At 45.7% G+C, this 143288-nt stretch overlaps 8 protein-coding genes, 2 long non-coding RNA genes and 2 pseudogenes across 17 annotated transcripts; 5 read left to right on the top strand and 7 right to left on the bottom strand.

Moving 5' to 3' along the window:
• Positions 1 to 2777: 2777 nt before the first annotated feature.
• LOC125542574 (uncharacterized) lies at positions 2778 to 9619 on the bottom strand. 6 transcript variants are annotated; one of them, XM_048705653.2, is made up of 7 exons: positions 9349 to 9617; positions 8572 to 8633; positions 8221 to 8394; positions 8024 to 8130; positions 4117 to 6817; positions 3615 to 4011; positions 2778 to 3292 (listed from the first exon to the last, which is right to left on the bottom strand). In XM_048705653.2, the coding sequence occupies exons 4-6, from the start codon at positions 8039 to 8041 to the stop codon at positions 3617 to 3619; spliced, it is 3114 nt and encodes a 1037-aa protein (XP_048561610.1). In that variant the 5' UTR covers positions 8042 to 8130; positions 8221 to 8394; positions 8572 to 8633; positions 9349 to 9617; the 3' UTR covers positions 2778 to 3292; positions 3615 to 3616. The 6 variants fall into 6 exon arrangements, with proteins under 6 accessions (XP_048561610.1, XP_087402322.1, XP_048561612.1 ...); XM_087546196.1 differs by having other exon boundaries at positions 8221 to 8633; positions 9349 to 9619; XM_048705655.2 differs by adding an exon at positions 6996 to 7243 and having other exon boundaries at positions 8024 to 8633; positions 9349 to 9616.
• Positions 9620 to 12460: 2841 nt separating this feature from the next.
• Positions 12461 to 17344, top strand: LOC125542571 (uncharacterized). Of its 2 annotated transcripts, XM_087546190.1 has the most exons (4): positions 12481 to 12593; positions 12874 to 13096; positions 13588 to 16319; positions 16422 to 17344. In XM_087546190.1, exons 3-4 carry the CDS (start codon positions 13628 to 13630, stop codon positions 16787 to 16789), a joined length of 3060 nt encoding a protein of 1019 aa, XP_087402316.1. In that variant the 5' UTR covers positions 12481 to 12593; positions 12874 to 13096; positions 13588 to 13627; the 3' UTR covers positions 16790 to 17344. The 2 variants fall into 2 exon arrangements, with proteins under 2 accessions (XP_048561608.1, XP_087402316.1); XM_048705651.2 differs by lacking the exon at positions 12874 to 13096 and having other exon boundaries at positions 12461 to 12593.
• A 3223-nt stretch (positions 17345 to 20567) lies between these two features.
• On the bottom strand, positions 20568 to 23363 carry LOC125542572 (uncharacterized). Its single transcript, XM_048705652.2, has 2 exons — positions 22799 to 23363; positions 20568 to 21876 (listed from the first exon to the last, which is right to left on the bottom strand). Exons 1-2 carry the CDS (start codon positions 23127 to 23129, stop codon positions 20921 to 20923), a joined length of 1287 nt encoding a protein of 428 aa, XP_048561609.1. The 5' UTR covers positions 23130 to 23363; the 3' UTR covers positions 20568 to 20920.
• A 42026-nt stretch (positions 23364 to 65389) lies between these two features.
• Positions 65390 to 67373, top strand: LOC125542569 (Tetratricopeptide repeat (TPR)-like superfamily protein). The gene is made up of 7 exons (XM_048705650.2): positions 65390 to 65680; positions 65766 to 65861; positions 66051 to 66123; positions 66275 to 66336; positions 66580 to 66661; positions 66808 to 66868; positions 66990 to 67373. The coding sequence occupies exons 1-7, from the start codon at positions 65510 to 65512 to the stop codon at positions 67039 to 67041; spliced, it is 597 nt and encodes a 198-aa protein (XP_048561607.1). The 5' UTR covers positions 65390 to 65509; the 3' UTR covers positions 67042 to 67373.
• On the bottom strand, positions 67106 to 70722 carry LOC125542568 (uncharacterized). The gene is made up of 2 exons (XM_048705648.2): positions 68005 to 70722; positions 67106 to 67908 (listed from the first exon to the last, which is right to left on the bottom strand). Exons 1-2 carry the CDS (start codon positions 70685 to 70687, stop codon positions 67523 to 67525), a joined length of 3069 nt encoding a protein of 1022 aa, XP_048561605.2. The 5' UTR covers positions 70688 to 70722; the 3' UTR covers positions 67106 to 67522.
• LOC125542570 (uncharacterized) lies at positions 70697 to 73875 on the top strand. Its single transcript, XR_007297960.2, has 3 exons — positions 70697 to 71951; positions 73355 to 73389; positions 73545 to 73875. It is a non-coding gene; the product is annotated as an uncharacterized LOC125542570 (long non-coding RNA).
• Positions 73876 to 77065: 3190 nt separating this feature from the next.
• On the top strand, positions 77066 to 78609 carry LOC147978265 (uncharacterized). Its single transcript, XM_087514692.1, has 2 exons — positions 77066 to 78335; positions 78572 to 78609. The coding sequence occupies exons 1-2, from the start codon at positions 77066 to 77068 to the stop codon at positions 78607 to 78609; spliced, it is 1308 nt and encodes a 435-aa protein (XP_087370818.1).
• A 2981-nt stretch (positions 78610 to 81590) lies between these two features.
• Positions 81591 to 85110, bottom strand: LOC125542566 (uncharacterized). Its single transcript, XM_087546191.1, has 3 exons — positions 84972 to 85110; positions 82158 to 84844; positions 81591 to 82061 (listed from the first exon to the last, which is right to left on the bottom strand). The coding sequence occupies exons 2-3, from the start codon at positions 84832 to 84834 to the stop codon at positions 81703 to 81705; spliced, it is 3036 nt and encodes a 1011-aa protein (XP_087402317.1). The 5' UTR covers positions 84835 to 84844; positions 84972 to 85110; the 3' UTR covers positions 81591 to 81702.
• Positions 85111 to 87213: 2103 nt separating this feature from the next.
• LOC147978264 (uncharacterized) lies at positions 87214 to 89088 on the top strand. The gene is made up of 4 exons (XR_015618040.1): positions 87214 to 87501; positions 87620 to 87798; positions 87957 to 88055; positions 88545 to 89088. It is a non-coding gene; the product is annotated as an uncharacterized LOC147978264 (long non-coding RNA).
• Positions 89089 to 93495: 4407 nt separating this feature from the next.
• On the bottom strand, positions 93496 to 99965 carry LOC125546562 (uncharacterized; annotated as a pseudogene).
• A 15087-nt stretch (positions 99966 to 115052) lies between these two features.
• LOC125546561 (uncharacterized) lies at positions 115053 to 119264 on the bottom strand (annotated as a pseudogene).
• An 886-nt stretch (positions 119265 to 120150) lies between these two features.
• LOC125542565 (uncharacterized) lies at positions 120151 to 124660 on the bottom strand. 2 transcript variants are annotated; one of them, XM_048705644.2, is made up of 3 exons: positions 124536 to 124660; positions 120927 to 123627; positions 120151 to 120828 (listed from the first exon to the last, which is right to left on the bottom strand). In XM_048705644.2, the coding sequence occupies exons 2-3, from the start codon at positions 123613 to 123615 to the stop codon at positions 120443 to 120445; spliced, it is 3075 nt and encodes a 1024-aa protein (XP_048561601.2). In that variant the 5' UTR covers positions 123616 to 123627; positions 124536 to 124660; the 3' UTR covers positions 120151 to 120442. The 2 variants fall into 2 exon arrangements, with proteins under 2 accessions (XP_048561601.2, XP_087402315.1); XM_087546189.1 differs by lacking the exon at positions 124536 to 124660 and having other exon boundaries at positions 120927 to 123633.
• Between the last annotated feature and the right edge of the window lie 18628 nt (positions 124661 to 143288).

The following is a 143288-nucleotide window of genomic DNA, read 5'->3' as shown; positions in this document are numbered from 1 at the left end:
AGAAACCCATCATTCATATGCTAAGAACTTATTAGTAGGTACCAGTCAAACATGTTTTTCATATATATTTGAATATAAGTCTTTATACTGTAACCCTTGGCTTGTGATCCAAGGCACCCAGGCGATAGGGTTGCCCTGCATCCCACCTATGTCGTCGCCAGTCTGTCTCGTCTCCTATAGCCTTACTGCCATGGAGGCGCAGTCACTAGTAGAAAACGGAGCTTTAAAACCGGTTTGTAAGAGCCTTTAGTGCTGGTTCTGTAACCGGCACTAAAGTGTGGGCACTAAAGGCCCCCCCCTTTAGTATCGGTTCGGCACGAACCGCTACTAAAGGCCCACCACGTGGCATGAGCTCGCGTCGTGGTATGGGGGACCTTTAGTACCGGTTGGTGTTACCAACCAGTACTAAAGGTTTTTTTTTGAATTTTTTCTGAAAATTTTGAAAAAAATTGATTTTTTTTCCAAATTTTGATTTTTTGAATTATTTGATGATTTAGTCTCTAATCACCCCTCTTAACTGCTCAAAGTGTGGATCACTCATTCCAAATCGTCTAACTTCCCGACCAGTCACTCATCCTCTCACTCACCCAGCCTGAGCATGCTTAACTTCGGAGTTCTATTCCCCCTACTTTCCAAGTTTGCACTTGTTGTTTTCTTGACAAATGTAAGCTGTCAAACCTATTAACCCTCAGCGGTTTAGCTTGAGCATTAGGTCACACGTTTCACCGTTTGAGTTTGAAACTATTATTCTAAAAATAGTAATTATTTAGTAACACTAATATTTCTTGAATAAATTTGACCATAGTTTGACCAGATTTGACCAAAATTCAAAAAATTGAAATAATTATTTAGTAACACTAATATTCTTGACTAATTATGTAGTAACATTAATACTTCTTGAATAAGTAGTTTGACCATAGTTTGACCAGATTTAACCAAAATTAAAAAAACTGAAATTTGGGCATATCTTTTTTTCCTTTTGGAATTTGAGGATTCTAAAAAATTGCAAACAGGCCGTAGGAAGTCAAAATCGAATGCGAATTTTCGTGCTGAAATTTTTGATATATTATACGTTTTTTCCGACATCGTATGCAAAAGTTATAGCCATTTTTACATTTTCCCTACACTTTTTTCAAAACACGTCCAAATTTAAGTTTTCAAATTTTCCTAACTAGTAGATGTAGTAATATAACTATCTCTCGAAGGATTTTATGTTTTGAAGTTTTTATCATTTTCTTTTGATTTTTTCGAAACTGAAATGACGATACACGCGAGGGGGGGGGGGGTAGATTTTGAAAATTGCCTTATAGTCCCGGTTTGTGTCTCCAACCGGGACTATAGGTCAGACCCCTTTAGTCCCGGTTCATGCCATGAACCGGTACTAAAGGTTAGCCCTTTAGTACCGGTTTGTGCCACGAACCGGTACTAAAGGTGATCATGGGGCCCAGGCCTGACGCCATCCTACCACCACCCCTTTAGTACCGGTTCATGGCACGAACCGGTACTAAAGATTCAACACGAACCGGCATTAATGCATAGCCGTTCGAACCGGCATTAATGGTACCATTAGTACCGGATCAAAATCAAACCGGGACTAATGTGTCTCACATTAGGTCCTTTTTCTACTAGTGAGTGGATCCCCACCCTTGCCAACTAGAGACTCCGTTTTTAGGTGTTTTCTGAGTTTTGTTAGGGTTTATATCCTGCACGGGAAAACAACTCTTTAAGATGGAATAAGATTATGCATTCCTAGCCCATCCCGGTGGTGCTTTTAGCTTTGTTGGAGGGCGTGTGGAGGTTTGTCTCAATCGGATCTCATGGGATTTGGTCGGTGTTTTTCTTCGGTGGATCCACTTGGTTCTAGTCTTCGTTCGTCAACATTCGTGTGTCTACGGGTTGGATCATTTCGATCTATTCTTCTCTTCATCGACGACGGTTGTTGTTCTAGTGTGCTGGTCATGTGAGGCCTTAGCATGACGACTGTCTACTACAACAAGGTTTGCTCGGCGCCAGTGAGAGAGGGATGATGACAGCGACGCGCCTTCGGCTCGCTTCAATGCTTGTAATCATCGCTAGGTGGTTTAGCTATACTTTTTTACCTCTGGTGTTTTTTCTATTGCCTTACAGTGATGAATATATCAGAAAATTTTCATGCAAAAGAAAAAACTTTGTAGTAACAAACTTGTACTAAATATTTTGTTACTACGGCCATACTTGAACAGGATCGAATCGATGCATCCTTTATCGATAAGGAGGCAAACACTTCACTCTGGTTAATGCATTCTGACCTGCGAGAGCGCTTTTACCGGCCAAGATTCCCCTGATGGGGGCAATCCGACGGCTGTAGAGGATCCCTCAAAAAAAAATCTTGTTTGTGGAAAAAATAATTCTCACTTTTCATTCTGATACATACTTCCTCTGTTCCTAAATATTTATCTTTCTAGATATTTCAACAAATGACTACATACAAAGCAAAATGAGTGAATCTACACTCTAAAATATGTCTACATACATCCGTATGTCGTAGCCATTTGAAATGTCTAGAAAGACAATTATTTATGAACAGAGAGAATAATTATGTAAAAGAAATCTCACCAAAATTGACGGATGCGGCAACACCGGCCATTATGATCCATTCTAACTTAGAATTTCTTTTAGAACATCCATTATTAGGTCCCGTGTTCAAACCGATTGACACCTGCTCTATTCCTAGGCAACTCCCTGCAACATACTCTTCTAAATATATGTTTTTTTAGAGATTTAAGTACGGACTACATACAAAGTAAAATAAGTGAATCTACATTTTAAAAATATATTTATACACATTCATATGTGGGAGTACAACAGTTCCCCAGAACCGAAATCACAAGGTTATTGCCGCCCACTTCTAGCAAAAACCAACAAAATATGAGAAAGTCATCAAGTAGCAGGATCTGACTGAACTTTCATTCTAGCGTGTAGAAATAGAACATAACATGTGTACATTCAGAGTGTTTTATCTAGAAATAGATGCACCAACAAGTAGACAGACACTAGTTATTGGACTGCCGCAGACACTCTGATGTGCAATTTGCTCTTGATTGATGGTGAATGCAGGTGTGCATGTGCTGATCTCTCCGGTGCCGACCTTCCAACACCGGCTTCTTGACAGCGAAGGTGACGAAGGTACATCGTCTTAGCTCCGGTGCAGCGCCGAAATCTCTTGCTTTCTTGCATTTTTGTGCAATGACATGGTTCTTGGTCGTTTTTACCACTGCTCTGCGCCTGGGTAAATGCCACGAAGCAGACTATTCTGCAAATGATGAACAAGAACGAAGGGAACGGAGAGACGAGAGAATTCAGAGGCTGATTCAGTTCTTGAATAGTATTGCCAATTTTTTTTCTGATCTCCCAGCCCCAGGCTAATTTTGCCAAATAAACTCTCAACATCAAGTACGTATTGATAGATAAAAATACATATTCGTTTGATAATACTACATGGAAATGCTATTCATCTTCGCTTCTCAGTGTGCACTATATGGGTTGATGCACTAAAACAGAAGGTTTGGGTTTGTAAATGTGGATCCTAAAAACACATTACGGGACAAGCGCCAATTGGACAACAAGCAACTTACATTCAGGCAGCCAGTGGTGCTGAAGCAACAGAGCTGCTTCTGACATATGCATCCCTGATTCCGCGTAACTTGGCAGCCACCTCCTCCATGTTGATACGTTCACCTGGAGACGGCTTGGTGCAACAAAGGCCGACGTTTAGCACAGACATCAGACAAAGCGCACCTTTTTCCTTCATTGCTATTGGAGTTTCTTGGCAAAGCTCCAACTCATGTAGCAGCTGGGGATCAACAATCTCCAGCACCCTATCAGGGAGGTTGATCTCTATAAACTTCACGATGCTCAGTCCGTCCTTGAACATGTCATCAGTCGGCCTTCTTTGAATGAATATCTCGAGGAGAACAACACCAAAACTGTAAACATCTGCAGCAGTTGAAACTTGACCGCCCCCTGCATACTCTATACAGTGAATAAAAAGAGGAGTTAGTTCCGCTTTCATTGGCTAACATAGATGCAGAAAAAATTTGAAGCTACACAAGATTAAGAAAGGAAGAAGTCCATTACCTGGAGCAGCGTATCCAATTGTCCCCATTAGTGCAAAGGAAGAAGAGTTTGGGTTGCCAAGAGAGAACGCTGTGGAACCAACTTTGAATCTTGCGAGGCCAAAGTCTCCAACATGAGCTGTCATATTGTCATCCAAAAGAATGTTGCTAGGCTTCACATCACCATGAACCATTGTTCCGTGGTTATTATGGTGCAGGTACTCCAATGCATCAGCTACATCCACCACAATGCTCATCCTTTGAGACATTGTAAGAAGGTTCAAATCTGAAGAGCCTTCATTGTCTCGAGTCGAGTACAGTAGTTTATGCAAGTCTCCCCGTGACATGAACTCATACACCAGGGCCTTGAAATCATTACCATTAGAATCAATGCTTGAGCACACAGTTAGAATAGGAACCAGATTACGATGACGCAGATTTATCAACGCATTACATTCTGCAATGAAGCCCTTGTGTGCCCCTCTTGTCTCTAGGTTGAACACTTTTACGGCAACATCATTTTCGTCTTCATCTAGTTTCCCTTGATATACAGAACTGTATGCCCCTCTGCCAATTAAGTTGGACGTTGAGAATCCTTGTGTTGCTCTGGCTAGATCAATGAAAGAAACTTTGGGAAATTTTATAGCAAATGATGGCAGAGATATAGATTTGCTTTTGAGTTTTCCTCTTCGGAGCAATAAGCTAAATATGACCATAGCAAGTGATACTATAACAGATATTGGGATAACTACTTTGAGCACCAAAGATCTCTTGTGCCTAGTTGGCTTTGAAGGCATAACAGAACATGCTAGCATGTGTAACTCCACCACACCACCACAAAGCCCCTGATTTCCATCAATCTGCACAGCAGTTGCATTCTTGAAGATCCCTTTTGTTGGAACCTCGCCATTAAGATGGTTGAATGACAAATCTAGTACCACAAGATGTTGTAGGTTGCCAAGAGATGTTGGTATTGACCCAGTTAAGTTATTGGTAGAGAAGTTCAAAAACTTGAGGCTACTTATGGTGCCTAATGAAGTCGGAATGCTTCCGCTGAAGTTATTCGAGTCTAACTCAATGTCTTCTAAACTTTCACAATCAGCCAGAGAGTTTGGAATATCTCCGGATAGCTTATTGGACGAAGTCCGAAAATACACAAGTTGTCTGGCATTGCCAATGTTGGCAGGAAGTTGTTCATCGAGCTTGTTGGAAGATAAATCAATTCCAATTATTGATGGGATTCTGAAGATCTCCATTGGGACCTTGCCATAAAGATTGTTGTTGGAAATGTGAATATATTGAAGCATAAGAAAGTTTCCAAAGCTTGGTGGTATGTGGCCAGTGAATTGGTTGAAGCTTAGATAGAGCCCTCCCAAACGAGACAAGTTTGACATGGATGATGGAATGACCCCTGTAAAGAAGTTTCCGCCCAAACCTATTTGCTGTAAAGTTTTGAGAGTCCCAATCCACTCCGGAACCACACCTGTAAAGTGGTTAGCGGCCAATGATACAGCAACCAGGTTGGGAAGGTTTGCTATGCCGGTAGGAAATTCTCCTGATAATTGATTTTCTGCAAAGTATAGATGTTGGAGCTGATTGGAAAGGTTACCCAATGAACTAGGTACATTTCCTGATAGACGATTCCCACTCATGGAAAATCTCAGTAGCTCTGTGCAGTTGCCTAAGCTGTCCAAAAACTCCCAATCTTCCCAGCTATGTGCTTCGAGCTGATTAAGTTCAAGATTCAACCTCAAAAGTTTGGTAAGTTTGCCAAACGTACTGGGCACCAATCCGGTGAAGTTGTTACTCGACAAATCGAAGGCACGTAGATTGGAAGCATTAGTGAAAGAACTAGGAATGTGCCCTTGAAAGAAGTTGACACCTAATCCAAGTATTTGGAGATCAGGCAGAGAGGTACAGAGATTTGGTGGTACCTCTCCACTTAGACCATTTTGAGAAAGGAGAAGATTGATGAGAGTAGAAATATTCACGATGGCTTGTGGAAACCTGCCTGACAGCTGATTAGCGCCTGCAGACAGGTACCGCAAGCTAGAAAAATCTGCAAACTCACTTGGGATATTTCCCTTGATGTGATTATATTCGCAATTGATGGTGGTTAATGTTGTGATATTGGCAAGAGAAGCTGGGATGGTGCCAGTAAGCTTATTATCCGAGACCTTCAGTACCTGAAGGTGAGGAGGCCAATCAGCAGGAAGATTGCCAACTAGATAATTGTTCGAAACATGCAGCACCTTGAGGTTCGAGCAGTTTGCTAAACTCGGCATCCTTCCTTGCAGCATGTTTTTATTCAAGCGCAAGAAATGGAGGCGGCGCAGGTGACCGAGGGAGGGTGGGATCTCTCCAGCGAGTGCGTTCTCCGTCAAGGCTAGAGATTGCAGGAATGTTAGGTTCCCAAGTGAAGAAGAGATGTGTCCTACCAAACCTCGACTTGTAAGGTTTAGAGAAGTGACACGACGTGGAGCCATTGCCCTGCACAGGACACCTTCCCAATTGCAAAAGTGGATGCTATCATTCCAGGACATCAAGGCTTGCTGCCGGTCCAGACTAATTGCATCCTTGAATCGAAGCAGTGATAACCGATCTGTCTCATTGTCATGGAAGGAGGAGGAGCTGCAGACGACGATCACATAATGCGCACTGAAAGTCACCAATGCCAAGAGAAGTAACTGACCGAGTGTAGTAACTTCCATGGCCGGGTAGCTCTGTGTGTATATATGTTGGTAGAGTTAGATTTCAGTATTCTCTATATAGGCGTACATAGGATGAAGGAGAAATTTAAATAGCAAATATAACTAATATATAATACAGTATATGTTACTAGCAGATATCCATTAATGCATGAAAAGTACATGCATGTTGCAGTGTGAATTACGAACGTACCTTCGTTTCCTTTCCTAACCGGAACAAGAGCTACAGCTACAGCAGTGCAGGGGCGAACGTACCAAACATATCTGTGCAGAGGTTTGCAGTTTAGAGTGTTTGATCCTCCTTCACCACTGAGGCCTTAGTTTATATTGGTGATCTACTTTACTAGCTTGCTGCTGCCTGGTCTCCGGTCCACTCTCAAATAATGCACTACCTAGCTAGGTACAATGCATTATACATGGGTCTTGGGTCATGGTCGTTAACTGCAACGTGAGCAAGTGGTCTTTTAGACTAGTCTACGGTAGGCCCACGATAGTTGAATATTTTGTTGTTAGTGTTAGTATTCTAGCTCAGTTCTCTCTATTCATTTATACATATATAATATGGGTCGTCGTCATTTAGTGCACAAGTGGTCTGATAATATCACGTAGGGTCCCAAGTTGTTGTTTTGCCCCCAGCCCCACGGTATGTATATGTCCCCGGTATGATGCGGACAGGAAGTGGGACTGCACTCCGGCACCTGCCTTTGTTCCTATGACATGTGGGTCCAATAGGTAGCTGGCCCACATGTCAGGGACCCAAAGACAGGTGCCTTTACGGCACTGAAGCTGCGTCCGGAGGAAGTGATAGCAGCTTGACGGCAGGAAGCAGTAGCTCGCCCGCTCCTAGGTCTTCACCTCCCCCCTTAATCTACCTCGAGCAGCGGCCAGTTATACTCAGCTTTGTTGCTCCCACTCGTATTCCTCCTTCACTCTATTTCTTATATAGGTTTCCATCCAATGGCAGCTCCCCCCCCCCCCCCCCCCCCCCCCCCTTTTCCATCTCTGTTTCTCTGTTTTGTAGATAGCAGAGCAACCTATCATGCATACAAACTGAAATTGATTTTGTAGTAAAGCTTATTTAGATTTTTCTTTCTTTCTTTCTTATTGATTCATCAAGGAATGGCTGTAATGAATGTTTTATATGGCTACATTTAAGAGAACAAAAATCCAAATGTTATAACATACTCATATTGATGTACATGAATGTGACTAAGGACCAACCAGACAGTCGACAGTCATCGAATGTGCAGACAAAAGATAAGTGCGCACAGGCCCGCCTCAGGAGGCACCACCAGCCTCTAGTCCAATCCAAAATACTGTACAAAGCTCTGTACATCAAATAATATAAAAAGAATGGCGGTTAAATGGAAAACAAACGAATCACGGTGGTAAAATGCCAAACATCATGCACGCATTACAGCTGCTTCGTCTTGTGCAAGATCTGCTCCGACGTGGTCGCTACCACTTTCCGGTAAAGAAGCGCCAGCAGCAGCAGCAATGCTGCTGGACTCACCGTCCCCGCCGTCGAAACCAGAGACAGCCGCTCTTTAGCTTGACATCATACCCAAAGAATGACACTGTCTTCCCTTGCCCTAGAAATGCAAGTAATATATCTCACATTTGCTTTATGAGAGGACACGGTGGTAACAAAAGCCAGTCACGTTGCATGATAACTGCTGTTTTGGACAATCCTTTTGATACAAAATAATTCAAGCTTCAGTTGTTCCATCTCAATTGAAGGTTCAAATATACGCACCAAAAAGACTTACTCTTCCAGCAGTTAAGAGTGAGCAACTAGGAGGAGACGGCTGCACAGCATTTGCATCTTGTCCTGCAGCCATAATTTCAATCAGTATTATATGATGAGCTACCAAACTAGAAAAGCGTCATAAAAACAGCTAAGGCTGCCAAGCGATAATCATGTTAATTTTTTGAGATCGATTTCAGACCCCCGATGCAAAAGCGTGGACCAAATTTTATGGTCAAACTGTTCTTTGAATAACAAGATCCCTATTGTATTTCTTTTTCTCCAAATACAGCAATTTTAACATGCCCAATGCATTCAGGACCTCAAACGCCTTAATACACATTCACCACTCACGAACGATTAAAATCAGTCAAACATACGCAAGACTTGATTATCCAGGAATCTTCCTTAAACAGCTGACACAGAATCAAAAGGAATTCAGAGGTCAGAACCAAAATCAATTCTACCCCAAATCCCCAGTACTCCCAGCTGGTACTCGAGCAGCAGGTTCACAGAATCATCTGGACCCTCCTCCAGATCACAATAACGCACTGCACGAGTGGCCGGATTACAGCAGCCTACTTTACGCGGTCAGAAGGGGATACAGAGTCATACAAATCCTAAAATCAACAGTATTACCAAATTACTCGCACAATCCGGTCCAGCCTAAGAGTAATCGACCCGGAGCGGGTGCCAGAGCAGCCCCCGATCGGATCTGGAGCTGGGAATCGCGCGACGAGCCAAAGCGGGTGCGCGTGGATAGCATAGAGATGGAGGGGGGCAAGGGAGGGAGGGGGACCTGAGGAAGCCTGCGAGGAAGGGGTGGCGGTGTCGACCACCCTGACCGGCATCTTCGGCGGCGGCGGCGGCGGCGGGTGAGGTCGCCGGCGACGAGGCTGGATGGATGTTTCGAGAAGAAGTGTGGCGTTTTGGTGCCTCGAGTCGTGTCTCAACGATGGAGACAGATTTGTCACGAGTATATTTTGCAGAAAAAAAGAATTTATTAATTATTTTAACACACTAATGACGCAAGCGCTCATATACACGCGCATACACTCACCCCTATAACGCACACACGCACACCTACCCCTATGAGCACCTTTGAAAAACTGAGCCGGCATATCATCTTGAAATTTACGAAGTCAGGCACCTCGTGTTCGACGAAAACGTCCGCTCCCATTGAATGCACGTCGCCGAAAATCTTGAAATAAATTCAGGAATAAATGCGAGCAGCAGGATTTGAACTCTGGTATGCTGGGATACCACAGTCCCTCTAACCATCCAATCATTTTTGCTACCTTTTATGTTTCAGGATCACACTTTTTTCCTTTTTTTCAGGGGCGCACTTGCGAAGTCTGAAGTGTGTCATGAGCTTGGTGGGAGCTCTGGCGCGACAATGGAAGGTGTTATGCGCAGATGTTCAAGTCGTCCCGCTCCTAGAATGTCTGCGCCTACTTGATCATCATCAAGGAGAGCTTCTTATGATTGCTTGGTTTGAGTTTGTTGCCAGTTGATTCTTTGTGTTGTTTGTGTTTGTGTGCCTCTCTATATGGGCATCATGTTGTACCGTTTTGTTTTGCTAAAACTTGGAATGATGTCGTCGCAGCTACTACTGTTTTTGAGCGAGAACTATAAAAATGATGTTGTTGTCTGCCTTCTACTTTATAATAGTTCAGGCAGGGAAACCCCTTTGGTTTAAAAACTGCAAAAAAACTTAGTAACATGTTTTTATTCCATAGGCAGTCTCATAATTTAACCCATAAAACACACGCGCTATTTGGTTCAATCGAGCAAACGAAGGTCTGAGTTGCCTTATTGAAATGGGCACCAACCAACTCAACCTTATCCACTCTCTTTCTGGACATGATGGCATCCCCAAATCCTCTTATTTGATTGCGCTTGCCATGAAGCTAGGCCTCCGAGAGGACATTGTTCTCGTCGCCTCCCTACACACTAGAGGTCGACACTGCTATCTACCTCTCGCATTGGATAAGTCTCATGGCTCCTACACCTCCAGGCGAGCACGGCAAGCACGGGCACATCCTCTTAAACATCAACTTTCGATTTGCATTCGTGGTTGCACAATGTCCCCAAATGTGTCGTGTCGTTGGCACCCTCAGCATTACGCTCCATTGTGGGGGCGACGAAATCAACAGCCATGGCACCATGTGTGGCTCCTCCCTTACTTACATGTCTCGCGCGGCCATGTTGTACATGGGGATGATTAATGAGGAGCGTTGTGCTGGTCAATCAACGCTTTGCTAGAGTGACCCTGGCCAGCACCTAGACAAGATCCCCGTCACTCTCCAATCTCCTCACAAGCGACGACGCTACTACCAGGTGTAGAGACTAGTGTAGTGACATGTATCTCTTTCTTTAGACCACACATGTCAACTACTTTCGAGAGGGCACCTGTGGGACATGAAGGTCGATGATGTCATATCAAAGTGATGTGCGTGTGTGGTTTTGATAATTAAAGGCATCCATATGGTTTAATGATTTTCTTGAGTTATCATATACAAAGACATGTTCCATAGATGATGCATGAAATGTATTGGATGAGTGTGAAGAATGCCATCAACACTAAGATGTGCATCAAGAGCACTGGGTTTAAGATATGAATACATTGCTCAACAAGAAGCAAATGTAATGGATTCTGCAGTTTCAAGATCTTGAGAGAATGAAGAATAATCGAGGACCTGACGTCAAGATAATGTCATGGTGTTATCATGAGTTGAGTCATGATTGATCATGCCTTAGTGTAGGGGATTCAAGTGAAGACGTCAAGATATTTCAAGAGTCATGATTGATCATGTCTTAGCCCGTGTGGACGCGCCTACACAGTGCATTGACAAAAGTGGAAACGTGACGAATCGTCCGGACCCCCTGTCGCCCTCTCACTCTAGACTCCAGCATGAAACAGTGCGACCGTCGACTAGACCTTTGCAACATCTAGATTGAAATTGACTTGCTTGGACAACTTTGTACTACAACAGGAGGAGGACATTAATTCCTTTCTGCCGTATGGATAGCCATGTGAAAGCAGAGCATGGTACACGTTCACGTGTACTCTAGCTTTGAAAGATACTTCCTCCACGGTCTACCAAAAAATGCAAACGATTTCTCACCGCGGCCAACCAGCTTGCGCCACATGGCATAGCTGGTTGGCCGCCCTTCACGCGTAGCTTAATGGTTTTAATATTTTCTCCACGGTTTACCAATGGTATAATCTTTTATTTGCTCCCGGCACAGTCGTCCATATTGATTAAATTTAAATCTTGAAAAGCGTGGACGCGCTAAATTATAGAACATGGAGGGAGCATGCACTAATACCTACCCTTTTTTTTGCGGAAAGCACTAATACCTACCTTGCTACTACTACCTCTTTAAAATAATACTCCCTCCGTTCCAAATTACTCGTCGCGAAAATGGATGTATCTAGAATTAAAATACATTTAAATACATCCATACCCGCGATAAATAATTCAAAACGGAGGGAGTATATAAGACCAAGTTTAGTGATCCAATGTTCTTATATTTTTTTTACAGAGCGAGTAGATGAAACTCTGATAGAGTGACGTGCGCGGTACACAACGACGATCGATGACTAGCTAGCTAGCTAGCCTTGTGGCCGCGGCCGGCGTTCTGCCGAGGAGCCAAGTCCAAGTCTACTGTATAGACAAGGAAAAGTCTAGTGCACTATATATTCTGGGAGTGCGTCAATGAGTGTCCTCCAGCAAAGCAAAGCAGTTGTGAGGTCATCGATGTAGACGTCGCGGCCGCGCCTATATATCAAGGCTGCCGAACATCCTAAAAACATAAATCAAGGCTGCCGAAGGTGCACCAAACACCCAACACTCCACTAGTCCAACCCAAACAAACAACAGCAAAGATCGAGCGGCCATCTCCGCTTCTCGTTCTCGCCTGGACGCGACGACTGGCCGTGGAGCGTGACGGTCCGCTGGCCGTGGGCGGCCTACCAGAGGCGAGGCTGACGCCGCGGCAGGCCGCGTCGCCGGTACCCTCGCGCTCACCGGCGAGCGGGTGAGTCCACTCTCCCTCTCCCTCCGCTGTAATTAGTTTCCCCCATTCCTACTGCCCACTACTCACTCCGTTTCAGAATAGATGACCCAACTTTATATTAATTTTATATTAAAGTTAGTATAAAATTAAGTCATTTTTTTTAAACAGAGGGAGTATCTTTTTTGATTTGATCTTTCATCATCTTACTTAATTGGAGAAAGTTCTAATTAGGCCATAGAGTTTGCACTGAATAAAATTGTTGGGGGCAAACAATTGATGTACTGTATTTTACAAAAAAAAGGGAGGTGAACATGAAGCTAATGAAGCATCGTTTGCCCAAGCATAACCGACTCTTCAGCCTCCTCTCTTGTTGCTCCAATTTCAACATCAACGCCATGAACAAACAACCAAACTCAAACAAACCAAGTACTCCATCCGTAAAGAGCATTTAGATCACTAAAGTAGTGATCTAAACGCTCTTATATCAAGGATTGCAGATTATCAAGACAAAGCTACGTGATAAGGTACAATATGATTTTCTAGTCAATAGCTTTGATACTACACTCCCCGGAAAAAAAAACTTTGATACTACACATACATCATTTATCAAGGGGAAGAACCGCCATGAAGATGTTCTTAAGTACAGTAGTTTACAAGATCCAGCTAATAAATGAAGAGCTGGTCTGTAGTGATTAACACAATACTCAGTGGTTATGTACTATTTTCATACATTTACTTTTGTTACATGATGAGTATTATATGTGTGTGTGTCTATATATATATATATATATAATTAACATTAAAATGTACTGTATTTCATAAACTAATGTGTACAGAATCAATATAATTATCTAACTTATTATAGTCATACGGTTCGTATTCAAAGTTCTTTTTTAGCAACTTCGCCCCTCCCGAGATTTCTTTCAAGCTCTGCCATTGAATATCTGCAAACATGTATAGTATCTGTTATTGACTCTTCATAATTCTGCTTGCTCTTATGTATGCATACTTGCAGATACAGAGAGGGTACTGCAGATCTAACTCGGGCAACATACATGGCCGCTAAAGTTTCTACAATTGGACAGTTACTTCTCCTGGTGCTGGTGGCTCTCAGTGCACATGTGGTCGACTGCAGCTCATCCTCGCTGCATGGAAATGAGACAGATCGATCATCACTGCTTGGATTCAAGGATGCAATCAGTCTCGATCCACATCAAGCCTTCATGTCCTGGAACGATACCGCCCACTTTTGCAACTGGGAAGGTGTTTTGTGCAGGATGAAGACTCCACGTCGTGTCACTTCTCTAAACCTTACAAGTCAAGGTTTGGTCGGACACATCTCTCCTTTACTTGGGAACTTGACATTTCTTCAATCTCTAATCCTCACGGACAACACACTCACGGGAGAGATCCCACCCTCCCTCGGTCACCTGCGCCGCCTCCAAACCTTGCGCTTGAATAACAACACGCTGCAAGGAAGGCTGCCAAGTTTCGCAAACTGCTCAAACCTCAGGGTGCTGGATGTTTCGGTTAACAATCTAGTTGGCCGAATTCCTGTTGATTTGCCTCCTCGCCACCTTCAGGTGCTGCAAGTTTCAGCTAATAACCTTACTGGCACCATCCCAACTTCTCTTGGCAATATCACAAAACTAACCACCATCAGTTTCTCTTTTAATCACATCACAGGATACATCCCAAATGAGCTCGCACATTTGTCCAACTTGCAGTACATGTATGCCAGTGTCAATCAGCTAGTAGGCAGGTTTCCGCAAGCCATCCTGAATCTTTCTACTCTCGTCGGCCTTGACATTGTTCTCAATGGTCTAAGCGGGGAGGTGCCACCAAATCTGTGTACCTCTCTGCCCAATCTCCAGATACTTGTATTAGGTGGCAACTTCTTTCGAGGGCACATTCCTAGCTCATTCACTAATGCTTCCAGTCTGAATGACATCGATTTGTCAGGTAACAACTTCACTGGATCGGTGCCCACCACGATTGGTAAACTTACCAAACTCTCGTGGTTAAATCTTGAACGTAATCAACTCCAAGCACACAACAAGCAAGAATGGGGTTTTTTGGACAGCTTAGGCAACTGCACAGAGCTACAAATGTTCTCCATGAGCTGGAATCGTCTATCAGGGGATGTACCAAGTTCATTAGGCAACCTTTCCAGTCAACTTCAACGCCTATACATGGCACAAAACCAACTATCAGGAGATTTTCCTTCTGGCATAGCAAACCTCCGCAACCTGATCGTTGTGTCATTGGGGGGGAATCACTTTACAGGTGTCGTCCCAGGGTGGATTGGAACCCTCAAAACTTTGCAACAGATAGGTTTACACACAAACTCCTTTACAGGGGTCATACCATCATCCTTGTCAAACTTGTCTCGGTTGGGAGGGCTTTATATGTTCTCGAACCAGCTCACTGGCCACATACCACCAAGCTTTGGAAACTTCTCAATGCTTCAATATTTGGGCATTTTCAACAACCATCTTCACGGTGGGGTTCCAATGGAGATCTTCCGGATTCCAACAATATTTGAAATTGTTTTATCCTTCAACAACCTGGACGGAAAACTTCCTTCAAACATTGGCAATGCCAAACAGCTCGTAAATTTGGTACTTTCATCAAACAAGCTATCTGGAGATATTCCAAGCACTCTGGGTAATTGTGAAAGTTTAGAAGATGTTGAGTTAGACTCGAATATTTTTAGTGGAAGCATTCCCACATCATTGGCGAAGATAAGTAGCCTAAAAGTTTTGAATTTATCTACTAATAACTTAACTGGGTCAATACCAACATCTCTTGGCAACCTACAACTTCTTGAGAAACTAGATTTGTCATTCAACCATCTTCATGGTGAGGTTCCAACAAAAGGCATCTTCAGGAATGCAACTGCTGTGCGGGTTGATGGAAATCAGGGGCTTTGTGGTGGGGCATTGGAGTTGCACATGCTGGCATGTTCTGTTATGCCTTCAAATTCAACTAGGCACAAGGAATCTTTAGTACTCAAAGTAGTTGTTCCAATAGCCAGTATGGTGTCGCTTGCTGTGGTCATATTTGTCTTGTTTCTCTGGAGAGGAAAACACAATAGCAAATCTATATCGTTGCCATCAATTGCTACAGATTTTCCCAAAGTTTCTTTCAGTGATCTAGCCAGAGCAACACAAGGATTCTCAGTGTCCAACTTAATTGGCAGAGGGGGATATAGTTCTGTATATCAAGGAAAACTAGTTGAATACAAAAATGTGGTTGCCATAAAAGTCTTCAACCTACATACAAGAGGAGCACAAAAGAGCTTCATCGCAGAATGTAATGCGTTGAGAAATGTGCGGCACCGTAATCTGGTCCGAATCCTAACTGCATGCTCAAGCATTGATTCTAATGGCAATGATTTCAAAGCCCTAGTGTATGAGTTCATGCCACGAGGAGACTTGCATAAACTACTATACTCAACTCCAGACTATGAAGGCTCTTCATATTTGAACCTTATTACAATGGCTCAAAGGATTGGGATTGTGGTGGATGTAGCAGATGGATTGGAGTACCTACACCATAACAACCAAGGCATAATGATTCATTGTGATTTGAAGCCTAGCAACATTCTCCTGGATGACAATATGATAGCTCATGTGGGAGACTTTGGCCTAGCAAGATTCAAAGTTGATCCCACAACATTATCTCTTGGTAACTCAAACACCTCTTCGATTGCACTAGTGGGAACTATTGGATACGCTGCTCCAGGTAATCGCCTTTTTTATACTATCTTGTGTTGCCTCATTTTACATTTGCATCCATGTTAACCTCTGAAAGCAAAATTAACTCCTCTGTTTATCAATTATGTAGAATACGCACGGGGTGGTCAAGTTTCGACCGCCGCAGATGTTTACAGTTTTGGTGTCGTTCTGCTCGAGATATTCATTCGAAGAAGGCCAACTGATGACATGTTTAAGGATGGACTGAGCATTGTAAAGTTTGCAGAGGCCAACTTCCCTGGTAGAGTATTGGAGATTGTCGATACTCAGCTGCTACATGAGTTAGAGCTTTCCCAAAAAACTCCAATGGACTTGAAGGAAGAAGGTGTACATTCTCTGATGTCTATGCTAAACGTTGGCCTTTGCTGCACCAAACCATCTCCAGATCAACGTATGAACATGCAGGAGGTGGCTGCCAAGCTACATGGAATTAGGGATGCATACCTCAGAGGAAACTGAAGAAGTTTTTATATTGCTTCAGACTTCAGTGGTATATTAGCTCTCCCAATAAGTTGCTGCATAGTTGGCGTTTACACATACCATGTATGCAATTTACAAATCCGAACCCTCTGTGTGTCACTGCATCATCCCAGCTGGTGCACACTGAATGAATAGCAAATATGAATACCATTTCCATGTACCAATATTACAAATGAAATAGTATACATTTTACTAATTCATACCTGGAATTCAGGGTTTACCCAACTAGCCTTGAGGGCTAACACTCAGAAAACATAACAACAGATGAACCTGTCCATATGACACATGCTATTGGAGAATCACAATCCTAGATCCCGTGGTCTTGAAAGAAAAACTCCTTGGATTTGAGCAACCTATCGTAATAACTATAACAAGACTGAGTACACGATGTACTCTCTCTTTCCCACAAAATAGGGCGGATAACCCTTTGATGCTGATTTCAAGGCAGAAAAAAGGCCTCCCAGCTCTGCCCCAATTAACTCTCCTGATCAGCTGGATGCAGCTCCTCATCTATCACGCCCTCATGCTAGCAAAGCACACGGTTAAGCGGCGCACGCTCCCGTCTCAGCCTCCCAGTCCCGGAACACCCAGCCGACATCTGCATCTTGGCCTGCGACGAGAATTTCAATCGGTAATATGTGACGAGCTACCAAATTAGTAAAGCACCACAAAGACAGCTAAGGCCGCAAAGCTGAAACAATTTTATTTTTTTTGGTCTGTAGTACGAACAGAGAAGCAATAGCCATGTAATTTTTCCAAAATTGGTTTCAGGCCCCTGATGCAAAAGCATGGAGACAATTTATGGTTAACCTGTTCTCCCAAGAACAAGACACTTCTCTCAAAAAAAAAATGACAGCAACTTGGAACAGTACTGAGCACAGCTTTTCACATGCTCAACGCATTGGGGACCTCTAACACTGTTACTGTGACACACATTCACCACTCATGAATGATTAAGGTCGAACATACGCCATACTTGAGAGGCTTCCTCAAACACCTGACACAAAATCAGAAAGCATTCAGAGGCTGTAAACAATCAGCTGTACCCCAATATGGCACTCGAGCAACAGGTTCACAGAATCATCCGAATCCTCCGGATAATAAAAACGCACTGCACGAGTGACCGAATTACAGCAGCCTGCTTTACGCAGTCAGAAGGATACAATCACACAAATCCTAAAATCTACTACGTACCAAATCACTCGCACAAGCCGGTTTAAGCTGAGACCAATGTAGATTCCGCCTGCTTTGTCAAGTGTGGCGTTTTGGTGCCTTGAGTCGTGTCTGAGCGATGGGGACAGATTTGTCACGAGTATATTTTGCAAAAACAAAAAAAAATGGTACCGCTTTGATCACTTTTGCTTCTTTTTTTTTTAGGAATATGATCACTTTTCCTAGAGCTTATGGTTGCAATGAATTTGTGTGTCCTAGGCTTGATGGGAGCTCTGGTGCAAAAGGTGTAATACTCATGGATTGCTTGCACCTGCATGATCATCATCTAGGGGAGCTTCTTAGACTTGCTTGGGTTTGAGTTTGTTGCTAGATGGTTCTTCACGTTGTCTATGTTTGTGCGTCTCTCTATCCAGGCATCCTGTCAAGCGTCTGGTGTGCTGTTTCGTTTTGCTAAAACTTATAATAATATCATTATTGGTTGTACCGAGAGCTATAAGCACAATGTGGGTGTTTGCCTCTGCTTTATAAAAGTTGGGACGGGAAATCCCTTTGACTTGCAAAAAAAAAACTCAGTAACATGTTTTTATTCCATAGGCAGGCTCAAAATTTAGCCTAAAAAAACACACACGCACTATTTGGTTCAATCGAGCAAACGGAGGTGTGAGCTGCCCAATTGAAATTGGCACCAACCAACTCAACCTTATCCACTCTCCTCACCGACATGGTGACATCTTCAAATCCTCTCATTCAATTTGCGGGCGCCATGGCGCTAGGCCTTAGGGAGGGCAATGTTCTTGCTGCCTCCCTACCCGCTAGAGGTCACCACTGCAATCTACCTCTCATGTTGAATTGGTTTCTTGGCTTCTACACGTCGCGGCGAGCATGACAAGCGTGGGCGCATTCTCATAGACGTCGACTTTCGTTCGTGGTTGCACAACGTCCCTACATGTGTCGTGTCGTTGGCACCCTCGACATTTGGCTCCATTGTCAGGGCGACGACATCCACATCCATGGCACCATGTGTGGCTCCTCCCTTGCTTACATGTTCCGTACGACCATGTTATACATGGGGATGACTAATGAGGAATGGTTGTGTCGGTCAATCAACGCTTCACTAGAGTGACACTAGCCAGCACCTAGTCGAGCGCCCCATCGCTCTGCAATCTCCTCACAAATGACGACGCTACTGCCAGGTCTAGAGGCTAGTACAGTGATGCGATCTCTTCCTTTAGACCACACGGTCAACTACTTTTGGGAGGGCACCAGTGGACACGGAGGTCGACGATGTCTTCTCAAAGTGATGTACCCATGTGGTTTTGATAAGTAAAGGCAATCCATATGGATTAATGATTTCTTGAGTTATATATAAAGATATGTTTTATAGATGATGCATGAAATGTATTGGATGAGTGTGAAGAATGCCATCAACACTAAGATATGCGCATCAAGATCATTGGGTTTAAGATATGAATGCATTATGATCAACAAGAAGCAAATGTAATCGATTTTGTAGTTACAAGATCTTGATAGAATGAAGAATAATTGAGGACCTGGCATCAAGATAAGGTCATGGTGTTATCATGAGTTGAGTGATGATTGATCAAGTCTTGGTGTAGGGGATTCAAGTGAATAATCATTGTGTCTCTCAAGTAGTTGTGTTAGAGCATGAAGAATTGAGTGATGATCAAAATGATGCCAAGGTGAAACTCAATATGGTCACGAAATCAATATAGGGCACGATGTTAATGTGTTGTTTTTCATCCGACTGGACTATTTGGGCCCCTATGCCCGACTGTTCAGTTGCGATACCACATCTAATTGGATGACGTTAAGGACTAGATGTGTCTGAGGTCCTCTCTTATTCTGCCCCTGTGTGAGATTGTCTGAGCCTTGATGCTTGAGCGATACAAGGTATGGGTGATTCTCGACATCATTTCTAATATGGCTTTTGTTTGGGCTAGTGTCCTCGGGGCGCTCGTCCTTGATCCAAACTGTCATGGCCTCCTGAGTGATGCCTGGGTTGTCTGACCCTGGGTTTTCAACTACGTTTGAACCCGTTAGAGTAGGAATTGGCCTTCCAACAATTACATATATGGATTGTCCAGGACATTTGGCCCAGACTATTAGGGGCTTGTGGTTTGATGTCATGTTGAATGCATATATTTGACTCAGTTGGGAAGATGAAGCATGTGGATTGTATTCTAAATGGTCTTCCCATCATGATATACCGTGTGGGATCGAGCGGCATGTTAAGTAATTGTGAATCGCCCTTTGTGAACTAATCCATGTCTTGTGTGCTTGGTATGCTTTTGTTGGTTAAGTGAAACTCATGGGCTCGCATCACAATCGAGTTTTCATATAGGCTATGTGAGGATGGTATCAAGTGAAGATGATCATCAAGATAGATATGTGCATATTCAAGGTAAGCATTCGAGGCAAGATAAGCTTAAAGCCTGTCCCATTTGACGATAATGTGTGACCCAATATGTTGATCAAGAGAAAATGAATTTTGACCAAAATGAAATTCGGTGATGAATTCGAGACGATTAATATAGAGAATTCAAAATGTGCCACTTTGTGAACATGTGACGAATTGACGTCGGAAAGCAATTTTGTATTTCATTTGATTCCATTGTGTGGGATACAACGAGCGGCACCGAGCCAACCCTCTTGTGTAGCCTCCGATGCACATGAGGTGTTTGACAAAATGACCAAAAGACTTCTCTCATGCTTTGCTCGGACGATCCAAAATACTGTATATAGTACTCCCTCCGTAAACTAATATAAGAGCATTTAGATCACTATTTTAGTTATCTAAGCACTCTTATATTAGTTTACAGAGGGAGTATATACGAAGCTCTGTACAACAAATAATATAAAAAGAATGGCGGTTAAATGGAAAAGAAATCAATCACGGTGGTGGTGCGACGCGATACATCATGCACGCATTACGGATGCTTCGTCTTGTGCAAGATCTGCTCCGACGTGGTCGCTACCACTTTCTGGCAAAGAAGCACCAGCAGCAGCAGCCATGCTAGTGGCCTCCTCACTGTCCCCGCCGTCGAAACCAGAGACAGCCGCGGCCGTGACGGCGACGACGACCTCCTCTTCCCCCTCCTCCTCCTCGGTGATATCACCCTCTTTCGGCCGACGAGCGCCATTGCCATTGCCTTCCGTGTAGAGCCTCAGCAGGTTGGCCAGGTCCGGCGACGAGGAGTAGACCGAGCCCGGCAGGAAGTCCACCAGCGACTGGTAGTTCTTGTCCCCGCTCCAGCCCGCCTCGTCTTCCTGCTCCATCAACTCACCGTCACCGTCGCGGCTCAGCCGGCGCCCGAGCCGGCTGGCCAGAGCAGAAGCAGAGTAGTCCGTGTCCAAGGAGGCGGCGGCGGCCTCGTGGCCGTGGAGCTGGGCCCTGACCCTGAACGCGTCGAGCTGCCGCTGCAGCTCGTGCTTCTCCGTCTCCGTCTCGTGCACGAGCTGCATGGCCACCCGCGCCGCCTCCCGGTCCAGCTCGCCCTGCTCCTCCAGCTCCGCCCTGGCGCGCCGCTCGCCGCGCAGCTCCGCGCGCGCCTCCTCCAGCTCCCGCCGCTGAGCGTGGAGGGCGGCGACGAGGCCGCTCACCGTCAGCGCCTGCTCGCCGCCTTCCGCGGCGCTCGGGGACGCGCTCCCGTGCTCCGGCTTCGTCGTCCCGTGTCTGGTGAGCGGGGTGTCTTCCGGGAGGGCGACGAGGGGAGCGAGCTCGAATAGGGACACGTATGGGCCTTCGCCGCTGTCGGTGCTCGACGTTCTTCCGAGGGCGCTGAGGTTGGTGCCACGGGGTTGAACATCGTCGGCGCCACGATCTTGCTCGCAGATCTCGCTGCCGATGGAGACGACCCGGTGAGATTCTAGACCTGAGCACAATGTCAACTACCAGTTGTCAACACGAAGAATTCGGAGACCGTTTTCATTCGCTGATGATGTACATTTTTTTAGTTGGATTCGCTAATGTACATTTGAAGTAATAGACTACTAGTAGGAAAAAGCCAGAAGCTTAAAGAATATTTATCACAAATTAGGGTCCACCTATTCTTCAGTTGACTGGGAAAAATGTTAGGGTCAGTCGATGTGGAATAATCTGAACCGTTAGATCGAAACTAAACGGCCAGATCGTCGACTTCTTCCTTGACCGTTTTCCTAGCACATGTCAAACCTCCGCTCATGGCGCGGCCTCGCCGGGATGCTGCGGCCTACCTCTTCTTCCCGCAATAATCACTAGCTCAGTTAGGATTTTCAGGCAGCCGAAACATAGCAAAAGCGCGCAAATTGTGGTTTTGCCGATTCTAGCTTCATTCCACCCTGTTTTCCGCTCTCTTCTACTAAATCAATGAATGTTGGCAGCATGCTGGATCTTCCGAAAAAGAAAAACACTGAACTCGCAGGTGGGCAACTTTTTTCATTCAGAACTACTGAAGTGCGCAATTGCCAAACTGGGTTCAGGTTCCTTGCAACTCAATTTTGGGCAGCTGAAACCAATTGAAAAGCATTCCCATCTTCTGATTCCTGAGAATGACATTGGCATCTCTAAACTGTTCTCACGCGGTCCATCACCGAATCCTATATTTAGCGAATGGATGCATTGTTGTCGCTCGTAAACTTTCTTATCCTATCGAAGAAGGTGTGTCTGTTTCCACCGCAACCATCTTGGTGGCATCACCAACAACGCGAGATAAACATAAACAAATTCATGGTATTGTCTAGCAATTCCGGCAGAGAAAGACCTTTGGTGCCACGCTGCTAGATCGAAGAGAATAGGAAAATCGATGGATTGATTACCTCCAGGTTTATCTGAATCAGGTTTCGTCCCTGCGTCGACGTGATGAGAAGCAGAGCACGCCGGCTGCTCTGTTTCTTGTGCGCCTAAGCGCGCGATGGCGGCGAAGTGAGCGTCGCAGAGCAGGCGGCGGAAGGCGTCTTGTTCTTCTTGGCCGCAGTCGGAGCAGAGCAGGCGGTGGACGCGTGCGCAGAGGAGGCAGGGCGGGCCGAGCCGGAGCGACGAGGCCGCGGCGGCGATGAGGCAGAAGGCGGCGCCGTTGGCGAGGAGCAGCGACGCCAGCGCCCACTGCAGCGCCGCGCGCACCAGCACGGCCAGCAACTCGCGGACCATCACCAAGGAATCATGGGAGCTCCGTGGATCAATCCAGAGACAGAGGAGGATGCCGATGAGCTGGAGTCGGGAGGCAGAGGAAAGTGGCAAGGAGACGACAATGGCGGGTTAGGTGGACGGGGTGATCGGCTCCATCGGTGGCCAGGAGAAGGAGAAGCTGTCAACTTTGCAGAATGGAGCCCCACTATGAGTTGGAGAGATAATAAAATTGGGTACTACTACTATGATAGAATGATTGGGGTTAGAGATCACTTTTGAGGGCAGAGGTTGCGGAGTCGGAGGGAGAGAGACGTCATGGGTCGTCTACTCCGCCTCACTCTCATCAAAGAAAGTATTATGCTTTCTCTTTGATTCTCACCGCTCCGTCCAAATTGCGGTTCCTTTCGGTAAAAGGACGTCTTTACTCTTTCCACGACGAGAATGTCGACGTTTCATCGGGAAATCACCAATGGGATCACTAGTTAAAGAGCTATCCTCTAGAATCACCGGTTAGAGAAGAAGAAGAAGAAGAAAACCGAGTTTTCTCCTCTAACCGGCACCTAGCCGAAGCCAAAAAACCTTAGAGGAGTAAAACTTTTACTCCAAGCTGCGTGTGGCCCTTAAATTTGCTTATCCTTCCCGTCGCGGAGTAAAAATCCAACCTCTCCTCTCTTCTCCTCTCCGCTACCCCCCCCCCCCCCCTCCCCACCCAATTCCCGCCGGCCAACCTCACGACCCACTCTGGCGCCGGCCCATCGCGGATATGCCCGGATCCCACCGCCACACCGCCCATCCGCAATGCGGATCTGCGCCGCCACGAGCGCTCCGGAGGCCATGGAGGTACTTCCTCATGTGCCGCCGAGGTAGTCTTCCTCCTGCGCCGCTCGCGCATCTTCTTCCTCGCGCGGACGCCTACATGGCTTCCCTGACCTCTCGCCGCCGCCACAAAGGCATTACATCGGCGTGCGGGAGCGGAACTCGAGAACATGGGTGCCCGAGATAACCAACCGGCACACCCACAAGAAGATTTGGGTTTGGATCCTTCCATTCTAGCGAGCATGCAGCGCGGGCTGACGATATCATGTCAATCCCCCATCACGGCGCGGACGGCCATCAAAACTTGGCATTTGGAGAGATGCTGCGGCTGGATCCTGTGGTCCCATGGGTGGTCTCCGCGTGGGAGAGGAGAGTGGACCGGGAGGCTCGGAAGCGCATCACAGTGGAGGCGACCGACGAGGCGTACATGACGGAGCTCCGCCGCTGCTACCCGGAGCAAGTCGAGGCGGAGCGTCTTGTACGAGTAGTTAGCGTCCGGGGGCGGATGTCATCGTCCTTTCTACCAATGACGACGGCGGCGGCGGCGGCAACAACGATGATGCCGGCCAAGGCGCCGACCCTATGATCAGTGGGAAGGTGATTGAAAGAGACTCGCCAAAGAGACAATTAGTGATTGGTAGGTTTCAATTATGTAAGTCTAAGTTTCAGTTTAAGTTCATCCAAATGTCAAGGGTCTACTCCTTTGCCTCACTCTCATGAAAATATTATGCTTTGTCTTTGATTCTCACCACTATGTTTAAATTGTGGTTGCTTTCGGTAAAAGGACACCTTTACACGATGACAATGTCGAAAAAAAAGAGGCAAGCATCACGGGGATCACTAGTTACTTCCTCCTCTCTATATTATTTGTTTTATTAGATTTGTGTAAATACAGATGTATCTAGACATGTTTTACTGTTAGATATATCCATATCTAGACAAATCTAAGACAACTAATATAGATTGGATGGTGTAAGAGTGACCCTCTAGAACCGGGTAGAGAACAAAAAACCTGGGTTTTCTCCACTAACGGGCGCCTAGCTGAAGTGCAAAAAAAACTAGAGAAGTAAAACTTTTACGCCAAGCGACACGTGAGCTTTAAATTTACTCATCTTCACGGTTGCGGAGTAAGAATTGTTGGGCCTGGATCTAGCTCTAGCGGATGGACATGGCCTGCGCATCAAGCTTGGTCGCGTAGAGCATGAAGATAGGTGAGTTGTGGACCAGTAACTAGTGAGCGGCAGGGCACACGCCGCCTCTCCTTCTATCTCCAAAGACACAGCTTCCTCCATCCATCAAGATACACCCCGTCATGCACGTGTCACAGCTGAAGAAGGCTGAAGGAGCCGTGGTGCCGGTAATCTCCGAATTACCTCCTGGCAATGCAAGGCTGAACATTGTTCAGAGATGGTGCTCGAGCACAAGATGGTGCGAGTCGCTGGTGAGACAAGCCTGCGGGTCCGTGTTCAATGGACGAGCCTTCCGCTGACGCTCGCTATGCGGGAGGATCCAAAACTACTCCAGCAGCGTTTTCCATTGACACTGCCTTGGGGACAAGTCGGTACGCAAGAAGGGGGGAATGTCACGGCTGCACGGCCGTCCCCACCCACCAGCGACTAGGAAGGAGTCACAAGCCAAGTGACTGGTATTAGAGCTTGTCCCATGTAAAGGATGTGAGGGAGTCCTAGATTAGGGGTGATACGTCTCCAACGTATCTATAATTTTTGATTGCTCCATACTATATTATCTACTGTTTTAGGCAATATTGGGCTTTATTTTTCACTTTTATATTATTTTTGGGACTAACCTATTAACCGGAGGCCCAGCCCAGATTTGCTGTTTTATGCCTATTTCAGTGTTTCGAAGAAAATGAATATCAAACGGAGTCGAAACGGAACGAAATCAACTGGAGAAGTTATTTTTGGAAGGAAAGCAACCCAGGGAACTTGGAGTGCATGTCAGGGGAGACACGGGCTGCCCACGAGGGTGGGGGGCACGCCCCCTGCCTCGTGGGGCCCCCGTGGCTCCTACGACGTACTTCCTGCACCCATATATATCGCCGTACCCTAAAACTTCCAGAACGCAGATTAGATCGGGAGTTCCGCCGCCAGAAGCCTCCGTAGCCACCAAAAATCAATCTAGACCCGTTCCGGCACCCTGCCGGAGGGGGCAATCCTTCTCCGGTGGCCATCTTCATCATCCTGGTGCTCTCCATGACGAGGAGGGAGTAGTTCTCCCTCGGGGCTGAGGGTATGTACCAGTAGCTATGTGTTTGATCTCTCTCTCTCTCTCTCTCTCTCTCTCTCTCTCGTGTTCTTGAGATGATACGATCTTGATGTATCGCGAGCTTTGCTATTATATTTGGATCCTACGATGTTTTTCCCCCCTCTACTCTCTTGTAATGAATTGAGTTTCCCCTTTGAAGTTATCTTATCGGATTGAGTCTTTATAGATTTGAGAACACTTGATGTATGTCTTGCCGTGGATATCTGTGGTGACAATGGGATATCACGTGATTCACTTGATGTATGTTTTGGTGATCAACTTGCAGGTTCCGTCCATAGGGGTTGGCACACGTTTTCGTCATGATTCTCCGGTAGGAACTTTGGGGCACTCTTTGAGGTTCTATGTGTTGGTTGAATCGATGAATCTGAGATTGTGTGACGCATATCGTATAATCATACCCACGGATACTTGAGGTGACATTGGAGTATCTAGGTGACATTAGGGTTTTGGTTGATTTGTGTCTTAAGGTGTTATTCTAGTACGAACTCTAGGGCTGTTTGTGACACTTATAGGAATAGCCCAACAGATTGATTGAAAAGAATAAATTTGAGGTGGTTTCGTACCCTACCATAATCTGTTCGTTTGTTCTCCGCTATTAGTGACTTTGGAGTGACTCTTTGTTGCATGTTGAGGGATAGTTTTATGATCCAATTATGTTAGTATTGTTGAGAGGACTTACACTAGCGAAAGTATGAACCCTAGGCCTTATTTCAACGCATTGCAATACCTTTTACGCTCACTTTTATCATTAGTTACCTTGCTGCTTTTATTATTTTAGATTACAAAAACTATTATCTACCATCCATATACCACTTGTATCACCATCTCTTCGCCTAATTAGTGCACCTATACAATTTACCATTGTATTGGGTGTGTTGGGGACACAAGAGACTCTTTGTTATTTGGTTGCAGGGTTGCTTGAGAGAGACCATCTTCATCCTACGCCTCCTACGGATTGATAAATCTTAGGTCATCCACTTGAGGGAAATTTGCTACTGTCCTACAAACCTTTGCACTTGGAGGCCCAACAACGTCTACAAGAAGAAGGTTGTGTAGTAGACATCAAGCTCTTTTCTGGCGCCGTTGCCGGGGAGGTGAGTGCTTGAAGGTATATCTTTAGATCTTGCAATCGAGTCTTTTAGTTTCTTGTTTTATCACTAGTTTAGTTTATAAAAGAAAACTACAAAAAATGGAATTGAGTTTGTCTCATACGCTTCATCTTTTTAATATTTTTCGTGAGTATGATGGAAAGGATAATTGTGCTCAAGTGCTAGAAGAAGAGATCTCTAAAATGTTTGGCACTAAATATTTGAATGATGAGCATGATTGCAATGTTTTTAGTACGAATTCTTTGAATATCCATGATGCTAATGATGATTGCACTAGTTATGATGAAAATGCCTCCTATAAACATGTCAATTTTTGTGGAGTAGACTGGGTTTGCAAGTACACACCAAATAGGGAAGATAGATATTGCAAGAGGCATAAGTACTTAAAAACTAAATTGTTGCAAGAAAGTCTTGATGATTGTGCTGAAAAATTCAATATTTTTCGTGCCCCTTGTGAACTTTTCAATGAACATGGTCATTTAAATCTCCAATGCAAATTGTTTCATGACCGAATCATATCCAAAAATTGTGATAATTTGATTACCCTTGAGCATCATAAAGAGCTTAGTCTTCTTCTGGGGTATGAGGAAATGAAACGTATAACTGAGGGTATTCCAAAGTTTAATCTTGATAGATTTCTTGATTTTGATCTAGAGAAAATTTATATGTATTGTGCGGTGAATTGTATTGAAAATCCTTATATTGCCAATTACATAAAGAAAAGAAAGCAAATAGAAGATGAAGAGAATACTAATGAAAGGGAAGAGACTTCCCAATATCCTTCTATTATTTCTTATGATGAATCAGGTAATGAGGAGGAGCCTCCTATTCAACCAATATCATTAATAAGGAGCTCCAAAAAAAGGATTGAACCCACACATGATGTGGTGAAGAAGAAGAAAAGAAAAAGGAAGAGAGGTAAAAAGATATCTCTTCCAAATAATGTTGCTCCTATTACTATTGTGCCTCATGAAAATATAATTGTGGAAGATAATGATACTTCTTATGATCTTGAAAATCATTTTGGCACTTGCTTGGAAGAATATGATAATTGCTATACTATTGGTGCTATCCATACTATTAATGATGAGAGTGATTATGCTTATGATATGAAAAGGCCCAAGCTTGGGGAAGCTATGTTTGATGAGGATGACATATTTGAGAATATATTTGCTGCAATTAATGTTTGTCCCAAGCTTGGGGAAGCTATGATTAATGAAGATGATATTTTTAGTCTCCCAAGTTTTGATATGCAAGTTTATAATGATGATAGCCTGCCTCCTACTTATGATAATTATTGTAATGATACTTATGCTATAAAAAGTAGTGATTATATTTATAAAACTTGTCATGGTTATGATTACTCCTTCTCTGAACATTACCCATTTAATGTGGAAACAATTTATAGTATTCAAGTTTCCTATGATACTCCCACTATTCCGAATGAGAAGAATTTTGCTTATGTGGAGAGTAGTAAATTTTCTATGCAAGTAGATCATGAAAGGAATGCTTTAGGTGCTGGTTATATTGTTGAATTTATTCATGATATGCTACTGAAAATTATTATGAGGGAGGAACATATGCTTGTAGGAATTGCAATAATATCAAGTTTCCTCTCTATGTGCTTAAAATTTTGAAGTTATGCTTGTTTTGCCTTCCTATGCTAGTTGATTATTGTTCCCATAAGTTGTTTGCTCACAAAATCCCTATGCATAGGAAGTATGTTAGACTTAAATGTGCTAGTCATATTCTTCATGATGCTCTCTTTATGTTACAATTCTTATCCTTTATGTGAGCATCATTGAAATCATCATGCCTAGATAGGGGCGTTAAACGATAGCGCTTGTTGGGAGGCAACCCAATTTTATTTTTGTTCCTTGCCTTTTGCTCCTGTTTAGTAATAAATAATTCATCTAGCCTCTGCTTAGATGTGGTTTTTGTAGGGTTACGTAGTAATTTCAAAAAATTTCCTACGCACACGCAAGATCATGTGATGCATAGCAACGAGGGGGAGAGTGTTGTCTACGTACCCAACGCAGACCGACTGCGGAAGCGATGACACGACGTAGAGGAAGTAGTCGTACGTCTTCACGATCCAACCGATCAAGCACCGAAACTAAGGCACCTCCGAGTTCGAGCACATGTTCAGCTCGATGACGATCCCCGGACTCCGACCCAGCAAAGTGTCGGGGAAGAGTTCCGTCAGCACGACGGCGTGGTGACGATCTTGATGTACTACAGCAGCAGGGCTTCGCCTAAACTCCGCTACAGTATTATCGAGGAATATGGTGGCAGGGGGCACCGCACACGGCTAAGGAATAGATCACGTGGATCAACTTGTGTGTTTCTGGGGTGCCTCTGCCTCAGTATATAAAGGAGCCAAGGGGGAGGGGGGCGCCGGCCAGGGAGGAGGGCGCAGGAGGAGTCCTACTCCTTCCGGGAGTAGGACTCCCCCCCCCCCAATCCTATTCCAACTAGGATTCCCCAAAGGGGGGAAAGAGAGAGAGCGGGGCCGGCCACCTTCTCCTAGTCCTAATAGGACTAGGGGAGGGGGAAGGTGTGCAGCCACCTTGGGCTGTCCCTTTCTCCTTTCCACTAAGGCCCATGAAGGCCCATCTGGCTCCCGGGGGGTTCCGGTAACCTCTCGGTAACCTGGTAAAATCCCGATTTCACCCGGAACACTTCCGATGTCCAAACATAGGCTTCGAATATATCAATCTTTACGTCTCGACCATTTCGAGACTCCTCGTCATGTCCATGATCACATCCGGGACTCCGAACAACCTTCGATACATCAAAATGCATAAACTCATAATATAACTGTCATCGTAACCTTAAGCGTGCGGACCCTACGGGTTCGAGAACAATGTAGACATGACCGAGACACGTCTCCGGTCAATAACCAATAGCGGGACCTGGATGCCCATATTGGCTCCTACATATTCTACGAAGATCTTTATCGGTCAGACCGCATAACAACATACGTTGTTCCCTTTGTCATCGGTATGTTACTTGCCCGAGATTCGGTCGTCGGTATCCAATACCTAGTTCAATCTCGTTACCGGCAAGTCTCTTTACTCGTTCCGTAATACATCATCTCACAACTAACATATTAGTTGTAATGCTTGCAAGGCTTATGTGATGTGTATTACCGAGAGGGCCCAGAGATACCTCTCCGACAATCGGAGTGACAAATCCAAATCTCGAAATACGCCAACCCAACATCTACCTTTGGAGACACCTGTAATGCTCCTTTATAATCACCCAGTTACGTTGTGACGTTTGGTAGCACCCAAAGTGTTCCTCCGGCAAACGGGAGTTGCATAATCTCATAGTCATAGGAACATGTATAAGTCATGAAGAAAGCAATAGCAACATACTAAACGATCGGGTGCTAAGCTAATGGAATGGGTCATGTCAATCAGATCATTCAACTAATGATGTGACCTCGTTAATCAAATAACAACGCATTGTTCATGGTCAGGAAACATAACCATCTTTGATTAACGAGCTAGTTAAGTAGAGGCATACTAGTGACACTTTGTTTGTCTATGTATTCACACATGTATTATGTTTCCGGTTAATACAATTCTAGCATGAATAATAAACATTTATCATGATTATAAGGAAATAAATAATAACTTTATTATTGCCTCTAGGGCATATTTCCTTCAGTCTCCCACTTGCACTAGAGTCAATAATCTAGATTACACTGTAATGATTCTAACACCCATGGAGCCTTGGTGCTGATCATGTTTTGCTCATGGAAGAGGCTTAGTCAACGGGTCTGCAACATTCAGATCCGTATGTATCTTGCAAATCTCTATGTCTCCCACCTGGACTAGATCCCGGATGGAGTTGAAGCGTCTCTTGATGTGTTTGGTCCTTTTGTGAAATCTGGATTCCTTTGCCAAGGCAATTGCACCAGTATTGTCACAAAAGATTTTCATTGGACCCGATGCATTACGTATAACACCTAGATCGGATATGAACTCCTTCATCCAGACTCCTTCGTTTGCTGCTTCCGAAGCAGCTATGTACTCCGCTTCACATGTAGATCCCGCTACGACGCTTTGTTTAGAACTGCACCAACTGACAGCTCCACCGTTTAATGTAAACACGTATCCGGTTTGCGATTTAGAATCGTCCGGATCAGTGTCAAAGCTTGCATCAACGTAACCTTTTACGGTGAGCTCTTTGTCACCTCCATATACGAGAAACATATCCTTAGTCCTTTTCAGGTATTTCAGGATGTTCTTGACCGCTGTCCAGTGATCCACTCCTGGATTACTTTGGTACCTCCCTGCTAAACTTATAGCAAGGCACACATCAGGTCTGGTACACAGCATTGCATACATGATAGATCCTATGGCTGATGCATAGGGAACATCTTTCATATTCTCTCTACCTTCTGCAGTGGTCGGGCATTGAGTCTTACTCAACTTCACACCTTGTAACACAGGCAAGAACCCTTTATTTGCTTGATCCATTTTGAACTTCTTCAAAATTTTGTCAAGGTATGTGCTTTGTGAAAGTCCAATTAAGCGTCTAGATCTATCTCTATAGATCTTAATGCCTAATATGTAAGCAGCTTCACCGAGGTCTTTCATTGAAAAACTTTTATTCAAGTATCCCTTTATGCTATCCAGAAATTCTATATCATTTCCAATCAGCAATATGTCATCCACATATAATATCAGAAATGCTACAGAGCTCCCACTCACTTTCTTGTAAATACAGGCTTCTCCGAAAGTCTGTATAAAACCAAATGCTTTGATCACACTATCAAAACGTTTATTCCAACTCCGAGAGGCTTGCACCAGTCCATAAATGGATCGCTGGAGCTTGCACACTTTGTTAGCTCCCTTTGGATCGACAAAACCTTCCGGTTGCATCATATACAACTCTTCTTCCAGAAATCCATTCAGGAATGCAGTTTTGACATCCATCTGCCAAATTTCATAATCATAAAATGCGGCAATCGCTAACATGATTCGGACGGACTTAAGCATCGCTACGGGTGAGAAGGTCTCATCGTAGTCAATCCCTTGAACTTGCCGAAAACCTTTTGCGACAAGTCGAGCTTTGTAGACAGTAACATTACCATCAGCGTCAGTCTTTTTCTTAAAGATCCATTTATTTTCAATTGCTTGCCGATCATCGGGCAAGTCAACCAAAGTCCATACTTTGTTCTCATACATGGATCCCATCTCAGATTTCATGGCTTCAAGCCACTTTGCGGAATCTGGGCTCACCATCGCTTCTTCATAGTTCGTAGGTTCATCATGATCTAGTAGCATGACTTGCAGAACAGGATTACCGTACCACTCTGGTGCGGATCTTACTCTGGTTGATCTACGAGGTTCAGTAGTATCTTGATCTAAAGTTTCATGATCATTATCATTGGCTTCCTCACTAACTGGTGTAGGTGTCACTGAAACAGTTTTCTGTGATGTACTACTTTCCAGTAAGGGAGCAGGTACAGTTACCTCATCAAGTTCTACTTTCCTCCCACTCACTTCTTTCGAGAGAAACTCCTTCTCTAGAAAGGATCCATTCTTGGCAACGAATGTCTTGCCTTCGGATCTGTGATAGAAGGTGTACCCAACAGTTTCCTTTGGGTATCCTATGAAGACACATTTCTCCGATTTGGGTTCGAGCTTATCAGGTTGAAGCTTTTTCACATAAGCATCGCAACCCCAAACTTTAAGAAACGACAACTTTGGTTTCTTGCCAAACCACAGTTCATAAGGCGTCGTCTCAATGGATTTTGATGGTGCCCTATTTAACGTGAATGCGGCCGTCTCTAAAGCATAACCCCAAAATGATAGAGGTAAATCAGTAAGAGACATCATAGATCGCACCATATCTAGTAAAGTACGATTACGACGTTCGGACACACCATTACGCTGTGGTGTTCCGGGTGGCGTGAGTTGCGAAACTATTCCACAGTTTTTCAAATGTACACCAAACTCGTAACTCAAATATTCTCCTCCACGATCAGATCGTAGAAACTTTATTTTCTTGTTACGATGATTTTCAACTTCACTCTGAAATTCTTTAAACTTTTCAAATGTTTCAGATTTATGTTTCATTAAGTAGATATACCCATATCTGCTTAAATCATCTGTGAAGGTGAGAAAATAACGATATCCGCCACGAGCCTCAATATTCATCGGACCACATACATCGGTATGTATGATTTCCAACAAATCTGTTGCTCTCTCCATAGTACCGGAGAACGGTGTTTTAGTCATCTTGCCCATGAGGCACGGTTCGCAAGTACCAAGCGATTCATAATCAAGTGGTTCCAAAAGTCCATCAGTATGGAGTTTCTTCATGCGCTTTATACCGATATGACCTAAACGACAGTACCACAAATAAGTTGCACTTTCATTATCAACTCTGCATCTTTTGACTTCAACATTATGAATATGTGTATTACTACTATCGAGATTCAATAAGAATAGACCACTCTTCAAGGGTGCATGACCATAAAAGATATTACTCATATAAATAGAACAACCATTATTCTCTGATTTAAATGAATAACCGTCTCGCATTAAACAAGATCCAGATATAATGTTCATGCTCAACGCTGGCACCAAATAACAATTATTTAGGTCTAATATTAATCCCGAAGGTAGATGTAGAGGTAGCGTGCCGACCGCGATCACATCGACTTTGGAATCGTTTCCCACGCGCATCGTCACCTCGTCCTTTGCCAGTGCCCGCTTATTCCGTAGTCCCTGTTTCGAGTTGCAAATATTAGCAACAGAACCAGTATCAAATACCCAGGTGCTACTGCGAGCTCTAGTAAGGTACACATCAATAACATGTATATCACATATACCTTTGTTCACCTTGCCATCCTTCTTATCCGCCAAATACTTGGGGCAGTTCCGCTTCCAGTGACCAGTCTGCTTGCAGTAGAAGCACTCAGTTTCAGGCTTAGGTCCAGACTTGGGTTTCTTCTCCTGAGCAGCAACTTGCTTGCCGTTCTTCTTGAAGTTCCCCTTCTTCTTCCCTTTGCCCTTTTTCTTGAAACTAGTGGTCTTGTTAACCATCAACACTTGATGCTCCTTCTTGATTTCTACCTCCGCAGCTTTCAGCATTGCGAAGAGCTCGGGAACAGTCTTGTTCATCCCTTGCATATTATAGTTCATCACGAAGCTCTTGTAGCTTGGTGGCAGTGATTGGAGAATTCTGTCAATGACGCAATCATCCGGAAGATTAACTCCCAATTGAATCAAGTGATTATTATACCCAGACATTTTTAGTATATGTTCACTGACAGAACTGTTCTCCTCCATCTTGCAGCTATAGAACTTATTGGAGACTTCACATCTTTCAATCCGGGCATTTGCTTGAAATATTAACTTCAACTCCTGGAACATCTCATATGCTCCATGACGTTCAAAACGTCGTTGAAGTCCCGATTCTAAGCCGTAAAGCATGGCACACTGAACTATCGAGTAGTCATCAGCTTTGCTCTGCCAGACGTTCATAACATCTGGTGTTGCTCCAGCAGCAGGCCTGGCACCCAACGGTGCTTCCAGGACGTAATTCTTCTGTGCAGCAATGAGGATAATCCTCAAGTTACGGACCCAGTCCGTGTAACTGCTACCATCATCTTTCAACTTTGCTTTCTCAAGGAACGCATTAAAATTCAACGGAACAACAGCACGAGCCATCTATCTACAATCAACATAAACAAGCAAGATACTATCAGGGACTAAGTTCATGATAAATTTAAGTTCAATTAATCATATTACTTAAGAACTCCCACTTAGATAGACATCCCTCTAATCTTCTAAGTGATTACGTGATCCAAATCAACTAAACCATAACCGATCATCACGTGAGATGGAGTAGTTTTCAATGGTGAACATCGTTTATGTTGATCATATCTACTATATGATTCACGCTCGACCTTTCGGTCTCCGTGTTCCGAGGCCATATCTGCATATGCTAGGCTCGTCAAGTTTAACCTGAGTATTCTGCGTGTGCAAAACTGGCTTGCACCCGTTGTAGATGGACGTAGAGCTTATCACACCCGATCATCACGTGGTGTCTGGGCACGACGAACTTTGGCAACGGTGCATACTCAGGGAGAACACTTCTTGATAATTTAGTGAGAGATCATCTCATAATGCTACCGTCAATCAAAGCAAGATAAGATGCATAAAAAGATAAACATCACATGCAATCAATATAAGTGATATGATATGGCCATCATCATCTTGTGCTTGTAATCTCCATCTCCGAAGCATCGTCATGATCACCATCGTCACCGGCGCGATACCTTGATCTCCATCGTAGCATCGTTGTCGTCTCGCCAATCTTATGCTTCCACGACTATCACTACCGTTTAGTAATAAAGTAAAGCATTACATCGCGATTGCATTGCATACAATAAAGCGACAACCATATGGCTCCTGCCAGTTGCCGATAACTCGGTTACAAAACATGATCATCTCATACAATAGAATTCAGCATCATGCCTTGACCATATCACATCACAACATGCCCTGCAAAAACAAGTTAGACGTCCTCTACTTTGTTGTTGCATGTTTTACGTGGCTGCTACGGGCTTAAGTAAGAACCAATCTCACCTACGCATCAAAACCACAACGATAGTTTGTCAAATAGACTCCGTTTTAACCTTCGCAAGGACCGGGCGTAGCCATACTTGGTTCAACTAAAGTTGGAGAGACAGTCGCCCGCAAGCCATCTATGTGCAAAGCACGTCGAGGGAACCGGTCTCGCGTAAGCGTACGCGTAAGGTTGGTCCGGGTCGTCTCGTCCAACAATACCGCTGAACCAAAGTATGACATGCTGGTAGGCAGTATGACTTGTATCGTCCACAACTCACTTGTGTTCTACTCGTGCATATAACATCAACATAAAATAACCTAGGCTCTGATGCCACTGTAGGGTTACGTAGTAATTTCAAAAAATTTCCAACGCACACGCAAGATCATGTGATGCATAGCAACGAGGGGGAGAGTGTTGTCTACGTACCCAACGCAGACCGACTGCGGAAGCGATGACACGACGTAGAGGAAGTAGTCGTACGTCTTCACGATCCAACCGATCAAGCACCGAAACTACGGCACCTCCGAGTTCGAGCACACGTTCAGCTCGATGACGATCCCCGGACTCCGATCCAGCAAAGTGTCGGGGAAGAGTTCCGTCAGCACGACGGCGTGGTGACGATCTTGATGTACTACAGCAGCAGGGCTTCGCCTAAACTCCGCTACAGTATTATCGAGGAATATGGTGGCAGGGGGCACCGCACACGGCTAAGGAATAGATCACGTGGATCAACTTGTGTGTTTCTGGGGTGCCTCTGCCTCAGTATATAAAGGAGCCAAGGGGGAGGGGGGCGCCGGCCAGGGAGGAGGGCGCAGGAGGAGTCCTACTCCTTCCGGGAGTAGGACTCCCCCCCAATCCTATTCCAACTAGGATTCCCCAAAGGGGGGAAAGAGAGAGAGGGGGGCCGGCCACCTTCTCCTAGTCCTAATAGGACTAGGGGAGGGGGAAGGTGTGCAGCCACCTTGGGCTGTCCCTTTCTCCTTTCCACTAAGGCCCATGAAGGCCCATATGGCTCCCGGGGGGTTCCGGTAACCTCCCGGTAACCTGGTAAAATCCCGATTTCACCCGGAACACTTCCGATGTCCAAACATAGGCTTCGAATATATCAATCTTTACGTCTCGACCATTTCGAGACTCCTCGTCATGTCCATGATCACATCCGGGACTCCGAACAACCTTCGGTACATCAAAATGCATAAACTCATAATATAACTGTCATCGTAACCTTAAGCGTGCGGACCCTACGGGTTCGAGAACAATGTAGACATGACCGAGACACGTCTCCGGTCAATAACCAATAGCGGGACCTGGATGCCCATATTAGCTCCTACATATTCTACGAAGATCTTTATCGGTCAGACCGCATAACAACATACGTTGTTCCCTTTGTCATCGGTACGTTACTTGCCCGAGATTCGGTCGTCGGTATCCAATACCTAGTTCAATCTCGTTACCGGCAAGTCTCTTTACTCGTTCCGTAATACATCATCTCACAACTAACATATTAGTTGTAATGCTTGCAAGGCTTATGTGATGTGTATTACCGAGAGGGCCCAGAGATACCTCTCCGACAATCGGAGTGACAAATCCTAATCTCGAAATACGCCAACCCAACATCTACCTTTGGAGACACCTGTAATGCTCCTTTATAATCACCCAGTTACGTTGTGACGTTTGGTAGCACCCAAAGTGTTCCTCCGGCAAACGGGAGTTGCATAATCTCATAGTCATAGGAACATGTATAAGTCATGAAGAAAGCAATAGCAACATACTAAACGATCGGGTGCTAAGCTAATGGAATGGGTCATGTCAATCAGATCATTCAACTAATGATGTGACCTCGTTAATCAAATAACAACCCATTGTTCATGGTCAGGAAACATAACCATCTTTGATTAACGAGCTAGTTAAGTAGAGGCATACTAGTGACACTTTGTTTGCCTATGTATTCACACATGTATTATGTTTCCGGTTAATACAATTCTAGCATGAATAATAAACATTTATCATGATTATAAGGAAATAAATAATAACTTTATTATTGCCTCTAGGGCATATTTCCTTCAGTCTCCCACTTGCACTAGAGTCAATAATCTAGATTACACTGTAATGATTCTAACACCCATGGAGCCTTGGTGCTGATCATGTTTTGCTCATGGAAGAGGCTTAGTCAACGGGTCTGCAACATTCAGATCCGTATGTATCTTGCAAATCTCTATGTCTCCCACCTGGACTAGATCCCGGATGGAGTTGAAGCGTCTCTTGATGTGTTTGGTCCTTTTGTGAAATCTGGATTCCTTTGCCAAGGCAATTGCACCAGTATTGTCACAAAAGATTTTCATTGGACCCGATGCATTACGTATAACACCTAGATCGGATATGAACTCCTTCATCCAGACTCCTTCGTTTGCTGCTTCCGAAGCAGCTATGTACTCCGCTTCACATGTAGATCCCGCTACGACGCTTTGTTTAGAACTGCACCAACTGACAGCTCCACCGTTTAATGTAAACACGTATCCGGTTTGCGATTTAGAATCGTCCGGATCAGTGTCAAAGCTTGCATCAACGTAACCTTTTACGGTGAGCTCTTTGTCACCTCCATATACGAGAAACATATCCTTAGTCCTTTTCAGGTATTTCAGGATGTTCTTGACCGCTGTCCAGTGATCCACTCCTGGATTACTTTGGTACCTCCCTGCTAAACTTATAGCAAGGCACACATCAGGTCTGGTACACAGCATTGCATACATGATAGATCCTATGGCTGATGCATAGGGAACATCTTTCATATTCTCTCTACCTTCTGCAGTGGTCGGGCATTGAGTCTTACTCAACTTCACACCTTGTAACACAGGCAAGAACCCTTTATTTGCTTGATCCATTTTGAACTTCTTCAAAATTTTGTCAAGGTATGTGCTTTGTGAAAGTCCAATTAAGCGTCTAGATCTATCTCTATAGATCTTAATGCCTAATATGTAAGCAGCTTCACCGAGGTCTTTCATTGAAAAACTTTTATTCAAGTATCCCTTTATGCTATCCAGAAATTCTATATCATTTCCAATCAGCAATATGTCATCCACATATAATATCAGAAATGCTACAGAGCTCCCACTCACTTTCTTGTAAATACAGGCTTCTCCGAAAGTCTGTATAAAACCAAATGCTTTGATCACACTATCAAAACATTTATTCCAACTCCGAGAGGCTTGCACCAGTCCATAAATGGATCGCTGGAGCTTGCACACTTTGTTAGCTCCCTATGGATCGACAAAACCTTCCGGTTGCATCATATACAACTCTTCTTCCAAAAATCCATTCAGGAATGCAGTTTTGACATCCATCTGCCAAATTTCATAATCATAAAATGCGGCAATCGCTAACATGATTCAGACGGACTTAAGCATCGCTACGGGTGAGAAGGTCTCATCGTAGTCAATCCCTTGAACTTGCCGAAAACCTTTTGCGACAAGTCGAGCTTTGTAGACAGTAACATTACCATCAGCGTCAGTCTTTTTCTTAAAGATCCATTTATTTTCAATTGCTTGCCGATCATCGGGCAAGTCAACCAAAGTCCATACTTTGTTCTCATACATGGATCCCATCTCAGATTTCATGGCTTCAAGCCACTTTGCGGAATCTGGGCTCACCATCGCTTCTTCATAGTTCGTAGGTTCATCATGATCTAGTAGCATGACTTGCAGAACAGGATTACCGTACCACTCTGGTGCGGATCTTACTCTGGTTGATCTACGAGGTTCAGTAGTATCCTGATCTAAAGTTTCATGATCATTATCATTGGCTTCCTCACTAACTGGTGTAGGTGTCACTGAAACAGTTTTCTGTGATGTACTACTTTCCAGTAAGGGAGCAGGTACAGTTACCTCATCAAGTTCTACTTTCCTCCCACTCACTTCTTTCGAGAGAAACTCCTTCTCTAGAAAGGATCCATTCTTGGGAACGAATGTCTTGTCTTCGGATCTGTGATAGAAGGTGTACCCAACAGTTTCCTTTGGGTATCCTATGAAGACACATTTCTCCGATTTGGGTTCGAGCTTATCAGGTTGAAGCTTTTTCACATAAGCATCGCAGCCCCAAACTTTAAGAAACGACAACTTTGGTTTCTTGCCAAACCACAGTTCATAAGGCGTCGTCTCAACGGATTTTGATGGTGCCCTATTTAACGTGAATGCGGCCGTCTCTAAAGCATAACCCCAAAATGATAGCGGTAAATCAGTAAGAGACATCATAGATCGCACCATATCTAGTAAAGTACAATTATGGCGTTCGGACACACCATTACGCTGTGGTGTTCCGGGTGGCGTGAGTTGCGAAACTATTCCACAGTTTTTCAAATGTACACCAAACTCGTAACTCAAATATTCTCCTCCACGATCAGATCGTAGAAACTTTATTTTCTTGTTACGATGATTTTCAACTTCACTCTGAAATTCTTTGAACTTTTCAAATGTTTCAGATTTATGTTTCATTAAGTAGATATACCCATATCTGCTTAAATCATCTGTGAAGGTGAGAAAATAACGATATCCGCCACGAGCCTCAATATTCATCGGACCACATACATCGGTATGTATGATTTCCAACAAATCTGTTGCTCTCTCCATAGTACCGGAGAATGGTGTTTTAGTCATCTTGCCCATGAGGCACGGTTCGCAAGTACCAAGCGATTCATAATCAAGTGGTTCCAAAAGTCCATCAGTATGGAGTTTCTTCATGCGCTTTATACCGATATGACCTAAACGACAGTGCCACAAATAAGTTGCACTTTCATTATCAACTCTGCATCTTTTGACTTCAACATTATGAATATGTGTATTACTACTATCGAGATTCAATAAGAATAGACCACTCTTCAAGGGTGCATGACCATAAAAGATATTACTCATATAAATAGAACAACCATTATTCTCTGATTTAAATGAATAACCGTCTCGCATTAAACAAGATCCAGATATAATGTTCATGCTCAACGCTGGCACCAAATAACAATTATTTAGGTCTAATATTAATCCCGAAGGTAGATGTAGAGGTAGCGTGCCGACCGCGATCACATCGACTTTGGAACCGTTTCCCACGCGCATCGTCACCTCGTCCTTTGCCAGTGCCCGCTTATTCCGTAGTCCCTGTTTCGAGTTGCAAATATTAGCAACAGAACCAGTATCAAATACCCAGGTGCTACTGCGAGCTCTAGTAAGGTACACATCAATAACATGTATATCACATATACCTTTGTTCACCTTGCCATCCTTCTTATCCGCCAAATACTTGGGGCAGTTCCGCTTCCAGTGACCAGTCTGCTTGCAGTAGAAGCACTCAGTTTCAGGCTTAGGTCCAGACTTGGGTTTCTTCTCCTGAGCAGCAACTTTCTTGCCGTTCTTCTTGAAGTTCCCCTTCTTCTTCCCTTTGCCCTTTTTCTTGAAACTAGTGGTCTTGTTAACCATCAACACTTGATGCTCCTTCTTGATTTCTACCTCCGCAGCTTTCAGCATTGCGAAGAGCTCGGGAACAGTCTTGTTCATCCCTTGCATATTATAGTTCATCACGAAGCTCTTGTAGCTTGGTGGCAGTGATTGGAGAATTCTGTCAATGACGCAATCATCGGGAAGATTAACTCCCAATTGAATCAAGTGATTATTATACCTAGACATTTTTAGTATATGTTCACTGACAGAACTGTTCTCCTCCATCTTGCAGCTATAGAACTTATTGGAGACTTCATCTCTCTCAATCCGGGCTTTTGCTTGAAATATTAACTTCAACTCCTGGAACATCTCATATGCTCCATGACGTTCAAAACGTCATTGAAGTCCCGATTCTAAGCCGTAAAGCATGGCACACTGAACTATCGAGTAGTCATCAGCTTTGCTCTGCCAGACGTTCATAACATCTGGTGTTGCTCCAGCAGCAGGCCTGGCACCCAACGGTGCTTCCAGGACATAATTCTTCTGTGCAGCAATGAGGATAATCCTCAAGTTACGGACCCAGTCCATGTAATTGCTACCATCATCTTTCAACTTTGCTTTCTCAAGGAACGCATTAAAATTCAACGGAACAACAACACGAGCCATCTATCTACAATCAACATAAACAAGCAAGATACTATCAGGGACTAAGTTCATGATAAATTTAAGTTCAATTAATCATATTACTTAAGAACTCCCACTTAGATAGACATCCCTCTAATCTTCTAAGTGATTACGTGATCCAAATCAACTAAACCATAACCGATCATCACGTGAGATGGAGTAGTTTTCAATGGTGAACATCGTTTATGTTGATCATATCTACTATATGATTCACGCTCGACCTTTCGGTCTCCGTGTTCCGAGGCCATATCTGCATATGCTAGGCTCGTCAAGTTTAACCTGAGTATTCTGCGTGTGCAAAACTGGCTTGCACCCGTTGTAGATGGACGTAGAGCTTATCACACCCGATCATCACGTGGTGTCTGGGCACGACGAACTTTGGCAACGGTGCATACTCAGGAAGAACACTTCTTGATAATTTAGTGAGAGATCATTTCATAATGCTACCGTCAATCAAAGCAAGATAAGATGCATAAAAAGATAAACATCACATGCAATCAATATAAGTGATATGATATGGCCATCATCATCTTGTGCTTGTGATCTCCATCTCCGAAGCATCGTCATGATCACCATCGTCACCGGCGCGATACCTTGATCTCCATCGTAGCATCGTTGTCGTCTCGCCAATCTTATGCTTCCACGACTATCACTACCGTTTAGTAATAAAGTAAAGCATTACATCGCGATTGCATTGCATACAATAAAGCGACAACCATATGGCTCCTGCCAGTTGCCGATAACTTGGTTACAAAACATGATCATCTCATACAATAGAATTCAGCATCATGCCTTGACCATATCACATCACAACATGCCCTGCAAAAACAAGTTAGACGTCCTCTACTTTGTTGTTGCATGTTTTACGTGGCTGCTACGGGCTTAAGTAAGAACCAATCTCACCTACGCATCAAAACCACAACGATAGTTTGTCAAATAGACTCCATTTTAACCTTCGCAAGGACCGGGCGTAGCCATACTTGGTTCAACTAAAGTTGGAGAGACAGTCGCCCGCAAGCCATCTATGTGCAAAGCACGTCGAGGGAACCGGTCTCGCGTAAGCGTACGCGTAAGGTTGGTCCGGGTCGTCTCGTCCAACAATACCGCCGAACCAAAGTATGACATGCTGGTAGGCAGTATGACTTGTATCGTCCACAACTCACTTGTGTTCTACTCGTGCATATAACATCAACATAAAATAACCTAGGTTCTAATGCCACTGTAGGGTTACGTAGTAATTTCAAAAATTTTCCTACGCACACGCAAGATCATGTGATGCATAGCAACGAGGGGGAGAGTGTTGTCTACGTACCCAACGCAGACCGACTGCGGAAGCGATGACACGACGTAGAGGAAGTAGTCGTACGTCTTCACGATCCAACCGATCAAGCACCGAAACTACGGCACCTCCGAGTTCGAGCACACGTTCAGCTCGATGACGATCCCCGGACTCCGATCCGGCAAAGTGTCGGGGAAGAGTTCCGTCAGCACGACGGCGTGGTGACGATCTTGATGTACTACAGCAGCAGGGCTTCGCCTAAACTCCGCTACAGTATTATCGAGGAATATGGTGGCAGGGGGCACCGCACACGGCTAAGGAATAGATCACGTGGATCAACTTGTGTGTTTCTGGGGTGCCTCTGCCTCAGTATATAAAGGAGCCAAGGGGGAGGGGGCGCCGGCCAGGGAGGAGGGCGCAGGAGGAGTCCTACTCCTTCCGGGAGTAGGACTCCCCCCCAATCCTATTCCAACTAGGATTCCCCAAAGGGGGGAAAGAGAGAGAGGGGGGCCGGCCACCTTCTCCTAGTCCTAATAGGACTAGGGGAGGGGGAAGGTGCGCAGCCACCTTGGGCTGTCCCTTTCTCCTTTCCACTAAGGCCCATGAAGGCCCATATGGCTCCCGGGGGGTTCCGGTAACCTCCCGGTAACCCGGTAAAATCCCGATTTCACCCGGAACACTTCCGATGTCCAAACATAGGCTTCCAATATATCAATCTTTACGTCTCGACCATTTCGAGACTCCTCGTCATATCCATGATCACATCCGGGACTCCGAACAACCTTCGGCACATCAAAATGCATAAACTCATAATATAACTGTCATCGTAACCTTAAGCGTGCGGACCCTACGGGTTCGAGAACAATGTAGACATGACCGAGACACGTCTCCGGTCAATAACCAATAGCGGGACCTGGATGCCCATATTGGCTCCTACATATTCTATGAAGATCTTTATCGGTCAGACCGCATAACAACATACGTTGTTCCCTTTGTCATCGGTATGTTACTTGCCCGAGATTCGATCATCGGTATCCAATACCTAGTTCAATCTCGTTACCGGCAAGTCTCTTTACTCGTTCCGTAATACATCATCTCACAACTAACATATTAGTTGTAATGCTTGCAAGGCTTATGTGATGTGTATTACCGAGAGGGCCCAGAGATACCTCTCCGACAATCGGAGTGACAAATCCTAATCTCGAAATACGCCAACCCAACATCTACCTTTGGAGACACCTGTAATGCTCCTTTATAATCACCCAGTTATGGTGTGACGTTTGGTAGCACCCAAAGTGTTCCTCCGGCAAACGGGAGTTGCATAATCTCATAGTCATAGGAACATGTATAAGTCATGAAGAAAGCAATAGCAACATACTAAACGATCGGGTGCTAAGCTAATGGAATGGGTCATGTCAATCAGATCATTCAACTAATGATGTGACCTCGTTAATCAAATAACAACTCATTGTTCATGGCCAGGAAACATAACCATCTTTGATTAACGAGCTAGTTAAGTAGAGGCATACTAGTGACACTTTGTTTGTCTATGTATTCACACATGTATTATGTTTCCGGTTAATACAATTCTAGCATGAATAATAAACATTTATCATGATTATAAGGAAATAAATAATAACTTTATTATTGCCTCTAGGGCATATTTCCTTCAGTTTTATGCTTTTAATTATTGTTTGTGCCAAGTAGAACCTTTGGGAAGACTTGGGGAAAGTCTTGTTGATCATGCTGTAAAAAAACAGAAACTTTAGCGCTCACGAGAATTGCTGCCATTTTTATTTGGAAAGTGCTATTTAGTTAATTCATTTTGAAGATGATTAATAGATAAATTCCTCAGGTCCAGCAATTTATTTGAGAATTTTATGAGTTCCAGAAGTATACGTTTGATCCAGATTACTACAGACTGTCCTGTTTTTGACAGATTCTGTTTTTGATGTGTTGTTTGCTTATTTTGATGAATCTATGGCTAGTAAAATAGTTTATAAACCATAGAGAAGTTGGAATGCAGTAGGTTTAACACCCATATAAATAAAAAAATGAGTTTATTACAGTACCTTGAAGTGGTCTTTTGTTTTCTTATACTAACGAAGCTTACGAGTTTTCTGTTAAGTTTTGTGTTGTGAAGTTTTCAAGTTTTGGGTAAGGATTCGATGGACTATGGAATAAGGAGTGGCAAGAGCCTAAGCTTGGGGATGCCCAAGGCACCCCAAGGTAATATTCAAGGACAAACAAGAGCCTAAGCTTGGGGATGCCCCGGAAGGCATCCCCTCTTTCGTCTTCGTTCATTGGTAACTTTACTTGGAGCTATATTTTTATTCGCCACATGATATGTGTTTTGCCTGGAGCGTCAATTTATTTTGTTAGGATTTGCTTGCTGTTATTTAGAACAATGTTTTGCATCTTTTATTTCAATAAAAGTGGCATTGATATCCTTTACTATGCCTATGTTACAAGTATACATGTTGCTGTTTGAAAACAGAAAGTTTACCACTGTTGCAATAATTCCCTAGAAAAGTCAGAATGTGATAAAATGTTGAAACCTTTTGCATATTAAGCTCTGATAAATTTACTACAGTGGGAATTTTCTTTTATAATTTTTGGAGCTAGGGAAGTATGGATATTGCTGCATTCTTTACAGACTATCCTGTTTAGGCAGATTGTTGTTATGTTTGCATTGTTTGCATATGTTTGCTTTTTTAATGATTTTATTTGAGGATAGGACTATTAAATATGCAGAGGCATTTAGTATGCAATGTTGAATAATAATTTTAGTGATTTGCTATAGTAGAGTATGATAAGGTTTTTGCAATAGTTTATACTAACCTATCTCACGAGTCCTTGTTGAGTTTTGTGTGGATGAAGCTTTTGAGATTTAGGGAGACCATGATATGAGAGGAATTAAGGAGACACAAAAGCACAAGCTTGGGGATGCCCAAGGCACATCAAGATAATATTTCAAGAAGTCTCAAGCATTTTAAGCTTGGGGATGCCCCGGTTGGCATCCCACCTTTCTTCTTCAACAATTATCGGTTAGTACCGGTTGATCCTAAGTTTTTGCTTATTCACATGATGTTTGCCATTCTTAGAATGTAATTTTATTTTGCTTTGCTTGCTGTTTGAATAGAATACCAAGATCTGAAATTATTAAATGTTAGAGAGTCTTCACATAGTTGCATAATTATTCGACTACTAATTGATCTTCACTTATATCTTCCGGAGTAGTTTGTCGTTTGCTCGAGTGCTTCACTTATATCTTTTTAGAGCATGGTGGTGGTATTTAGAAACAGATGAAGTCTCATGCTTCACTTATATCATTTTGAGAGTTTTAAATAGCATGGTAATTTGCTTAAAATCCTAATATGTTAGGTATTCAAGAATAATAAAATTCTCTTATGAGTGTGTTGAATACTATGAGAAGTTTGATACTTGATAATTGTTTTGAGATATGGAGATGGTGATATTAGAGTCATGCTAGTTGAGTGGTTATGAATCTGAGAAATACTTGTGTTGAAGTTTGTGATTCCCGTAGCATGCATGTATGGTGACCCGTTATGTGATGAAGTCGGAGCATGATTTATTTAGTGATTGTCTTCCTTATGATTGGCGGTCGAGAACGAGCGATGATCTTTTCCTACCAATCTATCCCCCTAGGAGCATGCGTGTAATACTTTGTTTCGATAACTAATAGATTTTTTCAATAAGTATGTGAGTTCTTTACAACTAATGTTGAGTCCATGGATTATACGCACTCTCACCCTTTCACCATTGCTAGCCTCTCTAGTACCGCCCAACTTTCTCCGGTACCATAAACCCACCATTTACCTTCCTCAAAACAGCCACCATACCTACCTATTATGGCATTTCCATAGCCATTCCGAGATATATTGCCATGCAACTTTCCACCATTCCGTTCATCATGACACATTCATCATTGTCATATTGCTTAGCATGATCATGTGGTTGACATAGTATTTGTGGCAAAGCCACTGTTCATAATTCTTTCATACTTGTCACTCTTGATTCATTGCATATCCCGGTACACCGCCGGAGGCATTCATATAGAGTCATACTTTGTTCTAGTATCAAGTTGTATCATTGAGTTGTAAATAAATAGAAGTGTGATGATCATCATTCAATAGAGCATTGTCCCCAAAAAAAGAGAAAGGCCATAAAAAAATAAAGGCCAAATAAAAAAAATAAAGGCCAAATAAAAAAAGAAAGGCAAAAAAGGGGGACAATGCTACTATCCTTTTTCCACACTTGTGCTTCAAAGTAGCACCATGATCTTTATGATAGAGAGTCTCCTATGTTGTCACTTTCATATACTAGTGGGGATCTTTCATTATAGAACTTGGCTTGTATATTCCAATAATGAGCTTCCTCAAAATGCCCTAGGTCTTCATGAGCAAGCAAGTTGGATGCACACCCACTTAGTTTCTTTTTGTGCTTTCATACACTTATAGCTCTAGTGCATCCGTTGCATGGCAATCCCTACTCACTCACATTGATATCTATTGATGGGCATCTCCATAGCCCGTTGATATGCCTAGTCGATGTGAGACTATCTTCTCCCTTTTTGTCCTCTCCACAACCACCATTCTATTCCACCTATAGTGCTATGTCCATGGCTCACGCTCATGTATTTGCGTGAAGATTGAAAAAGTTTGAGAACATCAAAAGTATAAAACAATTTCTTGGCTTGTCATCGGGGTTGTGCATGATTTAAATATTTTGTGTGGTGAAGATAGAGCATAGCCAGACTATATAATTTTGTAGGGATGAACTTTCTTTGGCCATGTTATTCTGAGAAGACATAATTGCTTAGTTAGTATGCTTGAAGTATTATCATTTTTATGTTAATATGAACTTTTGTCTTGAATCTTTCGGATCTGAATATTCATATCACAAGTAGGAAGAATTACATTGAAATTATGCCAACTAGCATTCCACATCAAAAATTATCTTTTTTATCATTTACCTACTCGAGGACGAGCAGGAATTAAAAGTTCATTCATCTTAAAAAAAGTCGCATTTAAAAATATTTATAATTTAAAAAAAATTCTTATATTTTTTTCTAAATATTGTCGCTACAGTAACTTAGCACTACACGCTACAATGTCTGAGTACGGTTCAGTGGTTCACTACAGTGCCTTGGTCCGATTATCTACACAGTCCGGTTCTCCCGCTCGTTGCGTGCACCAGTGGGGCGGCCCAGTTGGGTGGGTGCCTGTGCGTTTCTCTTTGCGGCAGATAGGAGCTCTCGTATTGTAGGGACTAACAACCTATAAATAAAAAACAAAACAGAAAAACGAGCAACTAGTTAACGAGCGCTCCTTCGGGAGCCTCGCAACGATCAGCGTCACTTGGCGCACTCTCAGCCATTCGCCACGTGTCGCGCTCTGGACGCTTCCTTCGGATTTTTTTTATTTTTCCGCACGCGTTTTCGGCTTTTTAAACATTTTTTTCGGGTTTTTCGACGTTTTGGTTTCCCCCTGATCTTCCTTAGCTTTTTGAAAAAAAAAATTGCGCGAAAAAAACGCGTTTTCCTTTTTTTCCTTTCGCGAAAGTCACGATTTTTTTTCCGCGAGAGGCACACTTGTGCTTTAGTGAGAGTCACGGCCGTGCCTTTCGGAAACGAAAAAAATGCATTTTTCTTTTTTTTTCTTTCGCGAGAGTCACGGTTTTGCTTCCGCGAGAGACACGGTTGTGCTTTCGCAAGAGTCACGACCGTGCCTCTCGAAAAAGGAAAAACAAAATGCGTTTTCTGTTTTTTTTCTTTCGCGAGAGTCATGGTTTTGCTTCCGCGAGAGGCACGGTTGTGCTTTCACGAGAGTCACGGCCGTGCCTCTCAGAAAGGGAAAAAAATACATGTTTTCTGTTTTTTTTCTTTCGTGAGAGTCACGGTTTTGCTTCCGTGAGAGGCACGGTTGTGCTTTCACGAGAGTCACGGCCGTGCCTCTCGGAAACGGAAAAAAATGCGTTTTTTGTTTTTTTCCTTCCATGAGAGTCACGGTTTTGCTTCCACGAGAGGCACGGGTGTGCCTCTTTCGAAAAGGGAAAAAACCATGATCCCAGTTCGGTTTTTTCGTCCGGTTCTTTTCGTCTGGTTTTTTTTCATGAAAAAAAAGTTCGTCAAAACCTATTAACATGGGATCTAATTTGAAGATCTTGACGCGAGGAATCCAATGGTGAAAACGGTTCGAGATTTGGACGCACGGTTTAAAACATAAAGCGTTTTAAATGAACGAATCTATGAAAAAAGGGAAAATTCCCAGGTTGCGACAAGTAACGTGCTGCATGTGCGCTACTTGTCGCGATCTGAAAAAGTGAAGTGTTCTTTGCAACGATTATTCCTTAATTAATGATTTCGCAGAAAAACACAAGCACAAGGATGGACGATGACAACACAGGCTAACGCCAGCCCATGTGGTGACCCTAGGCAACACAGAACGCACAAGGAAAAACGTGCTCCATGAGAGGAAAATGAAAAGCGAACGGAGTTAACGTGTGATCGACCCTCGCAAAAAAAAAAAACGTGTGATCGATTTATGTATGATGCCAGTCTACTAAGCCTACTCACACCTATTTTCGTATGGTATACCCAGAACACTATATCCGGCGAAGAATTTGCCTCCTGGTTTACCCACTTGGTTGACTGCGACGTGAGGGTAAACGGGCCACGGCCACGCGTATTTTTTTGGGAGGCTGGTGTGTACAGTTCCCCCGGTGACTGTAGGCTTTGGATGAAAATTTTCTTAACGGGGTTATCTATTTCATGTGTGCGTCTAGCTATTTTTGAGGGTCAAACATGCAGTTAGTCAAGTGATCAAAGAGAATTGGTTGTTTGCATCTTGACTGCTGGTGGGCCGCCAGCACGCGAGTCGGCGATGAGGCTACGTGCATGCATGCATGAGGCCCGGCTGTTCCATTCAGACGGTTTTTACTTTATTCGTTTGCATGTGGTAGATCATGGCCGCTGCCGGCGCGTATTCTGGCCGGTGCTGGCACTTACGAATGTAACGGTATTGATGACACGTAGTCATTGTTGTTGACGTGTTCTCTTCTCTGTCAAAAATACTCAAGGATCAAGGGAAATCACGTGTCACCGGCGACCGCCCCACCGCCGTGTGCTCATATAAAAGCGCCTGCCTGGTCGCTCAACTCGCCATCGCTAGCACTGCTGCATCGCCACTTCCTCCCCCACCACGGGCCTGTTTCTTCCCCATTGCACCCCCGTTCAATCGTCATCCTGCCCGGTGCTCGGGGACGCCCACACCCCACCTAACTGCTGGCCAGTAGCCCCCGACGCACCCTCCTCATCTCTTTGCGTGGCTGCTGCGGTGACGAACAGGAGATGCCCGTTGAGGCCGTAACTGATAACAGGAAGTAAACTCAGGCCGCGGCGTCGTGCCATTCCCATCGCAGTTGCCGGTCTTCTCACCGTCAAGGAGGGCACATGCCCTGGTGTTCTTGACCTCGAGCTCGCCCAACTCGCGGGCGCCTCGAGCCCATCCAACTTGCCGGCTGCTCTAGCTCGTGCTCGCCGAATCGACCTCATGCTCGCCAGGCCGCCGGCGCCCCGTCGAAGACGACGGGCAGAGGGCCAGAGGCACTCTACCTCTCTGTCGCCCCGCCCATGTGAACTGCAGGACGGCGCTTCCACAGCGGCTGGCTAGACCTTGCGGCAGCTCCAGCGGCAGCAAGTGTGCTACATGATGAGCATGGCGGCGCCGGATCCACACCTCTATTAGATGCATGGCAGGTTCAGCAAGGAAATATCTATATGTCATACATGCAACCGCGGAGCTCAGCTCCGCCCTATGGATCGCAGGTCGCCCCTCCCTCTCGGTGTGCAAGGGATAAGAAAGGCGTAGGGCTAGGCAGGAGGGCCCTGAGTCCGCTCAAGGAGGGAAGAGCTGGGCGGAGGAGCGGCCATGCAGAGTGGCTGTTGCTGCAGTATGGGGGGGACAGGCAGGCGGCCGCATGGGAGGAAGGAACACGAGAGCTCACACAAAAGATAAATTCAGTGCCAAAACTGCACTTTTTTTTCTACTGCCAAGATCTAAATATATTGTTTCTCTGAATTTAATAGTGCTGCCGAGCAGCGGGAAAAGATCAGTGAGCCGCCTTAAAGATTTCAGTAATTGGTGCCCAACAATGCCACTTCTAATTGAAGATGGCCATGGAATGGAAGATCTGAACATGAATTTTCAGTCAGATGACTGGTGTCAGGACAAAGGAGCGACAGATGTAATGTATCAACACTTGAGCTGCATAACGAGTCATTTCATTGTATTCCTACATACCTTTTATGGAATAAGACATTGTATATATGAAGCCAGAAGCGGTACATACGAGTCATAATGCAGGCTTTGGGTTCCAGATTGCCACATTTTCTTTGAAATTCCACTGTAAATTTGAAAATTATACTCTAAATTAAATTGGTTCAGAGATCTGACTGGTATGAAATGGTATCCAAAAAGTAGATTAGATGTCTATAAGTGCAGAATGTATGAATAAGCAATAATTATACTCTAAATTAAATTGGTTCAGAGATCTGACTGGTATGAATGAGCAACTTGGTGGGCATTATTGCTTATTCAACAATTCATACATTCTGCACTTTTCTGTTCACAATAACTACTAATCATGGCATATCCACATACAAAAGGATGAATTGGCGGTCTACATACCACGGCATGTCTTTCTTGAAGCTGTTAGTTTAGCTACCAGCTAGAGATACAAGGATACGGTCACTGAAACCGACCCGGTGGCAATATAGAAGCATGCATTGTCATCACACTCCCACGTCAACTAGGTGACTTTGATGCAAAGCAGGCCACATTCACAGGTGAGCTAGACGAAACACTGGATGCAGCTGAAGAAAGTGATGATCAGGCAGCCTTGGAGAGTTGGAGTTGGAGTTCATTTGTCCTCACTACAATATCACTGTTAATGATCACAACTACCATGCACTCGAAAACACAGAACAAACTTGGTCTGGGCACAGGAAAAGGCACCAACCAAACAATGGAAATTCAACATGGTCGCCAGCAAATTACTACTCAGCAAAAAAAGTTCACAAGGCTAACTAGAGTCATGGTAAAAATATGCGACATTTATCGTAACATAATTCCAGTGTGCATATATCCTCAGGGTCCACATACTATTGATCCAATCATTACATACAGCGGTGCTAAACCTTTCGTGGGTCGCACACAACAATTTGCAAAGGCAAGGGCTTCGACTAGAATGATGTAGACCATAAAGAAATGTACGGTGTTTAGTCTTATTAGAGAAGTGACAATTGGTACTTTCTGTATCTAAGATGCACCAGGCATGGTGACAACAAATGTATCCTTTCCAACTTGCTTCTATGTATTACTTATTTATTTAGAATACAACATCATCTATAAACACCACGTATCAACGGGGCGCGGCGTGCCGCCGCGCGGGCATGGCTAGTAAATTTAGTACACCCTAAATGTAAGACATTTTTTCAGTTTAATTTGAACTGTCAAAATGTCTTACATTTAAAAACAGAGGTAGTATTATGATACACATTGTTTCCTCTATGAATTTAATCAAATTTTATAACTTATGCAAAAATCAATACGAGCTATATTATGAATGGAGGGAGAACTATTTTTTCTACATATGAATAATATTTTATTAGTCAATTATGATTAAAATTTGATCCAAAATCAAAAGAGGATTAATAAACCGAACGAAGAAATTACTAAATAAACAGTGCATTCATATTGTCAGCTTATCGCTGATGATTTCCCTAGGAATAGGCAGTACGCTCCGTGTGCTGAATTACTAATTTCATACTACCTGAAAAACGAAAATCAAGCTCTGTTTATTTAATTGGAATGTTAAAACTAAGCACTCTAAAGAAACTTCTCACTCGTCTACCCCATGTATATGTTTTCACACTCTGGTGTCCCTACCTGTCAAATGTAAGTCGTGAGAAGGGAAAATCGGTGACTTACATGGTTGATTGAGCCTTTCTCAGTGATTTGCAAACGAAGTCATGTAATAAACTCAATGTTTGTTGACCAAGTCCTTAACAAGTTGTTCATGTAAAAAAAATTATAATGGAATTTGTATGAGATGTCAATTTATTTGCAAGGTTCAAGGGGAGTGCGCTCTTGAACGATAGCATGCACGAGATCTTCGAATCCTCGATATTTAATGATTTCTCGTATAAGGTATTTAATGAGGCAACAATAATATAAGCATTGTGATATTCATTTCTCCTTGGGTTTTTTAGAGAGAGTTTCTTTTGCCGCATTATGTCATCTCGCAATCAAAACATTTCCTTTTTATGAATGCATCATGTCAATGTATACGTCCATGTGTCACTCTTGCGTCTCTGTGTACATTGGTGCGCGGAGCACCGTCGAGAGGGACTCATCTCTCTCCTAGGAAATAATTAAGTTCCAGAGCTAAAGAATGTAGTTCTCAAGCGAGCACTCGAAAAGATTTTGGAGGGTCCTTATTGTTAAAAAAAAGAGGATGACCCTCGGCCTCTGCATCTGGGAGATGCAGACGGCCACTTTATTGATTATTTTCGAGGACCTTATAAAGTATTACAGACAATATATCTGAATCCATCATCTTGGCAACATATGCCGCTACTCCTATTCATATGATGAAGGGATGCTAGCTGGGCCACTACCCAAACCACTCACCTAAACCTAACATCAAAAGCCGGAAGCCCCAGCCGAGCCACATACCGGGTTTGGGGCACAATCCGATCAAACGCACTCGTTTGTCGTCGCAGCCATCTTCCACAGGTCCGTCTTCAGATAATATTGAGGCTTCTACCTTATCTGGCCACTCTTCCATCGACGTCACCATGAGGCCAGACAGCTACCTCCTCCTGCGCGAGTCCATCTCCGCGCATCGGACGCCGAGCCTCCACAACGCCATGCCGCCGGTCTCCGCCTCTATCAACGTGTGAGATGAAGTACCGCTCCACCACGGCAGGTACAATGTAAGGAAGGGCGAGGTCCCCATCGGAGACACGGTCGGACGGGCCGCCACCAGGAACCAGACAAGCTCGCCATACACACCCAGCATACTCATGCCCAAGTCGGCGCCTTCAAGAAGGTGACGACACTGTGGCGCCGCCGCCGCTTAGCCACCGGGGCTAGGGTTTTCACCCGGGCGCAGGGGAAGGGGGGAGGCAGGGGAAGTTGAGCCTCGGCGCCGCCACCAAGGAGGGAATGGCGTCCGGGACGCCATCGACACCGTGACCGCCACCGACGGCCAAGGGTTTCCCCCAGCCAAGCACCCTGCCGCCACCTCCGAACCAGCCACAGCATCAGCAGGCGCGTGCACGCCAGAGATCCAGGCCGGCTGGAGGTCATGCATCACGAGCGGAGCAGAACGCCTCAGATCTGACGAGGGGAACCCGGGGCCTCCCCGCGCCAAGACCAGCTCCCACCGGGACCTCGCTGCCGGCGCAACCGAGGGGACCCGGCCGACCTCACCGACGAGCACTCCCCGCCGCCGGAGGAGCGCCGTCCGCACCAGCGAGGCCGCCGCCTCAGATCCGGGCCCTCACCACCGAAAGGGAGCGGCCAGAGGCCTCGCCGCCGCCCTCACAGGCAGCCGATCGGGGGCCCCGGCGACCGCCTCCTGCAGCGGCGAGGAGGAGGGAAAGGGGGAGGTGGCGGCGCGAGGGAACCCTAGGTCGCCCCCGAGTCGCCCTCGGGAGAGCGACGCGGGGGGGGGGGGGGAGGTATACCTCATGATTCGGTATTCTTTCCCTTCAGATCATAGCATCAAATTTCTTGACAAGCTATAAGATGGTTAGATTTATAGGTGGCACTTCTCGGAAATGTTGTGCTCAAGTTTTTCGCAACAATGACACGTCCCCTCTATCACGAGTGATCGGCAACAGGTTTCGCGGGACCAGAAACATGAGGTTATCGCCACCTACTATGAGTGAAAACCAACCAAAAAAATCGCGTTATTATTATGGGAAACGTTTCAGGCTGGGGCGCCGGACGAACCTTCGGCCGGTCGCAAGCCACGCTGGCGCCCCGTGCCCGCCCAAGACACGCCCCGCGTGAGACTCCTGTTGATTGCTGGGCCCCACGTGGACCACCCCTCCTTCCTTATCTTTCTCCTAACTGCTGCCTTCATCCTCTACCTCCAGACACATCCTTTCCTGTGGCCATATTTCTTCTTCCTTTTCCCCACGCTGCTGCCTACCGGCGGCCGCTGCCAGCCGTGTGCTTCGCCGAGCCAGGGGGACTACCCGACTGCTGCCAGTCCTCCTCCTCCACACATCTTCTTCCCCAAAACATCTCTCTCCTTCTCTCTCAAATAAGCCATGGTTCAAGACGAGGCAAGGTCTTGGAAGGAGGCCGCAACCCGTGCCCGGGGAGGCTACGACCGACCATGAGACGGCGAGCATGACCTCGGGATGGCGAGGATGGGGCGACGCTGCTATGAGAAAACAATCAATGTCGTTATTTTTGCTACAGGCTTCAACCGGCGTCGGAATTTGCTACAAACGGCATCGCATACTGCTGCCACCGGTGTCACGTTTTGCTGCAATGCACAATCGACCTCGCGTTTTTGCTACAATCGATGTCGCTTTTTGCTACAACCGTTTTCATTTTTTGCTACATATGTTCAGGCTGAGTTGCGACCCGACGACGGCGGCGATGACATTTTTGTTGCAACCGTAATAGATTTTTGGTACATCCAACAACAATTTTTACTACATCCATTCTTTTTTCGCCGGTGACAATACAATGGCGAGATACAACCGCCGGCAATGATGACAAGTTTTTTTTTTGCCAAAAAGCTACAACGGGCATCGTCAAAAGCTGGAACCGGCCATCAGCGAAGCTGCATCTAGTGTGGCGGTGCCCGCCTGTCGGTGTCAAAACCGGCGGATCTCGGGTAGGGGGTCCCGAACTGTGCGTCTAGGCAGATGATAATAGGAGGCAGGGGACACAATGTTTTACCCAGGTTTGGGCCCTCTTGATGGAGGTAAAACCCTACGTCCTGCTTGATTAATATTGATGATATGGGTAGTACAAGAGTAGATCTACCACGAGATCAAGGAGGCTAAACCCTAGAAGCTAGCCTATGGTATGATTGTTGTTCGTCCTACAGACTAAAACCCTCCGGTTTATATAGACACCGGAGAGGGCTAGGGTTACACAGAGTCGGTTACAATGGTAGGAGATCTATATATCCGTATCGCCAAGCTTGCCTTCCACGCCAAGGAAAGTCCGTTCCGGACACGGGACGAAGTCTTCAATCTTGTATCTTCATAGTCCAGGAGTCCGGCCGAAGGTATAATCCGACTATCCGGACACCCCCTAATCCAGGACTCCCTCAGTAGCCCCTGAACCAGGCTTCAATGACGACGAGTCCGGCGCGCAGATTGTCTTCGGCATTGCAAGGCGGGTTCCTCCTCCAAGTACTTCATAGAAGATTTTGAACACAAAGGTAGTGTCCGGCTCTGCAAAATAAGTTTCCACATATTGCCATAGAGAGAATAATATTTACACAAATCTAATCTGCTTACGTATTCCGTAGCGTGACATCACACCACGGCCAAGTCTTTATTCGAATCGTTTTACTGTCCCACCTCAGCGCGTTTAGCGAGGCGGTTTCCTTGGCATGTCTTGTTAAAGTAGAGATCGTGTCCCCTTATTCCGGGATTCTCATCAATACGGGCATGGGTAACCCAACCGTACCCGTTGGTATGTTTTCCCGATCAAAGGCGAGTCCCAAACGGTCACGGGGAGGGCCCTTGGTATTCAACCTCTTATAAAGAGACCAAGGCCCTACTCCTTTCTTTCAATCTCAAACGAGTTCTCCCTTCGCCTCGAGTTCCAACACCCAAGGCTCCAGATTTCAGGCGCTTCGGACCTTCGACAGTGTCCGGTTCCGACCTTCGAGGCCGATGGATGACGGAGGAGGACGTGTTGAAGTTGAGAGAGGCCAGGTTCTTGACCGGCAAAATCTCGCATAGGCTGCCTGCTCAAGGGCAGGTCATTCCCACTCCCAAGCCTGGTGAGGGTGTGGTGTTCATGTCTCACTTCCTTCGGGGGCTAGGCTTCCCGACGGATCCCTTCGTGAGGGGGCTCATGTTTTATTATGGGTTGGAATTTCACGACTTAGCTCCGGAGTCCATCCTCCATATTTCCTCATTCATCGTCGTGTGTGAAGCCTTCCTCCGTATTACTCCTCACTTCGGACTATGGCTCAAGACCTTCAAAGTAGAGCCGAAGATGATCGAGGGACGACACGCGGAGTGCGGAGGTGCTTTTATAAGCAAGAATGCTGGTGCTCCATGGCCCGAGGGCTCTTTTCAAGGGGAGTCCAGCTTATGGCAACGAGAGTGGTTTTTTATCATAGCTCCCAGGAGCACCAAGTGGGTGGCGCTGCCTGCTTTCCGCTCGGGTCCCCCGCCACGACTGGCGTCATGGGTCAATAAGGGCTGGACTGGGGGCCGGCAAAGGACGTGCCCCTGTTGCAGGGCCGCATCCGAGATCTCCTAGAAAGAGACATCAGTCCGGTCGTGGTGACGCAGGTTATGTTAATTCGCCGAGTTCTGCCCTGCAAACGTCGCCCCCTCCGCCTGTGGGAGTTCAACCCGGAGGGACCACAAGTTCTCCAACATTTTCTTGGCATGACGCCCATGGAGATGTACAAATTGTTCTTCGGACCACAAGTAGTGTGTCCGGATTCTACGGAGGACGCAGGTCTGAGCTGCAATCGTCCGGATACTCAAGTAAGTAGCCTTGTGCTCGGACTCGCTATCCGTATATTTATCATAAAATTGCCCCTAAAAGAGCTGTCCTTTAAACAGTAGTGGATAGCGAAAGCAAAGCTAATCAGGTGTCCGGCCCCCCTCCCCGAGACCACGCCGGGTCCCGTGCTAGCCAGGATGTTGGAGGTTGTGCCTTCAAAGGAAAGCGAGGGAGGGGACAGGGAAGCTACAGCCTCTTCGAAGGAGGCTTTTTGGGAGGGAGGAATCGAAAATTCCTCTCCTCAGGGGAAGAAGAGGACCACCTCTGAAGACCCGGAGACCATGGCCTCAAAGTAGGGGAAGAAATCTTCGCCAGAGGGTCCTGTGCCGGGGGATACTTCGGCCGAATTACGCCCTCAAGGGGATCAGCCCTCCACCGAGCCGTAAGTAGAGAGGAGTTTTCCTTTTAAGAAACGAGAGAAATCCTTGCTTTACATCTGAGAAAAGTAATCGGAAATTTACCTTGTAGCTCAGACCTTAGCCCTTCTCAGCAGAGCTCGTCTTCGGGGGATCTTCTTCCAAAGATGATGGAGACCGGAACGCCTCCCCCTGCCGTACCGCCTTGCGAGGCGGGCGACCCTGAGGTATCGTCGCGGAGGGTTTCTCCGAATCCGGCAGGGCCGGAAGGTAGTCATATGGCCCCCCAAAGCCCTCTGCGTCCGGCCTTCGAAAAGGGCCATCGGACGAGTCCGACACCGTCTGGTGCGCGGTCGGAGGAGCTGAAGGATCTGCTAGGGCGAGAATCTATCTCAGAGGAGCACCGTGCATTGATGGGTACGGTGATTGAGAGGATTTCATCCGCGGAGAGCGGATTGCACGAGGCCGTCAGGAGTTTACTGACAGGTTTTGAGGTACGTGAAATAATATACCCTTTTTGGACAGTTGTGCATAAATAAGATGCGCCCTGTGTAGATAGTAGCCCCTGAGACTCTGTGCGTTGTCAAAAGTGACGGCGCGCAGAGGATCATAATCTCAGGTCTAATATGCCGCCTTCATACGTAGGTGGCGAAGTGTCCGGTGGCCACCCGGACTGATAAATTTGCCGAGCTAAAGCGGCAACTTGACGTGGCAGATGCCGACATCGCGCTTGTCAACAAGCGGCTTGACGAGGCCCAAGGTATGTAATTCCTTCAGCGGCACCTGGTAAGAGGAGCTTTATGCCAGTATCTTACAATGTGTGCACTTGATGCAGATGGTGTTGCTGCCATGGAGAATCTTCGGGCGGAACTTGCCCGAGCCAAGGAGCAAGCCAGGAAAAGTGATGCGGCTGCCTTAAAGGCAATTGAAGAGCTGAAAGCCGAACAGGCTGCTCACTACCGAAGCAAGAAGGAAATGGCCGAGATGGCCGTGAAGCTGAAGAACGCTGCTGACCGTTGCAAGCTTCTTGAAAAAGAAGATCGGGCAGAACAGATGGACCTGGAGAAGGCCGTTGCCGATGCCAAGGATGCTCACTCTGCGATGAGAGCTATGAAGGAGGAGCTGCGTCAGGCCGGAGAGATCGCGGCTGGAAAGCCCTTTATGCTGCGGAGGAAGTTCTGTGATCCTAAACATGCTCCGTTAGACCGGATGTGGAGTACGACGGACACCTATCTGGATTTGGCAGCGAGTGCCGCAGATGCGGCTGAACACTTCCGAGATCAAGAAGAACGCGAAGTGGAAAAGCTCTTTTGGTCGCAGTTCCACAGTCCGGAGCGTCCGCTGTCATTAGCTGATCATTTGGCCGAATGGGCCGAGCTAAATAGGTTGTCCGGACTCGCCATGAAGTATGTCATGAGTCATCTGTGGCCAGAGAGGCCGGAGCCGAAAAGTTATTTCAACTTGGTGCAGCAGTTCCTTGGTGCGGCGCCGCATATTAATGTGATGAAGAGGTCAGCGTGCATAGAGGGTGCGCGGATGGCTCTTGCCCGTGTCAAGACATACTGGGCGGAAATGGAGGTCACCGCTGTTGCATCCCCAGACTCGGATGGAAGCCGAGTACCTGCCGAGCACTATTTTCAGGAAGTTCTGCAAGGCGCTCGTTTAATAGAGACGCAGTGCTCGAAGGACACTATATTCGAATAGCATTATTGTAAAACCATATTTTGATAAATTGTAGAAGCTTTTTATACTTGTGCCTGCAAGTATTATAATACCTCCTGTGCGGCCGTTTAATATATATGTATATATAATCTGAAAGATGGCAGTCGTCGGCTTCAGCCCCCACGCACATAGTGCGGGGGTGTTCGCAGAAGGCGCATTTTCACACTTGATCCAACGTCTTGGTCCTACAAAGGAGGTGATAGCGCAGCGAACTAGGCAATCGGACTATGATGCTTTATCACTTTCACTTAGCCATAGGAGTTTGACAGTGAGGCTACTTATATAGCCCCTGGTGGCGCCTGCGCTCGCCCGAACTCGGGGCGCGTATGTGCCTGGCCGGGAAGCGGCCCTTCGTTAATGCGGAGGAATCCTAAAGATTTCGGTAAGTCATCGAGTGGTTGACCAGTCTCACGCTATATCATGACAGTCAGTTTTCGGCTTTTTCTACTGAGGTGCTCGCCTGGCCGAACCGGGGCACAATCGCAGTAGTTCTCCTGGTGCCGCCTTAGCCGATAGAGCGAAACGTAAGGTAGCAAAACACAGGAGCCGGGAAAACCCAACATTTGACCAAAGACATGATTCGGAGCTGATGCATATAAGGCCAAACTCGCGACGCCGAACACTCCCTAAGGTATTCGGTCTTTATGAGGGCGGGCGGGATAACGCCCTTAGTAATAAGCCCCTAGTGTCCAGGTACGCGCAAAAATTCTGACGTGGCCACATGCCAAAACGCCAGCCTCCTCCTTGGTTATACCAAGAAACCAGGGGATGTGTATCAACAAGAGACAGTAAAAAAGGTTTACGCATGGTCTTAATCTGAAAAGAATCCTTGGAACGGGTCCCTGCTGCACGTCTGCGCCTGTGTCTCTGTTGTGCCGTATCCTGGACGGGCGTAGCACGATGTTCATCTGTAAAAGAGAGGAACTTAGTTAAAGAAAGATCGTGCCGAACATGAGTTATACTAAATAAACGAAGTATAAATCGAAATGGGTAACATTGAGCTTTATTGTCTCTTGTTATATATGTGCGGAGCCCCTAGTACAGGGGCATACGGCTATTAAGCCTTTGTCACTTGTATGTTTATGCCGGACTCGTCTAGCCGTGTCCGTGGTCTTGACGACCTATTTAGGTGCTTTGGCTGGTGAAGCCGCTTTATTGTGGGGCTGTCAAGGTAGCCGCATTGTCTTCCGCGCGGGGAAACACTCAATGTTTTCCCTTTAATGAGATGATGCCTCGTGGACCGGGCATCTTAAGCGTGAGAGATGCATAATGCGGTATTGCGTTAAAGCGGGCGAAAGCTTCGCGTCCCAGCAGTGCTTGATAGCTACTTGAGAATGGGGCGATGTGGAAGGTTAGCTGTTCGCGACGGAAGTTATCGGGGGAGCCGAACACAACTTCTAGCCGGAGGGAACCCATGCAACGGGCATCCAGGCCTGGCGTTACCCCTTGAAAGGAGGTTTTGCTATGGCGAATTTTTGTTGGGTCTATCCCCATGTTGCGGATTGTGTCCTGGTATAACAGGTTTAGACCACTGCCGCCGTCCATCAGGACATTTGTAAAGTGGAGTCCGCCGATTATTGAATCTAATACCAAGGTAGTCCAGCCTGCGTTCCGGATACTTCTAAAGTAATCCTGATGGTCGAAGGTGATCGGTTTTAACAACCATTGGCGAGACTCCTTTGGGATAGGCCGTATGGCGCGTATTTCTGTTGGCGCCATTCTGTTCGTCACGTGAAGTAAGTTTACTGTTTTGACTTCTTGTGGGAAGTCCTTTTGTTTCCTGGTGCTCTGCTTGTGGGGTTCATCGTCGTCCTCACTTGGTGTGTCGAGCCCCTTGTGTTCGGCGTTGAGTTTGCCGGATTGCTTGAAAACCCAACAATCTCTGTGGGTATGGTTCGCAGGCTTCCCGGGAGTACTGTGTATTTGACATATCTTGTCCAAGATTTTGTTTAAGTTGGATAGCTCGTCCCTGTTATCCTTGAGGGGCGGCTTTCTCTGATTCTGCCGCGAGCTTTTGAATCCGGCGTTGACCGCCGTGCTCTTTGGGTTGTTTCTCTTATTCTGGCGCTGGTCCTTGTTGCGTCGGGGTTTTTCGTTTCCATCCCTAACTTCGGATGTACTTGGGTCACTGGTGCTACATCTTGCCAACCAACTGTCCTCTCCTGCGCAAAAGCGGGTTATGAGGCTTGTTAATGCGGCCATTGTTCTTGGCTTTTCTTGGCCGAGTTGTCTGGCGAGCCATTCGTCTCGAACGTTATGCTTAAAAGCTGCTAGGGCTTCGGCGTCCGAACAGTCGACTATCTGATTCTTTTTAGTAAGAAATCTGTTCTAGAATTTCCGGGTTGACTCTCCAGGCTGTTGAGCTATGTGACTGAGATCGTCTGCATCCGGAGGGCGGACATAGGTCCCTTGAAAATTTGCCCGGAAAGCATCCTCAAGCTCTTCCCAACTTCCAATGGTGTTTTCGGGAAGGCTGTTGAGCCAATGCCGGGCTGGCCCTTTAAGCTTGAGGGGTAAGTATTTTATGGCGTGGAGGTCATCTCCTCTGGCCATATGTATGTGGAGGATATAATCCTCGATCCAGACCCCAGGGTCTATTGTTCCGTCGTACGCCTCTATGTTTACGGGCTTGAATCCCGCTGGAAATTCATGGTCCAGCACCTCATTGGTGAAAACATAGGGGGTGTGCGGCACCCCTGTATTTGGGTGTGCCGTGATGTTCGGATGTTTGTTGTGTTGCATTGCTTACTAGAGCTTGCTTTCGTGGCCCGTAGATAGATCTGGCTGGGCCATCTTTTTGATGCGGATCCTTTGGTGGATCGCGTGCCGGCTTGTGTGCGGCACCGCTTGCCGCTCCATGCTGGCCATGCGGTCGTCTATCTGACCGGGTGGCTTTCCGTATTTGTTGACTGTGGGGGCTCTAAGGCCTCCTCATCAAATTCAGGCAGTAGCTTTCACTGTGGATAGCTTTTTGTGCGGCGATTGCCGCCGTATTTGTCTGCGGTGTTGCGTACTTTGCTCCATTTGATTCTTAGTGCATCCTCCGCAGTTTTGAGCTTCCGCTTCTGCTTTTTCAGGCTACGCGCAGTGGCGACGAGCCTTTTGTGGAGGTTCTTCTGCTCCATGAGCCTATCAGGCGTAAGGTCATCCGGACTGTTGTTTTCGCCGGGGACGGGGTGTTCGGTTTGTTTATCCAAGTTGCCCTGTTCGGACGGTTGCTCGAAGGTATGTTCGTCATCCGCCGGCTCGTCCTGCTCTATGGCTGGGTCTGTATGGCTGCTGTCTCTGTCGAGGCGGGGCTTGGAGCGGCGCTTACGTCGCCGCTTTGATTGCTTTTCGAGAGAACGATCCCTCGTTGCATCCCCGTGTTCCTCGTCGTCGCTTCCTTTGGGTGTGTCCACCATGTATACATCATGAGGTGAGGTGGCTGTCCAGTGCCTTATAGGCGTTGGTTCTCCTACATCGTCGTCCATACCGTCGATGTCTTCGGAATCGAAGTCGAGCACATCGTTTAAATTATCGACAGTGGCTACGAAGTAGGTGGTGGGTGGGCTTTGAATTTCTTCATCATCCGCATCCCAACCTTGCTGACCATAGTCCGGCCAGGGCTCTCCTGATAAAGAGAGAGACTTTAGTGAATTCAGAATATCGCCGAAGGGCGAGTGCTGAAAGATGTCCGCGGCGGTGAACTCCATGATCGGCGCCCAATCGGGTTCGATCGGTAGGGGCGCGGAGGGCTCGGAGTCTGGAGAGGAGTCCGGCTCCTTGAAGTCACGGGCTTCGCAGAGAATAGGGCTGGTGTTCGGCTCGATCGCCGTAGAGATTGCAGCCCCCGAGGCGGTGTACAACCACCCATCCTCGGTTGGCGCAGTTGGCTCCGAATTAAGGGTCGGAGCTGATGCGGGTGCGGCCTCCAGGGCACTGTTCAGCAGCAGAGCTAGATCGTGCCCATCGTGACAGTGCGGCGCGCTCAGCTATGGCTCGAATCCGTCGAAGATCAAGTCTCCGCGGATGTCGGCTGTGTAGTTCAAACTTCCAAATCTGACCTGATGGCCAGGGGCGTAGCTTTCGATCTGCTTCAGATGACCAAGCGAATTGGCCCGCAGTGCAAAGCCGCCGAATACGAAGATTTGTTCGGGGAGAAAGGTCTTACCCTGGATTGCATCGCTGTTGATGATCGAAGAAGCCATCGGGCCTAAAAGTGACGACACAGAGGAACTCTCAATGAAAGCACCAATGTCGGTGTCAAAACCGGCGGATCTCAGGTAGGGGGTCCCGAACTGTGCGTCTAGGCGGATGGTAACAGGAGGCAGGGGACACAATGTTTTATCCAGGTTCGGGCCCTCTTGATGGAGGTAAAACCCTACGTCCTGCTTGATTAATATTGATGATATGGGTAGTACAAGAGTAGATCTACCACGAGATCAAGGAGGCTGAACCCTAGAAGCTAGCCTATGGTATGATTGTTGTTCGTCCTACGGACTAAAACCCTCCGGTTTATATAGACACCGGAGAGGACTAGGGTTACACAGAGCGGTTACAATGGTAGGAGATCTACATATCCGTATCGCCAAGCTTGCCTTCTACGCCAAGGAAAGTCCCTTCCGGACACAGAACGAAATCTTCAATCTTGTATCTTCATAGTCCAGGAGTCCGGCCAAAGGTATAATCCGGCTATCCGGACACCCCCTAATCTAGGACTCCCTCACCGTCCATGGCCATGGCGACAGCCCCGCGCGGAGCTCGACGGCCGCCATGGCAGGACCCCTCGCGGAGCTCGATGCCGATGGCCATGGCAGCACCACTCCCGGAGCTCGACTCCCATGGCCATGGTGTGCCCTAGCAGCCATGGCGGCATCCCTCGAGCGGAGCTCAACGAACATGGCCATCGTGTCCATCACCAGGCGAGGAATCATGCAACTCGCGGGTCACAGGGGGCGCGCGTCCAGTGCGAGGAAGGAGACAAGTTTGGGAGAGAATCGGACGGTTACAGGCGCGCAGATCGTACGGCTACCGAGTGACCAGCCGAACTTTCGGCCGGCGCACCGGCGCCTATCGTTGTCCTATTATTATTCAATACGTATGTGCTAAAAGAACATTTTTTTTGAATTAAAAAATGCTTCTGAGGTTCAGTAATGAGTGGAGTCATCCATCGACATTTGGAAAGAAAGAATAAGAGGAAAAATGGCCATCGTGGCAACAATCGTTTGATTGGCCAAGCAAACATGGTGGCAACGAGATGAAGATAAGACGGATAAACTCGTCGGCGCAGCCCAAAAAAGAGAGACCGCGACAACAGCCAGCCACGAAGCTAGCTCGCCATGGCCATGTCCATCCTCGGCGCTCTGAAGCTCGCCCCGTCCCCGGCGGCGACAGCGGCGCAGCCGGCGTGGCGCGCCCCCTCTTCGCTGCACTTCCACCTCGCCAACGCCGGCGCCGCCGCGTTGGTCGCCGCCTCGCTGCTCCTCGCCGACCCGGCCCTCGCGTTCAGGGTTAGTTCTACTGTATTTGCACCTGTCGACCGAGTGTGGTGGCGAGGCGATGGAGGCGGCGTTAATGGCGTGTGGGTGGATGCAGGGAGGCGGGCCGTACGGGCAGCAGGTGACGCGGGGGCAGGACCTCACCGGCAAGGACTTCAGCGGCCAGACGCTCATCAAGCAGGACTTCAAGACCGTACCTACTCCATCTCTTTCCATCGATTCCTACAATATGATGTTATCATGCCTCAAATTTGTTCTTGCAGTAATTATCAAATAGTAGGCTCTCACCTCTGACTGAAATTTCTACCGTGTAGAAATAGAGCAGAGCATCTGAATGTCCAGAATGTTTTGCTGATTTTCTGAATTTTTGCTTCTGTTGCAGTCTATTCTGCGGCAAACCAACTTCAAAGGCGCAAATCTTCTCGGTGCAAGCTTCTTTGATGCAGACCTTACAGGTAACCTACTAGTTTGCGTCTGTTCTTGACCTCCTCGGTGATTCCAACCAGCAGACAGACACTAGTTGTTGTGATGCTTGTCTGCTGTCAAGTGTTCAGTTGTGATAAATGGGTGATATTATTATATTTGGCTATTTGATGGTGAATTCAGGTGCAGATCTCTCTGACGCTGATCTTAGAAACGCTGACTTCTCGCTCGCAAATGTTACAAAGGTACACCAGTAGCCGCTATAGACAGTAGAAGAGCAAATCATGTCATAATTGTTTGGGTTCAGACCAAGCAGTAACATAGCTGTTCTGAATTTTGCTTGAAATCATGTACTCGGTCGAGTGGCCATCACATCTGATCGTCAGAGCATCAGACTAGTAGTTTATTCTGTTGTTTCTTCATTGATTTTTAGAGCAGTGCTTTAATTTTGGAATATGGTTTGACAGCAATCTGGTTCCATTCTGCAGGTAAATTTGACAAATGCCAACTTGGAAGGGGCACTTGTGACAGGGAACACCTCTTTCAAAGGTTCCAACATATACGGAGCAGGCAAGTGCTAAGTGTTTATCTCCTAGTTCTGTCCGAAATCTTAGCATATTTGGATTATGATCATGTGATCAATGTCGTACTGAAATTATCTTGCTGTACTGTGGCATCACCAAGTCATGGTTTCCCCATTTTTCTCTCCTCTCCAGATTTTACGGATGTTCCACTACGAGACGATCAAAGGGACTACCTTTGCAAAATTGCTGACGGGTGAGAAGAAAACCAATGTCGATATGCAGGAACTTGCCATCCATTCTCTTAATCTCTTTCTCCATCTGCATTTCTGTATGATGACATGGTTCTTAGCGATTTTGCAACTGCTGTGCACCAGGGTAAACACGACTACCGGAAATGCCACAAAGGAGACTCTTTTCTGCAAATAATGTACAAGGGTGAAGAAGAATGAAGAGACTAAAGAGTTCGGAGGCTGATTTAGTTCTTGAATAGTACGCCAATTTTTTTTCTTTAACTTCCTTATCCCCAGGGGTGCAGAGAGTTCTTCAATACAAGAGTGTGAAATGGTTGCTAGGAAATCAATGGGTGGTGTCAGCATGCCAGGTGTGTTTGGGAAGGGCAAAAATTATTAGTAGTAAATAAAAAATATGTTTTTTTTAAAGGAGGATATACCCCCGGCCTCTGCATCTGGACGATGCATGCAGCCATATTATTAATTATTCATAAGGACCTTACAATAAAAAATATGTTGGTCTGGTAATATTGATACATGGAAATGCCATTCATCTCAGTTTTTCAATGAGCACTAGCTGGGCTGACTCAAAGACACACATAGGGTTTGGATTGTAAATCTGGGCCCTTACATACATTCTATGTGATAAACATCAATTGTACAAGTAAACAACTTATTCAGGTAGCTAATACTACCGAAACAACGGCACTGCTTCTGAGATATGCATCCTTGATTCCATGTAGCTTAGCAGCCACCTCCTGCATGTTGATGCGTTCGCCCGGGGATGTCTTAGTGCAGCAAAGGCCAACATTTAGCACAGATAACAGACAATGTGCGTGTTTTTCCTTGAAGGCTATTGGAGTTTCATCCAACTCTTTTAGCAGCTGGGGGTCGACAATCTCAAATACCCTGTCAGGGAAGCTGGCCTCCGTAAGCTTCACAATGCTGAGTCCATCCTTAAACATGTCGCCAGTCGGCCTTCTTCGAATGAATATCTCGAGGAGAACGACACCGAAGCTGTAAACATCTGCGGCAGTTGAAACTTGGCCACCCTCTGCGTATTCTACATAATGGAAAAGGGGAGGAGTTAGTTTCATCTTCACTTCTTAACATAGATGCCGCAAAATGTAGAAGCACAAGATAAAGAAAAGACCATTACCCGGAGCAGTGTATCCAATTGTTCCCATCACTGCAATTGAAGAAGAGTTACCGTGAGATGACGTTGTGGAACCAACTTTGAATCTTGCCAAGCCAAAGTCTCCAACATGAGCTGTCATATTGTCATTCAAAAGAATGTTGCTAGGCTTCAGATCACAGTGAACCAGTGCTTCTTGGTTGTTATGGTGTAGGTACTCCAGTGCATCCGCTACGTCCACCACAATGCTTATCCTTTGACCAATCGTAATAAGGTTCAAATCCGAAGAGCCTTCATAGTTTGGAGTTGAGTATAGTAGTTTATGCAAATCCCCTCGCGGCATGAGCTCATACACTAGGGCCTTGAAATCATTACCAATAGAATCGATGCTTGAGCACACAGTTACTATAGGGACCAAATTACGGTGCCGCACATTTCTCAACGCATTACATTCTGAGATGAAGCTCTTTTGTGCTCCTCTTGTCTCTAGGTTGAAGACTTTCACGGCAACCTCATTTTCATCTTCAACTAGTTTTCCTTGGTAAACAGAACTATATCTCCCTCTGCCTATTAAGTTGGATACTGAGAATCCCTGTGTTGCTCTGGCTAGATCATTGAAAGAAACCATGGGAAATTTTGTAGAAAATGATGGCAGAGATTTAGATTTTCTCTTGTGTTTTCCTCCCCAGAGAAAGAAGAAAAATATGACAATAACAATTGACACCATACTCGCTATTGGGATAACCACTTTTAGCACCAAAGATTTCTTGTTCCTAATTGAATTTGGAGGCATAACAAAACATGCTAGTATGTGTAACTCCGGTACCCCACCACAAAGCCCCTGATTTCCATCAATTTGCACGGCAGTTGCATTCTTGAATATCCCTTTTGTTGGAACCTCACCATTGAGGTGGTTGAATGACAAATCTAGTTTCTCAAGAACTTGTAGGTTGCCAAGAGATGTTGGTATTGAACCAGTTAAGTTATTGGCAGAAATATTCAAAACTTTGAGGCCTCTTATGCTGCCTAATGAAGTGGGAATGCTTCCGTTGAAAATATTCGAGTCTAACTCAATGTATTCTAAACTTCCACAGTCACCCAGAGTGTTTGGAATATCTCCAGATAGCTTATTGGATGAAAGTACCAAATGTACGAGTTGTTTAGCATTGCCAATGTCAGTAGGAAGTTGTCCATCCAGGTTGTTGAAAGATAAATCAATTGCAATTATTGACGGGATTCTGAATATCTCCTTTGGAACCCTACCATGAAGGTTGTTGCTAGCAGTGTTCAAATATTGAAGCCTTGGAAAGTTACCAAAGCTTTTCGGTATGTGGCCAATGAATTGGTTTGAGGCTACATAGAGCTGTCCCAGTTGAGACAAGTTTGACAAGGATGATGGAATGACCCCCGTAAAGAAGTTTGCTGCTAAATCTACTTGTTGCAAATTTTTGAGAGTCCCAATCCACTCTGGAACGATACCTGTGAAGTGATTCCCCCCCACTGACACAGCAACTAGATTGTGAAGGTTGGCTATGCCGGAAGGGAAATTTCCCGATAGTTGATTTTCTCCCAAGTACAGAGTCTGGAGTTTATTGGAAAGGTTAGCTAATGAACTTGGTACATGCCCTGATAGAAAATTGACACTCATGGACAATATTTGTAGCTCTGTGCAGTTGCCTAAGCTGTCCAAAAACTCCCAGTCTTCTCGACTATGTGCTTGGAGCTGATTATTTTCAAGATTCAACATTGAGAGTTTGGTAAGTTTGCTCATCGTGGTGGGCACCAATCCGGTGAAGTTGTTCGTTGATAAATCAATGACACTTAGATTGGAAGCATTAGTGAATGAACTAGGAATGTGTCCTAGAAATAAGTTGCCACCTAATGTAAGTATACGGAGATTGGCGAGAGAGGTACAAAGATTTGGTGGCAGCTCCCCACTTAGACCATTGAGAGTTAAGCCAAGGCCGATGAGAGTAGAAACATTCAAGATGGCTTGTGGAAACCTACCTGTTAGCTGATTTGCACCCGCATACAGGTATTGCAAGCCTGACAAACCTGCAAACTCACTTGGGATATTTCCCTTGATTCGATTATGCGCGCAACTAATAAAGACTAGTGTTGTGATATTACCCAGAGAAGCTGGGATGATGCCAGTGAGGTTATTAAAGGAAACTTGCAGCATGTGAAGACGAGGAGGCAAATCACCGGGAAATTGGCCAACTAGATTGTTAACCGAAACATCCAACTCCTTGAGCTTTGAGCAGTTTGCAAAACTCGGTATCCTTCCTTGCAGCGTGTTTCTGTTCAAGTGCAAGGTTTCGAGGCGATGCATGTGACCAAGGGATGATGGGATCTCTCCGGCGAGTGTGTTCTCTGTCAAGGCCAGAGATTGCAAGAAGGTTAGGTTCCCAAGTGAAGGAGAGATATGTCCTACCAACCCTCGACCTGTAAGGTTTAGGGAAGTGACACGGGGTGGAGCCTTCACCCTGCACACGACACCTTCCCAATCGCAAAAGTGGGTGCTATCATTCCAGGACATCAAGGCTTGCTGCGGGTCGAGGCTGATTGCATCCTTGAATCCAAGCAGTGATAACCGATCTGTCTCGTTACCATGTACGGAGGATGAGCTGCCGATGACGACCACATATTGTGCACTGAAAGTCACCAGTATCAAGAGAAGTAACTGTCCGAGTGTGGTAACTTTCATGGCCGGGTATCTCTGTACGTATATATGTTGGTCGAGTTAGTTTTCAGTATTATCTATGTAGGCATGCATATATAGGATGAAGGAGAAACTTCAATAGTAAATATAACCAATACTACTAGCAGATATTCATTAATTCATGAAATGTACATGCATGTGCGCTGTGAATCACGTACGAACCTGGGGATTTCTTCCTCTTCTTCCACGCGCTAGCTTTTCCTTTCCTGACCGGAACAAGAGCTGCAGCTGCTGTAGGTGTAGGGCAGAGGCGAGAGCGAAACCAAGAATATTGTGTGCACAGGTTTGGAGTTTGGAGTGTGGTGGAGTCTTTGATCCACCTTCACCAGTGAGCCTTCACTTTATATCGGTGATCTTCTCTGCTAGCTTGCTGCTGCCCGGTCGACTTCGGTCCACTTTGAAATAATGCACTAGCTAGCTAGCTAGGTACAATACATTATGCCCGGTCTTTGGTCATCGTCGTTCACACTGTATTATCTCGTACCGCATGTCTACATAGTACCACCTTCCAGAGATGGTGTCGGCAAGAATCATCATATGATAATACGGTAATTGTACCTGGCAAACATCGGGGTAAGAGGGTGGCAAGCGAACCATCTATGCCGACAGTTTTAGTAGGTGTAAAACGAGATCAAATGACGACAGTTTTTAAATGAAAATTGCCTTCTCGGAAAGAAACTGCCATGTGTCTTCTAAAGAAAATGTCACCTCTCCCCACTTCACCACTACTAAAATAGCCATCACATCGTTCGCATGTCCCACATCCTTTGGCAACGTTGGGCAGTTAGGAGGGGAGAACGTATCCTGTGCACCCGACCAATTCGTGCACCAGGTGCTCCGATGGAACATGAGCCGTTGGATTAAAAAGGAAGGGACAGGATGCAGTGGAAGGGAAGTTACTGGTACATTTTGTAGAAGAGACCTTCATGTCTAGCTAAATTGAACAAATTCACATCCCAAACCAAGTTCGTCGATCCCCTTTTCCTCTGTCCTGTACCACTGCTGGAGGTCGCCGCCGCTAGGGTTAACTGAAAAAACTGGGCGGATCCCTCTCTCCCTCTCCCTCTCCTTTACCTCATCCTCTTCGCTTTCGGCATTGAAGCACGAGCGCCCAAAGATCCAAATCATGATGTCTGGCGGCGGCTCGCTGCCTTTGCGTCTCTGCAGCGATGTGGGGTCGTAGCTCTGTGGATCGACGATACAGCTGCATAGGAGAGGACCATCGTCCTTTACAGCTCAAGGGTCCAAGGTATGTACATCGAATTAGAGTATTGGTTCATGTGCAGTCATATTGGTTCTTCCGATTCCTGGTTCGTCTTGGCTTATGTACGTTCGAAACTAGAGTACTGTTGGAGTTTTCAAGATGCAGCCACAATGGTGAAGTTTAACAACTAATTACGACTGTTAGAGTGAAAATTAGATTAGGGGATGTGCTCTGCGTGGTCTGATCTTTCAACTGCATAGAATTATCTGTGAACCCGTGATGTTCATTACTACTCCGTAGTTGATACCATTTTCTTAATTACTAGTTCAGAGTAACTATGTTAGCAAAATGTCCTTGACATTGTCCAGTACTCTAGTTGTTCCTGTGCTGCCAAGAAAGAGTTTCTATGGCATATCAAACTTTACATAGGACTTCATCTGTATATGGAAAGAGTTTGTTAATTCCTAGTAATTGGGCAAAATTTCTGCTTGACGGAAAATATTAACACATACTAATTCGCAAGGGCGAAACAAGACATCACAACTTGCATACTCCAGTAGGCAATAGATCAAATATGATGCAGAGCGACAACTGACTAAAATAACTACGACATACACAACAGTTTGAGAATATTGCCATATCATTAGGATAAAATTAATTGCACCTAAAGCACCATTGCTATTGTACAGAATCTAGATAAAATTAATTGTACCCACATCACCTAGAATAAAATGCTAACATCATCTACTCTGTTTTCAACTGATATTGTACAGAATTTAGCACCTAGTCCATTGCTATAGATCTTTAAGTTACACCCTTCATATAAACAAAATGGTATCGATCGATGTGCTGTTATATCTGCCCTTCCGTCTACATACAACAGCCACCATCATAAACTCTCTTTCACCACTTCAAACCTCTAGGTGAAACTGCAATGGTAAAAAAATGATGCACACAAACAATACAATCTAGTCGTTGGCAAGTACTGACAAATCAGAGAAAACTAAATCGATTTATCAAAGAAAATAGTGTGTACAACTGATAAATGTTATGCAATTTTTTGTTCGCTCTTAAATCCTAGAACAGCTTCTCAGAGTCGAATCATATATTTACTCCGAACTAGTAATGTTTCTGTGGAGTCGGGCTTAGAGGAACATTACTAGTTGTTCCTTTAATTGGGGGAATCACATATGTACCTAGGACTTCATCTATATACAGCAAGAGTTTGTAAATTACTAGTTGTTCCTGTGATATTCTTGTACATGAACTAGTAATGTTTTGGATGCTCACGGTCCACATTTCTGATATTAAATGGAAAAGGCCTTTACATTGTCTAGTGCAAAATGATTTGTATGTAAGGAGTGAATTTGACATGCCAAATACATGCAGAGAGTTATGTAATATTATTAAAGTAAACATTGACATGCTTTTCTGTTATGAGTGCACAGTTTATCCATGGTGATGCACTGCAAACTTGGAAAAGGTATGACTGGGTATAGCTCTGTATATTGACTGGATATACAGCAGATGCAATTTGCAAAACTTTCCTAAGATTACCTTTTCTGGCTTTTAACGCCTACTTTTCGTCGTAATCACCTAGCAAGAAATATGATTGATTATACCATGTCTTATTTTCAGGCCTACTTGTAGCCGGATGGCAGTCCTGCAGCAGTGAAGCGATGTAAAATTTGACATGGCCCATGCCTGAAGTTCGAGAAACCTCAAATGGACAATGCAATAGACTGTAACGTTTAAGATGTATGAATCTCTACTGCTTTTCAAGTAGCAGTGTGGTTCTGCAGTAGATTGTATAGGATGGCATGTGTCATCTTCATTTATACATTTGTTTGGCCAAGCTTCTTATTCAAACCGTGTATAGAACCTGAGAAAATTGACAAGTTGTGCTCTTGTATCAGTTGCATGATTGCTCATTACTAACTTTTGTGAAAAATGCAAAATTTTCATGTAATTTATTCTTTGAACATTTGAAAAGCTCAACAGTTATAACTATGTAATATTAAGTATATGAAAGAAATATATTATAAATAACTGTTGTGAATGATGTTGTTTTGCAACTGAACCAAAGATCTCTGAATACATTTCTTTAGATGCTTCCATGCAAGAAGATCAAGTGTTATACATTGGAGCATTACCAGCATGCACATGAACTGTACAACAATTGCCCCTCTGAACCACAAAGAAAAGTTGCATACTATTTTTTCCGCAAGTGTACACTCTTGCTTACATGGTGTAAAAAAAAAGCCTGAGCCAACCAGATACGATCTGGACTAGTACGAGAGGTGAAATATTATCAATTTCATCAGCTGCCATCTCGTAGGTACAGAAGAGAGAGATCAGGGGGAGGTCCTTCGCTGGGTACATGAGAGGGAGGAATAGAGATGACATGGGCGATTTTTTTCTAGCCCACCATGGTCCGGTGGCACATAGATAAGACAGGGGAAAGAGGATAGGAAACGGCAGGACAGAAATGAACTGTACTTCAAGGTTTATTCTGCAAAATGTACCAATAGCTCCCCTTGCACAGCATCATGTCCCTCTCTTTTTAATCCAAGGGCTCACTTCCCACCGGAGCACCTGGTGCATGAGTCCGTCGGGTGCACAGGATATGTTCTCGTTAGGAGGGTACATATAATATGCCTGCTGTATTTTTTTAGTGTCGTGCCGGGTGTGGGTGTCCTGATCCATGATTTTGGCTGGGGCGGAGGAAGGACGGGGATGTCCTCGAACCGGCATAGGGACGCGGCGACGACGGCTCAATGAAGTGCCCGTGGAGGACGACCCATGCGTGTGGCGGCGTGGATCGGTGCAGGGACCAGCGGCCAACTAGTCCGGCCATCGGAGAGGCGAGGAAGGGTGGGGGCCGTGACGGCGGCGGTGCGGGGGGAGGGGGGAGAATAGGAGGCGCGGAGAAGAGAGCCGATTTTACTCGGCCGCAGAGAGTGGGAGTAAATATACTCCGGTGGATAGGAAAGGAGTAAAAATTATACTCCAGGCTGGCACGAGAGACCTCACCGATAGTCTCACTCGGCGTCAGGCGACGGACAAGACTTGCCTGCTCCCCCGGCGTGCGCCCATCCGTGCTCCCGCATACGTGGCATGATTTGATTGGAACAAAATAAGGTCCGGCCTCACCCCCTTAAAATCAGGGGGGAGATGATTAGATTAAAAAGAAAAAAGAAAAAAAGACAACCGTAGGATGAAGTGGGAGCACGGATGAGAGCATGGGGAGGGAGCAGGCAAGCCGGATCCTCAGGCGACGACCGACTTCTTCGAATCTAATGCCGTCAGACACGGGCCAACCCCGATTAATTAACGGATCCATATATAGTGTACTACCATAGTGAATGATTACTATACGTTGATTGATTATTCGAGATAGTTATCGGTTGATGTGATCAATTCTCCTAACCAATGACTATACTATATTCAGAGTGCTCCGACTGAACTTTCTAGCGTGTGGAAATAGAACAGAAGGCCTGATTGTTGAGAGTGTTTTGTTTAGTCTGAATCTGTGCTCTTTTGCCGCCAGTCTATTCTGCGGCAGACCAGCTTCAAAAGACGCAAAGCTGCTCGGCACCAGCTTCTTCCATGCCGACCTCATATGTACAAGTACTATTGTACAGTACTGATTTTGCATCTGTTCTTGATCTCCACAGCGATTCCAACTACACTAGTACACAGACACTGGTTGCTCTGATCTCCTGACTCCTCGGAGGTACCAACCAGGACAACCGTCAAGTCTCAAGCTCTAAAACAACCAGTGATACTTTGAGCGTTTGATTTGATGGTGAATTCAGGTGCTGATCTCTCTGATGCCAACCTTCGAAACCCCTGCTTCTCGCTGGCAACTGTAGCAAAGGTGCATTGGTAGCTACACGGTAGGCAGCAAAGCATATCATAATCGTTTGGGTTCAGAATAAGCAGCGCTCGTTTGGATTTTGCTTCAGGAACCATCACACAGGACATGACTTGTTTTTCTGTTCCTTCCTGATCATCAAACTACTCTCTTCACAGGAAGCAATCTGGCCGTCAGTGGAACAGAAAATAATATTTTCATAATTGGTTGGGAGTGTGTTGCCTTAACTACGGGATATGGTTTTACAGAAATCTTATGATTTGGATGACCTTTGAGTTCATTCTGCAGGTAAATTTAACAAAAGCTAACTTGAAACTCGGAAGGGATGCTTGTCAGAGGGAACACCTCTTTCAAAGGTTCCGACATATACAGGGTCGGCAAGTGCTACTTGCTCATCTTCAATTCCTCTCCCAACTCTTAACATATTTGGATATGATCAATGTCATATCTCTTCTCACCACAAGAAGTTGCAGACGAGGAGGGTTTCTGCGGTGGGAAAGAACATAGATTATGTCGGAGAAAAAATTCTGAAAGATTTATCCTAGATTCTAGTTAGAAAGCTTTGGCACGCTGCATAGGTTTGAACTTCAAGTTATGTTCTATGTGGGAGAAACAAAAAAAAAAAGAAAACTTCATATAGAAAGTTAGTTGTGTCGCACGAATCTTAAAGCGATATTGAAGAGATAGGATAGCAGGGCCTGGATGCAAGTGCTCTAAAAATCCATGTCCCTTGGATAGTGTCAGCCTGTCAGGCATACTTGTTGACTACAATGGAAACCAAATAAACTCCCAACATCAGGTATTAATCAATAAATTATTTATTTGATTGCTGATATTGATGCCTGGAAATGCTATTCATTTTTCCTTCTTCACTATCAAGGCTGATGCAGTAACGCCGATAGGGTGTGGATTTGTAAATAAGGGGTCCTTACGTACACGCTATGGGACAAATAATAACTATACATAAACTTGCTTGTTCAGCTAGCTAATACTTGTTACTGTTCAAATACAACTTTGTATAGCTAACAGCGTGTATTCCCGTTTGCATATGGTTGTACATATACGCGTATAGGTTCTTTCTTGGTCTCCAAGACTTGTAATCTTGCTATAAATATATGAGCCGATCGCCCTTTGAGAGGCGTCTTCCCTCAAACCAATTCTCATTTACATGGTATCAGCCCTTCGTTCCTAAAACCCTAGCTTCCGCCGCTCCAACCCCATCCGCCGCCGCCCTAAACCCTAGGCGCCGCCGCGGTTTCCCCTCCCCTCCCAGATCGCCGCCATGTCCACCTCCGCCTCCTCGTCGTCCATGCTCGGGGCGCAGACGTCCGGCACCCTCACCACCTCCACCAACACCGCCGCATCGCCCGCCCTCACGTCGCCGGCATCCCAGGCCGTTCACGTGGCCAGCGTCAAGACGCATGTTCCCGTCGTCCTCGATCTGCAGCAGTCCAACTTCCTCAAGTGGCGGATGCTCATCACCGTCCTCCTCGGCAAGTACGAGCTGATGGATCACATCTCCGCCGTCACGCCACCGGATGCCTGCACCGCCGAGTGGCAGCGTCAGGACTACGTCGTCCGCTCGTGGATCTACGGCTCCATCAGCGACGACATCCTGGACACCATCATGGCCCAAGATCAGACCGCGTATGACGCCTACACCCTGATCCGGAACCTCTTCCTCGACAATCAGCTCACTCGAGCCGTCTACCTCGAGGCACAGTTCCGAGCCCTTGTCCAGGGCGACCTCACCATCACCGCCTACTGCCACCGCCTGAAGGCCCTCTCCGACGCGCTGGCAGATGTGGGGCAGCCCGTGACCGACCAGACCTTGGTCCTCACTTGCCTTCGGGGCCTGAACCCACGCTTCTCCGACATCACGACTCTCGTCACGATGCAAGTTCCGGCTCCCACCTTCCTGCAGACACGCTCCATCCTCCTTCTGCGCGAGAACCAGCTCGCCAATGCCGCTCCCGGCAGCTCCCTGTCGTCTCAAGTCGCCCTCTACGGCAACACCGCCGGGTCCTCCACCGGCGGCAACCCGGGCGGCCACGGCAACTCAGGCGGCAACTCGGGCGGCAACGGCGGCCGCTGGTCGAAGAAGAAGAAGAACGCCGGCGGGGGTGCAGCCAACTCCACCCAACCCCCCGCGGCACCCGGCCCGTGGATCTGCTTCAACCCGTACACCGGCCAGACCCAGCAGATGCAGCCCGCCTGGCGTCCCTACGCCGCGCCGGTTCCTCCTGCCGGGGGCGCTGGTCTACTCGGACCGGCCCCGAGGTCCACCTCTTCCGCGCCGCCGCCTCGTCAGTCTACCTGGGTGCCCCCAGGTCAGGTCGCCTATACGACCCAACTGGCGCCGCTGCACGGCCAGGCTTGGGGCACTAACCCGCCCCCACCCGCGGTGCCCTACACCCCTGGCCCGGCCTGGGACTGCTTCGCCCTCGTCGCCACCCTGAACGCCACTGCCGGCCCTTCAGCCGCCGGCCCTGCCACACCGGGCGCATGGGTCATGGACTCCGGCGCAACCTCGCACATGGTCTCCGATCCGGGTATACTCTCCACTCCCTCCCATCCTCCTCCTTCTCTTCGTGTCACCGTTGGCAATGGCGATCCCCTTCCCATCACTGCCACCGGCCACGTCACTCTTCGCACACCTAGCCACACTTTCCACCTTAACAATGTTTTAGTTGTTCCAGATATCATCAAAAATCTTCTTTCTACTCGTCAGTTTACCATTGATAATTCCGTTTCTGTTGAATATGACCCGTGTGGCTTTTCTATAAAGGATCTTCACACTCGGCGCGAGATCATTCGCTGCAGTAGCACCGGTCCACTCTACGAGTTCTTCGCCAACACCAACACCACCACCTCGCCGTTTGGACTCGTCGCCACCACCACCACATCGGAGCTATGGCATCGTCGCTTAGGACATCCGGGTCGTGACTCTATGTCACATTTTTATCTTCAGAATTTGATATTCCATGTAATAAAAGCACTCAAGTGTTTCATGCATGCCAACTTGGCAAGCACGTGCGTTTACCATTTTCTCGATCATCCACAGTTTGTGTCGTTCCGTTCCAATTGCTTCATTGTGATTTGTGGACATCACCTGTTGCTAGTAACTCTGGCTTCAAATATTACTTGGTCATTGTTGATGATTCTTCTCATTTTATGTGGACCTTCCCACTACGTCGGAAATCTGACACATGTGGTATCCTCGTTAACTTTGTAGCATATGCACGTACACAATTCAATCTCCCGGTCGTGTCCTTCCAAACCGACAATGGTACTGAGTTCGTTAACTCCACATTTGTCGAGTTCCTTTCTCGCCAAGGCATCCATCTACGTATGTCTTGCCCGTACACTTCACCTCAAAATGGCAAGGCTGAGCGTGCTCTTCGCACACTTAACGATATCACTCGCACCCTTCTCTTCCAGGCTTACATGCCTCCCCCCTACTGGGCCGAGGCTCTCGCTGTCGCCACCTTCTTACTAAATCGCCGCCCCAGCCAAGCCCTGCACTTCCGCATCCCATATACTCTTCTCTACCAACAAAAACCCTCCTTCTCCGACCTTCGTGTCTTCGGGTGTTTGTGCTACCCGAATCAATCCGCCACGGCAACGCACAAACTCGCTCCGCGGTCCACCGCGCGTGTTCCTCGGCTACCCCACCTCGCATCGCGGCTATAGATGTCTTGACCTATCCACCCGTCGTGTCATCATCTCTCGCCACGTCATATTTGACGAACACACCTTTCCCTTCGCCACAAATCGCGCGGCCTCCTCTCCGGATGACCTCGATTTTCTACTCGACCTGGCCGCCACGCACCCGGCTCCTGCGATCATGTCGCCCTTGGCAGGCCAGCCCAGCATGGCGCCGACCTTATCGGCCCAGCCCGCTATGCATGGCACTGCCTCCGCGCCACCCACACCCACCCGCGACGCACCCGCCTCGCCCGCGCCGTCTCCACCCGCGTCTCATGGCCGGTCTCCCTCTCCTTCACCACCACCACCGCCACCTCCTCCCCCCCTCGTCGCTCTCGCAGCAACACCGCTCCTGCCACCAACACCCATACCATGCTCACACGCGCCAAGCGTGGCATCGTCCAGCCGATTGACAGACTTAATCTCTCGGCCGAACACTCCCACATCTCTCCCATTCCCAAAACCTATCGCTCCGCCCTTCAGGACCCTCTTTGGCGTGCCGCCATGTCTGAGGAGTACAGTGCCATCATTCAGAACCGCACTTGGTCTCTAGTCCCTCGCCCGGTTGGCACTAACATTGTTTCAGGCAAGTGGATCTTCAAGCACAAGTTTGGCGCTGATGGCGGCCTTGCTCGGTACAAGGCCAGGTGGGTCGTCCATGGATTCTCCCAGCAGCCTGGTATTGACTATGACAAGACTTTTAGTCCCGTTGTCAAACCGGCTACGATCCGCGTTGTACTCAGCATCGCTGTCTCTCACGCTTGGCCGGTTCATCAGCTGGATGTCAAGAACGCCTTTCTTCATGGTGACCTTGACGAGGTGGTCCATTGTGAGCAGCCACCCGGCTTCATCGACCCTACGTGTCCCCACCACGTCTGTCTGCTTCACAAGTCTCTCTATGGACTTAAGCAGGCACCTCGCGCATGGTACCAGCGGTTCGCTCATCATGCTCATCGCCTTGGGTTCGTGGCATCCCAGAGTGACGTATCTCTCTTTGTGCTTCGGCGCGGCACCGAGATGGCCTACCTGCTCCTCTATGTTGACCACATCATCCTTACTGCCTCCAGCACCGGGCTCCTTCAACACATCACCGACCAGCTCCACCGTGAGTTCTCCATGACCGATCTCGGGGACTTGTCCTACTTCCTCGGGATCTCGGTTTCCCGCTCTACATCGGGGATGCTTCTCTCGCAGCGCCAGTACGCCATCGACCTTCTTCAGCGCGCTGGTATGATGGACTGCAACCCATGTGTGACGTCCATCGACACCCGTTGCAAGCTCTCTGCCGATGAGGGACCACTCGCCACCGATGCTACTAAGTACCGGAGCTTTGCCGGGGCCCTTCAGTACCTGACGCTCACTCGTCCTGACATTGCTCATGCCGTTCAGCAGGCGTGCCTCTACATGCACGCCCCTCGGGAGCCTCATCTCAACCTCGTCAAGCAGATCCTCCGCTACGTTCGTGGCACCCTCGACCTCGGGCTGCAGCTCCACTCCACGCCGGCCACCTCGCTCACTGCCTACTCCGACGCGGATTGGGCCGGCTGCCCCGACACACGCCGCTCCACATCCGGCTACTGCGTCTATCTCGGCGATAACCTGGTGTCTTGGTCCTCCAAACGCCAGGCCACCGTGTCTCGCTCCAGTGCCGAGGCGGAGTACAGAGCGGTGGCGCATGCCGTGGCCGAGTGTTGTTGGCTCCGACAGCTTCTTCTTGAGCTTCATCGTCCCCTTTCGTCCGCGACTGTTGTTTTCTGTGATAACGTCTGTGCTGTTTACATGGCGTGTAACCCGGTCTAGCATCGCCGCACGAAGCACATCGAGATCGACATCCACTTCGTTCGGGAGAAGATGTCTCTCGGTCAGATTCGGGTTCTTCATGTACCATCTTCACAGCAGTTTGCCGATATCATGACGAAGGGGCTGCCGTCGCACCTCTTCGAGGATTTTCGGTACAGTTTATGCGTTCGCCCGACGCACAAACTGCGGGGGGATGTTAAAGTATAACTTTGTATAGCTAACAGCGCGTATTCCCGTTTGCATACGGTTGTACATATACGCGTATAGGTTCTTTCTTGGTCTCCAAGACTTGTTCTTGCTATAAATATATGAGCCGATCGCCCCTTGAGAGGCGTCTTCCCTCAAACCAATTCTCGTTTACAGTTACATACACGCTATGTGATAAACGCCAATTATACAACAACTTGTCTTTCAGTTAGCATCAAAGTAAGCATCCTTGATTCCATATAGCTTGGCCGCCACCTCCTGCATGTTGATACGATCACCGGGAGATGGCTTGGTGCAAGAAAGGCCAACCTTTAGCATAGACAAAAGACATTCTGAACATTTTTCCTTCAAGGCCATTGGAGTTTCCTCCAACTCCTGTAGAAGTTGGGGGTCGACAATCTCCAATACCCTACCGGGGAAGCTAGCCTCTATAAAGTTCACAATGTTGAGTCCATCCTTAAACATGTCATCCGTTGGCCTTCTTCGAACAAATATCTCGAGGAGAATGACACCAAAGCTGTAAACATCCGCGGCAGTTGAAACTTGACCGCCCCCAGCATATTCTAAAGAATGAAAAGAGTGGAGTTATTTCGCTTTCGCTGCTTAACATAGATGCAGAAAAAATAATGTACCAACTTCAGCTAAAAAAAGACCATTACCTGGAGCGGCGTATCCAATCGTCCCCATTACTGCAACAGAAGAAGAGTTGGGGTTACCAAGAGATGACATTGTAGAACCAACTTTGAATCTTGACAGCCCAAAGTCTCCAACATGAGCTGTCATATTATCATCCAAAAGAATGTTGCTAGGCTTCAGATCACAATGAATCATTGTTTCTTGGTTATTATGGTGTAGATACTCCAGTGCATCTGCCACGTCCACCACAATGCTTATCCTTTGAGCCATTATAATGAGGTTCAAATCTGAAGAGCATTCATAGTCTTGAGTTGAGTATAGTAGCTTATGTAAGTCTCCACGTGGCATGAGCTCATACACCAGGGCCTTGAAGTCATTGCCCTTAGAATCAATACTTGAGCATGCAGTCAGAATAGGGACCAGATTGCGATGTCGCACATTTCTCAATGCATTACATTCTGCAATGAAGCTCTTGTGTGCTCCTCTTATCTCTAGGTTGAAGACTTTTATGGCAACCTCATTTTGGTCTTCAAGTAGTTTTCCTTGGTATACAGAACTGTATCTTCCTCTACCAATCAAATTAGGCGTGGAAAACCCTGCTGTTGCTCTAGTTAGGTCGTTGAAAGAAACTTTCGGTAATTTTGTAGAAAACGATGGCAGTGATATAGATTTGCTATTGTGTTTTCTTATCCATAGCAAATAGCCAAATATGACTACAGCAAGTGACACAACACATGCTATTGGGATGACCACTTTGAGCACTAAAGATTCCTTGTGCCTAGTTGAATTTGAAGGCACGTCAGAACAAGCTAGTATGTGTAACTCCTTTACCCCGCCACAAAGCCCTTGATTTCCGTTAATCTTCAAGGTAGTTGCATTCCTGAAGATCCCTTTTGTTGGAACCTCTCCATCAAGATGGTTGAATGACAAATCTAGGTCCTCAAGGAGTTCCAGGCTGCCAAGAGATGCTGGTATTGACCCAGTTAAGTTGTTGGTAGACAAATTCAAAACTTTGAGGCTGCTTATCTTGGCTAACGATGTGGGAATGCTTCCGCTGAAAATGTTTGAATCTAACTCAATGCCTTCTAAGCTTTCACAATCACCCAAAGTGTTTGGAATATCTCCGGATAGTTTATTTGATGAAACTCTCAATATCACGAGTTGTTTGGCATTTCCAATGCCCGTAGGAAGTTGTCCATCAAGGCTATTGAATGATAAATCAATTCCAGTTATTGCTGGGATTCTAAAGATCTCCATTGGAACCTTGCCATGGAGTTCATTGCGGGAAATGTCCAATATTTGAAGCATTGGAAAGTTTCCAAAGCTTGATGGTATGTGACCGGTGAACTGGTTCGAGCGTAGGTAGAGAGCTCCCAATTGAGTCAAGTTTGACAAGGATGATGGGAGGGCTCCCGCAAAGAAGTTTTTGAATAAGCCTATTACCTGCACAGCTTTGAGAGTTCCTATCCACATAGGAACCACACCTGTAAAGTTATTTCGTCCCAATGCTACAAAAATCAGGTTGCGAAGGTTTGCTATGCCAGATGGAAAATCTCCTGATAGTTGATTGTTTGTCAAGTATAATTCCTGGAGTTGACTTGAAAGGTTACCTAATGAACTCGGTGCATGCCCTGATAGATGATTATAACCCATGGAAAACATTTGTAGCTCCGTGCAGTTGCCTAAGCTATTCAAAAACTCCCAATCTTCTCTGTTGTGTGCTTGGAGTTCATTATTTTCAAGATTCAAGCCCAAGAGTTTGGTAAGTTTTCCAATCGTGGTAGGCATCAATCCTGTGAAGTTGTTTCTTGACAAATCGAGAGCTTGTATATTGGAAGCATTGGTGAATGAACTAGGAAGGTGCCCTAAAAATAAGTTGCCACCTAAGAAAAGTATCTGGAGATCGGGAAGAGAGGTAAAGAGATTTGGTGGAACCTCTCCACTTAGACCATTGGCAGCAAGTTCGAGGATGGTAAGAGTAGAAAGATTCAAGATGGCTTGTGGAAATCTTCCTGATAGCCGATTAGCACTGGCAGACAGGTGCTGCAAGCTGGACAAATGTGCAAATTCACTTGGGATATTTCCCTTGATGTGATTATCTTGGCAGTTAATTTGGGTTAATGTTGTGATATTGGCAAGAGTAGCTGGGATGGTGCCAGTAAGGTTATTAGACCAAACGTGCAACACTTGCAAGTAAAGAGGCAAGTTGGCATGGAGATGGCCTACTAGGTTGTTTTTCGAAACATCCATCACCTTGAGCTTTGAGCAGTTAGCGAAACTCGGCACCCTTCCTTGTAGCATGTTACTATTCAAGAGGAAGGTTTGGAGGCGAGGTAGGTGACCAAGCGAGGGTGGGATCTCCCCGGCGAGTATGTTCTCTGTGAGGACCAGAGACCGCATGAATGTTAGGTTTCCAAGTGAAGGAGAGATGTGCCCCACCAAACCTCGACTTGTAAGGTTTAGAGAAGTGACACGACGTGGAGCCTTGACCCTGCATAGGACACCTTCCCAATTGCAGAAGTGAGTGCTATGGTTCCAGGACATGAAGGTTTGTTGTGGACCGAGACTGATGATTGCATCCTTGAATGCAAGCAGCGATAACCGATCCGTCTCGTTTCCGTACGAGATGGAGGTGTTGCAGATGACGACATGTGCGCTGCAAGCCGCCAACACCCACAGAAGTAACCTGGCAGCTTTCATGGCCGGGTGGCTATGAATGTATATTTGTCAAGTCAGATCTTCAGTACTATTCACTACATATGCATGCATAAAAACAAGGCGAGTTTTAAACTAAATAGTTAATAATAAGTAATAGATATGTTGCTAGTATTAATTACCTGAGGATTCCTTCTTCTTCTGTATATACTGATACTCTAGCTCCTCCTTTCCGGGCCGAGACACAAGAGCTACAACCGCCAGAGGACAAAGGCGAACAAGAGAGAAACCAAGCATATGTGTGTACGAGTTAATTTGGAGTCTAGACTGTGGAGTGTTTGATCTACGTCCGCCATTGTGGCCTTCCTTTTATAGGCGCGACGTCGTTATTACGTGCCTGGTCACCAGTCCACTGTGAGTGTTAATCATCACAAATCGTGGTGTTAGATGCACTAATCCTCTTTTTTTGGAGTAAAGGCGCACTAATTTTCAGATTAACGTATTTGTTTGGTTGGCCCGAACCCACCCAGAGCCCGGGCCAGCGAGGCAACTGACTTTTTTTTCAAATGCAGGAAAAGGTCCCACCGGACAACGTGAGGAAGCCCACGACTGGTCATTGATACGATCTCGATCAAATCTAATACCTTCAGTAACACAAAAATGAGGATTGGAAACGATGAAGTCCCAAGTCCCTTTGCATTTCAGTGAGTTTTAAGTTCTTTTTTTCCCGGAAAGGTCTTTTAGTGATTAAGTAGCAGGCTATGACTGAACTTTCTAGTTCTAGCTTACTCTCTCCAGATTTTACTGATGTTTGGAGCAACATGTTTTAGTGATTAAGTTAAGTAGAAATAGAACAGAACCTCTCAAGTTCAGATTTCTGTTTTTTTTTTTTGCGGGGTAAGTTCAGATTGTTCTTTTTTCTCTGAATCTGTGTTCTTTTGCTGTGGCATATACCGCCGCGGACCAACTTCAAATCGCAAAGCTTCTCGGCGCTAGTTTCTTCAATGTAGACGCCATGGGTAGCATACTGATCTTGCATCTGTTCTTGATCTCCTTGGCACTAGTCAGACACAAGTTGCTGTGATGCTTGCCCGCTGTCAGTTGTCAAGTCTGAAACAATGTGTAATTGTCTTTGCCTGTTTGATTGTCAGTGCAGGTGCCTATCTCTCGAACTCTGGCCTACTTAGAAACGCCGACTTCTCGCTGGCAAATGTAATAATGGCACATCAGTAGCTACATGGTAGGCGACAACTCATGTGATCAAGTTACCGTATAAAATTAGCTTGTAGAATTTCCATCGATTCCTGTACTTCAACCGATGTGATCAAGTCTCTTGCGGTGAGGCTCTGACTCAACTTTCTAGCTTGTAGAAATACAACAGAAGTACTGAATATTCAGAGTGTTTTTTGGTGTTTTTCTGAATTTGTATTCCTGCTGCAGCCTACTGATTTGCATTTCTTTTTCATCTCCTCTCCTCAGAGATTCCAACCAGCAGTAGACAGAAAATTAGGCGATTTGTGATGATGCTTTCCCACTGTCAAGTGTCAAGTTCTGAGACGGTAAGTGATATTTTTTGACTGTTCGATGGTGAATTCAGGTGCATGCTGATCTATCTGACGCCGACCTTATAAACACCGACTACTAGCTGGCAAGTGTGACAAAGGTACAATAGTAGGCAAACATCAAGCATGTCATAAGAGTTCAGGTTCAGAATAAGCAGTGACATCTTGTGCTGGCCTGAGTTTTGGTGCAAACCAGTGACCATTACACAAAACTTATTGTTTTGTTTCTTTCTGGCCTACCATACAAGCTAGTACCTCCAGAGAGACCAAACTGGAATGTCACTGGAGCAGATTTAATAATCTATAACTGATGATTAGCATACCGGCCCCCTGAATTACTGGATACGGTTTTACATCAATCTCTTTTGTTCCATTCTGTAGGTAAATTTAACAAATGGTCCTCTGTTTTGTCCTGTAGGTAAAATTGTTGCCATACTCAATAGCGTCAGCCTGTCAGGCATACTTGTTTGAAGGGTAGTTTTACCACAGATAAAGCTATAAGTGTGGGAAAAACATCATATCTATGAAGTGTGGCAAGCGACGACTACAACGGAAACCAAATAAACTGCAAACTAGATGTATTAATCAATAAAATATTAATTTGATTGCTCATATTGATGCCTGGGACATGCTATTCATTTTTCCCTGTTCACTATCTAGGGAGCTCTTTTACGGTGATTTGGGAGTTACGATTTATAATTTCATGTAACTCCACCTTTGATTATTTCTAGCCATTGGATCTGAGAAAATTATTTTAAGATTTATTTTTTTCTAAAAGGGTATAATAGTACTTGAGTCGCTCATCCTTTTCCGTTCCTCACGGCATGTTCAGAGGCCGTCCCCACGCACGAATGAATCGGTTTCTCCGCATAGCCGCCGCACATCCCGCTCGTAGACGGGTAGCTCGGTGTGCCGTTTGGATCATCCCCACGCGGCGACCCCGATCCAGAAGAGAAGCGGCAGTCCGCGACCTTGTTGTCACTCCTACCGCCAAGGTTCCGGCCGGTCGTGGCGGGCCCTACGACGTGTCGCATCCAATCCGCGTGCCGGCCGGCCCTGTACGCAGTACGCCGTCATCGGGAACTTCGTCGCCAAGGCGTGGAACGGCTCCGGCCTCTTCCCTGACCCCTACGGCCAGACCGCCATCCAGGTTCGTCTCCCCCACAGCCCCTTTTCTTTACCTCGTCTTCAGCTCTTGATTGATCTATGTTGGCTTCAACTCTGAGTAATGGAGGATTGGAAAACACCAAAATTTGTTCTTTTTTCAGGAATTAATCAATCCCCAGTTCAGTTCCTGCTCTACATTTTCATGTTTTGGGATTCAGTATAAATCGTTGCTCACAAGGATTGCTTGCACGTCTAACTAATGGAACTGCTGCTCTACACCGTACGTCGGATACCCTACTGCCTTAGTCAGCGCCGCCGGCGACCTTCCCGCACACTAAAGGTAGGTGCATACATGTTGTGTAGGAGATGATAGCAGCAAACTTTCAGCTACAAGGGGTTTCGTGGTAGGGAACTGTTGCGGTTGTGGTCCTATTATCAAGTTGTAATCCCAGGTGAATAGTATTTTATTCTCTGTAACTAAGCATGTTTTTGTGGTAGGATGATGGAAACAGTCCCGATTGTGTGGGCATATGCATATGATTCGTGTACACAACAGTCTGAACTGGCCTTGCCATCGATCTAATCTACAACTGTTAGGTACTGCTATTTTTGTGGTAGTATTATTTTCTGCGAGTATTCCATTCTCTGTAACAAATTCTGCTAGTGATTACAGTTTACTTGCCATGAAGCCTGACCAGTGCATCTATATCCTTCATATAATAGCTTATTTAATCATGCTTTCTACAAATTTTAGTGCTCAAAGATAATAAGACTGGACCATGAAAGTGGGTAGAGAGCAAATGAAATCTTGCCATCAGAATGTGATACTTCAGTACAAACGTCCTTTAATGCTGTTTGCTGTTCTTAGGGAATGGGGATCTATCTTTCGTTCAAAATATCTACTCCTATTGATTTTTATTGAGTGGAACTTAGTAGAGTTGGACTTCACGGATTTACAAGGTTGCAAGTGTCTTTTTATTCTAGCAAAGTTGCTGCCTCATTTATTTAGGAAAATGTTACTAATACTTCTGACCAAAAGTAGGACTAATGTTCTGTGATTGTGGGCGTCCATGATGGACGTTGCAGTGCAGGGACTTGTTTCAACGGCGGCATTTTGAGGTCATGTATATATGAAGATTGGAAATAGTGTTGGTGATGTGGAAACTGATCTGAATGGGATGTTTTTGGGATCATACCAGGTTTCCCTGCTACTATCTCTACAGAGATGGGCGAGCAACGCCGCAGTTTCTTGTTCTTGCAGATGCATTCTTGGATCATTTCTTCTGACTATAGCGAATGCCTAATCTTACGGTTATATGAGCAGCATTGTTTTGATGAACTAGGCCGTGTGGTTTTCCCTCCATGTAGCTTGATTGTATTCTTCAAATGTGGCAGAGTAACGAGTTGCATTTTTTTGTGGGTTTGTGTGTGTGTGTGTGTATTGGGGGTTGTATTGCTCGCCTTGTGGTTTACAGAAATTTAGACGGGCGCATGACCTTGTTGGGCGTTGTATTGCTGGGGCTCCTGAAGATTGATAAAGTTGGGGTTGCTAGATTGCACGCCTATTTTTGTCATTGCCTCATTATATATTTTGCTGGTGCATAATACAATGAGATCACAATTATGCAAAGCAAAGAATAATGTTTGGTGGGTAAGTACAGTTCTGTCATAGATTATTTGATCCCTGTTCTTCGAAAGAAAAACATTCCAAAATTGTAAAGTAAATGTCACTAAGGATACCCTTCGTCTCGACATGAGTGAAAACACATGGAAGTACCGATCTTAGTCATTCGGGCCCACAAGTAATGATCTTAGTCGGCTGGACCCACAAGTACTGGTCTTACTCGTTTGGGCTCATTAGTATCGATCTTAGTCATTTAGGCCCACACGTACTGATCTTAGTTGTTCGGGTCAACAAATGCCGATCTGAGTCATTCAGGTCGACAAGTATAGATCTTAGTCGATCAAGCCTACAAGAATTGACCTTAGTCCTTCTAGACCCACAAGCATCGATCTTAGTCGCATGGACGACCCGTAGTGATAGTGTTGTGTCAAGACACACTGAAGTGCTAGTCGAGGGACCTGATGATCCACTCCGCTAGTTGTGTCGAGACTACTTGTTAAGGTAGTTGTGGGTCCGGATGACCGGTAATGCTAGTTGTCGGTCCAGACAATCCATGCTAGTAGTTCTGGGTTCGACGACCCTTAGACTGGCCACAGTGGGAGTAACATCACTAGTAACATCACACTTTTCAAGATGATTTTGCTTATGTGGCACATATTTAATAATGAGAGAGGTGATGGTGGTAACTTAGCTAGTTACTGTAACATCACACATACCAAGACAATATGAGTCTATAGGCTAATAAATGAACCATAACATAACAACACACATATGTTACTACCCATTATGGAGGTAGTAACATAGCCTAGTAAAATGTGATGTTACTAGTCTAAGTTACTCTCCATTGTGACTAGTCTTAGTGCTAGTTATGGGATGAAATGACCAATAGTGCTAGTTGTGGGTTTGGACGACCCATTGTGGTGCTTGTGGACCCGGACGACCCATGCTTGAAGTTCTAAGTTCAAACGACCCGTAGTGGTGATTGTATACCCGGACGACCCATACTTGTCGTTCTGGGTTCAAACGACACATATCTAGTCGTGCGATCGAACTACCCATAGTGCTAGTTGTGTGCCCACAAGTATCACTATGGGTTGGGCCACCAATGCTACCTCGTGCCCTTTTACGTCGTCCGGACCACCAATGCCACTACTAGTTACTCTAGATCGTCCGGGCTAACAAATACCACTACGAATCACTCTGGGTCATGGGGCCCACACATACCACTACGAATCATTGGGAGTCGTCCTAGCTCACAAGTACCAATCATAGTCGTCTGAGGTCAAAAGTATCGTCCTTACTTCTCCGGGCACACAAGTACCGTTCTGAGTCGTTGAGGCTCGGAAGTACCACTATGAGGCGTTCGGGCACACAAGTATGGATCTTACTCATTCAAGCTCATAAGTACGGATCTTACTCGTTCGAGCTTACAAGTATCGAACTTAGTCGTTCGGGCCCATCTTAGGGTGCAGGGGGTGCAACAGGGAGTAGCATCTCCCCCTTGTCTATTTTGGGGTGGGGGTGGTGCAGGTTCGCCGAAGAATTTCAAGGGGTTAGTAGATTTAGAGGGATGGCCGGGGCGGCTGCTGCACGGCGGTGCGGAGAAGTTGACGGGAGGGCGCGGCAGCGAAACGAACACCCCACAATCAGGCACTTGTCTTCAGTTGTTCAACGTTCACTAGTTCAGGCTTAGGGGATGTACCTCGGAGCATGCCTTGCTTTCTTCAAGTATGAAACCCTGTTCTCATGTATGTTGATAGCATTAGTCTGAACAAACACCACTTCAATTCGAGCATCATCACAGAGATTTGATCCCTGTAAACATGCCGTAATGCAATTTGTTTCACCCGATAAACATCATTGGTTCCTAGATTTCTGTCGGGACTCTGAAATTTATTGTACATGACATATGTTCGCAAGAAATGAAAGTAAACTACATGAAATGGATTGACCATAATCTGACAGCGTCCATGACATACAATACGAACTGTGAAACTCCCTTGAGTGACATTATAACGTACATTATTATTCCCGTAAGTTGCCACTGGATCAAAAGCGTTCTCCAAGTATTTGAAACAAGAAGTTCAGCCTCTATACAAACTAGGAACTGATCGATAGTTATCAGCAAAAATATGGACCGGAGATTGCAGAATCGATGGAAGAAGCAGCTGCTGGTTCCTGCTTGCCTGTAATTTACTCATCCTTGAAAAACAGAGCATGGTTAGTAAAGCAATTTGAAAAAACGAGAGTCTTGTTTCAAGAACATTAACAACATGCACTCATCTTTTTTTGCTGCTAGCACATTTGGAAGATTGCAACAACGTGGCCTTCAAAGTTGCTGACGACGTTGCTCCCCCTACGTTGTGACTTTGCTAAGATAATGTCAAGCTTTGAAATGCTCCTTTTTGGGCCAACTTATTTTTAATGTAAAGACGAATCAAATAAGCCTTGTAAATTCAAGCGGATGGAGTACATTGATTAGGATACATTAGTTATCCTTGAAGAAAGATGTCTACGAAAGTATGGATACTTACAAAAAGACATTCATCAAAACTGGTATTTGGCACTATAAGTGAAAGACATTTAATACTTCGGTAGAACTCGACATGTGGCTATGATACAATTTTTTTTGGGAGGTTGTGGCTATGATACAATTTTTTTTGGGAGGTTGTGGCTATGAAAGATTATTGGAAATAAGGTATGGGTTATGACATAAAAAAAGAGTTCACTTTCACTAGTTTTTTGACCCGAACCCGTAGGAATTTCTTCCCCAGAGCATAATTTGTAGATTTTTTTAGAAGTATACAGTTATGTGCAAGAAACGAAAAAGCTAGACCTACAAAGTACAAAAACAATAAGAAAAAGTACAAAAATCAACTGAGGCCTGCTATCTGAAAGATTCAGCCCAATCTGAGAGTGTAGCATATGATTATATTTTGGCTCTCTGGACCAACCATTGAAGCTCATCTTTGAATCTGCTTCTGCAAGCATATAGAATGGGAGCGATATCTCTGAAAATGAACTCACTGCGAGTGTTCCATATGGCCCAAGAAATCAAAATGATTCTGTCCAAGTGTCCATGGCAAATGAAATATGAAGCATGGTGTTCAAGTTACTAATAAGCTGATCCTGAATCCCTTCTGACAGAGGAGACCATTTGGGGCAAACATATTTCCAGCAAATTTGTGCAAAATCACAGCGAAAAAATAGACGATCTCTGGTTTCTAGGACATACTCATCACACATGACACATCTGTAGTCCTGAATGAACAAATTTTTCCTTCGAAGGAGCTCTGTGGTGTTCAGCATGTTGTTAATCAACAACCAGAAAAAGAATTTATGTTTCAGTTGGGTGCAGGCTTTCCAAAGACAGGCACTAGCAGGAATGGTTGTAGTCTTCCGAATGAGAATTTTATAGGCCTTGGCAACTGTGGAAGTCATGGCAGCAGAGGGGTATTGCTAACTGTCAGCTTGATCAAATAACACCAAACACAGGATTCAGAGTTTCAGGGTAACAATACGAACCATGTTCTGCAATAGCTACATTAGGTGTGGTCACTGCTCAACTACTAACTGAATCTTTATTTGAAGGTGGTGAAAGGAGTAGTTGGTCGACGTTGAACGTGCAGGCAGGGAGGGAGGGAAGAGATGAGAGCAGGGGCGAGATACCTTGCTCCGTTGGTCCACCACTACGCCATGCCCAGCCGGGGGTTCGCCTCCAGGAACTCGCGCCGGCGTCGGCAGGGCCGTGGGGGAGCGGCCACTACGACCAAGCCAAGGTCCTCGCGCCGGCGTCTTCGGCCAGCTCCTAACCCAGGTCCTCGCGCCCGCGGCTCCCTCTCGCGACCACTACAACCAAGCACAGTCGGGGGTTGCCTCCAGGACCTGGCCCCGCCGCCGTCGCCCAGGTCCTCGCGCCGGCGCTGCGGGAGGTAGCCGGGCAATTTTTGGACGGTAGTATTCCAGGGCTGCCGCGGGGCGAGGTTCCGGTTGCGGTGCCCATGAGTGTCTACTCGTGAGATGAGACGAGTGGATCGGGAGACGACATTGCCATGAGGAATTTTCTTGACGGATCTACCCTCGAAGTAACTAACTGGCCCCATCAAAATTTTGTAACGGTCCGCTGTTATATGTAATTTCTCGTAATTTTAGTTTTGTAACTCCTCGTAACTTCTATTTTCCTACCGTCAGATTAGGCTGGATGGACGGCTCGTAAAATCGCCAATCACTGTAACAATTATACTATCTAGGATGATGTGGTAACACCGAGAGTGTGTGGATTTGTAAATACGCCGCCCTTATCTACACGCTATGTGACAAATACCAACTATAAAAATCTTACTTGTTCAGGTAGCCAATACTTCTTACATACACACAATTTCATAAAAGCCAATTATACAACGACTTGTCTATTCAGTTAGCTATTGCTACCGAAACAATAGAATTGAGATAAGCATCCTTGATTCCATGTAGCTTGGCAGCCACCTCCTGCATGTTGATACGGTCGCCAGGAGATGGCTTGGTGCAAGAAAGGCCAACGTTTAGCATAGATAGAAGACATTCTGAACATTTTTCCTTCAAGGCCATTGGAGTTTCCTCCAACTCTTGTAGCAGTTGGGGGTCAACAATCTCCAATACCCGACCTGGGAAGCTGGCCTCTATAAACTTCACTATGTTGAGTTCATCCTTAAATATGTCATCAGTCGGCCTTCTTCGGATGAATATCTCGAAGAGAACGACACCAAAGCTGTAAACATCCGCGGCAGTTGAAACTTGACCACCCCCAGCATATTCTGAAAATGAAAAGAGCGGAGTTATGTCACTGTCGCTGCTTAATATAGATGTGGAAAAAATGTACCAACTTGAAATATAAAAAAAAGACCGTTACCTGGAGCGGCGTATCCAATCGTGGAACCAACTTTGAATCTTGCCAGGCCGAAGTCTCCAACATGAGCTGTCATATTGTCATCCAAAAGAATGTTTCTTGGTTGTTATGGTGTACATACTCCAGTGCATCCGCTACGTCCACCACAATACTTATCCTTTGAGCCATCGTAATGAGGATAAAATCTGAAGAGCTTTCATACTGCCCAGTTGAGTATAGTAGTTTATGTAAGTCCCCTCGTGGCATGAGCTCATACACTAGAGCCTTGAAATCATTGCCATTAGAATCAATGCTAGAGCATGCAGTTAGGATAGGGACTAGATTGCGGTGTCTCACATTTCTCAACATATTACATTCTGCAATGAAGCTCTTGTGTGCCCCTCTTGTCTCTAGGTTGAACGCTTTCACAGCAACCTCTTTTTCATCATGAACTAGTTTCCCTTTATATACAGAACCGTAACTCCCTCTGCCAATTAGGTTGGAAGTTGAGAATCCCTCTGTTGCTCGCTAGATCATTGAAAGAAACTTGGGGGAATTTTGTAACAAATGATGGTAGAGATGTAGATTTGCTCTTGTGCTTTCCTCTTGAGAGCAATAAGCCAAATATGACCATAGCAAGTGAGACCAAACTAGCTATTGGGATAACTACTTTGAGCACGAAATATTCCTTGTGCCTAGTTGAATTTGAAGGCATCACAGAACATGCTAGCATATGTAACTCCAGTGCCCCACCACAAAGCCCCTGATTTTCATCAATCCGCACGGCAGCTGCATTATTGAAGATCCCTTTTGTTGGAACCACACCATGAAGTTGGTTGAATGACAAATCTAGTTTCTCAAGAAGTTGTAGGTTTCCAAGAGATGTCGGTATTGGCAGAAAAATTCAAAACTTTGAGGTTGCTTATCTTTCCTAATGAAGTGGGCTGCCGGCGGATCTGCAGGGCTCCCCTTTGGTGGCGCTGCGGCGATGGTGGCGGCCTGGTCTGCGCCGGGCGGCGAGGCGCAGGCTCCTCCTCCTCCCGATCTGATGGCGCCGCGGTGGTGCCAGCGCTCGAGCGTGCGGCGGGGTCTGCGAGGGTGGTCGGCGCGCGACGTCTTCCTCCCCGATCTGATGGCTCCACGGTGGCGCCAGTGCTCAGGTGGCGGTTGCCTTCGGCAAGCGGTGGCGGGCACCGGGCTCTCGGCGGCGCTCCGGCGTGTGCAGGCAGCGGCAATCCCTATGCGCGGTCGGCGGCTCCGTCTCTGATCCGGATGGCGCGGGGGATGGCGGCGGCCCGGTGTGGCCGGCGATCTGGATGCGGTGGTGCCGGCGGCTCGCTAATCTGCCAGTACTCCAGGGTCTGCCTGGTGGTGCTGGTGGTGACGGCGGCCTGTGCACGAGAGTTGGATCCCTTCGAACTGATCAGGGTGAAAACTTGCCTTCGGCTTCTGCTAAGGCCGGCGGTGGCAGCGCTATCTGCGCCGTTCCCTTCTTGAAGGCATCGCCGTGGAGAAGTTCAAGGACACTCTCTGCTACCTCCAGGGGAAACCCTAGATCGGATGATCGGATGACAGCGGCGCTCTGGTGTCATTCCTCCCTTGGGGCGTCATTCTTGGAGGTACACACGTGATCGAGGGACCAGAGGACGGATTCTTTGGTGGAGCGGTGCTTCATCCTACACATTGATGGCGACGGATCTTGAAGGCGTGGCGCAGTGCAGATTCGGAGTTTGCTGTGGGAGGATGGACTCGCGCAGGAGGACGACGCTGTCGGGCGTCGTGGTGGCGTCCTGGCACGGTACATGCAACAGTACAGCTCTGAAAATGGATTGGTGGCAGGTGGCTGCGGTGGCCTCATACCCGGCAGGCGTCCTGGTTGAGGAGTGCGCCGGACTGGTAGGGGCCCCATACCCGGCACGCGTCCTGGTTGGGACCTCAGGTTTTAGATGTTTAGGTTTGGCTGCGATGTTTGTTTGGTATTAGGCTCAGACTATCTGCGCCCCTTCATCAATTGGATAGGTGTAGCGACAATTGTTGCTTAGACGGTGGCTTTAATCTTGCTGTTGTATGGCTTTATAAGGTCTTGTGATAATAATTAATAAAATGGCCGTATGCATTGCCCATATGCAAAGGCTGGGGCTCATCCTCCTTTTCTAAAAAAACAAGAATATCTGAAGGTTGGGTAGAGAGGAACAAAGATTTGGTGGAACCTCTCCACTTAGACCATTGAGACCAAGGCCAAGGCCGATAAGAGTAGAAATATTCAAGATGGCTTGTGGAAACCTGCCCGACAACTGATTAACACCCATAGACAGGTATTGCAAGCTCGAAAAATATGCAAACTCACTTGGGATATTTCCCTTGATGTGATTATACTCACAATAAATGGCGGTTAATGTTGTGATGTTGGCACTAGAAGCTGGGATGGTAACAGTAAGTTTATTAGAAGAAGTCCTCAACACCTCAAGGTGATGAGGTAAATCAGTGGGAAGTTGGCCAACTAGATTGTTAGTTCTAAGATTCAGTACCTTGAGCTTTGAGCAGTTTGCGAAACTCGGCACTGTTCCCTCCAGCGTGTTATTATTCAAGAGGAGTGTTTGGAGGTGATTCAGGTGACCGAGCATGGGTGGGATCTCCCCGGTGAGCAGGTTCTCCGTCAAGGCTAGAGAACGAAGGAATGTTAGGTTCCCAAGTGAAGAAAAATCTCGGCCTGTAAGGTCTAGAGAAGTGACACGACGTGGAGCCTTCACACTGCACATGACACCTTCCCAATCGCAAAAGTGGGTGCTCTCATTCCAGGACATCAGGGCTTGCCGTGGGTCGAGACTGATTGCGTCCTTGAATCCAAGCAGTGATAACCGATCCGTCTCGTTGTTTCCATGCGAGGAGGAGCTACAGAAGACGACCACATCATGTGCACTCAAAGTCACCAGTACCAACTTTCATGCCCGGGTAGTTCTGTTGTACATATGTTGGTCGAGTTAGATTCCAGTATTCTCTTTATAGGAATGCATAGTAGGATGAAGGAGAAATTTAAATAGTATATATAGCTAATATAATGCTACCTCTGTAAACAAATATAAGACGGGTTTTTTCGAACCATGCTATATATAAGACGTTTTAGGTCACTAAAGTAGTAGTGGATATATTCATTATTCATGGAATGCACTTGAACGTTCCAGTGTGAATTACTTATCCACCTGGGGTTTGTTGGTCATCTTCTCCCACGCTAGCTTTTACTTCCCTGACTGGAACAAGAGCTACAGCTGCTACAGCCTACAGGGCAGAGGAACTGGGAATTTAAGTGATTAAACTAATAAAAAATGTGTTAATTAGCAGGTATTCATTACTCCACGGATGAATTACGTAAGTGCCTGCTCTTCTTCTTCTTCTTCTTCTTGTTGAAAAGCTACAGATGCTGCAGAGCAGAGGCGAGACGTACAAAGCATATAATGTGTGCAAAGGTTTGCAGTTTGGAGCGAGTGTTTGATCGACCTTCACCACTACGGCCTTACTTTATAAGTACTAGCTTGCCGCGCGCTGCCCGGTCATCTTCGTTTAGTGTGCAAGTGGTTGGATCAGAATACAATATCACGTCTTGAATACCACGTACCTTTTCAAAGCTACTCCGTATATGCATGCATGCTATGCTTTCACATTTTTTTTTAGAAAAGGAGGATGACCCCCGGCCTCTGCATTTGGGAGATCCATAAGGCTACTTTATTGATTATTCTCAGGACCTTACAAAGTATTACAACAATGAGTCTGAATCCACCATCTTGGCAACACATGCCGCTACTTCTATCCAAAATGATGAAGGGGTGCTAGCTGGACCACTACCCAAACCACTCACCTAAGCCTAACATTAAAAGCCGGAAACCGAAACATATTCGGAAGCCCCAGCCGAGCCACATACCGGGTCTGGGGCACAATCTGGTCAGACGCACTCGTGTGTCGTCACCGCCATCTTCCACAGGTCCGTCTTCAGATCAATTGAGGCTTCTACCTTGACTGGCCACTCTGCCATCGACGTCACCATGACGCCAGACAGCAACGTCCTCCTGCGCGAGTCCATCTCCGCGCATCGGGCGGCGAGCCTCCACAGCGCCATGCCGCCGATCTTCGTCGCCATCAATGAGTGAGATGAAGTACCGCTCCACCATGGCATGTACAAGGTGAGGAAGGGCGAGGTCCCCATCGGAGACACGGCCGGAAGAGAAGCACCGCAGCCCCGAGACACTGCCCGGAGCTGCGACGCAGTAGTCAGGCGGGCCGCCACCAGGAGCCAGACAAGCTTGCCATGCACACCCAGCATCCCCATGCCCAAGTCGGCGCCTTCAAGAAGGTGACGACGCTGTGGCGCCGCCGCCGCTTAGCCACCGGGGCTAGGGTTTTCACCCGGGCGCAGGGGAAGGGGGGAGGCAGGGGAGGTTTAGCCTCGGCGCCGCCACCAAGGAGGGAATGGTGTCCGGGACGCCATCGATGCCGTGACCGCCACCAGCGGCCAAGGGTTTCCCCCGGCCAAGCGCCCTGCCTCCACCACCGAACCAGCCACAACATCAGCAGGCGCGTGTACGCTGGAGATCCAGGCCGGCCAGAGGTCATGCATCACGAGCAGACTAGGATCGCCTCCGATCTGACGAGGGGAGCCCGGGGCCTCCCCGCGCCATGACCTGCGCCCACCGGGACCTCGCTGCCCGCGCAGCCGAGGGGATCCGACCTACCTCACCGACGAGCACTCCCCGCCGTCGGAGGAGCGCCGTCCGCACCAACGAGGCCGCCGCCTCAGATCCGGACCCTCACCACCGAAAGGGAGCGGTCTCGCCCCGCCGCCACCATCCCGGGAGCCGGCGCCGGCTTCGCCGGCCATTCCTCCGGTGGTGGCGAGGTGGGGAGGGAGGTTGGAAGGGTGTAAGGCGCCGGATCTGGGTTCCCCCGTCACCGCCAGGGAGGGCGACGCGGGGGACGCGGGGGCTACGCATATCCTATGCTTTTTTTTTTATCCAAGTGGCAGAAAAGAAACATCGATTCCTTTGCCACAACCAGAATGGGCACATGGTAGTATATGTAACATCTGTGTGCGCCATCTCAAAACAACTGCCCGCAATGGTTTAGAGACTCTCTTTTGTTGTGCATGCAGAGAGAGACCGGGGAAGTCATCTCTTTAGGTTATGCATTTCAGACGGGCCTCCTCCATATTGAAATCCATAGTCACCACGCACAAGTACGATATCGATAATTAATTAACCTTGCCTACTCTTTCCATTGATTCCTGCTTTTACTTTAAGTTAAAAGAAAGGACAGGTAAGAGCCCCCGGTCTTCCATTGATTCCTATACTTGAATTGATGATTCAATACGGTCACGTGATCGATTGATGTGATCAGGCCTCTTGTTTTGATCATGTATGTAGCAGGCAGGTTCTGACTGGACTTTCTAGCACGTAGAAATACAATAGCGGATCTGAATGTTCAGAGTGTTTTGGATGACATTCTGAATACACTTCTTCTTCGATACAACCTCTCTAAACACTTTAACGGCTGAGATCGCACCGTACCCCTTCATTAAAAAGGGCAGGATCATCCCAGCACATAAAAAGCCGCCACCCGCGCGACGGGGCTCTACGCCGACTACCCGTACACGCGTCCGTCCGCGTACGTACAACGACGACCAAAGAAAAAAAACGACGCGACCTGTCGAGCGACGTACTCGTAGCGACGTGGCGTCGGCTGGACGAAAAAAAAGACGATGCGGCGTGTGGGGACGAGACGACACGACGGGCGGTTGCGTGCCGTATAAGCGTCGGTCAAGGGCGGTTCCCGACACGGCCGCCGACCCGATGCGCCATTAATGCCGGCGTTAAGCCGGGCGTCGGTCACCTACCGGACGGCCTCCCTCACCCACCGACGCCTGCCTTTAAAACGCCGCTCGTCGCCCCGTCTGCCTCCCTCCAGTCCACTCGACGCGCCTCGACCCGCTCACCCCACCCACCGACGAGCTCCCTTTCCCGGCGGCCTGCATGGCGTCCGACGGCGGCGGCGGCAGATCGTGGCCGACGAGCCTGGGCACGCCGGAGACAGACGAGCTCATCCGTCTCGGATTAATGGTGCCGCCGGGCTGCCGTCTGCCTCATGCGTTCCACATCACCACCGACGGGTACCCGACGAGGGGGCCCGGGGCGAACCCGGATGAGCTCCGCCAGCACGTGGGCGGCCGGTGGAACATCGCCGGCCACGCGAGATTTTGGGAGGGCAAGAACTACTGGGCCGTCGTCGCGCAGGCTCGTCGGGAGTTGCGGACAGGCGGCTCGTCGTCTGCCGCGCGCGGCTCGTCGTCCGCCCCGCGCCGGCCCCCTTCGGCGGCCGCGCCGTCTCCGAGCTCGTCTTCCGCCCTGCGCCGGCCCCGCCGTCCTCCTCCGGCGGCCGCGCCGTCTCCGAGCTCGTCCCGCCCTCCGGTTCCCGCCATCGCCCGGCCCGCCTCCCCTCCTGTCGTCGAGATCCCGCCGAAGCAGTTCGCACTGCGCGAGGACGGCGACCCCGACGACTGCCCCGGCTATCTCATCGCACTGCGGGCGTCGCAGGCAAAAGCGGCGGCCGCGGAGGCGAGAGAGGCCGCCGAGCTGTAGGCCGCACTCGACGCGGCGGCGGCTATGGCGGTGGCAGCAGAGGCCGCCGAGCTGCAGGCCGCACTGGATGCGGCGGCGGCCATCGAAGCGGTGCAGCCGCAGGTGGCTCCGGAGGAGGGCGACGGCGGCTACTGGGACGACGGCGGCAAGAGCAGCGACGGCGGAGACGACGACGACGGTGACGTCGGTGCGGGGGAGATCGTGGACCTCGCCGACTCCGACGACGAGTAGATTAGGATTAAGTCGTTATTTTAATTAAGTTTAGTTAAGTCCTGTTTAATTAAGTTTTTTATGTTTTAATGTAAAATGAACCGTCGTTATGCTGAATGAACTATCGTTTATCGTTATGTTGGAATGAAAATTAGTATGAAATATTATGGACAAAAAGTGAATCATTTTATAAAATAAAAGTAGCCCGAAAGAAATTAAAATTAAATAGTTTACCGGTATAATTGAAAAAAGATGAAGAGAGGAAGAAAGGAAAAAGTATAAAATGAAATTCGAAGAAGGAATTTGTAATTTTTTTTAAGAAAATTAGTTTGAAATAATTTTGAATTAAAAACAGTGCTTTAGGACTGTCGAAGCCGAAAACCGTAGAAAATTCAAACAGACCCAAAATGCACATAAAATTGGCACGCATGATTCTCATGTAGATAGAAGGCGATAAAAAAATTTGGGCATGTTTGTAAGTTACAGAAAGAAAAGTGTTCAGTACAAACATTTTCGCATCGAAACCACCAGGTTGCACAGCAAGTGCCAGTGCGGTTTGCCGGAATGCGCCCAACTATTTGCAGCGCGTGTGGGGCCCCACCCGGGCAACCCACGGCCAAAATGAACGAAATCCGACAACGAACGCAAGTTGCGTCACGTCCGGGCAGTATTTTAGGGGTTTTCGGCCCGGAAAATCGTAGAAAAATCCATACAAACTCGAAACACGGCAAATTTTTGCGTGCGTGCCTTGCATGGTCACTGTGGCCCGTGAAAAAAAATTGAGCACGTTTGGCGGATGCGAAGCGGAGACGTGCGACCGAGGGTCCCCTCCGGCCATACCGAAACCACCCCCTTCCACAGCAAGTGCCTGAGCGGTTTCACGTGTTGGGTTTCGTAGTAATTTCAAAAAATTTCCTACGCACACGCAAGATCATGTGATGCATAGCAACGAGGGGGAGAGTGTTGTCTACGTACCCAACGCAGACCGACTGCGGAAGCGATGACACGACGTAGAGGAAGTAGTCATACGTCTTCACGATCCAACCGATTAAGCACCGAAACTACGGCACCTCCGAGTTCGAGCACACGTTCAGCTCGATGACGATCCCCGGACTCCGATCCAGCAAAGTGTCGGGGAAGAGTTTCGTCAGCACGACGGCGTGGTGACGATCTTGATGAACTACAGCAGCAGGGCTTCGCCTAAACTCCGCTACAGTATTATCGAGGTATATGGTGGCAGGGGGCACCGCACACGGCTAAGGAATAGATCACGTGGATCAACTTGTGTGTTTCTAGGGTGCCTCTACCTCAGTATATAAAGGAGCCAAGGGGGAAGGGGGGCACCGACCAAGGGAGAGGGCGCAGGAGGAGTCCTACTCCTTCCGGGGGGGAAAGAGAGAGAGGGGGGCCGGCCACCTTCTCCTAGTCCTAATAGGACTAGGGGAGGGGGAAGTGGCGCAGCCACCTTGGGCTGCCCCTTTCTCCTTTCCACTAAGGCCCATGAAGGCCCATATGGCTCCCGGGGGTTTCCGGTAACCTCCCGGTAACCCGGAAAAATCCCGATTTCACCCGGAACACTTCCGATGTCCAAACATAGGCTTCCAATATATCAATCTTTACGTCTCGACCATTTCGAGACTCCTCGTCATGTCCGTGATCACATCCGGGACTCCGAACAACCTTCGGTACATCAAAATGCATAAACTCATAATGTAACTGTCATCGTAACCTTAAGCGTGCGGACCCTACGGGTTCGAGAACAATGTAGACATGACCGAGACACGTCTCCGGTCAATAACCAATAGCGGGACCTGGATGCCCATATTGGCTCCTACATATTCTACGAAGATCTTTATCGGTCAGACCGCATAACAACATACGTTGTTCCCTTTGTCATCGGTATGTTACTTGCCCGAGATTCGATCGTCGGTATCCAATACCTAGTTCAATCTCGTTACCGGCAAGTCTCTTTACTCGTTCCGTAATACATCATCTCACAACTAACATATTAGTTGTAATGCTTGCAAGGCTTATGTGATGTGTATTACCGAGAGGGCCCAGAGATACCTCTCCGACAATCGGAGTGACAAATCCTAATCTCGAAATACGCCAACCCAACATCTACCTTTGGAGACACCTGTAATGCTCCTTCATAATCACCCAGTTACGTTGTGACGTTTGGTAGCACCCAAAGTGTTCCTCCGGTAAACGGGAGTTGCATAATCTCATAGTCATAGGAACATGTATAAGTCATGAAGAAAGCAATAGCAACATACTAAACGATCGAGTGCTAAGCTAATGGAATGGGTCATGTCAATCAGATCATTCAACTAATGATGTGACCTCGTTAATCAAATAACAACTCATTGTTCATGGTCAGGAAACATAACCATCTTTGATTAACGAGCTAGTCAAGTAGAGGCATACTAGTGACACTTTGTTTGTCTATGTATTCACACATGTATTATGTTTCCGGTTAATACAATTCTAGCATGAATAATAAACATTTATCATGATTATAAGGAAATAAATAATAACTTTATTATTTCCTCTAGGGCATATTTCCTTCAGTCTCCCACTTGCACTAGAGTCAATAATCTAGATTACACTGTAATGAATCTAACACCCATGGAGCTTTGGTGCTGATCATGTTTTGCTCGTGAAAGAGACTTAGTCAACGGGTCTGCAATCAGATCCGTATGTATCTTGCAAATCTCTATGTCTCCCACCTGGACTAGATCCCGGATGGAGTTGAAGCGTCTCTTGATGTGTTTGGTCCTTTTGTGAAATCTGGATTCCTTTGCCAAGGCAATTGCACCAGTATTGTCACAAAAGATTTTCATTGGACCCGATGCATTAGGTATGACACCTAGATTGGATATGAACTCCTTCATCCAGACTCCTTCGTTCGCTGCTTCCGAAGCAGCTATGTACTCCGCTTCACATGTAGATCCTGCTACAACGCTTTGTTTAGAACTGCACCAACTTACAGCCCCACCGTTTAATGTAAACACGTATCCGGTTTGCGATTTAGAATCGTCCGGATCAGTGTCAAAGCTTGCATCAACGTAACCTTTTACGGTGAGCTCTTTGTCACCTCCATATACGAGAAACATATCCTTAGTCCTTTTCAGGTATTTCAGGATGTTCTTGACCGTTGTCCAGTGATCCACTCCTGGATTACTTTGGTACCTCCCTGCTAAACTTATAGCAAGGCACACATCAGGTCTGGTACACAGCATTGCATACATGATAGAGCCTACGGCTGATGCATAGGGAACATCTTTCATATTCTCTCTATCTTCTGCAGTGGTCGGGCATTGAGTCTTACTCAACTTCACACCTTGTAACACAGGCAAGAATCCTTTCTTTGCTTGATCCATTTTGAATTTCTTCAAAATCTTGTCAAGGTATGTGCTTTGTGAAAGTCCAATTAAGCGTCTTGATCTATCTCTATAGATCTTAATGCCTAATATGTAAGCAGCTTCACCGAGGTCTTTCATTGAAAAACTTTTATTCAAGTATCCCTTTATGCTATCCAGAAATTCTATATCATTTCCAATCAGCAATATGTCATCCACATATAATATCAGAAATGCTACAGAGCTCCCACTCACTTTCTTGTAAATACAGGCTTCTCCAAAAGTCTGTATAAAACCAAATGCTTTGATCACACTATCAAAACGTTTATTCCAACTCCGAGAGGCTTGCACCAGTCCATAAATGGATCGCTGGAGCTTGCACACTTTGTTAGCTCCCTTTGGATCGACAAAACCTTCCGGTTGCATCATATACAACTCTTCTTCCAGAAATCCATTCAGGAATGCAGTTTTGACATCCATCTGCCAAATTTCATAATCATAAAATGCGGCAATCGCTAACATGATTCGGACGGACTTAAGCATCGCTACGGGTGAGAAGGTCTCATCGTAGTCAATCCCTTGAACTTGCCGAAAATCTTTTGCGACAAGTCGAGCTTTGTAGACAGTAACATTACCATCAGCGTCAGTCTTCTTCTTGAAGATCCATTTATTCTCAATTGCTTGCCGATCATCGGGCAAGTCAACCAAAGTCCATACTTTGTTCTCATACATGGATCCCATCTCAGATTTCATGGCTTCAAGCCACTTTGCGGAATCTGGGCTCACCATCGCTTCTTCATAGTTCGTAGGTTCATCATGATCTAGTATCATGACTTCCAGAACAGGATTACCGTACCACTCTGGTGCGGATCTTACTCTGGTTGATCTACGAGGTTTAGTAGTATCTTGATCTGAAGTTTCATGATCATTATCATTGGCTTCCTCACTAACTGGTGTAGGTGTCACTGAAACAGTTTTCTGTGATGAACTACTTTCTAGTAAGGGAGCAGGTACAGTTACCTCGTCAAGTTCTACTTTCCTCCCACTCACTTCTTTCGAGAGAAACTCCTTCTCTAGAAAGGATCCATTCTTAGCAACGAATGTCTTGCCTTCGGATCTGTGATAGAAGGTGTACCCAACAGTCTCCTTTGGGTATCCTATGAAGACACATTTCTCCGATTTGGGTTCGAGCTTATCAGGTTGAAGCTTTTTGACATAAGCATCGCAGCCCCAAACTTTAAGAAACGACAACTTTGGTTTCTTGCCAAACCACAGTTCATAAGGCGTCGTCTCAACGGATTTTGATGGTGCCCTATTTAACGTGAATGCGGCCGTCTCTAAAGCATAACCCCAAAATGATAGCGGTAAATCAGTAAGAGACATCATAGATCGCACCATATCTAGTAAAGTATGATTACGACGTTCGGACACACCATTACGCTGTGGTGTTCCGGGTGGCGTGAGTTGCGAAACTATTCCACAGTTTTTCAAATGTACACCAAACTCGTAACTCAAATATTCTCCTCCACGATCAGATCGTAGAAACTTTATTTTCTTGTTACGATGATTTTCAACTTCACTCTGAAATTCTTTGAACTTTTCAAATGTTTCAGACTTATGTTTCATTAAGTAGATATACCCATATCTGCTTAAATCATCTGTGAAGGTGAGAAAATAACGATATCCGCCACGAGCCTCAATATTCATCGGACCACATACATCGGTATGTATGATTTCCAACAAATCTGTTGCTCTCTCCATAGTACCGGAGAACGGCGTTTTAGTCATCTTGCCCATGAGGCACGGTTCACAAGTACCAAGTGATTCATAATCAAGTGGTTCCAAAATTCCATCAGTATGGAGTTTCTTCATGCGCTTTATACCGATATGACCTAAACGACAGTGCCACAAATAAGTTGCACTTTCATTATCAACTCTGCATCTTTTGGCTTCAACATTATGAATATGTGTATTACTACTATCGAGATTCAATAAGAATAGACCACTCTTCAAGGGTGCATGACCATAAAAGATATTACTCATATAAATAGAACAACCATTATTCTCTGATTTAAATGAATAACCGTCTCGCATTAAACAAGATCCAGATATAATGTTCATGCTCAACGCTGGCACCAAATAACAATTATTTAGGTCTAATATTAATCCCGAAGGTAGATGTAGAGGTAGCGTGCCGACCGCGATCACATCGACTTTGGAACCGTTTCCCACGCGCATCGTCACCTCGTCCTTTGCCAGTGCCCGCTTATTCCGTAGTCCCTGTTTCGAGTTGCAAATATTAGCAACAGAACCAGTATCAAATACCCAGGTGCTACTGCGAGCTCTAGTAAGGTACACATCAATAACATGTATATCACATATACCTTTGTTCACCTTGCCATCCTTCTTATCCGCCAAATACTTGGGGCAGTTCCGCTTCCAGTGACCAGTCTGCTTGCAGTAGAAGCACTCAGTTTCAGGCTTAGGTCCAGACTTGGGTTTCTTCTCCTGAGCAGCAACTTGTTTGCCGTTCTTCTTGAAGTTCCCCTTCTTCTTCCCTTTGCCCTTTTTCTTGAAACTAGTGGTTTTGTTAACCATCAACACTTGATGCTCCTTTTTGATTTCTACCTCCGCAGCTTTCAGCATTGCGAAGAGCTCGGGAATAGTCTTGTTCATCCCTTGCATATTATAGTTCATCACGAAGCTCTTGTAGCTTGGTGGCAGTGATTGGAGAATTCTGTCAATGACGCAATCATCTGGAAGATTAACTCCCAATTGAATCAAGTGATTATTATACCCAGACATTTTGAGTATATGCTCACTAACAGAACTGTTCTCCTCCATCTTGCAGCTATAGAACTTATTGGAGACTTCATATCTCTCAATTCGGGCATTTGCTTGAAATATTAACTTCAACTCCTGGAACATCTCATATGCTCCATGACGTTCAAAACGTCGTTGAAGTCCCGATTCTAAGCCGTAAAGCATGGCACACTGAACTATCGAGTAGTCATCAGCTTTGCTCTGCCAGACGTTCATAACATCTGGTGTTGCTCCAGCAGCAGGCCTGGCACCCAGCGGTGCTTCCAGGACGTAATTCTTCTGTGCAGCAATGAGGATAATCCTCAAGTTACAGACCCAGTCCGTGTAATTGCTACCATCATCTTTCAACTTTGCTTTCTCAAGGAACGCATTAAAATTCAACGGAACAACAGCACGAGCCATCTATCTACAATCAACATAAACAAGCAAGATACTATCAGGTACTAAGTTCATGATAAATTTAAGTTCAATTAATCATATTACTTAAGAACTCCCACTTAGATAGACATCCCTCTAATCTTCTAAGTGATTACGTGATCCAAATCAACTAAACCATAACCGATCATCACGTGAGATGGAGTAGTTTTCAATGGTGAACATCATTTATGTTGATCATATCTACTATATGATTCACGCTCGACCTTTCGGTCTCCGTGTTCCGAGGCCATATCTGCATATGCTAGGCTCGTCAAGTTTAACCTGAGTATTCTGCGTGTGCAAAACTGGCTTGCACCCGTTGTAGATGGATGTAGAGCTTATAACACCCGATCATCACGTGGTGTCTCGGCACGACGAACTTTGGCAACGGTGCATACTCAGGGAGAACATTTCTTGATAATTTAGTGAGAGATCATCTTATAATGCTACCGTCAATCAAAGCAAGATAAGATGCATAAAAAGATAAACATCACATGCAATCAATATAAGTGATATGATATGGCCATCATCATCTTATGCTTGTGATCTCCATCTCCGAAGCATCGTCATGATCACCATCGTCACCGGCGCGACACCTTGATCTCCATCGTAGCATCGTTGTCGTCTCGCCAATCTTATGCTTCCACGACTATCACTACCGTTTAGTAATAAAGTAAAGCATTACATCGTGATTGCATTGCATACAATAAAGCGACAACCATATGGCTCCTGCCAGTTGCCGATAACTCGGTTACAAAACATGATCATCTCATACAATAAAATTCAGCATCATGCCTTGACCATATCACATCACAACATGCCCTGCAAAAACAAGTTAGACGTCCTCTACTTTGTTGTTGCAAGTTTTACGTGGCTGCTACGGGCTTAAGTAAGAACCAATCTCACCTACGCATGAAAACCACAACGATAGTTTGTCAAATAGACTCCGTTTTAACCTTCGCAAGGACCGGGCGTAGCCATACTTGGTTCAACTAAAGTTGGAGAGACAGTCGCCCGCAAGCCATCTCTGTGCAAAGCACGTCGAGGGAACCGGTCTCGCGTAAGCGTAAGCGTACGCGTAAGGTTGGTCCGGGTCGTCTCATCCAACAATACCGCCGAACCAAAGTATGACATGCTGGTAGGCAGTATGACTTGTATCGTCCACAACTCACTCGTGTTCTACTCGTGCATATAACATCAACATAAATAACCTAGGCTCGGATGCCACTGTTGGGTTTCGTAGTAATTTCAAAAAATTTCCTACGCACACGCAAGATCATGTGATGCATAGCAACGAGGGGGAGAGTGTTGTCTACGTACCCAACGCAGACCGACTGCGGAAGCGATGACACGACGTAGAGGAAGTAGTCGTACGTCTTTACGATCCAACCGATCAAGCACCGAAACTACGGCACCTCCGAGTTCGAGCACACGTTCAGCTCGATGACGATCCCCGGACTCCGATCCAGCAAAGTGTCGGGGAAGAGTTTCGTTAGCACGACGGCGTGGTGACGATCTTGATGAACTACAGCAGCAGGGCTTCGCCTAAACTCCGCTACAGTATTATCGAGGTATATGGTGGCAGGGGGCACCGCACACGGCTAAGGAATAGATCACGTGGATCAACTTGTGTGTTTCTAGGATGCCTCTACCTCAGTATATAAAGGAGCCAAGGGGGAAGGGGGGCGCCGGCCAAGGGAGAGGGCGCAGGAGGAGTCCTACTCTTCCGGGAGTAGGACTCCCCCCCCCCAATCCTATTCCAACTAGGATTCCCCAAGGGGGGAAAGAGAGAGAGGGGGGCCGGCCACCTTCTCCTAGTCCTAATAGGACTAGGGGAGGGGGAAGTGGCGCAGCCACCTTGGGCTGCCCCTTTCTCCTTTCCACTAAGGCCCATGAAGGCCCATATGGCTCCCGGGGGTTTCCGGTAACCTCCCGGTAACCCGGAAAAATCCCGATTTCACCCGGAACACTTCCGATGTCCAAACATAGGCTTCCAATATATCAATCTTTACGTCTCGACCATTTCGAGACTCCTCGTCATGTCCGTGATCACATCCGGGACTTCGAACAACCTTCGTTACATCAAAATGCATAAACTCATAATGTAACTGTCATCGTAACCTTAAGCGTGCGGACCCTACGGGTTCGAGAACAATGTAGACATGACCGAGACACGTCTCCGGTCAATAACCAATAGCGGGACCTGGATGCCCATATTGGCTCCTACATATTCTACGAAGATCTTTATCGGTCAGACCGCATAACAACATACGTTGTTCCCTTTGTCATCGGTATGTTACTTGCCCGAGATTCGATCATCGGTATCCAATACCTAGTTCAATCTCGTTACCGGCAAGTCTCTTTACTCGTTCCATAATACATCATCTCACAACTAACATATTAGTTGTAATGCTTGCAAGGCTTATGTGATGTGTATTACCGAGAGGGCCCAGAGATACCTCTCCGACAATCGGAGTGACAAATCCAAATCTCGAAATACGCCAACCCAACATCTACCTTTGGAGACACCTGTAATGCTCCTTTATAATCACCCAGTTACGTTGTGACGTTTGGTAGCACCCAAAGTGTTCCTCCGGTAAACGGGAGTTGCATAATCTCATAGTCATAGGAACATGTATAAGTCATGAAGAAAGCAATAGCAACATACTAAACGATCGAGTGCTAAGCTAATGGAATGGGTCATGTCAATCAGATCATTCAACTAATGATGTGACCTCGTTAATCAAATAACAACTCATTGTTCATGGTCAGGAAACATAACCATCTTTGATTAACGAGCTAGTCAAGTAGAGGCATACTAGTGACACTTTGTTTGTCTATGTATTCACACATGTATTATGTTTCCGGTTAATACAATTCTAGCATGAATAATAAACATTTATCATGATTATAAGGAAATAAATAATAACTTTATTATTGCCTCTAGGGCATATTTCCTTCATCACGGAATGCACCCAACTTTGGCAGCGCGTGTGAGGCCCCACCCGGGCACCCCACGGCCAAAATGAACGAAATCCGACAAGGAACGCAAGTTGCGTCATGTCCTGGCAGTATTTTAGGGGTTTTCGGCCCAGAAAATCGTAGAAAATCCATACGGACTCGAAACGCGGCAAATTTTTGCGTGCGTGCCCTGCATGGTCATTGTGGCCCGTGAAAAAAAAATTGGGCACGTTTGGCGGATGCGAAGCGGAGACGTGCGACCGAGGGTCCCCTCCGGCCATATCGAAACCACCCCCTTCCACAGCAAGTACCTGAGCGGTTTCACGGAATGCACCCAACTTTTGGCAGCGCGTGTGGGGCCCCACCCGGGCACCCCACGGCCAAAATGAACGAAATCCGACAACGAACGCAAGTTGCGTCACGTCCGGGCAGTATTTTAGGGGTTTTCGGCCCGGAAAATCGTACAAAATCCATACTGACTCGAAACGCGGCAATTTTTTGCGTGCGTGCCCTGCATGGTCACTGTGGCCCGTGAAAAAAAATTGGGCACGTTTGGCGGATGCGAAGCGGAGACGTGCGACCGAGGGTCCCCTCCGGCCATACCGAAATCACCCCCTTCCACAGCAAGTACCTGAGCGGTTTCACGGAATGCATCCAACTTTTGGCAGCGCGTGTGGGGCCCTACCCGGGCACCTCACGGCCAAAATGAACGAAATCCGACAACGAACGCAAGTTGCGTCACGTCCGGACAGTATTTTAGGGGTTTTCGGCCCGGAAAATCGTAGAAAATCCATACGGACTCGAAACGCGGCAAATTTTTGCGTGCGTGCCCTGCATGGTCACTGTGGCCCGTGAAAAAAAATTGGGCACAAAACATGTTTGTTTTTCGTGCAAAATTTATAAAAAATACACTAAATAACAAAATTATACAAATAAATAAATCAATACATATTCAATATTGTAGACTGGCCGTCGCCCACTTAATAATCGCCGCGGGCCCGACGCAGCAAAATATCTGCCCAATATCTGCACGAGCCGTCGCTATCCGAGGGAATATTCCCGACAACCGCGCACGTCGCCCAATCACGGCGCGCATGCCCTTTTTGCTTCGTACGTGCCGACGACGCGCCCGATCTGATCCCCGTCGCCCGCCGCCGTCCACACTGTCGTTCCCCGCCCGACAGCGTCGCGCCGCCGTCAGCCCGCACTAGTCGAGGTCACCACCCGCCGTCAGCGCCGGTCGTCAACGCCCACCGTCAACGCCCGTCGTCACCCAGCAATAGTTGACGTCACCACCCTTCGTCAGCGCCGGTCGTCAGCGGCCGACGTCACCACTCGCCGTCAGCGCCGGTTGTGAACATGCCGTCAGACGCCGCCGTCAGCCGCTGTGATCGCCGTCGCCCGCTGTAGTCGCCGTCAGGCAGGTATATATTTTAAAATTTTCAACATTATATAACACATTAGCTACGTGCAACGTCACATAGATATTTTTATATGCAGTATGGACATCGATGGTGTGATTGCATGTTCTGTAGAAAAATGGGTTACTCTTGTTAATAAGTTAACATCAAGTCAGCGATTTACGTTTTACGAAACGGAGATGGAGGGCATGTTATGAATACCTTCGGTCAAGATGCGTGATAATTTCCTTGCGCTTATGATTCAAGGTTACAATCCTAGTAGTAAAAAATTCATGGTGCAAGAGGCAGCCAGAAAAAAAAAGGGTTGATTTCACTGAGGCCTGATGATGTGTTTGCTATATTTGGTTTGAAGAATGAAGGAGTTGATGTTTCTAGTTTTTTGAGTATGGACCAAGGCAAAGCAATAAAAAAATTCCAGCTAGTTTTGTTAACAAGAAGAATGGTAAAATATTGATTGATGATCTTATTGAGAAGATTGTGAGAAATAAAAACGCGGACGATGAATTTGTTCGGATGGCATTTCTCGTCCTGTTAGGGACTATAATTGCACCAGTGTCTAATGAGTACATTCTGAAGAATTATTATGCACTAGTGCAAGATGTCAGGCAGATAAAAAAGTTTAACTGGAACGCATTCACTTTGCGGTTTTGTTTGTCGGAGATTGGTACGGTCTTGTAGCCCGGTCGTGTTAGGGAATGGCCACGTGGCAACCTAGCACTTCTGCAGGTATGATTTATTTTTTAAATTAAATAGTTGTATTATGTAATAATAGTGTAACACATGCTAAATGGTTGTTTGTTTGTTTTGCAGTATCTATATTGGGAGAAGGTGCAGCCAAGCACCGGTCCAAAGTATGATCCTTTAGCATTGTTGAGCCCCTTGATGAGGAATTGGACAGAAGCGGCAGCGGAGAAAAGAGACAAGTACGACTTTCAAAATGGTCGTGGTGTTGGAATGGTAATACGTTAAATATTTATTTTTCCATTTAAAGTCTGCAATTAATTATTAATTAAATATGATTGTATGATTCTTTATGTTGTAGATCGATGACACCATTACTGAAGAGTACCGCTTAAACAAAATAAGAATGGAACAAGCTGAAAAGAACAAGAAATCCAGTACGAGAAAGTCTAACATTACTGGAAGGAGAACAGACGTGAGTACATCTGAGGCTTCAGCTACCCAGAACCCTATTATGGATCGGATTTTGACTGAGCTGAAGCACATTCGTAAGGATATGCTTCGTATGCCGGAGCTATGCGCACAGGTACAAGTTTTCTGATTTTGCCGTTCACAATGGTTTTCGATGTGTCACATAACTAATTACAACTAATTTTTAATCACAAAGGGTCATAGAGAAATTGAACAAAAGCGTTGTATTTTACAAAGCCGGTGATAGTGAAAAAGAAGAAGAGAATGACTATGGTGAAAATAGTGAAAGTAGAAACTATGGTGGAAAACCTCGTAAGGAATTTGTATATAATCCTGACGTGGAAAATTTCAAAACATCGGGAAAAAAGAATGCGCAAGAGGATGATGAAGATGATATTAATGATTCTGAAGAGAAGACACCTTATTATTGCACACCTGAATATTTCGATAGTTTCAAGGGTGATAAAGAAGATCCTATTGAAGTTCCTGAGGTATCTGATGAGAAATCCGTTACATCTTTAGGAACAGATGAAATCGCATCACGTGGATCGGTAGATTGTATTGGAGAAGATGAGGTACAGGAGAAGGGTGTAGGGAAACGGAAGCGGAGACGATCAAACCTTATAAAGTCTCCTTATATTCCCGTTATACCTACAAAGCGTGCAAAGCGTTCAGCAAAAGCAAGTGAGTTTTATCATATTATTTTTGAGCTGTAATTACTACTTATCATTGAATTATTAACATATTACCGTCATGTATTGCAGAACTATTCAAGAAAGAAGTCTTTGAAGAAGAATACGATGTGATTAAAGCTAGTGTTAAGTTTGTTCGTGCTTATCAGCGGTCAGCAAAACATAGAAAGAAGGAAATATTCAATGATGGCATGCGCGAAGGTCTGAGTGCAGAGAGGGCTTGTAAGATTCTTGACCATGAATGGTTAACCGGTGATGTAAGTTATTGTTCTGTTTTCCATTAGCATTCAATGCAAATTGGAATTGTTATACATCATTTAAATTATTTTCAGGTTATCAATGCTTATTCGTCGTATCTGTTGGGAGTTGTTGGTGAAGATCGTCATATAATGCCAACCTGGCTGGTCAATTGGTTACTTGAATTTAGACCGGACACCCAGGGAGGAAAAAATGACAACGAAGTTGTGGCGAAGAAGAATGGACCCTTGAATAGATGCACCGATGAGTATTTTAAAAAATATAAGGTAAGTTCAACTGCCTTAAAGTATGCATATATGGGATATAAATAATAAGATAGTATATGTTGATTGCATCATATTTTCGTTGTGATGCAGCTTTATATTCCTCTTAATAAGGGAAATACCCACTGGGTTTCGGTTGTCATGCATCGCCTGAAGGAAGAGTTCCACGTTCTTAATTCTTTGATGGGACCCGAACTTGACAGTGAAATTACAGAAAAAGTTGAGGAGCTGGTACGGCATAAATTTACATGGGCATATTGAAATTATCATTTAGTAACTGAACTATGTTAAATTCTTTTCGTGCTATCATGTATATGAACAGAAAAATCAACTTGGATATGACATACGTGATGCGAATGCGAGCGGTGCTGTGAATTTTCCAGATGTGTCTACCTGGCCTATCAAAACGTATAACATCCCACAACAAGAAGACGGGTGAGTGAATACTTTCATATTGTTTAATATCTTACCTCAAATGCGAACTTATGAACCGTTGTTTGTACGGACCAGCAATTCATGTGGAATATTTGTTCTTCGATGCTTTCAATATTGGAACGGTGAAAAATGGACAAGCCATTTTTCTCAGGTCTGGTTTTATTTCAAATGCTTATATTCAATTAAATTCATTATGTAATACTATTTGAATTGTACTAATATGAAGTTCTAACAGGGGTCAATTGATAAATCGAGGGACTTAATGATTGCGCAGCTTATTTTTTCGGAGAGAAATACGCTCAACGATGTGAAGGACAAAGTTATCCGGCTTGCAAAGAAGAAATAAATGTGGCAAAATTTTTATACAAGAAAATTTTGTAAGCTCAAATAATGTTTACATTTATTTCGACTATCATATCTTGTGATGAAGAAAACACTACTATTTTGAATATTTAAGTCGAGAATGACATTTGGATTATTATGTTGTCTTCATGCCGTTGTCTTTACATTTGAAATCTTCATATTTATAGTTGTGCAGTCGTCAAATTGTTTTCCTATATTGCTGAATGTTAAAAAAAATGTACATGTATTTATTATGCACTTTAAAGCACTGTCGCCGTCGCTTATTATAACACCGACGTTCTTAATTTCCTTTTCTACAAAAAAAATTGCCGACAAGTGCGCCGGCCAGTCTGACGTCAGACAGGACCGACGGCACTGTCCAACAGGGCAGCGTCAAACGACGGGTAGCATAACTAATTAAGGACGCTCGACTGCAAGTGCGCCGCCGGGTATATAAGCTGGTCGTCGCGCGCTCCGTCGGGCGAGGTGGGACTAAAACTTAGCTATCGCAGCCGCCGTGCCTGCAGCGACGCGCGTGACCACGTGGGCCGGCCCAATACCATTGTTTCCGCCCGCGGCGCGACGACGGCCCAAGTAGCACGCGGCGCGACGACGGCCCAAGTAGCACGCGGGGCGACTTGGAATGTTTAGTCCCACCTCGGCCGACGAAGCGCGCGACGACCGGCTTATATACCCGGCGGCACATAGGCTATCAAACTCCTTTCGTTGCCTCGTACTGCTGCCGCCGTCCGACTCTGCCCTGTGGGACAGTGCCGCCGGCCGACGCTGCCACTGTGGGACAGTGCCGCCGGCGCACTTGTCGGGTGTTTTTTTTAAATGACGGCGTTCTAAGCGACAACGACCGTGCAATGCAGAAAATATACAGTAAACAGCAACGGCAGTATTATGCAAAAATGAGCATGTCAAAATAAACAACAGTGACTTGCACAAAATTAATAGTAAAAATTAACACATCAAAATAAACAAAGTAAAACTCCTTCTTGCATTACATAGTCTGTCATCAAAACCAAATAGTCTGACATCAACGAAGTAAAATAAGTTCATATAACATATTATAACAATTATTCAAGATCAAATGTATAGAACATTAAAAAATTGTCTTCAATGAAAGGGTGGAACGATCTTCCATAGCCATCCATAATAAAACTATCTTCAATCAAAGGGTGAACCAATCTTCCATACTCCACAAGTTAAGCAAAGTTCCTACATAACAATAAGATATGTGTTAATTCACAATGAACAAATAAATTCGGTTTAAACAATAACATATACAATAACATAAGAAAATCATACTTAGGATTTTGAGGGCACGTGGACTTATAATGACCCGCAACACCGCACTGTCCACATTGACGTTTGCTTTTCTCATCAAAAGCTTTTGGTCGCCCATTTTTAGTGACATCAGGACCATCCTTACCGCGGCCTTTAACATTCTGTTTTGGTGCGCCTTTGGTGTTAACTTTTGCAGGATCACGAACAAGACCATGATCTTGATTAGGCTCGAATGCATCGTCGTTCACAAACTGTACCTCCGCACCAGGCTCATCCTCCTCAGTGTAATCATTATCTATTATGTCCCTCAGAGCCGCCTTCAACTTGTCGAATAAAAATAGTTTATGGCATGCTTTATGAGTTGCTTCAGCAGATAAGATAGTCAACTCGTTGTACCTAGCTCTGTCCCCTGCACCTGCCCATCCCCATGCAAACAGATCGCTAGTGCGCTTCACGGGAAGTCCACCCCTTGCAACTTGGCTCAACCTCCGCAGTACTAAACACTTAGGTATCTCACGTAAGCGTAGCTGAATCAGAACGTGAAGAATATGTTTGCAAGGAAGTCCTTTGCGATACATGCTTCTGCAACTGCACTTCACAGTTTCTTCTAAGTTACCTGGGGTGTAGTCCACAGTGAATCTGATATCTCTATTTTCCTTCCATGTCAGTATGAATCTGTGAGTGTCTGCTCCTCTCAGTCTCTCAAGGACCTCTAGCTCCCGTGCCTTCTTCATATCTTCCTGCAAGATATAAAAGTTTGCCGCAGTGAACTCACGGGCAGCTGATTTCTCAATATCTTTACACTCATCCAATACTGGTACTAGAACTGTCTGTGAGTTTGTGTAATCGTCATGCGCCTCATTCTCACGGAGACGAACTATGCAGTTCTCATAGTGCACAATCATATCAACAATAGTCATACCGGAGTCTAGATGCAAGTGAAGGCATGAATTCAGACTCTCACTTCGCTGGTTACTTCGCATACCTAAGAAAAACCCACCTGACAGATATGATGCAGTCCAAAGCCTTTTCTTCTTGTACATCCTACGTAACCATGTCTTTGTTTTCTCCGACTGCCATTTGGCGGTAAACGCTGCCCATCTCTCCTCGAATACCTTTTTTGAAGTGGCATAATAAAGTAGAGACCTGAACTCCTTTAGAGACTTATGATGAAGGTGTTTCTGCATGTTCTTCTCAATATGCCACGAGCAAAGACGATGCCAAACCTCCGAAAGTACCTTTCTTATGGCCTTAATCATAGATGCATCTCCATCAGTAATTACTGACCTGGGCCTCTTCTGACAGTGAGCCCTCAAAAACGTCTGAAGCAGCCAGACATATGTATCTTCCGTCTCGTCAGACACAAGAGCACAACCGAATACCGTGGTGCAACGGTGGTTGTTCAGACCGACAAAAATGGCATGCCATACCTATTCATCCTGTATGTGCTGTCGAAGACTGTCACATCACCGTAGTCAACATAGTCTCGACGTGATTGAGAATCACACCGGAATATGTTTTTCAGCCTTCCTTCATCATCGACGGTGTGATTAAAGAAGAAATCTGGATCTCTCTCTTTTCTGGTCATCATGATCCCAATGGCAGTGTCTGCATCACCTTGCGCAAGCAACTTCATTTTTTCTCTATAACACATGTTATAAAGCTTCTTCCTCCCAAAACCAGCCTTTGCATATGACCCGGACCTACTGACGAGTTGATCATAAATCATATGTTTCCTGATTCCAGCACCTGCCATGGTTAAGATCTCAGCCTTCTGATATTTTTTTATCTAATTGTGAGACCGAAGAAACGTGACTTCATCCGGTCTAGCTAGAACGTGACTGTGATCATCATTGAAACTGCTGACATACCAAACGTCACGCTCTTTATCAAGTTTCAAAGTTATATGCGCATCGCAGAAGCAACGAGTCTCCCCTCTCAGCCTGCGGGTCCTGCCTTCCATTGTACAACGTTTTGCCTGTCGTTTCCCAGCTCTCGCACACACATACTTTCTCAAGTGCTTAGTTGCCTCAGGACCTTTCGAATATTTCAGTGAGTCCTTTCTTACGCGGAAACCACGCTCGTACGCATACTGATTATAGAAATTGTAAGCATCTCCTAATGACTTGAACGTCTTCCTCATGACCTTCCAATGCATGTCCAATGATTCTTGCTGATATTCATCAAATCCGATGTCAAAATTAAACAGATCATCACCAACATGCTCATCATTCCCGCTTGTACCATCTACATCTCCCTGTAAATTAATGCATTAAACCATTTATGTCAGTCAGTTATAATTTTAAAATATACTGTAGTGATGTAAGTTTCAAAACTTACTTTGCTAGAGCTGTCATCATGAGATGCATCAACGTGCGATTTGTCACTTTCATCGTCCATAATATTCCTCACAAAGTCCCCGTCCTCGTCCATCTGCGCGCATTGCAAAAAGAAACATGTAAGCGCTCATATGGTTATTATGTCATTTCTTCTCTGATTTTATTAATAACATACCCGGAGTGCACTTTCAGCAAATGAATCATCTATATCCATATCATCATCATCATCGCCATGTCACTGCATCATGCAAAAAATATTAAATTTTCCGTGCGGTCTATCATATTTACCCCCTCATATTTATTGTTTTATCAACATTGATCACACTTACATTGCCACTATAAGATTCATCCAAACTCATGTACTTCTCCTCACGAGGTTCATCCATATTCCGTGACGAGGTTTCGTTGTCCTCGCCGTAATCATCGCCATCATAATTTCCCTCCTCCTCTAACTATATATAGTTAAAAAAATTGTACGATGAATCAAATGCCGTGTAACATCATCCTTAAAACAACTATCTTATCAAGCACAACAATGTCTCAAACCAACCTCTTGCACGGCGGCGAGGATTTCAGCCGGATCCATTTCCTCCGATGACGAACGTGATGATGGCGTGACGTTGCTGGCCGGCGGAGGCAGGTGTCGACGGCGTGAGGACGATGGCTGGTCGTAGTAGGCGTAGTGCGCGGAGGGAGGCGGCGACGTAGATCGCGGGTGGGCGGCCATCTGGGCGACGGGAATGGAATGCGGCGGCGGGCACGCGCGCCGGCAGCGGTAAAGGCGCCGGGGCACGCGCGGCGGCCTGTTTGGGCCGCGACTCGGGCGACGGCGACTTCGTGCAGATGGGGGCCAACGTGGAGACGGCCTGGATGCATTAGGGTTCAGGGTTTCGACAGCGGGCGTCGGCGGCTACCGTGTCTTTTTCTTTCCTCCAAAAACTGTCGACACCAACGTCGAGACGTGAGGGCGTACGGCGACGGGTGCGGGTATGCGGGCGGGCGGGCGGGCGTACGACGTCGCGCGCGACGTACGGTGTCGGGTGGGTATTCCTATACCTAATGTGAAATTATCATACTACCCACTATACGTTTTAGGGGGAGGGGAGGGGGGGGGGGGGGGGGGGGGTTGTACCGAAGCACTCCCCTTCTGAATATGTGTTCTTAGACAAACTTCACACTTCAAAGGCACAAAGCTGCTCGGCGCCTGAAGCAGACCCTACAGGCAGGCCACTGGTTTGCATTTGTTCCTTATATTCTCGTCTGTCCCAACTAGTAGAGAGTCAACTAGTTGTCGTGATGCTTGCTCACTGTCATGTGTCAAGTTCTGGGAAAAAAAATGTGTGATTGTCAGCACAGGTGCCTGTCTCTCGGACGCTGATCTACTTAGAAACATCTCTCTGGCAAATGTGACAAGGTTACAGTAGTAGCTACACGGTGGCAGCAAAGCAGATCATATATAATCGTTTGGGTTCAGACTAAGTAGGAGTACATGGCTGGTCTGAATTTTGCTGGAAACTCTGTATCCCGTTGAGTGACCATCACACAGAACTTATTCTTTTGTTCCTTTCTCCTTATACAAGTACTACTTTGTGCTAAATCAGCGACAATAAATATGAATCGGAGGGAGTAGTAAATAAAATATATGTTTGTTTTGTAATATTGATACATGAAAATGCTATTCATCTCAGTTTTTCAGTGCCCTGGGCTGATACAGTAACACACAGAGGGTTTGGTTGTAAATCTGCGTCCTTACATACATTATACTCCCTCCGTTTCAAATTACTCATCGCAGAAATGGATGTATCTAGAACTAAAATACATCTAGATACATTCATACCCGCGACAAGTAATTCGGAACGGAGGGAGTATGTGATAAACGTCAATTATACAAGTACAACAACTTATTCAGGTAGCTAATGTTACTGAAACAACAGAACTGCTTCTCAAATATGCATCCTTGATTCCATGTAGCTTGGCAGACACCTCCTGCATGTTGATGCGTTCACCTGGAGATGACTTGGTGCAGCAAAGGCCAATGTTTAGAATAGGTAGCAGACAATTTACACCTTTTTCCCTCAATGCCACTGGAGTTTCCTCCAACTCCTGTAGCAGCTGGGGATCGACCATCTCCAATACCCTATCAGGGAAGCTAATCTCTGTAAACTTCACAATGTTCAGTCCATCCTTAAATATGTCATTAGTTGGCCTTCTTCGAATGAATATCTCGAGGAGAACGACACCAAAGCTGTAAACATCCGCGGCTGTTGAAACTTGACCACCTCTTGCATATTCTACAGATTAATGAATAGAGAAGTAGTGAATTTTGCTTTCATTGATATACAATGGAGAAAATAAATGTGCTGACATGATTTTATTAAGAGTCAATTACCTGGAGCAACATATCCAATTGTTCCCATTACGGCAACCGAAGAAGAACTTGAATTACACTGAGATGATGTAGTTGAGCCAACTTTGAATCTTGCCAGGCCAAAGTCTCCAACATGAGCTGTCATATTGTCATCCAAAAGAATGTTGCTAGGCTTCAAATCACAATGAACCATTGTGCCTTCGTTGTTGTGGTGTAGGTACTCCAGTGCATCTGCTACATCCACCAAAATGCTTATGCGTTGGGCCATTGTAATGACGTACCAATCAGAAGAGCCTTCATGGTCCCGGTTCGAGTATAGCAGTTTATGTAAGTCTCCTCTTGGCATCAGCTCGTACACTAGGGCCTTGAAGTCATTACCATTAGAATCGATGCTTGAGCATGCAGTTATGATATGGACCAGATTACGGTGCCGCACATTTCTCAACACATTACATTCTGCAATGAAGCTCTTTTGCGCTCCTCTTGTCTCTAAGTTGAAGACTTTTATGGCGACCTCATTTTCATATTCCACTAGTTTTCCTTGGTATACAGAACTATAACTCCCTCTGCCAATTAGGTTGGACGTTGAGAATCCATGTGTTGCTTTGGCTAGGTCGTTGAAAGAAACTTTGAGAAATTTTGTAGCAAATGATGGCAGTGATACAGAATTCCTCTTGTGTTTTCCTCTCCAAAGAAATAAAACAAATATGACCATAGCAAGTGACACCATGCTGGCTATTGGAGTAATTATTTTGAGCATCAGGGATCTCTTGTGCCTAATTGAATTTAAAGGCATAACAGAACATGCTAGCATGTGTAACTCTAATACCCCACCACAAAGCCCCTGATTTCCATCAATCCGCACAATAGTTGCATTCTTAAATATCCCTTTTGTTGGAACCTCTCCTTTTAGATGGTTGAATGACAAATCTAGTTTCTCAAGAAGTTGTAGGTTGACAAGAGATGTTGGTATTGACCCAGTTAAGTTATTGGCAGACAAATTCAAAACTTTGAGGCCGCTTATGTTGCCTAATGAAGCAGGAATACTTCCGCTGTAAATATTCGAGCCTAGCTCGATGTCTTCTAAACTTTCACAATCACCCAAAGTGTTTGGAATATCTCCGGATAGCTTGTTCGATGAAAGTAACAAATGTACGAGTTGTTTGGCATTTCCAATGTCGGTAGGAAGTTGTCCATCAAGGCTGTTGGAAGACAATTTAAGTATGAACAGTGTTGGAATTTTGAAGATCTCCATTGGAATTCTACCACTAAGATTATTGTTGTAAATGTCCAAACATTGAAGCATTGGTAAGGTTCCGAGGCTTGGTGGTATATGACCAATGAACTGGTTCGAGTCAAGATATAGAGATCCTAATTGAGACAAGTTTGACAAGGATGATGGAATACCCCCGGTGAAGTAGTTTCCTCCTAAATCTACTAGTTGCAAAGTTTTAACTGTCCCTATCCACTCCGGAACCACACCCGTAAAGTGATTAGCCCCCAATGATAACAGAATAAGGTTGCAAAGGTTCGCTATGCCCGAAGGAAAATCTCCTGATAGTTGATTTTCTCCCAGGTATAATTCTTGGAGTTGATTGGAAAGGTTACCCAGTGAACTTGGTACATGCCCCGATATACGATTCGAACTCAGGGAGAACATCTGTAGCTCAGTGCAGTTACCTAAGTTGTCCAAAAACACCCAATCTTGCTTGCTATTAGCTTGGAGTTGATTTTGTCCAAGATTTAAATATGAGAGTTTGGTAAGTCTACCAATCGTGGTGGGCACCAATCCGGTGAAGTTGTTGATTGATAAATCAACATCATATATATTGGAAGCATTAGTGAATGAACTAGGAATGTTTCCTATAAAGAAGTTCTCCGCTAATACAAGTATCTGGAGATTGGGCAGAGAGGCACAGAGATTTGGTGGTACCTCTCCACTTAGACCATTGGGACCAAGGTCAAGGCCGATGAGAGTAGAAAGATTCAAGATGGCTTGTGGAAATCTGTCTGTTAGCTGGTTGACAGCTGCATACAGGTACTGCAGGCTAGCCAAATCTGCAAACTCACTTGGAATATTTCCCCTGATGTGATTATAAGAGAAGGTAATGTGGGTTAGTGTCGTGATATTGGCAAGAGAAGGTGGGATGGTGCCAGTAAGGTTATTATCTGAAACCTGCAACATCTGAAGGTGAGGAGGAAAATCAGCAGGAAATTGGCCGACTAGATTGTTAAATGCAACATGAAACACCTTTAGCTCTGTGCAGTTTGCAAAACTCGGTATCCTTCCTTGCAGTGTGTTATTATTCAGACGTAGGGTTTGGAGGCGATGCAGGTGACCGAGGGAGGTTGGGATGTCTCCAGTAAGTGTGTTCTCTGTCAGGGCTAGAGAATGTAGAAATGTTAGGTTCCCAAGTGAAGGAGAGATTTGTCCTATTAAACCTCGACTTGTAAGGTTTAGAGAGATGACACGACGTGGAGCCTTCACTGTGCACAAGACACCTTCCCAATTGCAAAAGTGGGTGCTATCATTCCAAGACATGAAGGCTTGTTGTGGATCGAGACTGATTGCATCCTTAAAGTCAAGCAGTGATAACATATCTGTGACATTTCCATGTAAGAAGGAGGAGCTGCACACGACGACCACATGATGTGCACTGAAGGTCACCAACACCAAGAGAAGTAGCTTTTCGACTGTATTCACTTTCATGGCCAGGTTGCTCTGCATACATGTATATGTTGATCGATCATCAGTATTCTCTATGTATGCATACATAAGGTGAAGGTTAATTTTAAGTAGTCAATACTACTAATATAATACTCCCTCCGTTTCTTTTTAGTCCGCATATAAAGTTTGGTCAAAGTCAAGCTTTGTAGAGTTTGACTAACTTTATATTAAAAAATATAAACATTTACAATATGAAATCAACATTATCAGATGCACCATGAAACGTATGTTCATACTATATAGTTTTAGTATTATAGATGTTCATATTTTTTATATAAATTTGGTCAAACTTTGTGCAGTTTGACTTTGACCAAATTTTATATGCGGAGTAAAAAGAAACGGAGGGAGTACTCCCTACATCTCTATTTACATGGTACCATCCTGTTTCGTGATTGAATTGGAGCAATAATTGGACCCTTAATATATTAGTCACATGTTCTTAAGTTATGGTAAATGTTAAAGTCCGACATCATATTCTTAGTGTTTCTCAGCGAAGCCCAGATTTGTCATGTGAAAACAGATAAATTTACCATGCTTACGTAGTAAAGGATTCACCATGTTTCAAAATGAAAATTGCCATGTAGTGCAAAATTGTCAGAAAAAATTGCCATGTTGCAGCTACTAATTGCCATGCATTCAATCGAGATACGACGTACCTATGGGCGTCAGATTTTTAACCTATAAATCTCACGTCAGATGCATATTGAAATACTAAATTATACTGTCGGAAACTATAACTTTTATGACGCATAAACATGTTTTGCTGGTCAAAATGATTGTCAAAATTGAACCTTGAAATATTTGGGCGCAATAGAAATAAGGACGGAGGAAGCATATTTTGGCAGACATATTATTCATTTATTCATGGATCGATCGTGTCGTGGTGTGAATCACATACGTACCTAGGGATCTCCTTTCCAGGTTTTCCCTCCTCCTTCTTTCTTGTTGTTGTTCTTCTTCTTCTTGTTTTGGAGTGCCTACAGCTGCAAGGCAGAGGCGAGAACATGGTTCGGAGTTTGAGTGTTCCCCATTGCGCCTTGCTTTATAGGCACGAACCTCGAATAAAAATGCACTAGCTTTCTGTTGTCCACTCTCAGATGATGCACTAGCTAGCTAGATACCCCCTCCGTAATGAAATATAAGATCATTTAGATTAATATAAACTAGTGATGTAAACGATCTTATATTTTTTTACAGAGGGAGAGTACAATGCATTATACATGGGTTCGATCATCGGCGTTTAATTTAGTGCACAAGTGGTCTGATCAGCATATAATATCACGTGGGAATAGCACCCACTTTCTTCACCGTTCAAAGCTGGATATGCATGCTATGTATTCACATGGTTATCTAAGGGCGGGGTTTGCTACTATGGTGTCAGGCGCACTGACTCTAATCATGCCATCTAGTGTCGACTTTTGACTTGGCAGGCCGGGGTTAGGCCGGAATCCACACCAGGGCTGGTCCTTGGATAGATTCATGTACTTGGATTTGGATAGATTCATGTAGCACGCAGGTTCTGACCGAACTTTCATTGAAGAAATAAAACTGAACCACTGAATATTCAGAGTGTTTTGGCTGTTTTTCTAAATCTGTGTCCTAGCTGCAGTCTATACTGCGGCGGAACAACTTCAGAGGCGAAACCGTGCAAAGCTGCTTGCCGCCAGCTTCCTCGATGCAGACCTAACAGGTGGTTGTTTTGAACTTGTGATTCCTGCACTGCATATGCCAAGAGTCAAGCCATGAAGTTATGACTGCCTACAAAATTTTGGCTGTTTGATGGTGACTTAGGTACTGATTGTAGAAATTGTAGGATGGATGAATATTGTGTTGTTGTGATCTAACCCTGGGATTATATAGAGTACATGATGGGGTAGAGACTTGGAGTACAAGACAAGACATTACTAATTCTATCTCTATCTCAAACACATTATACTTCTAATATTCCCGCTCAGTCGTAGCGGGAGCGAAGCGCACGATTGCGACTGAATTTGAAGTCTTGCGCTTCTGTCGTCTCTGATGTGTCGGCACCTAGGGCGGTGACTGCGTCTCCTTCTGGTGCCTTCCTTGTCTCTCCTCTATTCCCTCCCATAGTCACAGCGGGAGTGGCGTGGACACTAGTGACAACGCGGACGCTGTTGACTGGAGTTGTTGCCGATGAGTAACTGTAGATGTAGCCATTAATGTGATGTCGAGGTAGCCGATGATGGTGATGTAACCGTGGTCGAGGTAGTCATAGTCGATGGTGTAGTCGTCGTGGATGATGAAGCCACACAAAGCCAGAGACGAAAAAAATGCACTATGTTGTAGAGGACGAAACTGCAGTCGTGAACGATGCACCTTGCGAATGTCAGAGTGTGCCGTCAGCGATGAGTCCACCGGTTTTGGCAGGACTAGAGAAAACCCATCGACCACACATCGGTTTTGCCAGAACCGTGTGGCCGTGTAGGGGTCGTCACTATAGTGACGATGTGTCGATGCAGTCGTGCTGTCGTGGATGACGTGGTTGATGCCGTCGTCGTGACGTGGTCATTGCCGTCGTCGAGGTCGCGTCTTGCAGAAAAGTCTGTTAGACGCTAGGTATCCATCTTGTGGACGAGGCGGCGGCGGTGTGTTGACAAAGTTGTTGGTCAAGACCATGTTGATGAAGACCTTGGCGATGAAGTGTCGGCAATGACTTTGCAGCGGCGTGTCAACGATGATGTCACTTGAAGGCGTCCCTGGCGACGACGATGTGTCAATGCCGTGTCGCGTCGGAGAAGTCGGTGCATGTCACGGTCGCTTCTCATAGATGTGCTCGACTAAGATTCTTTTTTCTTCTTGAGCGTGATGTAGTCATACAGCTCAATGATGTGGCGCAGGTCGGTGCAGATTGCTCGGTGCAGGTTAGACAGCTCGGTGAAGGTACAGATCGGCGGCGTTGGTCGATGCAGGAGGTGATGTAGCTGGGCTCGGGATGCAGCACTCGGTGTAGATGATGGTTTGGTGCAGATGCAGATCGCTAGATGGTGGACAGCGGGTCCGAACAGAGACAGGGCCGCGCCGGACGATCTTATTGGTATAGGCATATTGCCTACACGGATTCGATCGCGAGAAGCGCCGTCCTGTGTGCTCTGGATAGACGAAGTGGTTAGCACCGATGGAAATTACCTGCATGGCTGCATGCAAACATAATGATTCTGCTGATCTCCTTGTGTGCCTAGCTCATGGTTGGTTGCTAGATCGATGAAGCCAACTTGTTCCTGGGCTGGAGTCCCGCGCGTGGAGACAGCTGTTGCCTGCCGTGTGTAGCCCGGATCGAAGCTGGCGCTGCTCCGCCGCCCGAGCCCCGCGTACGCCTGCTCCTCGCGATCTCGCTCAAGTCGCCGGCTACCCGTAGTTCGCGCGCGTTGCAGTCGATCGTGCGGTCGTGACAGGGTCAACCTGCCCCGCCGCATGAGTGTGCCGCCTTCTGGTTTATTGGCGACGGCTTGATCAGATCGGATGAAGAAGTCGGTGCAGACGCAGCCGCCGGGAGATGCGCGTATACGAACGGGATGGATGCCTACGCCTGACGTATGAGAATGCATTTTCTTTTCACCGAATTGCATCTAAAGATCGTCGGATTTTTTTTGATAGCTAATGGAAAAACTAATTTAATGAGAATTTCTAAAACTGAAATTGATCTAATGACGGGGAACTGAAAATTTGAATCTAAACTGCGAGAACAATCTAATCTTTGATTGATCGGGTGTCGTGCCCCCTCTCCTCGGGGCTCGGGGGTGGTGCGCTGCAGAAGTGGTGTAAGGTTTTAGGATCAGCGTCGTTACCGCTCTAATACCATATAGAAATTGTAGGATGAATGAATATTATATTGTTGTGATCTAACCCTCGTGAGGGATTATATAGAGTACATGGTGGGGTAGAAACTTGGAGTACAAGACAAAACATTACTAATTCTATCTCTATCTCAAACGCATTATACTTCTAACGCTGATGTCTCTGACGCCGACCTTAGAAACGACGGCTTCTAGCTGGAAAATGAGACAAAGGTACATCAGTCGCTCGACAGCGTACACAGCAGGATATTATGATAGTTTAGGTTCAAAATAAACAGTTATATGCTTGTGCTGCTCTGATTTGGCTGAACATCATACATTCGGTTCAGCGAACTTATTATTGTGATTTAGCTTTTCTTGTTTCATCATGCAGGTAAATTTAACAAATGTCAACTTGGAGGGGGCACTTGTGACAGGGAACACTCAACATATTTGGATTAAAGCCATGAGATCAATGTCGATCAGAGTCACAAACCATCTTAAAACCTCTTGTGTTCATACAAAAAACCATATAGTCATGTCATTATAATGTACAAAAAGGAAAATTGAACAGCTTTGATCCAATCAAATTCCATGGACATGATTGCAGTAGATTGAAGGTTCTTGTACTATTGCATCGTCAAGTCTTGTCGTTCTCACTACTTTTTCCTCTTCGGCTTTTACTGATGTTCTACTATGGACGATCAACGGGACTACATATGCATATTTGCTGATGAATGAGAAGAAACTTAGTGTCAATATGCAGGAATTTATCATCCGTTGGCTTCATCTCTTGTTCTCCATCTGTATTTCTCTATTGCGACATGTTTATTAGTTTTTTTTTTTGCAATTGTTGTGCGCCGGGGTAAATACGACTACCAGAAATGCCACATAGGAAACTCTCTTCTGCAAATGTTGAACAAGAATAAATGAGAATGGAGAGACTAGACAGTCCAAATGTTAATCTAATTCTTGAATAGTATTTGGCAATTAGGTCTCCCAATGTGGAGAGAGTCCCAAGAACATGTAAAGAAAATACATCAGGGAATGGTTTCTAAGAAATTAAGTGATTACTCGGATGGTGTTAGCCTGTCAAGCATTTTTTATCCAACATTAGTTTTGCAACATAAAAGTTTAGGAAATGTGATGGTTTGTCAACAAAGGGTGGGCCACAATTAGGTCTATGACCCATGGACCATAGAAATATGAAATGTGGCAAGGCATGTCTATGACATAAACCAAATAAACTGTGAACATAGGGTGTTGCTCCCTCTGTTCACAAATATAAGATGTTCTAACTTTTAGTGTGTTTATTCACTCATTTTAGTCCGTATGTAGTCCATATTGAAATATCCAAAACATCTTATATTTATGAACTTAAATAGTAATTAATAAAATAGTGGGTATAATTATATTTATTATTCTCTTTCTACTTTCTTCAAAAATGATAGGATCTTATACTATGTTTCCTAGTTGCAGCCCATCCTGAAGGAGGAAGGGGAAGAGGGGGGCACTGGTAGAAAAAGGGCCTATAGTCCCGGTTCGTAAGGGCCTTTAGTCCCGGTTCCAGAACCGGGACTAAAGTGTCGGTACTAATACCTCCCCCCTTTAGTCCCGGTTCAATCCAGAACCGGGACTAAAGGCCCTCCACGTGGGCAGTGCGCAGTAGGCATCCACGCGTCAGCACTTCTGTGGCTGGGGTTTTTGTTTTTTTTGAAAGGGGGGAGGGGGGGTTGGGGGTTTTGGGGGGTTAATTTAGGTGTTTCATATATTGTGTTAGCTAGTTATAATTAATAGAGAGAAGTGTCCTCTGTTATGTCCGTGCTTGGTCGACGCTACGTACTATACATACGTATATAGAGAGGACTAGACACGCTAGCTAGCTAGTAAGCAAACGAAGGAAACAGAAGATCGTCATGAACATATATGCATATATACAGAGAGAAGTGATATCGACCACCTCTCCTTCTCCGAGAGATTGGTCGAACAACAAGTTCTTGTATATCTATCTGACACTACCGGCTACATATATACAATAATTATCTCTTACAAATATAATCATACGGACTCAAGGTCCACATAGAATTCTTCGTCTTCAGGGATCACGTGGTCAAGAAAGAATGCCGCCAATTCCTCTTGAATTGCTCGCATGCGAGCTGGTGCTAGGAGTTCATCCCGCTTCTGAAACATCTAATTTGAAGAAGGGGGTCAATACATATATATATATATATAAATGAATGAAACTCAACACAAATGATGGTAATAAAATAAAATTGTGAATGTTGTTATTTACGTACTTCATATTGTTCGTTAGAGTACCCGCCCCGCTCACAGGTCGTGTGGCGGATGGACTCGCAGATGTAGTATCCACAGAAATCATTCCCTTGTTCCTGCCACAACCACTTTACAAGAAATAGAGGTCAATCAAACTGATAAGCAAGAATGCTAAATGGTATTGATGAAACTAGCGCTTGAATCACTAGGAGATGCGCGGAACATGCTACTATAGTACTTACTTTCGGGTGTCTAAATTCCAGCTCCTTCGGCAGTCCCGGAACTGTTTTGGTGAATTTTCTCCAAACCGTGCCGGACAAAGAAAACAATTACTTGATATCAGGAAATGAACAAAGTTGCTGATATGGTGGATAATGATCGATTTAACTTACTTCTTGAGGATTTCAGTCATGTCCGCATACTCTTTGGGATCTTTTCGTTTAGAGTCCAAGACGGTTACTACTCCCTGCTCAAGCTTAATCTCTAGGAGAATATAGTGGAAACTGCACACACATGCATAACTCATGAATTACATTACTATAACCTTGACTAATATATAAGGGAAACCGAATACGCACAAGACAGTAACACTCACCTGAAGTTGTAAGGAAAGAGTATTATATCTTTGTTTTGATTTATTACGAACGATCGTAGCAAGTTGGCCTCGGTAGCTGCGGCATGAAGTTTAACCTGAGTTGCATCTATGAGATATGTGTTAATGAACCCAATATCATCGACTTGTCTTTTCTTCAATTCGGCGATCTTCAATCTGCATAATATAGTGAGGATGATTATAAATACATGCAATGAAAGAGCTAAGCTATATAGAGAAACTTAATGACAGAAGTAGTACTACTTACAGACAGTAGCAGGCGACCGTTGTTTTATCGAGGGCTAATTGATTGAAAAACTGATAGAACTCCTCAAATGGAACAGGCAACAGATCAATTCCAACGAGGTCATGCTCCTTTTTAACTTTCACATACAAAGTATTCCTCCCCCCAGAGTCTCTGTAGATTTTCAAGTACCAATCATGCAATCTTCGCATCATCGTTGATAGAGATCTTTCATCTTTGACGAGAGGCTTCCCGTACTCGTATCTTTGTATTTGCACCTCCATGGGTTCATAATGTACTTCGTCGGGCAGGTAATCTGCAAGATTGCTATAACCGGGCACCATCCTCGGATCATTATCGACGTTGTGGCTAGGCACCTTGAGCGGGGGGCACGATTGCTTCGCTTGTTCGCCGAGCTGGGCAATTTGTTTCCCAGCTCGTCGTTCTTTCAGCCTTTGATCACTGACAGTACTTCCCGACCGCTCCGCTTCGGCAAATTCCTGTCCAATAATGCGGTCATAGTTTCCTTTCGGCGGATCAGACTTCGGTGGTTTTGTCAGGGCAGCCAGAGTGCGCTTCACTTTCACCCGATCTACCTTCTCCTCCGGAGGTGGATGTTTCTTTGCTTTCACCCCTTCAAAGAAGTTCCTCACTTCTTCTCGCGCGATCTCGGCGTTCTCCTCCAGGGTCCTCTCATATGATAACTTCTCTGGAGTCTTCAGAGAAGGACCGAATCTGTATGTCCTCCCGCCTCTGGTTGTACTGCTAGACGCCGACCGAGCAGACGGAGCGGTTGTCTTCTTTACTTGCTTAAGCGGCGGAGGAGAAGGACTACGACGCGCCGGAGCAGCTGGAGCGGCGGCAGGTCTCTTCCGCCCTTGCTGACGAGGCGGAGAAGGAGGAGGCTGGCTGCTCGGGCGCGTCGGCGCAGGCGGAGAAGGAGGCGGAGTGCCGCCACGCGCCGGAGAAGGAGCCGGACGAGGGCCCTGATCGTCACTCGCCGGAGGAGGAGGCAGTGGAGGCGGAGTGCCCTGACTCGCCGGAGGAGGAGGAGGAGGCGGTGGCGTCCAGTTCGGAAGGTTGATGAGCTCCTTCCGCCATAGGCATGGAGTCTTCAGAGCAGACCCCAGCCGAGTCTCCCCTTCACCGGTAGGGTGGTCAAGCTGGAGGTCCTCAAATCCCTCCGTTATCTCATCCACCATCACCCTAGCATATCCTTCTGGAATCGGCCGGCAGTGAAAAGTTGCGCCGGGTTCAGTAGGATAAACAGAGCCAACAGCCGCCTTGACTTTCAAATTCATCCATTGCGTCATAAGGTGGAAATTTTGAGACTCCGTTATAGCATCCACGGGATAGCTGGCAGGAGCCGTCAAGGCATGCTCCAGCTGAAGCAGCTCGGTGGAAGCCATGCTGCTTCTGCGCTGAGATGGCGGGGTAGCTTCGGGGGAGGCTTCGGCAGTACGTTTGCTGCGATTTGCTTCTCTTTCCTCTATCGCGTCTACCCTTGCTTGCAGTGCCTGTATTTGGGTCTGCTGCACTTTTTTCCTCCTCTCATGGGATTTGTAACCGCCTGCGTCTGGAAACCCAACCTTCCACGGAATGGAGCCTGGCGTGCCTCGTGTCCGTCCAGGGTGCTCAGGATTCCCGAGGGCCATTGTGAGCTCGTCGTTCTCTCTGTCTGGAAAGAACGTCCCTTCCTGCGCTGCTTCGATATACTGCTTAAGCTTACTGACTGGTATGTCCATTTGATCGTTCGTCCAAATGCACTTCCCTGTTACAGGGTCCAGTGTTCCGCCAGCCCCGAAGAACCAAGTACGGCAACGGTCTGGCCAGTTAATTGTCTCTGGTTCGATCCCTTTATGAACCAGATCATTCTCAGTCTTGGACCACTTAGGCCGGGCTACGAGGTAGCCACCTGACCCCGTGCGATGGTGAAGCTTCTTCTTCGCAGCATTTTGCTTGTTTGTCGCCGACATCTTCTTACTCTTTTCTGATGTCTTGTGGGCCACAAATGCGGGCCAGTGATCTCTGATCTTCTCATATCTGCCCTTGAATTGTGGTGTCTCATTATTTTTGACAAACTTATTCAGCTCTTTTTTCCACCTCCTGAATAGTTCTGCCATCCTCTTCAGAGCAAAAGACTTGATTAATTTCTCTTTAACTAGGTTCTCTGGATGATCCTCAGGCGGTAGGGTGAAATTTGACTTCAGCTCAGTCCAAAGATCATTTTTCTGCATATCATTGACATAAGACACCTCAGGGTCTTCTGTAGCCGGCTTAAACCATTGCTGGATGCTTATCGGGATCTTGTCCCTAACCAGAACCCCGCACTGAGCAACAAATGTGCTCTTTGTCCGGAGGGGTTCAATAGGTTGGCCGTCGGGCGCGATTGCTATGATCTCAAACTTTTCATCCGAGCTCAACTTTTTCTTCGGGCCTCGTCTCTTTACCGAAGTTGTGCTCGATTCGGAGGGCTAGAAAAAAGAACAAAGACTTAATTAATATGTGTACATACCAAAACAATGAATGCATCAATCAGCTAGTCAGCATAGGCTTAACTAATATATATACCTGGTCGGACTCAGTTCGGTCACCGGAGCCGTCATCACGGTCTCCTTCTTGCACCGGCATTGGGTCACCGGAGCCGTCCTCATGTTCTTCTTCTTGCACCGGCATTAGGTCACCGTAGCCAGCTTGTTCACCCTCTCCTTCCAGACCATCGGTTTCGTTGAGAAACAACGAGATGGCATCACTTCCTTCTGCGATTATGTCCCTCAACAACGCTTCTTTTGTTGCTTCGTCTAGGGCGGTGTCCATAGTTTCTACAAATATTTACAACATGGCAATTATTATTCAAACATGACAGATGGATATATTAGTGCCAAACGTAGAACTAGCTACCTAATCATAGTAAGCTATCGGGAGGGGGTATATATCGACAACGACTACACTACATCTATGTCCCTCGACGACCCTCGTTCCCGATAAAAAAAAGAGGAAGAAGAAGAAAAATAAGAGGAGAAGAAAGAATAGAGGAGAAGATCTCCTCTATTCTTTCTTCTCCTCTTTTTTTTCTTCTTCCTCTTCTTTTTTTATCCTCTTCTTCCTCTCATGTTCGATAGGATCGCCGAGGGGTCGGGAGGTTGCCTAGTGTCAAGGGATTCAACAAAACCATGTCTTCATCATTAGGCGAAAGTAACATGTGCATGATGGTACGAAGCTCTTCAAAGTTGTTCTGGAACGGAGTCCCAGATAGGATAATTCGCTTTTTGGTACAAAGTTCAGCAAGAGCCTTCTGAATATCGCTATTTGGAAGGCCTTTGCTGAATTCGTACCAAAAGGCGGATTATTCTATCCGGGACTCCATTCCAGAACAACTTTGCAGAACTTCGTACCAACATGCCCTGGTTACTTCCGGCTAATGATGAAGGCATGGATTTCTTCAATACTTTGACACTAGGAAACCTCTCTCTAGAAGAAGAAGAAGAAGAAGAAAAGAAGAAAAAAAAGAGGAGAAGAAGAAAGGAATAGTGGAGAAAAGAGAAAATAGAATATATTCTATTTTCTCTTTTCTCCACTATTCCTTTCTTCTTCTCCTCTTCTTTTTCTTCTTTTTTCTTCTTCTTATTTATTTCTCCTCTTCTTTTCGGTAGAGGAAACCCTAAATAGCTAGCAAGTATCGTGGGTGTGAGATACATGTGGCCTTCGGTGTCGGACACTACATCCACGTCCCACAAGTGACGTGGGCGTCGAAGCCCGCGCCACTTGTGGGATGTGGGTGTAGTGTCCGACACCGACGGTACATGTATCTCACACCGACGATACTTTCTATTTAGGGTTTCTCCTCTACCGCTCCTCGACCTCTCGACGACCCTCGTTCCCGATAAAATAAAGAGGAAGAAGAAGAAGAAAAAAAGAGAAGAAAGAATAGAGGAGAAGACTTCCTCTTCTTCCTCTCCTCTTCTTCTCCCTCTTCTTCCCCTTCTTCCTCGCCTCTCTCATGAATGTCCGGCGTTCTCGACCCCCTCCCCACATGTCGAAGAAAAAAAAGAAGAAAAAAAGAGGAGAAGAAGAAAGGAATAGAGGAGAAGAAGAGAAAAATAGAATATATTCTATTTTTCTCTTCTTCTCCTCTATTCCTTTCTTCTTCTCATCTTCTTTTTCTTCTTTTTTCTTCTTCTTATTTATTTCTCCTCTTCTTTTCGGTAGAGGAAACCCTAAATAGCTAGCAAGTATCGTGGGTGTGAGATACATGTGGCCTTCGGTGTCGGACACTACATCCACGTCCCACAAGTGACGTGGGCGTCGAAGCCCGCGCCACTTGTGGGATGTGGGTGTAGTGTCCGACACCGACGGTACATGTATCTCACACCGACGATACTTTATATTTAGGGTTTCTCCTCTACCGCTCCTCGACCTCTCGACGACCCTCGTTCCCGATAAAATAAAGAGGAAGAAGAAGAAGAAAAAAGAAGAGAAGAAAGAATAGAGGAGAAGACTTCCTCTTCTTCCTCTCCTCTTCTTCTCCCTCTTCTTCCCCTTCTTCCTCGCCTCTCTCATGAATGTCCGGCGTTCTCGACCCCCCCCCCCCCCACCCTCGACCCCTAGGCGACCGTCGACCCCTCCCGATAAAAAAAAGATGAAGAAGAAGAAAAAAAAGAGGAGAAGAAAGAATAGAGGAGAAGCTCCTCTATTCTTTTTTATCCTCTTCTTCCTCTCATGTTCGACGACCCTCGACCCCGATAACATTTTTTTCCCTGATAACATTTTTTTCTCCGAGATAGTTAGTGTTCCCGAGTGAACCGGAGGGGGACATTTTTTTCTACGAATGTTCTATATACATACATCCATCGATATCATTCCATACATACATATACATCTACATTATATATGAACAAAAAAATATCAAAATTCATCATACATACATGTACAGTATATATGAACAAAAATTATAAACTTTCTCCCCAACTCATACATACATACATACATCTACATCATATCAATATTTTGCAAATTAAGGAGCAGGGAAGGAAGGAAGGGGGGAGGATGGGGCGGTAGCTACCTCTCCCGGAGGGATCGGGGAGGAGACGCGGGCGGCCGGCGTCGGGGGCGACGGCGACGAGGACGGGCTCGGGGTCGGCGAGGGCGAGGGCGACGGCGGGGCGCGCTCGGCGGCGGCGGACGGGCTCGGGGGCGCAGGGGGTGCTCGGGGGCGGCGGATGGGCTCGGCGGCGCAGGGGGTGCTCGGGGGCGGTGGACGGGCGGCCGACGACGACGGCGAGGCAGGGCGCGCTCGGGGGCGGGGCAGGGGCAACAGCGGCGACGGCGAGGCGAGCACAGGGGCAGCCTGGCGGCGACGTCGGGGCGGGATCGAAGAAACTGAACCAAAATTTTCACAAGTGTGGCTTATATAGACGGAGCATTGGTCCCGGTTGGTGGCACAAACCGGGACTAATGCCCCCTTTAGTCCCGGTTGGTGCCACGAACCGGGACCAAAGGCCAATTTTCAGCAGCCCAAAGGGCGGGAAGCGGCGGCCTTTGGTCCCGGTTGGTGGAACCAACCAGGACTAAAGGGGGGCATTGGTCACGGTGAACCGTGACCAATGCCCCCCTTTAGTCCTGGTTGGTTCCACCAACCGGGACCAATGGCCTTTGCTGCCCCGAGCCCAAAAGTTTAGTCCCACATCGCTAGCTGAAGGGCGCCGGCACTGGTTTATAAGCGCTGGTGTTCCTACCCATTCGAGCTCCTCTCTAATGCAGGCTTTTTGGCCTAAACTTGCTACTGCATGTGGGCCTATTGGGCCTTCTGCGGGCCTGAATCCTGGCCCATGTAGGGTTTCTAGTCGTATTCAGGCCGTGGAGGCCCAGTAGGAGGCATTTTTTTGGTTTTTTCTTTTTTATTTCTATATTTTTTTGATTTTTTATTTTTTATTTCTACTTAAAACTAAATACTTACAGTTTTTTAGTGATTTCTTTTTGCTTTTAGGTCACAAAAATTATAAGCTTTCTGTTAGTGCCATTAGTTTTAAATTTTAAATAGTTTAAATTTGAATTTTTAAAAATTTGTGTGAATCACTAGTTTATGAATAACTTTACTATAAAAATAGAATTTTTTTCTATTTATTTTTTATTTCTACTTACAACTAAATACTTACAGTTTTTTAGTGATTTCTTTTTTCTTTTAGGTCACAAAAATTATAAACTTTCTGTTAGTGCCATTAGTTTTAAATTTTAAATAGTTTAAATTTGAATTTTTAAAAATTTGTGTGAATCACTAGTTTATGAATAACTTTACTATAAAAATAGAATTTTTTTTCTATTTATTTTTTATTTCTACTTACAACTAAATACTTACAGTTTTTTAGTGATTTCTTTTTTCTTTTAGGTCACAAAAATTATAAACTTTCTGTTAGTGCCATTAGTTTTAAATTTTAAATAGTTTAAATTTGAATTTTTAAAAATTTGTGTGAATCACTAGTTTATGAATAACTTTACTATAAAATTAGAAATTTTTTTCTATTTATTTTTTATTTCTACTTACAACTAAATACTTACAGTTTTTTAATGATTTCTTTTTGCTTTTAGGTCACAAAAATTATAAACTTTCTGTTAGTGCCATTAGTTTTAAATTTTAAATAGTTTAAATTTGAATTTTTAAAAAATTGTGTGAATCACTAGTTTATGAATAACTTTACTATAAAAATAGAATATTTTTCTATTTATTTTTTATTTCTACTTACAACTAAATACTTACAGTTTTTTAGTGATTTCTTTTTGCTTTTAGGTCACAAAAATTATAAACTTTCTGTTAGTGCCATTAGTTTTAAATTTTAAATAGTTTAAATTTGAATTTTTAAAAATTTGTGTGAATCACTAGTTTATGAATAACTTTACTATAAAATTAGAAATTTTTTCTTCTTTGCTATTTATTTTTTATTTATACTTACAATTAAATACTTATAGTTTGATTTTAGGTCACAAAAATTATATTCTTTTTGCTATTGAAGAATATTATAGTTTTATTTTAGTTGATCATAACATAATATTTTAATTGATTGTTTTTATTTTCATAAAAGTTTTGTAGTTTATTCTGTTTGCTATTAATTCATTCTTTGAGCTAAATGACTCTGAAATTGGAAAGCATTTCAAAATGAACTCTGAAAAGGTTGAAAGTTGGCATGGTATCATCATTTCACCCACATAGCATGTTCCAAAAAGTAGAGAGGGTTACGATAAAAACTTGATGCACTTCGTGTACAAAATGGACAATCACTTTCGAAGTATCAAAGTTTCAAACCATAAGACATGAAAGCATTTCAAATGAACTCTGAAAAAGTTAAAAGTTGGGATGGTATCATAATTTCACCCACATAGCATGTGCATGTACAAAACGGACAATGGTAGCATGTTCGTCTGTTACAAATTTGGCATGGTATCATCATAATAGTTGCGGGAGAAAGTCTTCACTTTTTCTTCGCTTGTGTCATTTGCTTATTGCGCCGTAACCATGGATAATCTGCATTGTTTATCAGGATGCTTGGGTCAGCCTTGACATTGAAGGGAGGAATTTCATGAAACTTTTCATAATCTTCAGACATGTCTGTCTTGCCGTCCACTCCCAGGATGTCCCTTTTTCCTGAAAGAACTATGTGGCGCTTTGGCTCATCGTATGATGTATTCGCTTTCTTATCTTTTCTTTTTCTCGTTTTGTTAGACATGTCCTTCACATAGATAACCTGTGCCACATCATTGGCTAGGACGAACGGTTCGTCAGTGTACCCAAGATTTTTCAGATCCACTGTTGTCATTCCGTACTGTGGGTCTACCTGTACCCCGCCGCCTAACAGATTGACCCATTTGCACTTAAACAAAGGGACCTTAAAATCAGGTCCGTAGTCAAGTTCCCATATGTCCACTATGTAACCATAATATGTGTCCTTTCCGCTCTCGGTTGCTGCATCAAAGCGGACACCGCTGTTTTGGTTGGTGCTCTTTTGATCTTGGGCGATCGTGTAAAATGTATTCCCACTTATCTTGTATCCTTTGTAAGTCAATACAATCAAAGATGGTCCCCTGGACAACAAGTACAACTCATCACAAACAGTGTTGTCACCTCTGAGACGTGTTTCCAACCAACTGCTGAAAGTCCTGATGTGTTCACATGTAATCCAGTCGTCGCACTGCTCCGGGTGTTTGGAGCGCAGACTGTTCTTGTGTTCATCGACATACGGGGTCACCAAGGTAGAGTTCTGTAGAACTGTGTAGTGTGCTTGAGACCAAGAATATCCGTCCCTGCATATTATTGAGTCTCTTCCAAGAGTGCCTTTTCCAGTCAGTCTCCCCTCATACCGCGATTTAGGGAGACCTATCTTGTTAAGGCCAGGAATGAAGTCAACACAAAACCCGATAACATCCTCTGTTTGATGGCCCATGGAGATGCTTCCTTCTGGCCTAGCGCGGTTACGGACATATTTCTTTAGGACTCCCATGAACCTCTCAAAGGGGAACATATTGTGTAGAAATACGGGCCCCGGGATGACAATCTCGTCGACTAGATGAACTAGGACGTGCGTCATGATATTGAAGAAGGATGGTGGGAACACCAGCTCGAAACTGACAAGACATTGCGCCACATCACTCCTTAGCCTTGGTATGATTTCTGGATCGATCACCTTCTGAGAGATTGCATTGAGGAATGCACATAGCTTCACAATGGCTAATCGGACGTTTTCCGGTAGAAGCCCCCTCAATGCAACCGAAAGCAGTTGTGTCATAATCACGTGGCAGTCATGAGACTTTAGGTTCTGAAACTTTTTCTCTGGCATATTTATTATTCCCTTTATATTCGACGAGAAGCCAGTCGTGACCTTCATACTGAGCAGGCATTCAAAGAAGATTTCTTTCTCTTCTTTCGTAAGAGCGTAGCTGGCAGGACCTTTATACTGCTTCGGAGGCATGCCGTCTTTTTCGTGCAAACATTGCAGGTCCTCTCGTGCCTCAGGTGTATCTTTTGTCTTCCCATACACGCCCAAGAAGCCTAGCAGGTTCACGCAAAGGTTCTTCTTCACGTGCATCACGTCGATTGAGGAGCGGACCTCTAGGTCTTTCCAGTAGGGTAGGTCCCAAAATATAGATTTGTTCTTCCACATGGGTGCGTGTCCCTCAGCGTCATTTGGAACAGCTAGTCCACCGGGACCCTTTCCAAAGATTACGTAGTGTAAATCATTGACCATAGCAAGCACGTGATCACCGGTGCGCATGGCGGGCTTCTTCCGGTGATCTGCCTCGCCTTTGAAATGCTTGCCTTTCTTTCGACATTGATGGTTGGTCGGAAGAAATCGACGATGGCCCAGGTACACATTCTTCCTACATTTGTCCAGGTATATACTTTCAGTGTCATCTAAACAGTGCGTGCATGCGTGGTATCCTTTGTTTGTCTGTCCTGAAAGGTTACTGAGAGCGGGCCAATCGTTGATGGTCACGAACAGCAACGCCTTAAGGTTAAATTCCTCCTGTCTGTGCTCATCCCACGTACGTACACCGTTTCCATTCCACAGCTGTAAAAGTTCTTCAACTAATGGCCTTAGGTACACATCAATTTCGTTGCCGGGTTGCTTAGGGCCTTTGATGAGAACTGGCATCATAATGAACTTCCGCTTCATGCACATCCAAGGAGGAAGGTTATACATACATAGAGTCACAGGCCAGGTGCTGTGATTGCTGCTCTGCTCCCCAAAAGGATTAATGCCATCCGCGCTTAAAGCAAACCATACATTCCTTGGGTCCTTTGCAAACTCATCCCAGTACTTTCTCTCGATTTTTCTCCACTGCGACCCGTCAGCGGGTGCTCTCAACTTCCCATCTTTCTTTCGGTTCTCACTGTGCCATCGTATCAACTTGGCATGCTCTTCGTTTCTGAACAGACGTTTCAACCGTGGTATTATAGGAGCATACCACATCACCTTCGCAGGAACCCTCTTCCTGAGGGGCTCGCCGTCAACATCACCAGGGTCATCTCGTCTGATCTTATACCGCAACGCACCGCATACCGGGCATGCGTTCAGATCCTTGTATGCACCGCGGTAGAGGATGCAGTCATTAGGGCATGCATGTATCTTCTCCACCTCCAATCCTAGAGGGCATACGACCTTCTTTGCTGCGTATGTACTGTCGGGCAATTCGTTATCCTTTGGAAGCTTCTTCTTCAATATTTTCAGTAGCTTCTCAAATCCTTTGTCAGCCACAGCATTCTCTGCCTTCCACTGCAGCAATTCCAGTACGGTACCGAGCTTTGTGTTGCCATCTTCGCAATTGGGGTATAACCCTTTTTTGTGATCCTCTAACATGCGATCGAACTTCAGCTTCTCCTTTTGACTAATGCATTGCGTCGTTGCATCGACAATGACCCGGCGGAGATCATCATCATCGGGCACATCGTCTGGTTCCTCTTGTCTTCAGCAGCTTCACCCATGGCAGCATCATTGGGCACATCGTCTGGTTCCTCTTGATCTTCACCAGCTCCCCCCGTTGCAGCATCACCGTATTCAGGGGGCACATAGTTGTCATCGTACTCTTCTTCTTCGCCGTCTTCCATCATAACCCCTATTTCTCCGTGCCTCGTCCAAACATTATAGTGTGGCATGAAACCCTTGTAAAGCAGGTGGGAGTGAAGGATTTTCCGTTTAGAGTAAGACCTCATATTCCCACATTCAGTGCATGGACAAAACATAAAACCATTCTGCTTGTTTGCCTCAGCCGCATCGGGAAACTCATGCACGCCCTTAATGTACTCGCGGGTGTGTCTGTCACCGTACATCCATTGCCGGTTCATCTGCGTGCATTATATATAATTAAGTGTCCAAATTAATAGAAGTTCATCATCACATTAAAACCAAAGTGCATACATAGTTCTCATCTAACAACATATAGCTCTCCAGAGCATATAATTAATTAAACCATACATTGAAACTATGTAAACATTTCAATGCGAAAACAAATGCGATCATAATCGCAACCAAGGTAACAATTGATCCAACGGCATAATGATACCAAGCCTCGGTATGAATGGCATATTTTCTAATCTTTCTAATCTTCAAGCGCATTGCATCCATCTTGATCTTGTGATCATCGACGACATCCGCAACATGCAACTCCAATATCATCTTCTCCTCCTCAATTTTTTTTATTTTTTCCTTCAACAAATTGTTTTCTTCTTCAACTAAATTTAACCTCTCGACAATAGGGTCGGTTGGCATTTCCGATTCACATACATCCTAGATAAATAAAATCTATGTCACGTTGGTCGGCATAATTTTCATAAACAATAAATGAACCAATAGTTATAAAGATAATATACATACCAAATCCGAATCATAGACAGGACGAGGGCCGACGGGGGCGGATACCAAAACCATCGCACTATATAAGATGCAATAATAAATGTAAGAAAATGATACAAGTATCTATCCAAACATACAAGTAAGAATATTTTTCCTTTCAGAAAGAAGATAAGAACAAGAGGCTCACCACGGTGGTGTCGGTGATGAGATCGGCGCGGGTGATCGACGGCGGTGAAGACGGGGACGGGGCGTGACGGACCGCTAAATCTAGACAAATCTCGAGGAAAATGGAGCTTGGAGGTCGAGCTTAACGAAGAAGAAAGCTTAAGTAGTGTGGCTCGGGCATTCCATCGAACACCTCATGTGCATAGGAGGTGAGCTAGAGCACCACAAAGCCCTCTCCCCCTCGGCCAGAAAAAACAGAGCACTGTGCTCTGCTCTTGCGCGAGGGGGTATATATAGGCACCTCATTGGTCCCGGTTGGTGGCATGAACCGGGACTAAAGGGGAGCCTTTGGTCCCGGTTCAAGCCACCAACCGGGACCAATGGTGGTGGGCCAGGAGCGAGGCCCATTGGTCCCGGTTCGTCCCACCAACCGGGACCAAAAGGTCCAGACGAACCGGGACCAATGGCCCACGTGGCCCGGCCGGCCCCCTGGGCTCACGAACCGGGACCAATGCCCACATTGGTCCCGGTTCTACACTGAACCGGGACTAATGGGCTGAGCCGGCCTGGACCATAGCCCTGTTTTCTACTAGTGGGGATAGGAAGAACACAAACATCTCATGGTTCTCAAGCCCCAAGTGAAGGTGGAAGAGGGATGGGAAGAGCACACGCTTCTCAAGCGTCGTTATCAATTGTCATGGGCGAACATAAACCAAAAGAACGGCATCATGGTTTAGGTTGTACTTCGTTGGCTTTATTACCAACTTTTGCTTTGAAGAAGCTAGAAGCCAACCAAAGGGATAAATTTTTGAAGCAGTTTTTGGAGAACCCATAGCTTTTATGCAGTGCAAAGCTCGCAGCAGGCCAACCCCAACTTCTCAGGCTTCTAAACCAACCGTTTTCAGCCGTTCCCTAGAACTTGGATACTATTTGCCCTCCTTTACCACTCCCAAGTGAAAAATGATTCATTATTTTTCTTCCAGTGCGTGTGACGCGAGCAATCGAACAACCCTCCTCCTCCCTAAAAAAGAGAGCTGCCAAGGGCTCCCCCATTCCTTGCTCTCCTGTAAAAAAACACAAGACCAGGAAGTAGTCGTTGTTATCACGAGCTAAGGTTGGATCACCGGGCAGCGCTGCCATTTGGCCGGTCATCCATCGCTGCGCCGCTCTTCGACATACCCTCCCTCGATGCGCTGCCATTTCCTCGTCTGTCCAGCCACCCAAACGCTACCCCTCCATGCACT

This window comes from Triticum urartu, chromosome 3A (assembly GCF_056163025.1).
Source record: "Triticum urartu cultivar PI428250 chromosome 3A, HENAU_Tu73, whole genome shotgun sequence".
Classification (NCBI taxonomy): domain Eukaryota; kingdom Viridiplantae; phylum Streptophyta; class Magnoliopsida; order Poales; family Poaceae; genus Triticum; species Triticum urartu.
The sequence above is the reverse complement of the archived record's forward strand: the minus strand, read 5'-3'. Positions and strand labels throughout refer to the sequence as shown.

Coding starts and splice junctions, on each gene's coding strand:
- LOC125542571 (XM_048705651.2), top strand. CDS start 13,628: ATGGCCGCTAAAGTTTCTACAATTGGACAGTTACTTCTCCTGGTGCTG. Junction 16,320..16,421: donor TATTGGATACGCTGCTCCAG/GTAATCGCCTTT, acceptor TCAATTATGTAG/AATACGCACGGGGTGGTCAA.
- LOC125542566 (XM_087546191.1), bottom strand. CDS start 84,834: ATGAAAGCTGCCAGGTTACTTCTGTGGGTGTTGGCGGCTTGCAGCGCA. Junction 82,062..82,157: donor GATTGGATACGCCGCTCCAG/GTAATGGTCTTT, acceptor TTCATTCTTTAG/AATATGCTGGGGGCGGTCAA.
- LOC125542569 (XM_048705650.2), top strand. CDS start 65,510: ATGGCCATGTCCATCCTCGGCGCTCTGAAGCTCGCCCCGTCCCCGGCG. Junction 65,862..66,050: donor TCAAGCAGGACTTCAAGACC/GTACCTACTCCA, acceptor CTTCTGTTGCAG/TCTATTCTGCGGCAAACCAA. Junction 66,337..66,579: donor CGCTCGCAAATGTTACAAAG/GTACACCAGTAG, acceptor TCCATTCTGCAG/GTAAATTTGACAAATGCCAA.
- LOC147978265 (XM_087514692.1), top strand. CDS start 77,066: ATGTCCACCTCCGCCTCCTCGTCGTCCATGCTCGGGGCGCAGACGTCC. Junction 78,336..78,571: donor GCACATGGTCTCCGATCCGG/GTATACTCTCCA, acceptor TTTTCTATAAAG/GATCTTCACACTCGGCGCGA.
- LOC125542568 (XM_048705648.2), bottom strand. CDS start 70,687: ATGAAAGTTACCACACTCGGACAGTTACTTCTCTTGATACTGGTGACT. Junction 67,909..68,004: donor AATTGGATACACTGCTCCGG/GTAATGGTCTTT, acceptor TCCATTATGTAG/AATACGCAGAGGGTGGCCAA.
- LOC125542572 (XM_048705652.2), bottom strand. CDS start 23,129: ATGGTCCGCGAGTTGCTGGCCGTGCTGGTGCGCGCGGCGCTGCAGTGG. Junction 21,877..22,798: donor TGATTCAGATAAACCTGGAG/GTAATCAATCCA, acceptor CATTGTGCTCAG/GTCTAGAATCTCACCGGGTC.
- LOC125542574 (XM_087546196.1), bottom strand. Junction 4,012..4,116: donor AATTGGATACGCTGCTCCAG/GTAATGGACTTC, acceptor TTCACTGTATAG/AGTATGCAGGGGGCGGTCAA.
- LOC125542565 (XM_087546189.1), bottom strand. CDS start 123,633: ATGCAGAGCAACCTGGCCATGAAAGTGAATACAGTCGAAAAGCTACTT. Junction 120,829..120,926: donor AATTGGATATGTTGCTCCAG/GTAATTGACTCT, acceptor ATTAATCTGTAG/AATATGCAAGAGGTGGTCAA.